The 144,179-nt window shown below is 38.9% G+C and overlaps 1 protein-coding gene across 1 annotated transcript; it reads left to right on the forward strand.

Annotated features, from left to right (window-relative positions):
• The first annotated feature begins 26,332 nt into the window (after positions 1-26,332).
• On the forward strand, positions 26,333-113,766 carry LOC122788707 (interferon-induced protein with tetratricopeptide repeats 5-like). Its single transcript, XM_044055601.1, has 4 exons — positions 26,333-26,966; positions 59,390-59,515; positions 93,559-93,628; positions 111,571-113,766. The coding sequence occupies exons 1-4, from the start codon at positions 26,333-26,335 to the stop codon at positions 113,012-113,014; spliced, it is 2,274 nt and encodes a 757-aa protein (XP_043911536.1). The 3' UTR covers positions 113,015-113,766.
• The last annotated feature ends 30,413 nt before the right edge of the window (positions 113,767-144,179 follow it).

Consider the following 144,179-nt stretch of genomic DNA (forward strand, 5'->3'; position numbering starts at 1 on the left):
TGAGGCAGAACAGCAACAGAATACTGTTTCCGGCATCCGTCCAACGTGAATGCAGTCCCGGTTGACCTACGACCACTGGAGATATCCCTGTAAAGTGTAATGAATGTGTTTGTGCTGTACACACAGTTAAATACATAAAGGTGAACCGTGTGTTTCACACCAGTCCGTAAACCAGACTACAGATAAGTAAGTGTTACGGTCAGATGTATGAAAGGCCGTGCAAGCACACATATCTATTAAACAGATGTAACCCACAACATGTATATGCAAGTGTGCCTGTGCGTGTGTGATCCGCTCACAGCATAGTAAATGAATGCTGTTTCCCCCACGTTATATATACATGGCTCAAACCTGTTAACCCCGTAAAGTATGAAACCGGACAAAGCCATGCAAACTACTGGTACAAATAGGGACAATCCCCAGATATGTGCCAGAACAAATGTAGAAAGTGGATAGAATAACGGGTTTGTCAGTAGCATGGATTCTCTGAAGGGTATGCAGTTGTATGCAGTTGTAACCTGAACTGCTTGCCAGTATTTCCCAATGTAAGTCTTTAATGAAATGCCACTAAATTGCCAGATAGACACAAGGTTATGAAAAACACACCGAAGATAAAGAGGCAACTAGCTGTACATTCTGTGACAATCTGTACAGTGGAAAGGTATGGTATGGATATAGATATATGTGTATACACATAATCCACAGACGTAAACCAAAGCAAATTATGAAATGAGGACTGTACATGTATATATGTATACACAACAAACATATGTCCCGTAGATATGACATATGTACATAAATAGGCCACGGCATAGCTATTATGGGTAGACAAACAGACATGCATGAAAGGTGAATAAACCACTGCTTTCCAAACCATTGGCCAGAAAGTGACAGTCTGGCAAGTTCTACACTTTAAACATGAATATAGGTGTCCATTGCAGGACCCCAAAAATTGATCCATACGTAGTGTCAACCGTCACTGACGCAAAAGAAGTGACCTCAGCAAATACAATATAGCTGTACATGCAACAGTAGCAGGTGCAAGGGTAATAACACATGTGTCGATAGAATGTATGACATACGAACTGATATCCAGAGAGTGGGGAGTGCTTATAAGTGTCTCCACACTTTAGTACCGCTCACATTAAACATGTGTAATGGGTACTGTGGAGGGGGTGTCAGGTATGGGAATCATGGGTATGCAGAAATGGGCCTAGGTGTTGTTTGGCACAGATTTATTAGGTCCGCCCCGTGGGAGTGATGTGGGTATAGCACACGCCTATATTCTCAATAATGGGGCAAACCATCCACTGGATATTGCGTAAACCATTGTGGGAATATGCAGGGCCCTATATCAGTGTCATGTAGGCGGTTATCATGGATGGACATGCGTACAACCAAGATGGTAAACATACCTGGCAAACTGTCAGAATAAGACAGCTGCACTAAGGCATAGTACATGAAATACAAATAGGGACTATATTAGATATACCCCAGACAAAGTCAGAACATTGATAGAATACCAGCGTAGTCAGGAATATGAATGTTATGAGTGTTACTAATCATGACATAGAAATGTCAGTCACTATTATCTAACTGCACAGTTCGTAATGCCCTGCCAGTAATTTACCAGAAAGGCACATTATTATGACAAATGTAACAAGAGCAAAGGTCAAACGTCAGGGCGTTTACCCATAATGTGTACAGGTGAGAGGTATGAAGGTAACCTGTCAAAAATACATGTACAGAACTAGTGATACTAGGTGGACAGGTGAGAAGAAAGACGTCAGGACAAATGACAAAACATGTACAAGTCATAAGCATGTACTCCGACAAATGTGAATGACAACGTATGCCCTGTGAAAGTCAATGTGGAAAGTTAATAGACTCAAAAGAAATGTGTCTCTCAGGGTGTCATGCAGTGTCACCGTTACAATGTCCTGTCCCCCATACTCGTACGTGAGCTCTGCCACTGACGGAAAGCGCAAATACCGGCGTACACATAAGGTACATGATGGAATAATTAGTGTGGATAAGCAGCTGTTGGCCTTTGTGAGGAATACAACCCTCTGGGTGGGTGTGTCCTGCAATAGAAATGTAATGGCATCTGGCCTGTGATGCCGCCATACAGTGTGTGTATTGGTGTCAGAAAATTGATATCTTGTATCAGACACATACTCCGCAACTGTACAGATTTACGCAGAATGTGCAGAGTTTTGCCTCATATGTCTGGTGTGCTCCTCTTAAAATCAGTACTATTCTGGCAAATTCCTGAGAACTGAAGTCATTAAATAATGACAAACATGTGAGTTTAAGACACCAAATCCATCAGAAAAGTCATACTAATGCAAAACCTATTATTGTGTCAACTATCTACGTTTGTAAGAGTAATATTTAAATTCTGCCCCTATGTGTCCCACTATCAGTTAAGGCTTTGTCCAGATGTTTGCTCTAGGAGGTGGAGTGGTATGATCAGAAACAGATACATGTTAGACAAAACAGCATTATCGACTGCAAGATAACTCAGAAGGTATGAAAAGCGCTGCAGTAGGACGTTCAGTACTGTCCGCAGGTATGTGCTGACATGTCAAATGACACAGCAGTCTACATGAAGTACCTATAGGGCTGTCACCTTTACAAATGATGATAGTGGGACATACCCACAGCCATGCACACAGCACAAATAGACATACACACAGCAAAACTAGGCCATGATACATGAAGCCTCCGGCGTGTACGAGTAGAGTGAGAGTACATCAAGGATAGATGTCTGCCATGCTATACAGCAAACGCCTGTAAGGGAGTTGAACATACACCTAACTACCCTATCACACTACAGCAGGACGCATTTATAGAATGCGCTACCGAGATTACTAAACACAGCAGTCCCACAGGCATTCCTCTAGGTGCGTGTCGACATCCGCAAAGGCAAAGACATCAGCAGGATATATCTGTGGTGTGAAGCATCTAAAAGCATAACCTGAGTCCCCAGGCGGATGGGAGCATACACACACACACACACACACACACACACACACACACACACACACACACTTGGCAGGGCTGGGAATCGAACTTACACCTAACTACCCTATCACACTACAGCATGACGCATTTACAGAACGCGCTACCGACATTACTAAACACAGCAGTCCCACAGGTATTCTTCTAGGTGCGTGTCGACATCCGCAAAGGCAAAGACGTCAGCAGGATATATCTGTGGTGTGAAGCATCTAAAAGCATAACCTGAGTCCCCAGGCGGACGGGAGCATGCGCACACACACACACACACACACACACACACACACACACACACACTTGGCAGGGCTGGGAATCAAACTTACACCTAACTACCCTATCACACTACAGCATGACGCATTTACAGAACGCTACCGAGATTACTAAACACAGCAGTCCCACAGGCATTCTTCTAGGTGCGTGTCAACATCCGCAAAGGCAAAGACATCAGCAGGATATATCTGTGGTGTGAAGCGTCTAAAAGCATAACCTGAGTCCCCAGGCAGACGGGAGCATGCACACACACACACACACACACACACACACACACACACACACACACACACACACACACACACACACACACACTTGGCAGGGCTGGGAGTCGAACATACACCTAACTACCCTATCACACTACAGCATGACACATTTACAGAATGCACTACCGAGATTACTAAACACAGCAGTCCCACAGGCATTCTTCTAGGCGTGTGTCATCATCTGCAAATGCCAGGACGCCGGCAGGGATTGTATAGAGAGTGTACGATCAGACATAGTACTGTCCCATGGTAGACGTACACAAACACATGGCAGTGGTGTACTCGGGGCAACTATACATGTATGGAGCACTACAACAACAATACATAGACACAGTACGCACCACAGACAGTACACCCTTCAAGATAGTCACCCAGTGTGTACTTGGTAGGCATCCATCCTGATGTTGAAGACGGAAATCTGTTGCCTGGATGACCACCATGGCAATACAGGATGTCAACGGCCATGCCCATGCACAGAGGGACATCACCGACACAAGGTGTCACTGGCCATGGCCGCACACCTGGTAATATACGTCAGTTCGGACTGTACTGTGTATCGATCTACACAACGGTGTACTGGGCATGCTCACACACTTAGCTGTTGCAAAGGGCCGTCTTGCATGCAGATGGAGTGTAAACACGGAAGGTCTCAGTTTGGACTGTACCGTGTGTCCATCTACACAACAGCATACTGGGCATGCTCACACACTTAGCTGTTGCAAAGGGCTGTCGTGCATGCAGATGGAGTGTACACAAAGAAGGGCACAGTACAGAAGGGCACAGTAAGGTATAACTGTCCTCACGCACAGGGCGGTCACACATGCAGTGACCTGTACACACACAGCTGCCATCACAGCTGTCACAGGTGCAGGTCACACATGTACACACTGCAGTGTACACTGTAGCTGTCAAGTCATCACCATGTCGTCGGTGCAGCAATACACAGCCTTACAGTACCACAACACCATGTGACACATGACCACTGGGCTGTACAGAGGGGTACACCAGCTGTGCAGAGTACACATGTACCGACAGGGATCCAACAGGTGTTATGCATTGCAACGATACCAGTATACATGAACAGGTCAGCCCAAGACATACCACAGCCCTTACACAGCTGTGACACATGACTGTTGCTGTACACCAATGAACACACGTCTGGATATGTCATACATGTGATTGTGTGGATGTGTGCATGGACTGCACACACAACACATACATACATAGCATAGCCTTTGATGTACCTCATGCATAACAATGGCCTAAGCAATGCTACGCACGCAAATGGAAGGTGGGTCCATGCCTGTTGAATGCTCACACTACAGGGGGTAGCAATGTTGACCGGGACACATACCCTTGTACTGGTCGCCTGTGACACCCATGATATCATACCACAGTCCATGTGTTATGTATGTCAACACACATGTCCAACAATAGCAATGCATACAAACATGGCAACAGGAGGCACATGTGACATCTGTACTGTGCATGCAGCAACCATGCATGTGCAGTGGCCGATGTCCATAACATAGTTGCACCTAACTACGACATGCAGTCGCAATGCAGCCCCATCATTGACACCTGTATACGGTGACATACAAACAGCACGTATGGAGGGATGTGTGTACATAAAGTGGTGAACCACCTGTGTAGATGTATGTGTGCAGGGGTGGCTCACAGTTGTGTCACACACCATCCTATCATGCCATGTGCAAACAGTACGCTATGTCACTGTTACGTGATGGTGCTGACATAACGCATACACAGCGGTCAGGTGTTACCAACTATATGTCACATGGCACCTGTAACACCTACAACCTCCCATGTGCATATAGCAGCACAATTGCCAGACATAGCGTTGGTACACATAATGCAATCAATACCGCTGCATGTCTATCAAATGTGTCATCATATGGCAGGTGTATCATTCTCAGCACTGCCATGTGTGTCCGAATGTGTGACCAGAGATGCCACTTATCATGGGGATTATGTCCCAGTTGTTACACATCCCTGTACACCGTTGTAGAGATCTGTACATACGTCAGTGTGGGAAGCATGACGTCGGCTGGTGTGGTGCATCACACACGTCGGCTGTCCGTATACACATGTGTGGTCACCACGGTGTGTGTGTGTGTGTGTGTATGTATGTATGTCTGGTGCTTGGTGTGAGGGTGTATGCTAATATACAGTGAGAAATGATCACTATCCCCACGTGGTGACTAACCCGTAATGGTGATGAAGTGCACTACCCTGTTGATGCCATAGGTCCCAGCCATACTGGCTACCTGTGCATGTTCCTTCTCTGTGACATGTCGTATGGGTGCATAGTACTGTGAGGGTGATGACTACATAGGCAAGGGTCCCCACCTCAACACTATGGGGTGTGCATTATAGTGGTGTACACCCCGTGAATGTGGCCATGTTCCCGTACTGTTACAGGGTCCTACTGCTACACAGTGTGGCCTCCAGCTACCAAGTGACACCTCACATCATCATTGGCCAGACCGCTGTGTACAACCCCTGCACCATGTCACCATACCTGTAATGTGTCCTGCTATGTATGTCACGTCTCTGTCCAGTGTAGCCTGTGGCACTGACCACATGCGTCAGGTGCAGTATATGTGCGGACATCTGTGTCATGTTGATGTTTCCAACAGTCAGGTTGAGGGTACATGTAGCATGCTGATATTGCCAGACGTGCCTGTGAGTAATCCACAGTTACACGTGGGGGACTGCAAACACTGCTACCTGTAGGCACATGCAAGTACACCATAGGAGGGAACCAGGGTATCACAACCAACATGGTGCTACAGATGTAACCGAGACACATACCATGAACACATCACAATGCATGCTGCACCTGAACTACTTGGTATGACCGGTGCATGTCGACAGTACACAACCTATGTCACATACACATCTCTCAGTATTCACACACAACCACTGCAACATACACATCCCTCACTATGCATACACAGGTAATATTACATACACCTCACACTATTCTGTTCACCCTCTGCATCAGAATATTTGAGCATATCCCTGCACCGATGGTGTGGATGACAGGGATGCGGCACAGGCTTCATCATATGCACAGGGTGATATGTTTGCCAGGGGCATAGGCTGCACCAATGGATGACATCATGTGTGTGTGTAAGGGCCGGACATGTCTGTTCAGAATGCATGTGGATGTTGTGGAGCCCTACAGTTGTGTTTGCTGTGTGCATGTATGTGTGTACACAGTTCTGCCATTTGTGAGGCCTACACGGGGTATAATTGACAGCCCCAGATTGTACAGACCAGGTTGTACAGGTCACTGTGTCCGTCCACGGCCACGTGACCTGTGCCTGCCTGGGGTTGCACGAGCACTACCAGGTGGAGGTACAGAGTGGCTACTGTCCGACGACACATGTCCCCACTGAGAACGTCCAGGGCCACATCCACATCTCCTGCTGTGTCCTGGTGTGGACAGCGCAGCACCAGCTGCACTGCTACTGCTACCGGCACTATGGGAGCGGGCATGTGAGGTGGCATGCTCACATCAACCTACACTAGGTGTTGTTGCTGGCCTACGTCCACATGGCCTACGCCTCACTCCTACCAGATGTTCCAGCACAGACAGCTCACACTCGCGGATTGCCATGCCACGGTCAAGGATTCCGACCATGTCACCCAATCGCCTATCCAGAACAACAGCAATCTGCTGTTGAGCATTTGCCAATGCCTGGATGTTGTCATTTAGGGTATGGATCGCAACCCTCTGCAGCCTCTGCCCTTCTCTGTTCTGCCGTTCAGCACGTGCCTGTGCCGCCATTACAGTCTGGAACATGTGTCTGGTGATACTAGCTGCTGCGTTCTGTCCTGCAGGTGCATGTCTGCCAGAGGTCCTCCTACAAGCAGCACCGGCCACATGCCTGTGTGGCACATCTGCAGTCATTACACTGACACCATGGTGTGTAGACACACCTTCTGTAGCCACCACACGTTCCTGTTCCACGCTAACAGACGCTGACTGTCCTTCCTCTATGGCCACTGGTGATGCGGTATGTGTTGGCAGCAGAACTGTGTGCGGGGAAGAGGGGGACATAGCTGGGATGGTAACCATTGGCACAGATTCAGCCCCTGACAACCCTACCTGTACCTCATGCATATGTTCATCACCGCTAGTATCTGTGGGGACACTAACATCAGATGGACCGCAGGAGGGTAACGCACCTACATCACCTGTGAATGCAAAGAAATACTGTAAAGTACAATAGACACAGACACACACAGACACAGACACACAGACACACACCCACAGACACACATGCACAGACACACAGACACACACCGACAGACACACCCACAGACACACAAACACAGACACACACCCACAGACACACAGACATACACCCACAGACACACAGACACACACCCACAGACACAGACACACCCACAGACACAGACACACACAGACACAGACACACACAGACACACACAGACACAGACACAGACACACACCCACAGACACACAGACACACAGACACACACCCACAGACACACAGACACACACCCACAGACACACCCACAGACACACACAGACACAAACACACACAGACACAGACACACACACAGACACACACACACACACACACACACACAGACACACACACACACATACACACACAGACACACCATGCATGTGATTTGACAGATGGCATGCAGCATGCCTGTGATACAGCAGAGGGCATGCAGCTCAGACATTAATAGTGTTAGTAAGCATACCTCCCTGGGGTGCACACTACAGCAAGCAGGTGTCATATCAGTAGCCATGCAGTTCACACAATCATGGTAGTATGCATGCATCCCCGTGATACACCATGTGGCCCAGAACAGGATAACAGTACACATGGCTGACGTGACCTTGACATGTAATCTGCTGACATGTGCATTAACATGCATACATGTCTAACACAATGGTGTCCTGACACATGTACAGCATCATAATGGGCTTCACATTGCTGTGTTGTCTGTATGCCCTACAGATAGAATGCATGTTTAGCAAATGTGCATGAGCATGGGAGGGTAGTGTGAGCCATCTACATTGCTATACAGTGTGAAGTACAGACACTGTGCCATTGCATGGCATCATGAGGCATCTATATTGCTGTAGAATGCATAATATGTACACATTGCATAGCCATAACTGCATGCTATGACACAGTCATGATGTTCAACAGATCGCATATGGTAGACTTCAGTGACACCTCCAGTAGCTGTGCACAGGCGTTTAGGATGTCCAGTGTACCACATCAACTGTATAATCGGTCAACTAAGGCTATAATTGGACCATGTGTGGACAATGTGCAACAGGGTGTATACACATCCCATGTACTGTGTGGCTACATGTCTCTAGCCATCCCCCATGGCCATGTGTGCACATGTGTTGGCCAAATGTGTGTGATGGCCATCTATCTCACATGTCTGTGTTGTCCCATATGACATACACCCATAGATGTCAGATATGTCACAATCCACAGGGCTATGCAGACAACGGGTTGTATGTTTGGTATGTGGGGTATAGGTCATGCGATAGTGTGACAATATTGCAGACAGAACACTACGTGTCTGGGACATGTCAGGTGGCACATCACAATGTGTGCACCAATGCAGGGGCATATGACACAATGGTGACACCTGTGGGCTGCCCATATCACAGCTCACTGTGTGGTACTGTGTGCGTACCACACATGTTGTTCCAATGCATACTACATATGCCTCTATTGTAGAACACCTCCACCATTGTATGCACAGCTGACCACACATGTCGCAATGACAAGTACTGTGGTTTCAAGTCAGTGTATCATTTAGTTTGCATATATTGCACGTGGGTGGCCTGTGTGAATGATGGGTGATGCGACCTGTATATCGTGACTGGAACAAACATCAAGTGTGCAAGTGTTAACTGGCCACATGGCAAATAGATCTACACTGTAACATGCCTGATACTGATGACAGTCTCACCTGCAATGGACTCATGTCTGTGCGGCATGCCAGAGGTACCTGTATAGGGGTGACACAGCAGTATGAACATTATCCATGACTGTATGACAGCCACAGGTTGCACTGTGCATGTTAACACATTCACCTGTGTAATAGCATATAGTATGCACATGTGTGCATACACAGAGTAGCATACTGTAGTATGCAGCATGTGTGTCCACATACCTTGCATATGTTGTTACTGTACATAATGTACAGTGACACATGCAACTAAATGGGATATAATAGCCATATGTGCAGTACTGACTTACCAGGCAACTCCAGGCTCATTGGTTGGGAGACACCCACCTCCACGATGGCAGCTAGTGTTTGTGGATGCTGTTCCCTGGGTGTCCCCAGACTGGCCAGTAGCTCCTCGGTGTGTGAGAGTGGGGGCTGGGTTGGTGGCCCACCACCTGTTCCACCTTGTTCCCTGGCGATTGCAGGGGCACGCTGTTTTGCATGTCGTATCAAGTCCATGCAGTGTCTGCGCACCTGCTGGTAGGTGTGGTTATGGCCACCCACATCGTTCACCCTCCTGCGTAGATCCCTGCCACAGGTCATCCCGCTGCTGGGCATGCTGTGGCACATGGCTGAACAACAAGTCATAGTTCTCATGGAGCTGTGGGATGAAGACATCATCCTCCTGGTGGCTGTATGCTGGAAGACGTGTACGGGGCATTATCTGTAAGACATAATGATGGTGACAGGTCACAGTTTCAGAGATGTACAGAGATACTGCTGCACATACATTTCTATGACATCTACTACATCTGCACAGTTATCTTTGCAAAGCATCATGACACTGACACGACTGACGTGTTTGTGTCACACACATGTCACACCTATTATGCATTGGATATCATCACCATATATGTGTGTCACCTCATTACAGTGTTCATACTCCATGTGAATGCTGTCTTGCTGTGGGCATTTCTATTTTCCTGCACTTGTGTTCTTACCTATCTGCACATGCCTGGATGTGTCCATGGTAATGCTGTTGACCTTGATGCTGTGTATATGTCACATATCAACACAGACACAGCCGTAATGGACTTGAGCAGTGACAATGCACACATACGCATGGACACCTGTACATGCATGTGTTTTGCCATATACATCTACACAGCACTGTACAACTGTTCAACATCCTGCCACGGATCGCCTGTGTTGCACATGTGATAGACATGGGACAATGGCTAGTCAGACGTCATTCGCAGGGATGGTTATCAACCATAGCATGTGCGGGCATGGTTTCCAAGCTGTAACAGACAGCCATTATGCCACCGCAAGGTGCATCAGTGCCACATTACTGATCCAGTCAGTTGATAGTACATCTACCATGTGGCCATCACACCATGTATGACTGGGATGACATGTGCAGCTTTGATGGACAGGGTTGCATGGTATGGCAGGAGTATGTCACATATATGGCACAGGGATCTGTCCAGCCTGTGGCGATCCTAGTATTAGGATGGTGGCTGTCCATGACATATGTCTTACAGATCAGGATATGGACATGTAGCATGTCCATCATCATGGTGTAGCAAATGTCTTTCTGCAAGGTAGACAGCATGCTGCATAGTGGAGGTGAGGATTGTGAAGGCTGGTATCGCCCATCCACACATGGCCATTACCCCTTAAAGGTGGTATGTGATCCAATATTGGTCACCACAGTGCTGTATATACCTGTCCAGTGATCTCCGTGCCCATGGATGGCACCCTGACATGACATGGGTACCTCATATGACTACCTAAGGGGCCTGGAGACATCACCAAGTCGGGGGGTGCACTGCACAGCACCATCCCTTACACAGTGTCCATAATGTTGACCACAGCCTAGGTAGTAGTTAATGGGTACAGGGATGTTCACCTAGCGGTCTCAATGCTGGTATCATCCATCAGACTGTGCACATATGTCACACACCTCACCCACACAGCCCATTCTGTATGTTGTTCACAACACTGACACAGCTATACTCACAGGTCATGGCCATTCACAGCCTTACATACACAGATGCCTAACATTTGTCTGTGTGGTATGGGCTACAATGAGGGTGGAGTACAACACATTAACCCTGTTCTACTGTAGCTGGCACTGGTGTGATGTGCACATGTCACTCTTGCACCTTTTGTAGTTGTGAGTCTGTCAACAGGCCACTGGTGGAACACTTCTGTGACATACAAAGGTATTTGTAATCAAACATCCGTGCTGTCTTGTACATCTGTACTGCTAACATCTACAGTGATAATGGTTCATGGACATGCACACCATACTCAGCAGGGTTATAGTGCGGTGCCACCCATAATGACTGTCATCACCACTTGTGGGTTGATATTATCCAACAACCTATCTGTATTGTATGGTCATGCTAGGCACTTGTTCAGAACTTGTGAGCATATCATGAGCTACTGATTAATATAGCACCCATTCCACACCATTTCCCACAGGTAAACTGGCTGTCCTACACTTCCCAGCTTGCTTATGGTACAACAGCTGTTGTACACACGTAACGCACATATCCTGTGGGACATGGTTGTATATACAGGCATGTCCAACTGTCACGTACCAGTGCTACTGCCTGTCTATATGATAAATATGTCATACATGTGGCAATACAGCAATTGTCTCATGTACACATTCAATGCTCACCTCCCAACATACGACACTACAGCCTGTGGGGGATGCACTTCTGCAGCCGTGCTGGGGGCATAGCTCTCAAGTGTACCTCATTAAGAGGAACGTACCTCATTTGGGGTCTTAAAAAGTGCATGTTCCTCAAGGTTCCACATTGAAAGGGTCTGTCACACATTCATTGTTAGAAATTGTTTAACTGCTAGAAATGGCTAAATAGATGGGAATCATATTAATTCATTAGAATATCTTTTTTATACATAAACCCAGCCTATTTTAGCCATCATATGCCCTTCCTAGTTGAAGCTATTAGTAAGCCAGTAGTAAGTGTTCCACGTTTTGTCCATTTGTCACACATTATGAGGGCTAATGTTCCTCATTTTGGGGACAGGAGGTTGACAGCTATGGCTGGGGGTAATGCTGTCACCAACCCTGACTGCACCTGACAGTCATGTGGGGATGTGTAACATTCGCAACACACCCCACCCATCACATAGTCTCACATGATCTCCACCACAGGCCACACCTACGAGGACAACTTGTGCAGTACGTCTCCATACTCTGTGTAGGCACCAGAGGTAGCCCCCATCATGGAAAACATCACTAACTTATAGCCCACAGACTCATGTGTGCCCATCACATACAGCCAATAGGGAGTTATAACATTCACAACACACCAGTCATAGGTGACTCTGTAGCAGGCTACACAAGGCGATAGTCGCTTACATCTTGCTGTCGGGTAACTGGTTCCGCAACATAACCTATGCACCCATGCCACACCTCACCAGTTACGATGTGACTGTCATTCTCCATGTTAGTGTGACTGCCCTGAGATGCCACTTCACAGACTACATGTGCAGGGACATGCAATAGCTCACCAGTCTTATAGCCCTGAGGGTGTGGACCAAGCCCTGGGGAGCATTATGCATTCGTCCGGACATGATACCACTGTACAATGACCGACTGTGTCACTTCAACAGTTGCCTATGCTCCTATTGTCATTCCACAGGCATCTGGTATCTGTCCGCTTTGACTGACCTGGTCAAACACAATGCTGTGGCACAGATGACTTGCACCTGTCAGCCCTGGGAGTACAGCTCACATGTAAGGCTCTTGCTGCTTCTATACTGCCTGTCTTGCACAGTTTCTAATAACAGTCATCGGCAGAACGGGAACTGGCAAGCACGACATGGGGTCATGTGACACAATGCTTGCATCTTCCTCTGTGACACACGCAGGCAAGGCACACCTTATAATGCACCACTCCAATATCTCTGCAGTGACTGGGACCTGCCTCTAGGCTCTGCAGAGCACACCTGCAATGACAGGTTATAGACAGACCATACCTTTCAGGCACATACCTGGACCGGCACACCCACAGCTGAGGGGTTCCCATATCCCACTATGTTGTGCACACATCCTGGCTAGTTACTTAGCACAATGCATCACAGGTGCTCCACGTGCAACTAACTGTGTCCGGGACCGCTATACACATTGTAACAAGCTACAGAGTCAACATCATACCCCATGGTTAACATACCTCATTTGTTGGTATATTGGACAGTGGGGCTCAGACAGCTACTACTGATGTGTGACTGACACTACCCCACACTTAACTGGGATAGCCACTCATGTACCGACACATCCATGAGTCATAACCTCCACTCTGCTGGATCAACCCATACACACCACCTCCAAGACCAAAATTAACCTTGACATGAACACTACCACCATGTGACTGGTGTTACATACCTGGGGTTATCCCCTCATTGGTGGATTCCGAACATATGCTAATCAACCTTGTTAGCCACATCCCGGCACCACACCCATCACAGCATACACAGTACATGAGTACTACAACATCTACTACAGAAGTCTTCTGACAGCGGTTGTTAACGTCATGACACCCGTGCAGATGGACGATGCACATACAAATGCTGAAACATACCCCAGTGCACTTCATTAACATGTACACAACTGCATGTATCATGCTATTCCACACAGAGCCATGATGGTACACACCAGATAACAGACGCCACTCTGGTGGTCATGTTCCATGGACATATGATGTACAACAACAGGTGTAGGCTGTTGCACAGTGGTGTACATTCCCATGGATGGGGTAGCTCACTGGTCAGCCTTGGTAGGGCCACAGGATCCCTCATCACATACTCCAAGACTAGCTATGTAAACATTACTGCAACACATTCCGGGGTGTACCACCAGGCATTATGGTGGTATGTCAGTAGTCGATGGCAACACCCACATCTGCTGTCACATACAACAGCCACTCAGGAACATTACAGACCCAGGTGATGTTGGCAACATGCTGGAGGATGGATTCAATGCTAACATTACACCCTCTCACTCACTACAGGGCCACAATCCATACAGGAACATTGTGGTGTCCCTGTGGTCACACCTACACAGTACTAACCTGCACTCTATATGTCCTGGGACACTGGCCCCATGTCACCTTCCCATGTCCCAGGCTGGGATGTGCACAAACCTCTGAATGACATGTCTCCCCACTAGGCCACCATATTCAGTAATAGCCTTGTTTCAGACATTGTAGCCCCTGAATGGCACACAGCAGCATTTATCACACTACACACAGGTGGCACCACAATGCACGAGTGGGACTATAGTCCTACACACCTGACTGGACTGTTCTGCATGGCTATGGGGCACATCATCAAGGATGTCATTCACAGAGACATTGTTGGGCTCCCGTCCTTTGATGCCACCTGGGTTGGGCTTGTTAGGGCCAGAGCATGGCCCCTACACCTGGTGGACTCCTTTCATATAGTTACCAGGGCAGTTGCTGATGGTACGGGAGTCCACACATCCTACATTGTCCTCTCATTGCCTTTCAGCACCATTCTCCATTCTGGTATTGACAACATACACATCCACCTGCACATCGTACCCTATGTCTCAGGATGTTATGCAATGTGGCTCATGGACAGGACACACACAGTGAGGCCAGCATACCATAGTACCTACTGCATGTCAGTTACATTTGACATACCACAGTCCTCAGTCATAGGGCCCCTCATGTTCAATATATGCTTCCCTGCGGTACAGGCTAGCACAGGGGACTTTCCCTGCCTAGCTTTACAAACCCCTGCATACAAAGCACCATGATTGCTCCACCAGCTGATACTGACTCCATCCATATGGGTGTCACTGTGGCAGATACCTGATATGGCTATCATGGTGTCAAGCTGCATGACACAAGGTGCATGAACATCACCTTTGCATTACACCATTCACCCACTGACTATCACATGGGTGGTAGTCCCCTACATACATATCACATTGTACATGTTTGCAGTACACACATATGTCGCACCCACTCCTTTGGTTACCATATTGCCACTGTGGCGTGGATATCCTTCTACGTGGCCACACTTATCTGTACTGGGTGTGTAGCTGGTACATAGGCACCCATTGTACCTCTGAACTCAAGACTTCTACACACATTCAAGGGTACACCACCCCATTTAGGGTGTACCTTACACAACAGCTACAGCTTTACATTCCACAACATTAACACGCCATGACGTTTACTGAGCTCCGACAGTTTAAGTATGCGGCTGCACTACGGACACCACATCTGTACACATTTGCATACTACATACTCAGGGGTGACCTCTGCTGATCAGACAGGGCCCATGTCCACAACATTATTAATGGATATACTCCTCATACGCGACATAAGCAAAGCCACTGTGAGCAACATGCTCATGGATATGTGCACACACGCCACAATGAGTGGGATGTGCTTGAGGGTTACATTCCCAAACTGGACACTCACCATGCTTTGGAACATGAGTCCTATGTACATCACGCAGGGACACTCAGTAGCACTGTTCATGTGATACCTCCCTTGGTGGTTGGGAGACACATGTAGGCCTGGGATCACTGCAGTGGCTGTACTGTGCAGAGGTGCAGGTGACACATGGCTCTGCTGTTCACAGGACACTACCCTAGAGAGGTGCCACTGGTGTGAACACTGTAGTTGTGCTTACACATGGACTTGCCAGACTGCATAGTACCCCACTATGCACCTGTGAAGCTATTACATGTCCTTTGTGCATGGTTACTTGGTAGCCCTTCCATTTAGATTAGCTATCATGCTATTACAATGTCCCATGCCTACAAGCCATATGTATCCTGTTATTGTACATGCCAATAGACGATACCTTTGGTATGCATGATATGCCTGTTATGCTGTGTAGAATATCTGTCATATCTACCTACAATACTATACATTACACATATTTCACATTGTATCCCATAATGCAAAGCATACTTGCACAGTGGGACCACCTTAGATATGTCATTGACGTTATATGCCCATACACATGCGTGCTGTGACAGTATATCAACATATACTATCCCCTGTTATGGCACGTACTTGTTGGACATACCCTACCACTGACGGCGGGTTGTATGAAATTGTTCTGTTTAACGCCCTCATGTAGCATCCCTTGTGGTGTCTGTGATGTGTACCTTGTGGCCCACTGCTGGACGCACAGTTTCTACAAGCGTTAGTATGCTCAGCAAGACATCACTACATAAATACCTTTTCCCACTTTATGCATTGCGGACACGTTTAATTAATGCAAACCAGGCTATACATACAGTAAAACTAATTAATACAGATCATGCTATACATAACCTTACATATCGGGTGTTCTACATACCTTGTTATCTTTACGGTGTTTCGTCTCTATCTCTCTCACAGTGTTTCAACTGGTATTCGGTATGAGCATACGGTTTGAATGTCTGGCAAGTCATCCTTATATACGTCGATACCTGTAACATGTGGTTTCATCCCACCAATTGGTGTTCCTGAGTGACTAATTACTTGCATATCAGCTGTGCAGCTACTCCATTCGCCAATTACGTGGCAACAGTGGGGTATAATTGAATTCTCCACTTGGGCGTTGCCTATTTGCCGTACCTTCGGGGAGACGGTCTGTATTGTGTTTTGTTATGTGTAATTGCAACTGCTATGCATGGAGACAAGTATACTTTGGATTCATGTCCCCCATGGATTGTGTGTGACAGCTAGAGTATGTGGTTCAACATGTGGGTGTACCGGTCATCCCGTCTGATAACGGACTATTGCAAACAAAACCTGTAACATGGCTGTTTGTTCCATTATACAATGCCTGCAATTTTGCATGACGCCTTTAATTGTGTCTCTCACACGGTATGTTGAGGGTACTGCAGATGTAATTGACTGACTGGATGTTTGTGCTGCTATTACAGTCTGTATTGCTTTAGTTTCTAGTGTGGGGGATGTCGGTGGGTATACGTAGCATATACAGGTTTGTGGGGCTTGCATTTCTACATATTCCATATATATGTGTGTGGGCTCCGTCCCTAATTAGAGAGCTAACAGTTACTAGACTTATGTTACAGGATTGTACATTGGGCCGTTGTTAATTGGTTTCTATATCATCTGCAGGTGAGCTTGCTACTTATATACCTCCGGAATTGCAGCGATATATCAAGGGATATGTGTAAGTGACAGCTATCCCTTGTATTTCTGTCCCAGATATTTGCAGTCATTGCGGTTGTGTTGGTAAAAGAACCTGTTTGCCATGGGTTGCCACCTTTTCATATTGTCATTGTTGGACACTTGCGGGACATACAGCGGTGTTTACAGGCCAACACGTAGCCACGGTCAGTACACAGGTTAGCACATACTTTTATCCTCAATACATACCTATTGTTGTGGGACTTTGGCTACTTATCATATTGCATGTTACATTTACGTTTCTTACATACAGGCATAACTATTAAATACGATTATTACATTATATATGGGACATATTAATGTCCTAAGATGTCGAACATTTGCCTTTTGTACTGTTTTATGTCAGGACACACCTGCCCAGGGTGGGGCTGTCCCTCCTACTGTGGGACAGGTGGTAACCGTATGCCTACGGCTAGCTATACCCACACCTACCGTACTGATCTACCTCTGACTTGGCACTAACAGACACATGTTGCAGACACACACACACATTACAGTCACACGGAGACGCACATGGCACCCTCAACGCACACATACACAGACTACGGCACTCACAAACACAGTTGAACACAGTACCTACGTGGACCGCAACACCGGCAGCAGTGACTAAATGTCCCTTCATATCATCATACTATTACTCGCGGCTGTACTGTTCCGGTACTGTGTTCTATCGGTCTTTCAGCCTCGTGGTTACGCATGTCGGTATGTTACACATTCCATAGTTGGCAGTATCCTATTTATTTGTACCTCCAAGGTGTTATGAATGTCGTTGACCTATCTATATATATTTGCAGATATCGCTGAATCCATCTATATCAACATATATCACTCTATTGCCCTTTCTATCTGTATTTTATATATATGCATATGTGTACATAGATATATATATATATATATATATATATATATATATATCTGGCGGGGAACGTGACAGGCACACAGCACCACCATATGCTGTAAGGCTCATGTACCGTTCAGGTGTTGACATTCCGTGTTCCACTAGCTGTTGTGTGTACAATGTTTGAGGGCTGCCTATGTAGGAGTCACACATTGGGCCACCTATACATTACAATTTACAGGTGGTCATGTTTGTGTGCCATCCATTTTACTGTGTGTGCAGGTGGAGAGGTGTCAGTCCATAGGGGCCTACACTGTCAGAGTATGTGCTATACGCTCCCTCTTTGCCAAGGTGTAGGCATATTGGGCATGCCTCCATCTGCCTACTGGGGCTGGCACAGTGTGTTCATGGTCTGAATCCCTCTGTGCCTGTAATGGCCTTGGCAATTGCGGTGGGCTATGAGGGCCTTCACCATTTTGTCCCTGCTGCAGCTGCTTCCGCAGGATCATATTATGTAGCATGGCACATACTATGACAATGTGGGCACACGTGCCTGGAGAGTACTGCAAGGCTCCCCCAGATGTATCCAAGCACCGGAACCGTGATTTCAGCATCCCGAACACAAGCTCTATGATGATTCTGGTTTGTGCGTGTGCTTCATTATGGCGTTCTTGCATGGGTGTGTGTGCATTTCTGATGGGAGTCATCATCCACGGCTCCAGTGCATAGCCAGCATCCCCCACAAGATGGCCATGTGGGATGTCCCCCCTGACAAATACCTGATACAGCTGTGAGGCATGCCAGATATGGGAGTCATGGTAGCTTCCAGGGCTGCCAGCACACACATCCATGATAATGACCTGGGCATTGCACATGACCTGGCAGTTGATAGAGTGGAATCCCTTGCAGTTTATGTAGTGCCTACCATGCTCACTGGGTGGTGACTTGATTTGTATGTGCTTGCAGTCTATCGCACCCAGTACCTCCGGGTAGTGTGCCACATGGTGAAAGTGGCGCATATTGCTGGCCAACTCCTCCCGAGTTTGGGGGAAGTATATCTGCTCATTGGCATGTGGTAACATGGCATCCAGGAACTGGTGTAGTACCCTGGATGCTGATGCCTGTGAGATCCCCATTATATCTCCAGTTGGCCTTTGAAAGGTACATGTGGCCAGTATTCGCAGGCTTACACATACCTTTGTGTCCACTGGGATGGATTCCCCGCTGTTGTTTCTGGTTCTCAGGCGTGGCCGGCATAGCTCCACTATTTGCTGTAAGATGTCCCTGTCCACCCTGTAACGCTCTACTATCTCCAGGTCATGTAGCCCCTGGTAGGTTACCCTTGGTTTGAACACTCTCCTTCTCCTCCGAGGCCTGTGGTGGTTGTCGGCATCATCCTCCACAACACCGTCAGTCTCTAACACATGCTGATGAATCACAGCTATGGCAGCTCCCAACATGTACATTTTAAAAGTTCCCCGTGTGTTTACACCTATGGTGCAGTGTTTGGGAATACACAGGTGTGTGTAGGGTGCTTTCACACTTTATACTATTGTGCTGTGAACACCGATGATGTCATAGGGTGTGTATGTACGATCGTAGCTACAGGGTATCATATGTGTTTTACTGCAGGAACTACTATTGTGGTGCCTTTGGTGTTGAATTACATTTGGCTGCCGTGGATTACCTCTTGACCTTCCCTTTACATTTCTGCACGTTGCACCTACCATTTTCTGGCATGCATCTAGCAGCCTACTTTCATTTGTACTTTCCTGGACCTGGCGTATCATGCGTTATGTGTGCTACTGCCGGTCTGCTGTCGGTTTGCTTTGCTCTGCTGTGTCAGGTCTCCTATCTTTGCAATCCAATACCTCCTCTCCTTTCTTTGTATTCCAATGCATCCCCTATCCTGTTTTGCAGGTTTCTGCAAGCAGACTTGTCAGCTGCCGTCGATTGGCCATCGTGAGTTGATTGGTGTTGATTGCTCATTAGTACTCCAATTACCCTACTTCAGCATTTCCTTCTTTTCTTCCCCTGACCTTCCTGTTTGTGCTATTGTTCGTGGCGCGTGCGTCCGATTACTGGGCTTTGGGCACATTTTCATCCCTGTACACATGCGCTTTTGGGCACCATGTGTGCTCTCAGCTAAACAATTCTATACCTTCCTCCCCACCCCTGTCCTGCAGCTTTGCTTAGCAACAGACAGGCCAGATTTGCATTGCTCCAATGTGCTTACTGCTACGGTGGCACACCCCTCTGCTGATGTCATGTATCTCCTCTGAGCCACTCCTCGGTGTTATACCACTGCGCCGTATGGTACAACCTTCATCCGGCGGGACATTTGCGATTCAGTATTATCTGCCTCATTTGCATGGCATTGACTACTAATTCATAGTTACCTCACCGGACACTATCGCTGGCCCTTAGCAACCCTTGCACCTTGGTTGTGGTGTTCCATGCCTACCATTGTGTATTATGCTGTAAACCTGATTTCTATTACGTTGCGATTTTATGACATTTTTATATTATTTCTTTATGTTACAGTTTCCGCACACATGCCCTGCGGTTGTGCTGTGCGTTACTGTGGACATGACATCAAATGTTGTTTTTTACATGTTGTGCATCTTTTCTTATGCCATTGGCTGTGTATTTCGCCATTGGCATATGTTAACTTTGTGATACATGGGTCTGGCCCGCTTCCATAGCTCTGATGTTCTGTTTGGGAAAATGTAAACCGTGTTTTTTGGTTTACATTTCCGTGGGCTTACGCTACACCTGCACCACTTCATGAATCACTATATGCCTTCATTTGCATGGTGCGACACTGCGCATGGGGTGATTAGCATACCTAAGCTGAGGGCTGCGCAGTTCTGGCGTATGCCGGTAGTGCACGTGGAATTGGATCGTACCTGAATAGCTCGATGGCCATATTTGGCATTATACTGCCTACGCTATGCCTGCGCCTGGTGCAAGCTTCATGAATCCCGGGGACTGAGTGCACTTAGCCACATATACAACATCTTTAGTATTACAGTTCAATTGTGCTTGTACATAAAATACTTTGTTATTAACAGGATGGATGAATGAATTTTCCATATATATATTTACAAAATGCACAATTATTACATTTATATGTACCTTTTTATGTACATACTGTGCATTGAACTTCTTCTGTTCTTTATAGCTCTGTCTATTCTTTAGAGTTGTACATCTTTTATAACTAAGCTGGGTTCTTTGCACTGATGTCCTTCAGTTTAGGGACTTGTGACAGCATAGGCCAATATTTCCAAACTATAATCTTTATATTCTGTGTGTTCTGATCATAAGTTAAAATATATTTACAATCAATGTTTTTTCTTGAAGTCATGTTTCTTTTCTTAGGAATATTAGAATAAATGGGTGGGTACAGGGATTCCCTATTACTCAATATTTCATTTTTAATACATTGCATTTTATCATGGTATCCCTATTTTTAAACTATTGGGTCATTTTCTCCACCTGTTGTACTAAAATTTCTTGCTGTGTATTCAATCTACTAACTCATGCCATCTGAGTCTTAATATTTTCGAACATAAAAGTCAGATGCATACTATCTCATGCTAAACGTGTACACTTCTTTACATCTTTCCTGTAAAGCATTGTTTCAAACTGTCCCTTAACATTTTTCTTTAATGTGATATCCAAAAAGTCTATGTTCATATATTGTACATTCTTTTTAAATTTCAAGAAAGATGGAGTAGTATGTAAATAGTCAATGAACTCATTCAACTCACACAAAGGACCTTCTCGCAGAAGAAAAATATCATCAACAAATCTTTTATGGAAGACTGCATTGTTAAAGAATGGATTCTTAAGTTTTGATAATGTAGTTTCTAGTTCCCAGAAATTCATAACTACATTGGCATACGTATTTGCCACTGGGTTGCCCATGGCAACACCTCTAAGCTGTTTATAGTATTTTTCTTGAAACAAAAACACATTATTTTCAAGTACTATCCTCACTAGATCACATAATAAATCCACATCAATAATGTGTACATTTAATTGATCTAGGATATACTTTCTAATCATCTGGACACCCAAGTCATTTGGAATACAAGTGAATAGCGAGTCCACATCAAGTATAACAAAATAACAAGTAAGTATGCTGTTTTTACTAGACCGTTCATATAAAAGTTCTAAGAAATGAGAACTGTCAATTATTGTAGTAGTTGTCCCCAGCACTTGTTTAATCCTCTTTCTAGGTATTTGGAGATGGTTTCTATAACCCATCCCCTTGCAGAAACTATAGGTTGAAGTGGAGGTTTAGTCTAACTTTTATATATTTTTGGGATACCATATATTACAGGAATTACTGCTGTTTCTACATACAAATAATCAAAAAGTTCTTTACTAATGCACTCATGTTGTAACATACATGCAACATGTAGCTGTACTTTCTCAATAATTTTTCTTGCAGTTATAACGTCAATACATTTATATTTTAATGAGTTCAACATCTGTAACATGGAATCTATATAATAGGTTTTACTTAACACAACAACGCCACCTCCCTTGACAGCTGGTTTCACTACAATATTATCATTGTGCTGCAGTGACCGATCATCTTGTAAATTATAAAAATATTTCTTACAATTATTGTTAAAACTTGCATAAATCTCTGTCTCTACCATTTTTTCAAACAAGGAAATTGTTTGATTTGAGGATGGAACAAAAACATTTTTTCTATAATGCTTATTAGATGTATAATGAATGTCACCTTATTCCCAATGAAAAAATAGTCACAAATTCAACTTGCGAACAAACATTTTAAATTCTACCAAAGTCTTAGAAATGTGCTTTAAATTTGTAAGCATGGAATAAAACTATGTAGAATTTTGCTCTCGTGGTTCTGGTACATTTGTTTTTTGGTGTATTCAGTGACTGTGGTGTTACCAGATTTGTCTACCACGTTTTTCTTTTCTTTCTGCCTCTATGTCACTATAATCTCCCAGTTATCCTGCAAACCTGCAAATTCTGCATCATCTGCCTCCCCAGAATTACTTAAAAAAGCTAGTGCAACTTTAATAAGTGATTAAAAGTACCAGTGAAGCAATATAACTTAACATATGCATAGTGGCACATTGGTACCGCAATTAACCCTCACAGTGCTTGGTTTTCTATTCCAATTTCCAGGTGGGTGCCTTCTGTGTGAGTTTCTTTGTTTTTCTGCCTCCATGTGGGTTTTGCTGAAGTCTCTGGTTTCATCTTGCATTAGAAAGACATGCATGCAGACAGAGTGTTAATGTTACAGATTGTCCTAGGTATATGAGTTTATGAACAAGCTTCTCTGTGCGTGCACGTGTGTGTGTATGTGTGTATGTGTGTGTGTTTGTGTGTGTGTGTGTGTGTGTGTGTGTGTGTGTGTGTGTGTGTGTGTGTGTGTGTGTGTGTGTGTGTGTGCGCGTGTGTCTTGTAAAAGAGTGGTATCATATCTGAGACTGGTACCGTCATTTGGTTTGTCCACTCCCATTAACCTATGTTAGATAAAGTAAGCACTGATATGAATGCATGAATTATTTCATCCAGAGACACTGAAAATTTGCACCAGTAGCTCTCTCTAGTAAAATGTCTTGATTAACTGCTGTAAAATTTCACGTTCTCAAAAAGCAGAAAAATATCTTAAATGTAATTCTGTTCAGCTTCCAAACACAGAAAAATATTATCCTTAAATATCACATTAGACATTAGAAAATGAAGTAAAAGTGAACGTTTAAGAAGTATAACAAGCTTAAATAATTGAAATGCTGTACACTGTCTACAAACAATAAAGTCCGTCCATCTACCCATCCATCCATTTTTTAAAACACCCTCTCCTAGTGAGGGTAACTATAGTCATTGCATAGTGATGTATTCTGAACTACACCAGAATGTGAACTACAAACCAACAGCTGCAAACAGTTCTAAATGAAAAAAATAATACATAAAAACTAAAATAACAGGGCTAAAACAATACATCTTCTTTTCAAATATTGTCTTAAGAAGCTACAGATCCCAATCAGTTTATAATGAACCAGTTGTAAAGAGTTGAAAATATCAAACAAAGTAAATTATAATCCAGTCACACATTCTTAATAAGTAATTAATTCAAATGTCAAAAAATTATCTATGACCTAAAATGAAAGCGTGTGTGTGTAAAAATGACACTGACTTAGGAAGAGGTCCTGCTTATCTTTTCCAGTCACAGAAGATTTTTTTAACTTGACTTTCTCTGATTTGTATTAAAATGGTTGCATTGCAGAGCCACTGAAGAATGAAATAATTTTATGGGGTCATGAAGTGTGTGTGGTGGGGACTTTAGTGTTAGGTTAACCAGCTATATCAGAGTTGTATGGGGTCATGAAGTGTGTGTGGTGGGGACTTTAGTGTTACACTATATCAGAGTAGTACCAGAAAAGTAATTTATCTTCATGCAGATATGAACTTGTGCTGCTTTCATCCATGATGTTTTCTTGCTTAAAGAGTGATCTTTTAATGATTTGATTGAATATCTTGTGATGGGTCATTAGCAAGATGTGGTGGTTTTAGATCCTAATAATACTGCTAATGTACTAATATGCCTCTTCCTTGGTAATTTTTAAGCTTCTTCCTACCTGGCTCACTGAGCCCTCCTACTCTTCTTCAAGTTACAGTGCCCACACAGACTTGATCCCCAAATTGTTTTTTATCAAGTTACTCCAATTCTGCTACCATAAAGGCAACTGACTACTTGGTAAATCAACTTAGTGGTACTCTTTATCAGTGCCCAGGGAATGAGGATCTGATGGGTAGGTACTGGACATGAAAACTGAAGCCATCAGGTATGCAGAGCAGGACAGAACCCCAGATTTAGGAGTGGAGTGTGCAATGACATTGTGACATGATGTCATTCTCCCAAGCAGACTACCTAAGAGGCCCCTGTCTCTCACTAGCATTTTCCCCTTAAAACTTTGCATAACATAAGAGAGCTACTTCATCCTACTCTCCCTAGCTGACCATACCAGCAATCTAAGCACTTTCTTGAACTCACGTCAGTGGTAGCATGGACAAACACTCTGCTTCTATGTTATCAAACTGGTCACTTTACAATCATATTTTTATATAGACTTTTAACAATGATGCACAATTCAGAAATGAAAAATAAGATAAAATAACGCAGACGAAAAATTTAAACATGATCAAACAAGGGATTCCTCAGACCATTTACCAGGTATATATACTGGCCACTACATAAAAATACCAGTAGCATATATGACACCATATCAAAAAAGTGCATGGTAAATTAGTGGGAGACACTGAACCAATCATCAAATGTCCCGGTCCCCTTCAATAAACACATCACACTAAATGATATTTGATGATTTTTATTAAACTTTCATAACATAGCTTTGTTCACCAACTTTATTAGTTAGTTACGGGATTCCAAGATGGCTGCCGACTAGACTAGTCCCTATTCTCAGAGCTCCTCACAGACCAGTATCATCTTTAATTTTTACAACTTGAGACTAATATTTTTCCTCAGTTTTTTTCATAAAAGGATTATACTAAGCTTTTTACATTTAGCTGGAATATTTTTGGCTTTGGAATTTTTATTTTGGGTCACATTTTACCTCAGAACAAATTGTGGAGCTATCAGACTTGGGCACCTGCTGCTTCAGACTTTTCCTGGAACTTGTCACCCTGGTAACAGCATCTAATCACTGGGCATGGCTACTAAATCGGAGTCTATGGATTCACAGACCACGAAGGCCAAATTCTCATCAGTTCACTCACCAGAAAAAGATAACACTTCTAAAAGGCTGAGAACTTCCAAAAACTCTTCTGAACCAGCCAAAGTAAGTAGCAAAGAATTAAATGACTCAAACTTTTATTTAGACGAGTTAAAGCTAGCATTAAAGCCTATACAAAGTGCCATTCAGAACTTTACAGAAAAATTTACTGACTTTGGTGATACATTAAAAAAAATAAATGACAGAATGAGTATTATTGAAAACAATAACTCAGCTATGGAAATAAAAATTGAGACATTGGAAAATGATTTAAAGTCTAAAGATAAAACTATCTCTGAAATACAATCTAAATTAATAGACTTGGAAGCCAGAAGTCAGGAACAACATTATCATTCGGGTTTACCAGAATCTTTTGATAAGAATAATTTGCTATCTGTGTCCAAGAGTATATTTGAGTCATTACTAAACTGTGAAGCATCTTCAAAAGACATAACTGTTGAGAGAGCACACAGAGCTCTACGTGCCAGTCAAGATGCTTCCTCACCAAGGATCATATATACAAAATTGCTAAATTTTCAAGATGCTTTTCAAATACTGCAAGCAGCCAAAAGTAAGAAACAGTTTGTATGGAAATCGCATAAGTTATCATTCTCACAGGATTTTCCTCCTCAAATAAAACTAAACAGACAAAAGCTCTCTCCCTATTGTGCAGAATTAATTAAAAGAGGGATAAGATTTCGCATGTCTTATCCAAATACTTTGTCATTCACATTTAATGAAAAAAGTTTACTTGTTCTGATTCTAAGGGAGCAAAAGATGTTTTTTTCAAAGCATTCAAAAAGCTTCCGGATTCAATTTCCTAACAAGGTATATAATTGACTGGACACAAAAATGTTGAAAGTATATATATATATTTCCTTTTTATATAGGTTATTTACATACAGTTAATGAGCTTAATCAATTGTGAAATATATTACTGTCAAGGGTAAACAAAAGGTGTATAAATATGTACACAAATGTGTTAACACATTCCTCTTTTCTTTTCAGAAAACATGAAGTGTCTTAGCTTTCTTTGTGGTGAAATCAGAAATATTAACATAGATTTCACCCTCTTAATAAATCTTGCGGTCCCCTTACTTAGTGAGATTTAGTATTTATACATAGTTCAAATAAGAACTTGCCAAGTGTCAATATGATATTTATCTTGTAAAGACTAGAATAATACAGAATATACGAGGTATAAATCCTTCACAGACTGCCTCTGTTAAGAGTATGTACTGTGCATATATATATAAACATAAATATGTTTTATTTTCTTTTTTTTCTTGAAGCAATGGGAAAGCGCAAATTTGGTATGTGCTTACATGTTTTATCTCACAATTAAGGTGCTGGTATTTAAAATAGATTCAGCACTCCAGATACTTTCTGTTTATATTTATTTAAATAGCGTACAAGCGTTTTTTCTTTTTAGGCAAATAAAATGCCTTGGTTTAGCCTGTAATTTTTTGGAGGGAGATACACAGACTCTCGAGACTGCTCCGAGAGAAAATCTCTTATCTAACGCATCAGCAGATGTTACTACTATGGCACGCATCATTATGTTGATACGGAGCTTGGCGGTGACGTCATCAATGTAATGGGAAGCTTCGGTGACTTGAGAAGCTTATGTACAGTTAAAGAGTGTATTTTCATCAAGACTACATGTAGGATATGCGTGTTCGGCCTCAGTGGATCTTTGAGACATAGTTGTGATGACATCGTTGGAGGGTGTGGGGAGAGCGCTTATGAGCGTATATTCAACGGAGCTATAGTGTTTGGATATTTGTCAGCTTCATGCTCGTGGTGTATTCTGATTGATTGTTGATTAAAATGCTGGTCTCCTTCATGGCCAGTTTGGAATGGGGAACAGGATTGAGGCAAGGAGCCTTGTACGTTGAACGTATATCTGTAAAGCTCTAGCTGGCGGCAGTATGAGAAAGAATATGGTCATGTTTAGTGATGGGGAATGGAGCGGCGAGGAGTATCATGCTTATGGCTGGATGGATGCATTCTTTGGAATGGGGGTTGAAAGACAGGTACGTTTTTTGTTATTGTGTTCAGTGCATGCTTCTGCTCTTTATGCTTTTTTCTCTTGGGGTCTGCATCTTGATGGGAGGATCTTTGGTTGTTGTGTGCTGTTGTGGAGAGCATCACGGAGATTGGTGTCTGTGGCGAGTCGCTTCGGCTTGTGTTGTTGGCTTGGTTCTGTTCTTGTGGGTTCGTGCTTTGGAGTTTCTGTTGAATATATGATCCTTTGTGTTTTGGTGTCTTGGTTGGCTTGTTCGGATTGGATGGAGTGAGATGTTGGTTCCCTTGGCTAGGAGATCTTCGGTTTTCAAAGCTGATTGGGCGGCTTTGTTAAGGGTGCACCGCAGTTTGTGCTTTGATTTGGTGGAGACGCCGTACTGATGTGTAGGGCTACTGGAGTGAAGTGTATGTTTTTCTTTTTTCCTTTTCTTTTACAGTGTCGGTGGACCACTGACGCTAGGATGGTCTGGTGGCTTTGGGGCTACTTGGCGTTGGATGGGAGAAGTGCTAGTAAAATATCAGCAGCTTGGTTGCATCTCAATCTATGTGTTTGTCTTATGTGGATTTTCAAGGCATTGAGGTGACGCCATTGCTAGAACATATACAGGAAGCACTTACTCACTGAAATGGGGTTAATTTGATAATTTAGAAATATATAATATGTCATGGTAGGTTGCTGTCTGATGGCTTGTCTAGGCGTGATAGAGAGCGTTTAGGGGGAGTGCTGTTTCTATAGTTTACTGCAGCATGTACAGAGCTCTTTTATGGGATACTGTTGGTATATGCAGAAGTTCTATTTGGAGTTGCATGATGTTACCGAAGTTTCAACTACTATATGCATTATAGCTTGAATACCCCTGTCAATATAGACAGGTGTAATACTATTTTCGAATTGAGGTTCAACAAGTCATGTGGGGATCTTTGAGAGGGGTTGCAGGGGTGGGATTTGATCGGACAAGCAAACTCGGATGCATGGAAAGTCTTAGCGCGTTTATGCTTGTTAGATCAATCCAGATTACCATAAACAGTACTCAAACGCACATATTTTCACCTATTTTTACATTTTTTAACCAGGAAAGATGCTTGGAATGGACCCCATCTTTGATGGTGGTAATGGGTGAAAGGCTTCATGTATAGTTACCATTTATAATATATTTAAGAACACTATACAAAATACATGGAGCAATAAGTGAATTTTACTCATAGAAAGGTAGGTCTTTAAAAAAAAAGACATACAGCTCAAAAGAGGGGAAACAGGGGAAGAAAGGAAAAAGCAACCGCAAATAAAAATATGTGCATGTTAAAAGGTTACTGTTCTGTATAAAATGTTTTAACCACACAAGGGAGCATAGTCATAAATGTTTTTTTTAGAAATATGATTCATTTGCTTACATTTTGAGTTAGTTAATATTGATGTGACCGTTCACAAATATTATCAGAACAAAACACAAAGTTTTTATTGTCGAATTATTTGTCTGATGTTAATGCAGTTTGTCTATGACACATATATGTCTATACTAAGCTTAGTTAAAACTGCAATTTATCTCTGATATAATCAATATTAGTTTCTATAGCAACTATTATTTATATGGGATAACATCAAACTTATTTTCATATGTTTCTTTTTTTTGTACATGGAAACATTTACATAAATTTGATTCATTAATATCTGAAATACAAAATTGAGGAATGTCTATAACAAATAATATTTTCTATTCAATAATGGAGCTTATACAATGAATAAGAGAGTAGGGATTGTGCATGTTGGACATCTTGATTTTAGTTAGATATGTAAATATGTTTGATAGTGTATTATGGTGTTTTGTTTAGTTAAGCAAATATGCAAAGTTTACTATGTTGATACATTGCAATTGACATTGAAAATGTTAACCAAATTCACTTATATAATTCATCTTTATTTTTTTTCTCTAGTAGGGGTTAGGTGGCTAGGCACTGGGGTACTAGGGAAGAAATTTTTCGAATCCTTATAACAACCTTTTAGGTAGACAATATGAATCAGTATGACGGTTGTGGGATATTGAGGTCTATAGCCAATATTTCATTTTTGTCAAATCTTAGATATATGTTATATATATATTCTTAGTTAATACTATGACAATAAATATTGACTCATGGAATGTGAGAGGATTACAAAATAAGAACAAAAGATCTCTATTATTCCATTTACTATTTAAATCAAAGGCTAATATTTGCTTTATACAAGAGACTCACTTGACTAAAGATGACTTTGATAAAGATAAAAGAAGAAATGGATTAAAACGATAGTAGCAGCTGGTAATAGTACAAAATCAAGCGGGTAGCCATTATAGTTAAAAACACATTTCAGGGAACTATTTCAGAGATGAAATATGATGCGAATGGAAGATGGTGCTACATTATTTCTGTTTTTCACAACATTGATAAGCCAGTCATATTCTTTAATCTATACGGCCCTTGTGAACAACAACATATCTTTTTTATTCAAATATATAATATTTTATCCTCCTTCAAAGATTATTATTTAGTATTGGGAGGGACTGGAATGCTATTATTAATCCTGACACTGATCGTACTAGTAGATCTTCCTCATACAATTTTCAAGCATCCATTGCCTTGGAAGAAATTATAATAGATTTAAACCTTATAGATCCTATTTCTCTTATAACACAGAATGATAAAAAAGACTTTTTCACATATTATTCAAAATGTTATAAATCTTGGTCAAGATTAGATTTTTTCCTTATTTCAAATGATTTTACTCATATGAAGTTAAATTACTCTCTTGAACCTAGATTTTTTTCTGACCACTCTAGAATATCTCTTAGTATAAGTTTGGTCCCACATTCACCAAAATTATGCTCATATAATAGCTGGACATTGAATAATAATTTGCTTTCAAAGGAAAATATACATAAATCAATAATTGAAACAATAAAAGAAACACATCTTAATTTACACACATCAGATATCCCCTTAGATATACAATGGGCCGCATGTAAGGCAACTCTTAGGGGCATATTAATCAACAAAGCATCATATTTTAAAAAACAATATAGAAATAAAGAATTACAATTAAAATCAAAAATTCAAAATTTGGAAAATCAGTACAAAATAAGTTCCGATCCTTCAACATATGAATTATTGTTGAATTCCCAAAAAGAATTATTGCTTCTGCATCAACATAACCTTACCATTTCAGAGCAAAGGTTATTAGCTACATACTCTGAATGGGCTCAGATTCCTTCTAAAGTGTTAGCCAGAATAATAAAAGGTAATCATTCCCTTCCTAGAATTTCGACATTAAATTATAATAACAAGAAATACAGTACTGATCAGGAAATTTTGCAGCTTTTTACATCATTGTTCTCAGAGATATATTCAAAAGACAATAATCTTAGGAGTAAACAAAACATAGTGAATTTCGTCCTCTATTAAATTTCCTAGTTTAAATGAATCACAAAAGAACACACTTTCTGCCCCATTGACTATCAGAGAAATATCGGAAGCCATTAGTAGACTCAAAACTAGTAAATCACCGGGACCAGATGGCTTCACACCAATTTTTAAAACTTTCTCATCAGAGATTTCACCTCTTCTCCTAGTAATTTTTAACCACATAATGATTCATGGTATATCTGATCTGTATTGGAATACCTCAAAACCATATTAATTTTGAAGAGAGACAAAGAAAAACTGATCCTAATAATTATAGACCTATTTCCTGATTAACATTGATATCAAAATCTTAGCTTCAATACTTGCTTCTAGACTTAAAAATGTTTTACCATCTTTAATTTCTCTGGAACAAGCGGGCTTTATGTCACATAGACATTCGTGGGACAATACCTTGACAATTGATGCTCTTATTCACTTTGCCAAAAATGACTCAAACCCTATGTATGCATTAATTCTTGATGCTGCTAAGGCTTTTGATAGGGTTAATTGGGACTTCTTGTTTCATATCATGCTTTGTTTCAATATACCATCTACTTACATAGACTCTATTAGAATGCTATATAAAAATTCTTATACTTTTCTTTATATTAACAGGAAAATATCCAAAAATATAAAGATCTTTAATGGCACAAAGCAAGGATGCCCATTATCTCCTTTCTTATTTAATCTATATATAGAACCTCTATTATTATACATTAAGCAAAATACATATCATAATATTCCTAGAATCCTTAACACTAAAGTATGTTTGTCCGCCTTTGCAGACGATCTTATAATATATTTTCAAACACCCTGCTCAGATCTTCCCAAACTAATTTGTTCCATTGAAAAATTCTCAGAGGTTTCTGGTTATCAGATTAATATTCAAAACACATATTCTTCCCATAAATCCACTTGCTCAAGACATATATGTTTCCTGATTTCACTTTTCGGATAGTTCAGAATTTCAAATATTTAGGGATTCATATAAATCACAATGGTCTCTCCACATTTCAAAATAATTTGGCTAAAATATGGTCATTGATTATACTTGACTTGAACAGATGGAAATTACTAAATCTATCACTTTTATCAAAAGCAGCTATAATAAAATGAATATTCTTCCCAGATTGTTATTTCAATTCAATGCGGTGGATCAGATGATTCCAAAATCTTTTTCTCAAAAATCAATAAAATTTTGGCTAATTTCTTGTGGTTTCCTAAATCAGTAAGAATTTCTTACATTAAGCTAATCTTACCTAAAAATAAGGGTGGTCTTGGTCTTCCCAATTTTCACCTTTACTACTTGATTATCTCGGCAAACAAATTATTATCCATTTTAAATTTAAAGACTGCGAAGTTTAATCAAAATTCTATTTGGACAGAATTATGGTTTCAACATATTGCAAATAAAAACATTAACCCATTAGCTCTTCCTTTCCTTTCATTGGAAGTAATGAATAAATTTAAAATTCCTAACTCTTTAAAACAAAAAATTATTGCTTTTCAAGTCTTGGTAAAACTTGTAAATCTAGAAAATATATTTCAATTAATGCAACCTCTTCACTTAAATCCTAATATCAATTTAGACAATATGTCTTTTAATCTTTCAGATTTTCCCTTGATTAAAGATCTTACAGTTTGGGATCTAATGCAATACAAGAATGAAACTATCTCTAATGTACGCAAAATTCTCAAGGTTAATATTAAATATCTAGTCATCTTACGTCAATTGAGAGATGTAATTAATGCTAAATTCCTACACATCAATATAGATAGCACCGATATTATCAACTATAAAGTGTTTTTAAAAGTCCTCATACTCCCAGAGAAAATGTTGTCTAAATCTTATAATCTCATAAATCAAATAATTCATAGTGAAGAGTGTCTCTTCTCTACTTATTGGGATAAACACAACTCTCATATATCTATAAATCAGAAACTCTCAGCTATCAAAAATACAATAGAATACTCGCCCTTCAAAAAACTCTTTTACACTCAACTAATGATAAACAATAATGCATACTTTACTCCTTCTAAGCTCAACAAATTTGATGCAAATAAATCACCCTCATGTTCTTGTTGTTCACACCCTAATGCAGATCTTTTACACATCTTTTGGTCCTGTCATCATTCACACAAACTTTGGACCTCCCTAAAAGTCCGTTTACAGAAAATGGGTTATCACAAATCCACCTTATCTTGGGAGACTGCAATACTACACATACCAAATATTTATCTCCAAATTGGACATGCAAGTGCTAATATACATATGTTCACTTATAAAATTATATATCACACAAAATTGGTTAGATCGTACTAAACTGAATTGGAATAATTTTAAAATTCTAGCCCACACATACATCAGTGCGCAGAAAATGATAGTGAAAAGTCCCAAGAAGTCGACACATATTAATAAAGCTTTAGAAAAGGTGTTACATATTATTAATAGTGTATAGATGGCCACCCTCCTTATGGGATTTGTAGACCTCAGTCTCACTTATATCCTAATGCTTATTTTTTTTGTCTTAGCTCAATACTTATTTTGATATATTCTTTGGTTAACATTTTGTATATGATGTAGATAGTTAAGTGTATATTCTCAAACTGCATTGAGACAAAACATTCATCTTACAAAATTGTGTTATCATAAATATCTCCCAATGTTTCATTTTTAAATATGTATTCTATTATTGCTGTTGCTGTTATATTTCTGTATTGTTCAAAATTCAATAAAAAGTTTTTTGAAAAAAAAAAAAACTTTATTAGTTACAACTGACCATAATATAGTTGATTCTAAACACAGCATAAACATCACTGTAATATTAATCGGGCCAGCGTACCTACTCACCCTGCCCAGTAAGCAGGGTCCATACCTCTGCTCGCTTCAGCATCCCATCTCACTTCATACACCATTCATTGAATTACCTTCCACCAAATAAGCAGCATCCTTACCTCAGCTTGCTTATCTATTCAGCAAGCTTCCTCCAGCTACTCATTTTCATTTCCCCAGATCCTTGAAATGAACATCCAGACACCAGAGGGGGAACAGAAGAGGTCAAACCTGTCCCTCTTCTCCAGCAACCAGCCTGACTAGGCTGTTCCCCCTCCCTTCTACCCAAAATTGTTCAACCAACTACCTCCCATACCAGGAAGGGTTAAGCCAAACATCATTTGGTGAACTCATGATCTGTAAAGCCCTTAAAATCCTGCATACTATCCATGAAACACACCCTAATGAAACTAAATAAAATAGGATTACCCATGACTCCATTGTACCACCGGAACATCCACTCCAAGAGAATACATTACTTTTAGCCCGCTTCCTCCCAGCCACTAATCATGGCTCAACCTGAAAGGAATGACAACCTATAACCACAACCCAGTTAACTGGATGTGCATTAACCCGACTACTGTAGGGAATAGTCTAACTCCAAAACTTCAATACCCTAACCCTAAATGGCAGAAAACCAGCACCCTTTGACCTAGTTCCTGAAAACTCCCCTATGCTCAGCAATAAAGTACTCTGTGCCCAGCCATAAACACCCCCAATTCACTTATTACCAAATGACAATCCGGACTAGAACCAAGGCCACCCCACTCAGAATCTCCTAGCAACCGTCCTAACTAGAACTCTCAACTACTAACCATCCTTAACCCAAGTTTGTCCCTGGCCTTTCCCCTCGAAGGCTCTCTTCCCTTATGTTACCTATACCACAAGTAATTAAGACCTGGCCTACAGCCACCATATCCTGCATCCAAGCTTCCTTTAAACCTACTAACTCCCCTGTAACAATGCACCCAGTTTCTAAAATTACCCCAACACAGCCACCCTCCTACCAAGCTTCCTAAAACCCTACCTACCAAAAATTCACCCCAACCACAAGTGAAATGATCCTTGTGCTACTCTGTAAAACCTTAACCTGGTATGTAACATTAACACTAACTACTCAAGGGACAAATTTGTCACCCCAAAGATACCACACATTAGGAACAAACTCCGGTATCCTGTCAAACACCTCATTGGCCCTTCCCCCAAATGTGGTTCAAACAACTGGATGAGTAAATATAACCACCCCAAGGTTCCAAGCTCCTGAAAGCAAGGGTTAAACTTCACTGGCTTGCAAGAGCTGTACGGCTTTAGCCTAATAAGTTCCTGTGCTTCTTTGAATGTTGTGACTCTACTCATCCCATGGGATCCCTACACTCCCCACAAACTGTTCCCAACAGTTTTCCCCTGGCCCCCCCCCTCTACCTACCTCTTCCTTACTTGCCCCCTATACCAACGCAATAATCAACTTCCACTAATTGACCACAGAGCTCTAACATGCCTTAATAAGGTGATTATTCAGACCCTCATTGTACCCCATTCCAGTGCCAAGAACATCCATCTTATCAAAAAGCATCACCTTTCAGATCCCCTTTTCCAGCCAGCGCATGATGCAGTCTACACTTCAGCAATTTCAGTCAGTAACTGTTGCCCACTTGTGCTCCCCATGTGAAACCTCCTCGCTCTCCACTGCTTCCATCATCTGCAAACTCACTGTGTAGTGCCACAACTGGTACTCATCACCACCATCTACAAAGAAAAAGAACAAAAGTAAATCCTCTAAGATGTAAAGAGAAGGCTCCACTTTATACCCACCTATTCCAAATTGTAGCAGCAGCGTTCCAAAACCCCCATCTGCAAGAAAGAAAAGACATGTAAAACATCTGAAATACATAACGCACATTCTAAGACATCTTCAAAGACAACATATCCTGCCAACCCGGGAAGGAATGTACCACCACCACCACACACATTTACGACCAAGCAGCCATGACTAAAGCTATGCTTCCAATGAACCTATCAAATGCCCAATATAAATTTAACTACCAGTCGAGTATGTTACAATTAAACCCCACACATGAAGGAACCTATCAATTTCCACCCAGGGTAACCTTGCGATTCCATACCACATCAATTAGTGCACTATATAAGCCAAGCTTATATTGTAAAGCCATCTGCCTAACTCTTAACCTTCCATCTCCAAATGAGGCGCACTAGCCAACATAATGTAGAACAAATGGACAAAATGCAGCAAACCTAATAATAACTTACTAGCAGCTTACAAAATACAATTAGGCATTATGTTAAATATCCCTCTTACAAATTTAAAAGGTTGATAGTACAGGTTTGCATTAACATAGATATTCAGAATGGTATGAAGTCTGCAACTCAAATGTCTGTCATCCTCCCCGCCTATATTCATCACTGAATGCTTAAAAAAGTGAATAGTGATTATTCAACCCTATGTAAGTGAAAGCTTACAATGTTGAAGTGTCAGAACGGTGATTTTTTTCCAAGGGAAAAAAAATCGCTGTTCCAAACAAAAAAAAAAATCAATTTCAAACATTACATTCAGTGGGGGACTTCTCCTCCACACCCCCCCACTTAAATATACCAACTCCGAGACAGTACTACAGTGCCAAAAACAGCAAAGTACCGAAGTGGCCAAGCAAATTCTTTCCTAGGGAAAGAATTCGCTTAACAACCATTTTGATATTTTCCGTTTTCAGCCTTTTCAGTTCAACCGAGACGCATTCGAAAGAATGTGTCTTCAGTCTTCTAATATAGACCCTACAGACCTAATACTTTGCCATAACTTGTCAGAAGCCACCATTCTAAGGAAAATGGGGTAAAAAGTGGGCAGCAAAATCTGAACATCCTGCAAAAAAAAAAATCTGTACCATTGAAAGGCATACCCTCCTAGCCCAGCAAATACAACTGTTGTTTTGCTGACCAGTATCCCCAACTCTAACCATATCCTCCCCCACTGCCATTACTGCAGCACTCTGTTTGCCTTTCTAAATTATATCCCATTTTCCTGATAATACACAACATGATCCTTATACTGGTAAAGCCAGTTACAATAGCACATCTGGAACCTATAACAGAAAAATAAGAAACAATCTTGCAACTTATACTTGTGTGCCATGTAAGGGAACCCTAGGGATTTCTTGCCAACATTATATTCTTTATTGCTTAGAAACCTTGCTGTTTAGGAAAACAATCTTCCCTCAAAATAAAGTTCTTTTCTCTCCTACCTGTCTAGCAATTCTTTACTATCTCTAGTAGCACCCTGATCCAGATTGAAAATTTCAGTCCCAGACTTCGAAGAAGAAATGATATGCTAAACATAAAACATTTAAATGAAAAGATGGAAAACCTCTCATTCTAGCTATTTTCTAAGATGATATCAATATTTAAAATCTGTCCCTGATGTTGGACCATTGTGCTCCTGTTATGTTCAGCTTTGTCTAGAATTTTAGGGTTTGAGTGGTATGTGTAGCAGTGGTCAGAATAGATGAATACCTGAATTTGTTAATCAAAATGCAGTGATTAAGACTTTGCCCTGTTTTCTGGAATGATAACAAATGAAAAGCAGCCCTGCCTATAACCTCAAGAAAGACAGACAAGGAATTAACTGCCCAAACAAACACAGGTGGTAACTAAATGTGAACGATGGATCCCGGAGATAACAGCTTGTGATAGCTCACCACTCTAAGCTAGTGATGTCAAATAGTGTTAACCAAAAGTATCACACAGCAAATCTGTAGCTTGACTCTTCACTGTCATGCTGATGTGTTTAAAGGTCAGTTTTGCATACTGTTCACCTTTATTAAAAATTAGACCCCTTAGTATAAAATGACTCTAATCCCCACAAGGCATGCACCGACTATGGCATTACCTCAGGAGCTAAAGCCCACGAAAATATATTTGCAGGGTTATACCTCTTCTAAGAAGCGGGGATTGTCAGAAGTTCAATGATTCTGCCCTCAGTGATTATGAGCACCGCTGTAAGGATAACTGCTTTCAAGTAAATTGACAGCACAGACGCTATTAAAAGTAATAGAAGCAAGTTAAAATATAGGATTTGCATTTGCATGACGGGTATGAAATCTGAATGTCAATTGCCAGAAAACCACAATTCTATGAAAAATGGACCAAACATGAGGTACAAATCTGTGCATTGTGTGAAAATATGCACAGTAAGACTGCCCAGAACCTGATTTAAGCAAGTAATACTGCCTACCCGTTCACAATCTGAGTTGCCAAATGGAAAGCTCCACTAACTTAAAGATGGGGTATGTTGCAACTGTGCATGCCCAGTGAACAACCAATACTCGTGAGTGCTTCACGTCCCCCTACTGACACACTAGCTGCTGTCCCAATTTTATTTATTTATTTATTTTTTATATATAATTATTTAACCACCAGAGCAAATGACTGGTAGATGAAAGGACACCGTAAATGGCAGTATACTAAATTTGCAAGACCCTGAAAAGTAAGACAAAAATCCAGAGCCACTAACAGCTATACCAGCCTGAACTAAGTATGTAAATGTACACATTAGACAAGACCAGTTGCTATCCGACAACTCTGGGCAATAAACAGAAACTAAACTCCCTCAATGAAAAAGTACAACAAGCTTCCTGGTCACCATGTACACTTTCCTGTTTCCCAAGTACAGAACGAAAATCTGTGCAGCTGAGAGCAGTCACAAAACATACTTATTACTGAAACACTGTGCACAGCTTCCACCTTTAAAACTAACGAAAGTTAAAATATGTTGCAGAAAATATGGTGTAGAATGTGTTAAGCCAAAACTGCATGGAGCCTCCATGTCACAGGGCACAAATGCTCACCCATGTTGTTCGATCAATACACATGCAACCAAACAGTGCATATTTCTAACTCCTCTCCCATTCCACAAGAAACTACAGTCAAGAAACACCATGCATGCGTTGTGATAATTGGGAATACAACACAGCTATGCTAGATGGCAGTAAGCAATGTTCAGAATTACGTTCTCATTTTAGGTCATCTTATAACTCATAGTTAAACCTGTGAAAGGCTGACTGATTTTACTCTGTAATTCTAGATGATCACTGCAAAACCTTTTGAGATTCAACCCAAATGTTCATAAAGGAGATTCTCTTGGCTTCATGCAGCTCCACTTAGGCAAGTGGATTATATACTTATCACAAATTTATAAGGTAGTGTTGCTAAATTTAGTCCTGTACTTTTTCTAAGTAGTATACATGTGAGTGTAATAAAAGGAAGTCAACAACTACTCTGCACAGTGACGTTAGTGCTGGATAGAAAAATGACTGAATGTTGTACCCACTTGAAGCCCACAAAAAGCACCCCCACAGCCTCAGCTGAAGGGAACAGAGGAAAACAGCCACAGCACTGTGAGAAAAGAACAATACACTCCAGAAATTGGAAGATTCAAAGGAGTGAATGCCCTGACTACTAAATCAAATGATGTGAAACTGAGCCGCACAAATCAAAAACCGCTCCACCCACGTCCCTAACAACCAGCCACAACACCAAGCAATCTGAGCAGCAGAAAACAATCAAACAAGGCCAGTATGGACTTACTGCCTGATATCATTCTACTTTAGAATCTTAAACCATCTTCTCATTCACAATTTAAAGATATGAACTCCTACCGCCATCTCATTGCACTTAGAGTTCGCCCAAAGTCAGAGATGCCAGTATCATCACTATACTGAATGCATCTTAGCAGTTTGCAGACTCCAATAAATGGGCTGGTTTATTATTTATTTAATTTACCAATGTAAAGCAGTGATCAAATTTAAATGTTTGCAGGCTCAACCTGGGTTACACAGACAGTAACAACCGTAAAGAAACATTAAAGTTTTAAGTAAATTTTACAGTATAGTGGCATGACATAGATGTAAATAAATATACACGTATTTGCAAGATGGCTTAAATAAGTAGGATCAGGATTATACAATGCATAATCAATTTATTACAGGTGAGATAACTCTGGTCTAGCCAAAAGACCAGACATAGTATATACAATAATGTGAATGGTTTTATTAAAACATTCCTGAGAATATGAAACAGGGTGGAAGAGTAGCCCATTTGGGATGGGGTCTTCCCCTCTAGTGCTAGCTCTAAAAGCAGTAGTTTGGGTTTAATCAAGGAAGGATGAGTGCACCGAGAAGGTTAGTGCACTGCAGTTGCTGAGAATTATAATCATCATCATTGTGCTTCTAGTCATAATGTCAAAACTCCTCAGTAACTGATACAGGTGTACTTATAAGAGTCTATATTAGATGAGTGAACGTTTAAAAAAGCGAACGCTGATTGATCGAACTTATTTTCGTGAAACTAAAAAATATCGAAGCAGCAGAAACTCAATTTTTTTCCTAGGGAAAGAATTTGGTTGTCTGTTTCTGTTGCTTCGGTATTTTCAGTGTTATGGTGGAAAGTTACCGGTCGGATTCAGGTAAGTGTGCGATTGTGTTGATGTGAGTGTTAGGAGGATTTAGGTGAGTTAGGGTTAGGGCTTGGATTAGGTATGTGTGCGATTGTGTGGACATGAGGGTTAGGGCGGATTTAAGTGAGTTAGGGTTAGGGAGCGGGTGAGGTGAGTGTGCGATAGTGACGGACCATAGGGTTAGGGTTTGGGTTAAGGTAAGTGGGTAGTTAGTGGTGTGTGCATAGTTTAGTGTAGGGTTAGGTGTCAGATTTTAGGTGTATGTGTGTGGATTTCTGTTTGTTTGGTGTGCTTGTGTTGTGTGTATGTGTTTTGGATCAGCGATTTTTTCCCTAGGAAAAAAATCGCTGATCTGACAGTTCGAGATTGTAAGCTTTTGCTTATAGAAGGTCGATCAATCAGCGTTCGCTTTTTTAAGCATTCGCTGATATAATATAGACCCATTTATAATAAGACTCAGTACAGGTGTAGTTATAATAAGACTGTACAGGTGTAGTTATAATAAGACTCAGTACAGGTGTAGTTATAATAAGACTCAGTACTGCTATGTTTGATGGTTTCCAGGGCTGCTTTAGTTTATATGTTAAGAATTTGTCAGGTTTAGTACCTCACCTAAGCTTATAAGGATGAACAGTGGAGGTGGAGCTCTGCCTTAAATTTCATTAAGCTCTCTAATTCTACTTTGTCAGTGTTCTATTCATTTATACAACTCATATTTTTAAACTTATGATTTCTGTATTTTCCCAGAGACAAGGAATCTGTTTAGAAAGGTGCAAAGCATTTAGAACCTATACTATTTAAATATTTAGCCTTAGCAGGAGAGCAAATGTCTTTAAGCTCATATCTGAAAGGTCCCACCTAGTAAATACAGGCCTGTTATCTGTTGGCTAAGCTTAATATACCTGTTCATTTCCGTTATAATAAAGTTGATAGAATCTGAGTCATTTAAGATTAATGACCATCCTACACCATTTCACAGGGAGGGGTTTATGGCTGAAGCATTAAATCTATTAGTACTGTCTGACAGTGTGATTAGAGACAGTGTAATTTAATAACTTGTTGAGTGCCAGGGAGCAGTCACTGAGACAGAAGGCAGTAAGCTAGTCTGCTACAATTCTGGTCATTCAGAGAGATATGTAAGCTCCATACAGACTACATGTAATAGTCTGACAGCATCAGATAGCTGCAAATCACCCATCTTAGTTACTATTACTTTTTGAGTTTGTTAAGCATGGAGAATTTCAAATTAAAATTGAGCCTAAGACTACATTAATGTCCCTTCAGAAAAGACTGTCATTTCAGAATCACAAATATGTTCTAGACAGTTGAACATATTTAAAAATAAAAAAGGTGAGACAATATTGGGACCATACATGTTACATAATATGAGGTGTCTGGTTTGGGTTTTGAACTTCAGTACTAGCCAATGGCTTTCGTTATCTTTGTCAGTCTATAATCTTCAACTGTAATTTGTTGGAGAGACAAATTGCTACTCCTTTCTTTGATGCGTTTGGTATGCTAGATAAGATATATATTTTTGCAACTTTTGACATGCAATGTGCTTTTTAGCTATCTTAAGCTCATGCAAAAAAATAAAAATATATGTCAGCTCCTAAATTTTCTGACATATCAATTAAAAGCATGTCTTTTTATTGCTGAATTAAAGCCCAGTACAAGGATACAGCTGGCATAATGTTTAATGTCTCCACCTCCCATGTGTACGATACAAGGTTCGATCTTGACCTTTGGTCAATGCCTGTGTGGAGTTTGAATGGTCACCTTGTGTCTCGGTGGGGTTCATACCACCCACCTCTCAAAAACCATGCTGAGTAGTTCTGCCTCAAAACTCACCCAACAATGGAATTGTGGGCAACAACACAGACACCAGATAGTGCCTTATGGGAGGAGAACAGTTTCACAGACCATCCACCTTGAGCATCAGCTGTGGTGCACAGTATCTTTTAGACAACATAGGTTCATAGGTTCATAGGTAGGTACTAGGCTATCTGTCCAAGGGCATTTATAAGCCTAGCCAGAATGTGTTGGCTTTCGCCTCCCTTTAGATTAGTTTCCTGAGCCTCTGTCCAGCAGGGCCATTGAGGTGATCCCAGGGGTAAATTTACGATTTCCCATCCACTTGTCAAGATTTCTCTTGAAGAGAGTCAGTGAGGAGCTTTGCCTAACATAGATTGGGATTCTATTCCAGATCGAGGGAAGCCTCTGAGATAGGAATCTATCCCTCCAGCATGTCCTATTTATTGTTGTGCTGAGGTTTAAATCCCTGGAGCATGTGGCTCTAAGAGATTTGGTTTTCTTGAGGTGGAGCATGTCCATTAATTCCAGGTTAGACATGGCCTTGTATGTCAGGCAGAGATCACCTCTGAGTAGGTGGTAAGCAACTGAGTAGAGCTGGAGTTTCTTTAGTCGAGCTGCATAGGGCATCTGTTTGAGGCCCATGATCCTCTTGGTGAGGTACTTCTGTGGTCTTTCCAGCTGTTGCAGGTGTCGAGTAAGGTACATCCCAAATGGAGCATTGTACTTTATTATGGGCCTGATGAGCAATGAGTAGAGGGGCACAATGACCTCTCTTGATCTAGATGTGAACCCTTTCGTGATTAGGTAGGCTACATAGAAGGATTTTCTAACCACTTTGGCAATGTGATTATCAAAGGAGAGGTTGCTATCTACTTGGGTCCCCAAATCCCTAATTACATCTTCCGTACTTAGTGGATTACCACCTATATGGTAGTTCGTGGGCACTTTGATTTTCCCAAAGGGGATGACTATGCACTTTTTGGCATTTAGCTTGAGGCCATGGTTATGACACCAGGTATTCATCTACGTGTATCCCTTCTGGAGGATGTCTGTGTCTGCCGGAGAGTCGATTATGGCCCTCAGTTTACAATCATCTGCAAACTTGGTCAGCCATAGTCCCCCCATGCTTGCCTGTACCTCAGAGAAGTATATACCGAACAGGAGGGGTCCCAAGACTGAGCCCTGTGGGATGCCACTTGTAACCACTTTAGAGTCGGACATGGCACCCGCAACTCTGACCATGTGAGTTCTATCCATGAGCCAGTTGGCAACCCATCTCGTGATATAGGGGTTAATGTTCAAGCTGGTAAGCTTATCTATAATGTCAGAGTGTGGAATGGTGTCGAAGACCTTTACAAGGTACAGGTAGGCCTTGTGGACTACCTTTCCCTCATCTATGGCCTTGGTAACTGTTTCAAAGAAATCAACTAGGTTTAGGAGGCAAGATCTGCCTTTAACAAAGCCGAATTGGGTAGGGTCCAGTGTCTGGAGTTTCCCAATGTCTCTGTTAATGAGTTCCATGATGATGCACTCCATAGCTTTGCAGACCAGGCTAGTCAGGCTTATAAGGTGATAGTTCCCAGGATCCGTTGTGGCACCACCTTTGTGGAGTGGGATATCTGTTGCTGTACACCATTCTCTGGGTACATAGCCTGTAGTAAGGCTGAGTTTGAACAGTGAATTTAGGTGAGGGTTTAGTTAATTTTGGAGCTTGTGTAAGACACAGCCTGGGATGCCATCCGGTCGCACTGATGCTTTGTTTTTGGCTTTGTAGAGGGCTGTTTTCACCTGTGTGTCTGTAATGTCTGGGGCTCTACATTCTTCTGGGATAGACACGGGCCCTTTTGGGGGTGAGGGGGGTAAAGTTTGCACTGAACCTGTCAGCCAGGATGTTGGCAATGTCAAATGGTTCAGTGTATTTTTTGCCATTTTTCACTAGCTCAGAGCAGATCTGAGAGTTGCCACCTAGATTCTTGAAATAGCTAAAGAAGGCTTTGTGATTATCTTTGGAGTCTTTGGCAATTTTTCTTTCGAAGCTGGCCTTGGATGATTTTATGAGGGATCATAGTTTCTTGCTAATACTGATCAGAGTTGCCTTCCCTTTTTGGGATTTTGCTCTATCATGTAATAGTTTCCTCCTTCTGTTGTATAGCTTATTTATGGCCGGGGTCCACCAGACTGGTTTCCTCTTTTTGGAGGAGTGAGTCTTGGTTTTACTTGGGATGGCTCGATCCATGCATTCCTGTAGGTGCTCATAGAATGCATTTGTAAAGGATTCTGCGGTTTCGGCAGCATTATCCTTTAGCAGGGGGGCTTTGAAACTTTCCACCTCGGTCTTGAGAAGTGTAAAGTTTGCTTTTGAAAAATTTTTCACAGTGGTTTCCTTGGCTGGGGGTGGGGTCGGGATGTGGATGTCCATTGTGATTAGTTTATTTTCTGATCTTACCAGTGAGGGGTTTACTTCTGGTGTGGAACATTGGGCCCCCATATTGGTGATGATTAGGTTCAATATGTAGTCACCTCTTGTGGGAGTGGTGACCAGTTGTTCCAGAGCGTTTGAGTTTATAAACTCTAGGAAGTGTTGGGCAAAGGAGTTTGTACTTGAGTAGTTTTCCCAGTCAATGTTTGGGTAGTTGAAATCACCCAATATCATGGTGTTTGGTAGGACCTTCATATTTTCCAATGTTCTCAGGAATGCTGAGTGGGTGTATTGAGACAAGGTGGGTGATCTGTAGCAAGCTACAATCTGAAAAGCAGCTTTGCCCACTGTTAGTTGCACATGGATGGTCTCCGAGGCCTCGTGCTGTGCCACTAACCTGGAGGTGTGGGTATCCTTGATGAAAATGGATATACCCCCACCTTTCGTATTTCGGTCCGGGTTCTGGGGCAGAAAGGTATGGTATGAGTTATAGCCTGGTAGTGCTGCGGTGCTCTCTGGAGCCTTGAACCAAGTTTCTGTTACTGCACAGATATCGATTTTCTCCATACTGAGGAGTGCCTCAAGTGCATGCATTTTGAGGTTTAGACTTCTGGCATTGGGTAGCATTACCCTCAGTTTTTGGTTTCTTGTGTTGTTTATGGAGGTGGGTTTGTCTTTTGAGCCTTGCCTAAAAAAGGCACTATGGGGGTGGCAAGAGCCTTGGCCAGTATTCGAAAGCCTAAAGTCGACAGGTGCAAGCCGTTTCTGGCGAAGGAACGTGGCTTGTCGAGCATGTTATCCCAGGCTGACAGACTCTGCATCCCCTTTGAACGACACCAATAGCTTAGCCAATTGTTACAATTGATCATTTTATCTTTATACTGTGGCATCGTTCTTGGTGAGGGCAAGATGCTACTCAGGGTCAGTGTCATTCTGGCCTGGGCTACATGATCAGAGAGCTCCTCTATGTCTCTTTTCATGTAGTCCAGGGAGGTATGTCTCAGGTCGTTCACACCAACATGGACAATGACAGAGTCATATTTGTACTTGTTATGGGGTGACCTGAGTGCTTGTGTTATATGACGGATCCTGGCACCAGACAGGCAACTTACAGTAACCTTCTCCTTGTTCAGTCTAGTGAGCGGGACGTCAGTGTGCCTGACAATAGAGTCTCCTATTACTAGTGCATTGGGTGTGTTATTTAGCCTTAAGGGCTGTGATTGTGTGGCACACTGACTTTGTGAAGTATGTGATACGTAGTTGTTTTTTGGGGGGTGGAGGTTGCTTGGATGTCTGCTTTGGAGATCTCTACTGCTTTGGCAGATTTTTATTTAGAGCCTTCGAGTATGTTTTTGTGTATTTACGTGTGTTGTTTGCTGGTGCCAATATGACTAGTCTATGTGAGACTGGTAGTGTGGTGCAAGTGTTTCCCTTCTCCTCCTGACTGACTGTTCCAGTCTTGGGTTGAGAGAGCTTGGCCTCCAGTTTGGCTGTATAGTTGCATCTCTCACATACATTTGTGTTTGTTGGAAGGAGGAGGGGGTTGTTTGTGTACATTAGGCAATTGTAACATTGCCTCAATATGCCCAGATTCATCAGCTGGACTGGAGTGTACACCTGAAATTGCCCTTTGGACATGCCTGAACGGTTAAATGAACAGTTTTACTGATTGTCCGGTAGGGATGAATAGGGAGCCTTGTACTTCTGTATAATATAGGGGGTGCAGTGCTAGCATTTATTAGTGCTTACTGAGAGAATAGAGCAGGTGCTGGACTGTAAAAGGAAGGTTTGAGTGCTTAATTTGAGAGTTTGACTAGTTCCAAGGGAACATACCAGTCACATACTGCACTCCATATCATGGCTAGTCACTCAATGATGGAACAATTGTATTTAGTAATGTCTCCAAAATTGGGGTTGATGACTACTCCAACCTATGGCAGGGACCCATGCTACAGGTGTAAGAGGTATATATGCTGCTATTGGCCAGTGTATGCCCACCATTAAGTTGGGTAAATAAGGTATTGGTCAGACAATATCCATTTGCCCATTTTGGCAGGTAGCTCTGTGGAGTGAAAGATAGAAATAAAAATGAGCAAACTGCCAAACATGAACTAAACATCGCTACACTCAATATAGGTTCACTGACAGTGGATGACATGATGGTAAGGTGGAGGCTGGGCATACTCTGTATCCAGAAAGCAAGGAGGAAGGGCAGTGCAGCAAAGCTGCCTGGCTTGGGATTCATAGTCTATTAATCAGAACTTGATACTGTGGGGTAATTGTGGCGATGGAGAGTCTATAGAAGACAGTGAGGAATGTCATCATTAGAATAAGTGATAGACTACGTGCAAGGACCCAGTGACACAAAACAGTCTTTGGACTCACAAAGAGTTTTACAGTGGGACTGGGTGTGCTTCAGGCTTCAGCTCTGAGCCCACTGCTGTTCATAATGGTGATGGACTACGTTGGTTGGTTGGATGGGACAGATTATCAAAGCTGCTGTATGCAGATGATGTGGCATTACAGGCAGATCCTGAACATCTGCATTACAAGCAGATTCTGAACAGCAATTTCAGCAAATGAAAAAAAAGAAAATAATTTCAACAAATGATAGGTAAATAGAATGCAAAACTTAAGGCAAAAGGATGAAACTGAAACTACGTATGACACTTGTAATCACGGCCGGCCTTAGGCATAGGCGAACTAGGCGACCGCCTAGGGCGCCGTAAAGGCCAGCCTCTTAAAGGGCGCAGTTTTTATTTATTTGTGTATTCATTTTAATTACGAAAGTGTGCGCTCTTCTCTGCTTTACAGCCCTCCCACTTAAAGCACCTACAGGACGACACTAAAACTGGATAGGGCTAAATTAAGTTACTTTTGGATTTTCAAAATCAAACTTTGGGAAAAAAATTGCTGTCAGTAAGTTTCGATGCTTTTATTTATTTTTTATTTGCTCGGAATCCCTGGTAACCACCAGCACGTGATAGTTGCTTTTAAATGCTTCACTATCGTGCGGCGGGTTAGCGCTGCTATGATGAGATAAATAAACATTTAACAGACATAAAAAAAAAGACACAGCACTGAGTACCACTGGGGTTGCTACTTCAAAACTCTTTGTTTACTTTAAAGTGAGAGACTTGGTCTCATTCTGTGACAGATTACTGCAGTGCTAATCACAAGCTCCATTATCTTTTTCTCCTAAACAGGTACATACGTGCATTCGTACATGTTGTTTGTCTTTTCGGCTTTTAGGGGTAGCCACAGCGGAACTCCGGTCTGCATTCATATATATGTACATAAAATGTCACATCTTATGGAAGCGCAGATGGACTGGATATATTTAGTCTATTCCGTGCTCTTAGTCATTAGCGAGCGCCTAAAATTTAATCTCCAAATTGGGTGTAGATAGGTACATAGGTGGCCCTGTTAAATGCTCAGGCCTCTAAAATGGAGTGCTCATGGCCTTAGTTATGCATATATATTATAGCTCTAACACTTTCTTTAAAATGTGCCACTGCTCAAACTGTAATAGTTTAAGGGGCTGCAAAATTGCATATTAGTGTGCATCCCTTCCTAAATAGGATTATCCTTAAAGTGTAGTGCTGATGTGCCAGGGTCACTGATGCCCGCCTAAGGGGAGTTTTTATGCCCCATCAGCAAAACAGGAGAGGCCTGTGTACTGCAGTTGTCTTTCTCATACATTAGATGATGTTACTCATGTACAAGGCTATTCTGGGAAGCAAGCAAACAAGGAATACAGAGCCTTAGGAATGTGTTTTGCTGAATGTATGTTTATAATTTTGTGTGCGCGCTAGGGTTACCACCTGTCCACTTTGCGAGGGACAGTCCCTCTTTGGGCAGTTGTGTCTTGCAAAAATAAATGAAAAAATGGCAAATGTCCTGAGATTTTAGGACAAAAATATTTCTTGTATTTTATGTTATAGTTGCATAAAACAGTTATTCTGTATCTGAAACACATAAATGCTATAAGAAACAGAATAAGCAACTAATATGCTACAAGAATAAGTTTTTATTTGGGCAAAAAAGTGAAGTTCTGTCCTTTGTACTGTCCGTGGGTATGTTTTGTCCTGCAAAAGCTGATGTTTGTACCAAAAATGTCCCACTTTGGGCATTTGAAAAGGTGGTAACCCTAGTGTGCACGCGCATGTGTGTGCTTATACAGTTATGTAGCTGTGTCACACATCAGTGAACCCAGTGATATTATCAAGATGCAGATACTGCCCCTAAACATACACAGTCTATTTATTTATGTATGGTGTGTGTGTGCGTCAGACACACATGGGCAGTGTAGTAGACATTTTGGGATGAATGGGACAAAACAGGCTTTGCAGATTACAATATACACTGCTCATACCAACAGACTACAAACAGCTGTTTCCACTCCAAGGCATAGCAAGTTTCATAACAGAAAATGGGGGTAATTATAATACATGTGGACTGAAAATCACAACAGTTTAAGAAACATTCTAGATATGTAGATCACTCATTTAAATCTAACTTGAAAAGTTATTGTTGGAGGTATCATTCCCATCTCTTTTTGTGATGACTTATATCTTTCAACCAGATAAATGTTATATACATATATATATATATATATATATATATATATATATATATATAGATGTAAATGGCATCCTGGTATGTGACATTTCATAAACAGACAACAAGCAAATGGGCCTGCTGAGATCTGTCTTCTGCTCCCTCCCAATGAAGTGGTGATGTCATGTTTGGATGTATTTAGGTGCTATAGCTATAGTACTGGAAACAAAAACATATGCAACCAAGGAAATAAGTAAATCCTATACAGACAAATGAAATCAGGTAAAACAAAGTAAAAGATCACCCAGGAAAGGTGACAACATTTAGTAAAATCAACTAAAATAAAACAGAAAAGTAATCCCATGTTGTAAATGCAAGCTCAAATAAATGAATTTTAAACATCCCATAGATGCTGGTTAAGGTACGCTGGACTCTGAAGCCACCAAGGCAGTAGATTCCATAGGTTGGTACTAGGCTATCGGCCCTAGGGCCTATACAAGCCTAGCCATAACAATTCCCTGGCTATTTCTTCCCACAATATTTACTCAGTTTATTCAGATGAGTACATTTTTTCGGACCATCTACTGGAAACCAAAATACTCAAAAAAGCACAGATTTTGAGTTGTGTAAATGAATATTCACAGTACAGAGGAATACAAATGTTTCTCTGTGAAAGGAACACACTTCTAAAAATAGCCCTTTTTATGGGTATAAATGGTAACAGTTAAAAATAATATGTCCCCTTTCTATATGTCTTGGGGTAGCATTGAGTATATTTTCAAAATGATACAAGGGTGGTGTGGGACTGGGTCCGAGTACTGTATGTAAATTTCTGTCTACACCTCCCCTAATGGATCACCTGGCACTGCTTTTCATAATGTGGAACAAACAGACAAAAGTGCAACACAAACAGCTTACTTAACAGCCTCACAAACAGCTTACTTAACAGCCTCATCTAGGAAGCTCACAAGATGGTTACAATTATAAGTTATTGTTTAATTCATGCGATTCACTATTATTTACAATGGATATCAATTTAAAAAAATTCTTAACAGTGATTGTGCTGCCATAATATTTCAATGTGGAACAATAAGGAACCTGGACTCATAACGGGGTACACTTGAGCAGTATGGGTAAGCCTGATATGATGAATGCAAATGAGTAATTAGATAAAATAATTAAACAAAAGAAGGAGAACTCTGCAACGTTGTTCGTGTTTCAACTGCATCAAGAGCCATCCAAGTTAAGGTAAGAATATTTTACTGTATTACTACAGTTGTATTTGCTTTAAACAGCCAGTAATCACTACTATTTTTGGGCATTTTTTACAGCATTTATTTAATTTTATGGCAAAAAATAGTCATTTGTCTGTCTGCTGGCTTTTCTAGTTCTGCTTGCCTCCAAATCACCCTGCAGAAGGGCGAATTAGCCTGGAACTTTAATTGTTTGGTAGTTTGTTGTTCATAGTTGCTAGGCATTTCCTACAAAGGATGACATACTTAATCAGCAATCAAATGGGCACTGAAATATCAATACTCCATCTACGTGGTGTGGGAGCAGAATACATAGCGTTCTGCATCAAAGACAATTATGCTACTAACACTGCTTTCAAATTCTACAACACAGTGTATCATTTGATAAACAAAACAGTTTTAGTCATTTCCTATTGCAATATTACCAGTTTACCAATTTTTTAATGTAATATAGGCAGTTAATTCTTCAAGGGCAACAGGCACTGAATTTGTAGATGAAGCATTGAGATGTAAAGTTGTTTGCCAGTGGCAATCTCTTCATTAGTTACAGATTTCTTTAATGTGGAATTGTTCAGATGATTTCTCTTCTGCAGAGATTGTTTGTATTGAGTGATATTGGTAGATTGTAATGACAGAAGTCTGAGTGGGCTTTTATGGTTGAAATTTTCTGAAATGGGTAGTTTTGTCATTATTGGTTTATATATTTTGTTTCTTTGCTTATTAAAAGAATACTTGAAACTACAAATTTAAAACACATTGTAACAAGTGGTGCTGTAATACATAGGGAATATAATTTAATGCAATCAGGAAGTTGAATTAAAGAATAAATACATGTATGCATGGCCGTAAAAATGTGTGCAAGGAGTCTGTTTTGAAAACAGCCCAAATGTAAACTTAATCCTCCACTGACTAGAAGCATTTTCTATAAATATGGGTTTCCATGCATTTTCAGTGGCAGAGAATTTTACTGTTCATGCTAAGCCTGTTTTCATTGTGAGATTGTACTGTTTAGCAAATGGGATCTGTGTTTGTGCTACTCTACCTTAAGCTTCTGTAAACAGGGAGGAGAGAGGTCACTATTCTACTTTCACAGAGCTGAAAGGCTTGCTTGCCTACCCCAGAGTAAATTAAAGTATTTAGATTAACCTAAGCAACCCTTTGAACCAAGGCACACGGGCTTCTATTTTCTGAAGACATGGCTTTTATAGTAAAGTATGTGTGAAGGAGAAACAGATTAAAGCAGGTTTATTAAAGGAAATTTCCACCTTCACTCACAGTAAGACGCTGTCCGGTTCGATTCTCAGCTAGAGCGTCTTCTGTGTGGAGACATGCGTGAATGGGCGTACCTTCATTGAAGGTTGTGCATCAGGCCTGGCAAGCCGGTATGTAAAAATCAACTGCCGATCATTAGCGGACTGGAGTTCCGCTGTGGCGACCCCTAACCTGGAAAAGCCGAAAGACACAAACAAACTTGCAGTTTAAACTACATTACAAGGTATCCTTTCTTCTATGTATTTAAATAATTAAAGGGAATGACTGGACTGGCTTTCTTGGGGAGTGAATGAGTGGAGTGGCTTTTTTGGGGGAGTGACCTACCTGTGGGCATGGCTCATAGGAGTGTTTCATGAGTATGGTGTGGTGGGGCTTAAGGGGCGCCAGAGCACTATTTCACCTAGGGCGCCATATCAGCTAAGGCCGGCCCTGCTTGTAATGGCAGCAAATGGGTGAATCAGCATATGAAAGCTGGGATAAAAGAGAAAATAGTGGAACAGGTTAACAGCTTCAAGTATCTGGGATTTGTAGTTGAGGAGAAGGGAAGTCCAAATAAGGAGATCAAAACTAGAATCAAAGGGGACAAATGGCACAGAGTTTGAGATAAAAAAAATGCCAAAGGAACTATAAACAACAGTGGTGCAAACAGTATGGTACAAAAACATATGCAGTTAAGGCAGAGCAGTTAAGAAAGCTAGAGGTGATGGAGAAGAAGTGCCTGAAATGAGTAGTAGGATACAGACTCTAGGACAGATAAAGAAATTATGTCTTCAGGGTAAAAGACCAAGTAGCTCCATTTGCAGACTAGGTAAATAAATAAGAAACAGATTACAGAGTTTCTGGCACATGTAGAGTAAAGCAGAAGGCAATCTGGTGAAAATGTGTTTTGGACAGAGAGGAAGAAGGTAAGAGGAAACAAGGGTGTCTAGTGTAGAGCATGGATGGACTGTGTCACTGAAAACCTGCAACAGTTAGACATGACTGTGAAAGAAGGTAGGAGAGAAGCATTCAATCAAGAAAGATGACCACAGTTGATGTGACACCTTGACCCCTTGTAGAAAATGGGGAAAAAGGGGGTTGATGGTGATTAAAGATCCTTATATTAGCAGTAACTACATGCAAAGGCATGCAGTACAACAGCTAACAGGTACTGCTATAGGTAAAAAGAAAGTTACACAATCTCAAAAGGCGTGTGTAATAAAAAGCAGAATTATGTAAGAGAAAAAGCAAAGTAACAAACAACTATCTATATTGTAAAGAAAAGGAAGAATAAATTGATCAGTTTGCAGACAGTTGAACCAGAGCTGTACCATACAAAATGTTGTTGCTGCTGTTGATATGCAACTGTAAGCTGGTGAGTTTAATGCCTGAATGCAGTAAATAAAATAATCAAGGGTTCTATATTCAAATTTTATCACATAATTGTTTTAGCTAGGTAGCAGAAAGAAGCTTAAAGGATAACAGTTTGTCCTTTAAACTCAATGCTGCTCTGGTAGTAGGAACATTAAAGAAAAGTTTATGTTTTCTTTTACCAGACTGCAGTCATGGCAGATCATGCAAGCTACAGGTGTCATTGTAAGCAACCAGAATATCCATAGCATGATCAAAGACATCCAGTGCAGAATACGTATTGTTTTTGGTGATTTCAAATAGTTGTGTCCTAAGCAACTTCCTGCTAGGACAATCTTGGCTTCCTCAATCTTCCTACAATTACCCTTAAGTGTTGCAAAGTTAGCTGGTACAAAAATGGAATACTCGGTATGGACTGCTGCAAACTTCCCTGGAGCTGTCACACGTTTTGCCCTCTCTTGTGTCAGGTCCATTACTGACGTGCTTATACCCCTAGAGTCAGGTTTTATATTATAATTTTCACTGTCTGAAAGGCTCAGGTGCAGTGATTTGTAGGTGTTTCTGTAAAAAGTCAGAACAGTTATCCAGGAAAATAAATGGAAATGTTTTATCTTCCCATTTCACCACAAATGTCTAGATATTTGAACAAGGTTGGGGTGTCCTTTTTGTAACACAGAGAATGCAAATGGGAAAAAGGCTTACTGATGTTCATTATGTCTTTATTATTCACACTGGCTGCCCTACCCCCAATGCCCTCCCCCCGTAAGAATCTATTTCATTGTTTTACCTTTATTAAAATTTGTTTTTCAGCAATGTTCAGGAATTTGAGTATTATTTGGAGAGTGTACTGATCAGGTTGGGGAGGAGGCCTTAAAAACGATGTGCTCTTTCCAAAGTTATAAGACGTGAAATATTCAAACCCTTGGGTAACTCAGTCTACAGGAAACTTAAAAGGCTGTTCTTAGCTTTTGCTTCATTAAGACCAACTAATCTCAAATTATTTCACCTTGAATGAATCTCTAGTTCATATATTTATTATATCACTTTGGTTAGCATGTCACTAAGACTGTACAATACATATACATTATTTGTTCAAACAGTAGATTCTAGAAAATGTACCTTTGCTGACAGCTGGTTGATTTCCTCATGATTTTCAGAAGACATCTGTTTTATTTCTGGAGTATCTTCTAAATTCTTCGTTACAAGCAACCAAATAGTTAAGTTTGCTGTTGCCTGCCACTGACATTTCTGGATGGGAACGTCTCATCAATCTCTCTGTTCATAGTGTCAGTATAGTACAAATAATATAAATGTGCTATCATTATTCATCAATCATTATTATCTGCACTTAATCCAGAAGCTAAGCAATCAAGCAGCCATTATGCTGAGAACCAGGATAATTAAATGCAGGTTGGCAACATAAAAACTGTGCCTTAGTTTTAATTGTAAGTATCTGAATTTAAAACACAGGACAGTAAAAAAAAACAGGTAGAAAGATGTCGAACATGGTTTGTGTGGTAGTTCAAACCCTGCTCTCCTAGCAAGCAAATGCAAGTGTGTGTCATCAGTTAAAAATTTTCCCCATAAGAAGCATTGTTTTTCTGCTCATATGCTTCCATCTTCTAATGGGTGATCAGAAATATTTCTCACACTGGAGAAGCACTCTGTAGTAAGTTCATTCAGTTTATTGCCTTAGTCATTGTATAATCAGAAACTGCATACATAAATATTAGTGCTATTAAATATAGCAGTACTTTGTGTAAGCCTGTTTTGAAAAAAAACTTATAATTAATTAAAAATGGCTGCTGTAAAAAGTTATAAGGCATGCAAGGATATCTTAAATTTTGGCTTGTTTCCAACAGCTGACTGTGACTCATGATTTGGGTTGTCCCAGAAGGGGTATTACTACACAGCTGACACTATCTAATCCTTTAATACCTGCATACTTCTATTATCACCCCCAAAATTATTCCTATTTCATTTTTATTAGCTGCTGTTTAAGATTTTGTCAAACCACTAGGTTCTAAATAAAACTATAGCAACTGAAGTTGTCAGGGTCTGAATGCAAGAGACATATACATTCTCAAAGAACATGATGCTGCATTGTTACCACTGCTCAGCTGCAAAAAATACAGGTAGATGGTCTGCATTTTGTGAGCATTCAGGAGTTCACCAGCTGGAAACTGATCTAAAACATGCACTGAGGTCTGCATGTGGACATGCCCACTCACATTCTATTCCATCTCACTGCTTATGATGTGAAAGCCATAGAAAAGATGCTGCTGGAAGAACTATTTTTTCCAATAACAATAAACTGCAGAATATATGCCAATATGGGTTTACGGAAAATAGATGCTGTTTGTCCAAAATTATTCTGTAATATTGAAAACACTAGGACTTGACAATGACAATCCAGTTGTATACTGTAACTTCAATAAAACATTTGATTTGGTCTCCTTAAAGAAGAAACAATGAATGAGACTGTGTAATAGGAGGGAAATGGGCTCATGGTTAGAAAGGTGTTTGGATGGCAAGAAAGTAGTTAGCAGGATCCTGTCAAAGAAAATGCTTCTTGCTAGTGATGTTATGGTCATTCCAAAATCCAGGACTCTTAAACATCTTTCTATCAGAGGCACTGAGAACAGGGTCAGCTAATTTGTGGATCAATCTAAAAAAAAAAACAAAGACAGTGGAAGAGCTTTCAAGTGTCATCAGAAAACTAGCAGTACAAGGAGTGGACTGACAAATGGCATCTTAGGATAATAATGCAAGTACTTCACCTGGAGACTATTAATACAAAGGTGGAATAGCAAACCAGGAGAAGAAAAATGAAATGCACAAAGTACTAGTGATAATCACAGCATCAATGAACCACCAGGTACAAATTTAAAAATGTTTGGCCAAGATCAGTAAAATGCTGGGCAAGTCATTAGCGAAAGAAAATCCATGACCAGAAATGTTAGAATATCCAAGTATAGATACCTTTCCAGACTACATTCTTGATGCCCATACAGGAAAAAGAATGTCAACCTACTTGAGAAAGACCAGTGGAATGTGAAGAGGTTACATGAACTAAATTTCAGGGATTATATATACATTGATAAGCACAATCGGACAGCCATGATGTCTGTGCACAAGACACTTAGGTGACAGTATGACTACTGATAAAGGGCAAAGAGAAGAGGGCGTATACCTTGAAATGGTCCAGAATTTCAGAGAATGCCCACAATTTGACCTCATACTTTGGTTCATAGGTTCATTGGTACTTGGCAATTAATTTGTGAAGATCTTCAGAAGTCTAGCCTTACACTCCCATGGTAATTTTTAGGACTTATATTTTACACGTGAGTAACCCAGAGATGGGCCAAACAAGGATATATATTACATGAGATCTCCATATGAACTGACTCTTAGTTCTTCTGTGGTTAAGGTGTATGTGTCACCTATTTTAGCACATCATGGCCTGTGGAGGGCAGACTGTAGCCCAGGACTTCCTGGTCAAACAGTTCAATAATGGAACACTGCATATCCATCCTCCTTTGAGAGCACCACTCGCCTCCATGAGATGTATACTTCATGGTTGACAGGTGTGCCTATCTGTGATTAAAGCCTGTTGGCTTAGCAACATTGAAGTTCATTTCAACAAAAAATATATATTTTTTTCAAATAGCCATAATGCCTCTTTGTAGGACCTGCAAGTTTCATGACATTTTATGCAAGGAATGATCTGTGATCTTTCCCAAAGACAGGGTGTCCCTTAGAGAAAACTCATGTTTCCTTCTAAAGGTGGATTCAGAATTGTCACTGAACTAAAGTATAGTCCACCTTTCTTGGTGAGGTTAGAAGCCAGGAGAGAGAGGTCCTTCACACCACACCACAAATATCCCTAGGTGTTACATTAAGCAGGTGCAGGATTTTAGGACAATGGCCCAGATTTTCATCTCATGGATGAAAGGCCTTGCAGTTCCTAGGTAGACACTTTCCAAATAGATTGCTATCTGTATTGTCTTTTTCCATCACGCAGCTAACCACTCACTGGCAAATTCTGAACAGCTCACTGCATACAGCACTTTCTTTAGATATGTCACAAACACCTGTGGATCAGTGTCTCTTCCACCAGCCTCATCTGTAGGAGTTCCTTACATTTCTGCCAATTATATGGTTACATATTACTTGATTATTAATACAAATGTCAACTTTTCGTTATTTTTTTCTTCTTTGCAAGTAGGTGCTCATTGCTGACATGGAAGGCGGGATTAGAGAAAACTCTAAGGGGTTGGGAGGATGGCCTAATGGTTAAGGTGTTTGCCTTACAAACACAAGGTACAGGGTTTGAATCTCACAGGGGATAATTGGCTAGGCTTAAAATGGCTCGCAAGGGCAGTTAGCCTAATACTAATCTAATCTATGAATCTATGATTTGGTGGGCTGATATTGTACGTATACATATGCATATTCTGTCACAGAATGGAATAGTATAAGTGAATGGATGCCCCTGAACATTTGGTTTTCATAGTGTTTGCCATATCCTGATTAGTGGAGAAGATGAACAAACTCAAGAACCATTCAAATAGGGCTCTTTCATAGGTTGACTGATATGGTGAGAATTTATCTGTTAACCTAAATTTTTGGATAAACTGGGAGACATTAATACGTAATTTGCAGTACAGTGAAATAGTATATATCTAGCCTCACATAGAACTACTTGCTTTTATATGCATCCTCAGATCTGGACTAATGAAATTAAATAATTTTGGTTGGATTTATTGCAGAATATACTTATAAATGATGTGGCGGGACTGTCCATAGTTTAAAGAATGGTTGAAAAATGCACCCAAAGGTTTAAAAAAATCTTGTAATTTGGCCTATGGTTTAAGAAAATATTTTCTGACTACAAGAGTGCTAGAAGAAACCCTGAGAGGTCTGTGCCTATGGTACAATCAAAAAGAGATATGATTAAATTAAGTTCAGATGATTAAAGCAGCTAATAGGTAAATACTAGGCAATCATTCCATGGATCATGACACACCTAGCAAATAATCAGAGAATGACTGAAGGTTAGAAACTCTGTATTATAGTGTAATACATTTACTATTAAGTATTTGTATATGCTCTTTTCAATTAGATTTTACTATTAAGTGCTTCATTACCTCATGTGACACTTTTGGTTTTGCTGTATTATGATTTTGCAGTACTTGGAAATAATAAAATATATTATTATATACATGTTAATAGACCAAAGGAACATGGCAAAGCAATTACACTTCATTTTGAATATGGAAGGCAAATGGCCAGGGTTACAGGCTAAGTTGTGTAAATATAAAGCCCACTTGATACAAAATAATGTGTTACAATTGTCAAAACAGCAAGTCTGCAACTTTCTGTTACATTTCTAGCTAAACAAGTGGATATAATATCCATTTGTTCTAAAAAAATGTGCAAAGCAAAACAGCACCCCCTAAGGGTTCTGATTTCATTCCTTTGGCTGAGTTTCAATTTGTCAGACGCACTTTCATGTTCTAGTTTCGTTTCATCTCTGTGATGTTACAGAAATGAGTCATGTGACCTAAAGGAACCTCGGCTAGAAAAACAAGCATACTATGTGTCTTAGCTGCATTGCAGAAGACAAATTATTCACAGCCTTTTGCAAATAAGTACTATAGTAAAGAAGACCGTACAGTGACAGCACAAGGTATGAAATACATGTTAATACAGTTGTGTTTTTATTTTAATAGATATAAATTACCAGAAGTGTTATGTGTTTCGCCAGTTTTTGCTTTGTAAATATAGACTGAATGACTAAGAGTTGATTTAACAAACTAATTTGTCATGTGCTTAATAACATTTACAGATTGTTCATTAATGATATCATGCAAATACAGAACATATTGGCTTAAAGCACAAATATAATTTAAGTTTCACTGTAGTTTCTATTTCTCATCTGCTTTCTGCAAGTAGCTTGTCTGCAGCTATTACCATTATTAACATTGTTTTAGTTAGGACTTGTTTCATGAGCTCATATCATAGAACTCTTTTTTTTTACAATTATTTACAAATTATAAAACAAGTAATGGTTGCAATGTTAGAGATTGTTAACACATGTAAAGAAGTTTTGCACTCATGACTTAGGCAAACATTGTATCACAACAGTAACAAACTGTTGAGAAGAAATTTACTTCAAGGTTTAAATATATATGGAGATAGCAAAGTCTTTACATATGCATACAGATATATAACTGGTAGCTTATTTATTACTTTTTGTCTGACCTCATGCTTTACAGCCCTTCTATGCACCAGAATTCTAATGCACCAGGTGTGCTGTACTGTTTTGCAGCACATTCCATGAGGCATTTTCTAAATCCATGTTGATTCTTATATTTTAGCCTGTGACAGTTCCAAGGACTTGCATTCTTAAATCCAGAATCGGATGCATGGTGCACAATGTTTGAAACTATGAACCACTTTAGTCTGGGCGAGATGTTTCATAGCAGATCATGCAGTATGTGAGGGGTGAAAATGTTATTATACACAATTCGTGTAAAACACATAAAGATCAATATGTGTTTATAAAAGGTTGTGACTTTTGTAAGGGGGTGTGCAGGAAGAAAACAACAGGAGAAAAAGGGATTAGATGTTGCTCAAACTGGAGTATACAATTCCATTTAACTGATAACATGACAAAATGGAATGAGAAGAGGACAATGTAGTTCGGACATTCATTTAACAGTGTACCATGCAATAAGCAAGTATAAATGCAGAAATGCATGTAGAAACACACAGAGCATCAGGCATTAACTACTGTTAGCAAAAAAAATGTGTTGCAGAAGTATTACTCATGGGCAGGTTTTTACTAACACAAAAGACTCCACATATAGTTATTAGAACAAGGTTGTCCACACGAAAAATGAATAAAAACTGGTGACTGAGATAAATAACCCTTAGTAATGATGACCGAGAGGTTGGACCCAACTGACTTTCTAGCATACATGGATGGCCCTTTGAAGTTTTCACAACCTTTCAGCATCCTGGACAAGAACCCATTGCCTTAATAGGTCCTAACACCCCAGCAACTGTGATAACCATCCTAACACTGCCAAGTGCATAGAAACTGTATTGGGTGAGTCACCAATGCAATATCTGTGAACCATAAATTGCATGAACAAGGGCAAACTCCACTTCCAGTGACTTACTGATAATGAAATATAAAAAAGTTTAAAGGCTTGAACTGATGATGTGTATGGCTTTTTTGTATTTTTAGCCCAGAAGTTAGCCACTAGTGATCCAGCTATGCTTCTACAATCAGCTGTACTCCCAGAGGAATGCACATTCCACATGGCTGTGCATCTGGAGCCAACTTGCAAAACCTGTCAAACTGAAAGCAGGACAAGCTGTCAGCAATACCATTCATACTTCCTGGAACATGTGTGCCAAAAAAGGTTAAGCTGATTTGAAAACTCAACAACACCAATAGTCTAACTACTGAATGTACCCACTTGGACTTTGACATATGCTTGGTCAGGGTATGAGCTACTGCCATATTGCCTAAACAAAAGAACTCCTCACAATTCTTTAAATGCACATCAGAGTAGCCCCCCATATTGGGAAAATCTCTAAAAAGTTAATGTCCATCCTTATCTCTACTGACCATGACTTGGTCCATTTGGTGGCAAACCAAGAGCCACATAACCCCCATACTAGTAGCTTCTACTGCATTAATAAACAGCTGTAGTTCCAACGATGAAACTCAATGTGATTGCAAAAAAGATACCCCATTGTACTGGGCTTAAATAGTGTACCACAGTTGAAAGTCACCTCTGACTCTGTGTGTTATCCTCACCTTGTAACAAATTGAAAAAGGCTGGCAGAAAAGTTCTGCCTAGGGCAATGGCCCTGCAGGCAAAGTTCAACAACCCATGCAACTGCATTATCTCCCCTATGAAAGCTTTTGTGGTACCAAGAAACTGCCTGATTGTGCATTTTAAATGGTCCAGTTTGACTTCCAGAAGCTTGAAAGATCTTGAAGTAACATTCACTGATAAGCCCAAAAATGTTAACTCCTGAGTGTTCCCTTCTGACTTGTCCTCTACCAAGGGAACAACTAACAACACAAATGTCCTTGAAAATTGACACCTCTGCTGTCCCAGTCTTGCCCTCCCCAATTATCAGGAAATTATCTAAGTAATGGATTGCTGATTGCTAAAGTGCCTTTTGCTGCCAGTTTCAAAGGTGGCATAAGCTGCCAAGCATCCAATGGGCATAGTCGTGTTGAAATAAAATGTCCTATTCAACTGAAAGCCTAACAGACCAGTCTTTCTGACTGGCTGGAAGTAAATGAAAAGCAGACTGAATATCCAGGTTGCAAAGCCATGGATCTGAATATCGAAGGACAGCCCCAGCCTCTTGATTTAAGGAAGAGTAATGCACTGTAGATTGAGTTTTGTCAATGAAGTCATTAACAGATGTACCTTTAGGTTAAGAAAGGTGGTGGATCAACCTAAATTCAACTTCTTTTTTTTGTGGACCAAGCCTAAGAGTAAGAGCTTAAAGTGAGCCCAGTCAAGTGCAGAAAAGGACCCAAAACTCTACATGCAGGTATCTCCTCTTCAATTAAGCAAAGGACAATATCATCATGACTTTTAATTGATAAAAAATTCTTAAAGGGTCTGAAATCTAGATTAACTAAAGAGCCAATCCTAAAACAGTAAGAAAAACCCTCAGTAAGAAACTGCACCACTTTATCGTTAAGGTAATTTGACAGCAACGCAATCAGATTATCTAATTTGACTGAGGAGAGAGAATTATTGCCTTACGGCCTGACTCCTTGATGCACTGGCTCTAGAGCCTTGAAAAAAGCTAGCTTCCCCTGCCGAAGCCAAACTGTGAAGAGGCTGTACTAAATTCTTTAGACATGGAAAAACTGTTGTGGGACACAGGTCCTTATTTAAACCAGCATTGGTTTGATGGATGCCCTTTCCCACAGGTAGAGCACAGATGTGGAAACATTCACGTTGACCAAAATCACCTGCCACTGTTAAATGCCCAACAATATCTAGTCTAACTTGAACTACTAACAGTGACACCATTTTCTGCTATATTTAGTTTATCTAACATTGCACTTAGCGAAATGTCAAGATGACATTGCTCCCGTTTGATTGCTTTGTCTACAGCTTTCAACTTCTAGAATCTTTGATCATAAGAGCACCAAGCTATACCACCTCTAATGTGATGTCCTTTCCTGACTGATAGAAAATAAGCAGGGAGTGGTAACGCTTGACTGGGCTCTTTTTCCACTATAATGCCCATGAAACAATGAAACCTAAGCCCATGTATGCCAATTTCTTGATAATGTCTTGTTTGAAGCTTTTTTACTAATTTCTGCTAAGGCTGGCAGTTCTTTGCCCTGGGATTATCTGAGTACATAATGCGACATATAACCATCTTTGTCCACCAAATCAAAAATATCTACAAAGTCATTGCTACAAATCTTGCTGTTAATATAAGGTGGCACATGAGTGGTGATATGTAATCCAAGGTTGAAATTACCAGTCAAATTAAAGTTAACCACTGGGGGAAAAAATTGGGTAATGCTAAGGTAGGGGTACTTCAAGACATGGAAGGGTAAAGTGGCTGCAAGGAGATCCCTACCAATGGGACAGACAGGAAGTGGCACTGTACCACCAAAGTTCCTCTCTAACACTAAATCAAATACTCTGGCCCTGCTCTCTTCTGGTAATGAACTAATAAATTCTTCAAGGTATTCACTAATAGACTGCTCTGTATTATTTAAATTCAAAACAACCTCCACACAATTGTCATTACCTTCAGGGGAACTATGCCTTGACCTGAGGAAGTTGAATTATGTCCTGTTGCAGGCATGACCTTTTTAACCCTTCTCCTTGCTTTCTTCAGAGTGTTAGATCCTTGTAGCTCTTCTTCTTCCAAATGTGGCAACGTACACTTCTTTCCGGACAACACCTGCTCCACTCTTTGAGTGCTTCTAATTTATAAAGAAGCTCTGTGCTTCTTTAGTTATTCTGTTCCACCAGTCATTAAATACCTGCAAGGATGAGAAACGTGCAAGAAAATTAAATGATTAGACTAATAAATAATGAGCCTTCCTTCTAATAATTCATTTTTGTCTCAACATAACCTTGTTCAAACTAATATTGACATTATTAATTCAAATACTGCCAAGCTCTTGGTGTGATTACCACATTAACAAATTATTTACCACAAAAAAATAATAATAATTACTTAACAGCCAGCAGGTGGCATCAACAACCTCCAAAGCTCTTTGAGGGGGGTGTGACGAGGATGCTGACTGATTAGCAATAGATTCTACTAGCTCTGCTATTTTATTCTATTTTTGACAGGACTTTTTATTTCTAAGTTATCTTACTTGGATGTTTTAACTAAAATCTAATATTTTAAGTTGTTCTGAATGATAACATCAACAGATTAGTGCAATATATCATCTTTTTCCTGTCAAACTTTTGCAAAGAAAACTTTTCTACAACTACAAAATGAGTCACACAAAAATAAGCTCTCAGGATTCCTTGAAGAAAGACTCTCAGGCTGCCTTGACTAATATTCAAAAACTTTCTCTAAAAAATGGACAAAATGGACAATAAATTAAATGACTAAAGAAAAATGTTCTATGTAAATGAAACAAATACAAGTCTCTTAATCAACAGAAAATGCAAATATCTGGGCTGGAAGAAGCTTTAAATGACATGGATGGGAGTTTAACTGAAGAAGAAACCAATACTAAATTGTTATTGAAACAAAATACTTTACTTCTGATGAAATAGGTCTGTCTATATTTATCTGTCTATCTATCTATCTATCTATCTATCTATCTATCTATCTATCTATCTAATCTAATCTAGAAATAGATGATCTAGAAAATAGATCTTGGAGAAACAACATCCGAATCTTTGGTTTGCCTGAGAAAATAGAAGAGGAAGTATGACAATCCTCTTAACATCCTGGCTCCCTAAAATCCATGATTAACCAGAAGCTATGTCTTATGGTGTTAGGTGAGCACATAGGTCCTTGGTTGTCTCATCCACTCAAAGTAATCAACACCAAAATTTACTATTGTAAGATTTTTTTTCTTCACAAGATAAGGAAATCATTCTCAAAACAGCTTGATCAAAATCTCCCATCAAACTAGATGATAAAAAATAAGATTTGATAATGACTATCCTTCTGCAGTGATATCTAAAAGGAAATGTTTGCTACCTTTAATTAAAGAACTTAAGAAAAAAACAAATAAAAGTTCACTTACTTTTCCCAGCCAGACTTAAAATATTTCTTCCTGATGAGACTAAAACATTGGAGGACTTGGGCACTGCATTTTCTTTTCTGAATTCAAGAAATATAATAAATCAATTAGAAGACATGGATTGCAATAATAGTTCCCTGAAATGTTAAGCTGAAGGAAACACTTGGAAAACCAATGAAAAGAAGAAACTGAAAGAAAAGTGACTCTAATTGATATCATTATCTGTTTAATAAATAACCAATTTTATTCCTACTTTTACATATGATTTTTTTTTATCTTTCTTAAACATTCCTTAACCTAGGACGGGCAACCTTGATGCATACTTTACTAAGTTCATTTTTTATTTATTTACTTATTTTTATTAGCATATTTATACTTATTTTCTATCCTGACACTAAATTAGTATTTCCATACCATAATTGGTTTGGTTCATACAACTATCTCTAATTATATATAACCAAAAATACACCGAGGTACCACACAATAGCGTCTTTAATAACACAAAAAAATAAATAAGAACAGTGGTGAGCGCTTTCGCAAAACTAATTGCTTCATCAGACAAGAAAATGAAACACTCCATTGCTTATATACAGATGGAACCATTGACTCAATCACTGATGTCATAGGTCAATTAAGGCATTAAAGCTATATAAAACTTATAAATGTAGAAAAGGCTACATATAGAGAAAACTGTCAATGTAACAGAAATGATTAAAGACTTAAAGCTACTAGGCAGAAATTTATCATTGAAATCTATGTTTCCTAATGAGTCAGGAACAAGGACTAATGTATACAGGCAGCCTAGTAGTTTTATCCTGAATACCCCACCAGGTGTTCAAAAGTTTTTAGAAATCTGTGAACTATCTTTCAGGGACATAGATGAGCATGATTCTAGTGACTATTACTTTAGTAATCTCACTCCTAATGAACAAAGGGCCTTACAAGAGCTAAAGAATTTGCAGTCATTAGTTATTAAACAGGCTGATAAAGGAGGAGGCATTGTTTTATTAGATAAACAATTGTATCTACAACAAATGTATAAACTTTTACTTAACAATGAAACTTATAAATCAGTCTCAATTATGGTCAATGCTATTATTGATAAAGTGTCATTTCTTATGTTTGATCTTCTTATTACTGGATTGATAGACGAACCATTATTTAAGTATTTTAATGTTCTCAAACCCACTATACCTAGAATTTATGGTTTACCTAAAGTACATAAAGACTTGGTCTCACCACCAATGCGTCCCATAGTGTCAGGGGCTGGGTGGTGCACTGAGCCCTTATCCATCTTTGTTGAAGGCACAATACATGGATTATTAGAGAATTGTCATACCATTCTAAGAGATACTAAAATGTTCCTTGAAAAGTTACATAACAGGATGGACACTATTACCAATGACACTGATTTTGTATTGGTTACAATGGACATTGAGTCATTATTTACCAGTATCCCTAATAGTTGGGGTATTGAAATGGTTAGAAATTTCCTGTCAACAAATAGATGTTTTTCAAATAGTAAGATACAACTTATATGCAGTCTCTTAGAAATTATATTAGAGAATAATGTTGTTATGTTTGAAGAGAAATTTTTCCTGCAACAGGTTGGTGTGGCTATGGGCACTCCTTGTGCAAACAGCTACACCAACCTTGCGCTAGTCTGCTGGGAAGAAACACATATACTCTCCTGTTTGAATCCTTTCTTACATCAAGTGTTATGGTATGTGCGTTTTGTGGATGATGTTTTTATTTTATGGAATGGCAATAGTTTAGATTTTGCATCCTTTGTTGATTATCTGCATACCACCACTGACTTTTTGAAATTCACATACCGGCTATCTGCAGCTGAGATTGATTTTCTTGATATACATCTAGCTAAAGCTGAATTTAACTGCTTCAAGAGTAGAATCTTCCACAAACCAACCAGAAAGAACACATACCTACACAAAACTAGTATGCATCCCAGGCACATCCCGAGAAATGTATTAAAAGGGCAAGTTTATAGGACATTAAGATTACATGATGATGAGGAGGATGCATTACTAGCATTAAATAATTTTAAATTTGAGTTTATAGCTAGAGGATACCAACCTGATGAAATTGATAAAACTATATCTGATGCATGGCATATGAAATCAACTAAATGTAGATCTTATTTTAACAACAACGAGGTAGTTCCATGTAATAATCCATCTAACATAAACTCTAGGCCACGTAATGAATTTAGAGTAGTGTTACAGTTTGCGAGTGACGTCAACCAATATGTTGATGTAATTAAGAAATATTGGCACCTATTGCAAAAGGTACCACAGTTGCAGGTTATCACCTGTAAAGATCCACTATTCAGTTTCAAGAACAATGTGTCACTCAAGAAACAGTTATGTAACAAGGATGTGCCTAAGAAAGCCATCCCTTCTTCACGTCAGGGCACTTTTCCTTGCAGGTCATGCAGTGTCTGCCCTTATATTTACAGTATAAATACCTGTGTCCACCCCACCAAGCATTTTCCGTTACAGCTTAATACTTATGCTGATTGCAAGAGCACTGATGTTGTCTGTTATTGTTTTTGTCAGAAATGTCCGGTGTTTTATGTGGGTAAAATGAATAGATTTCTTAAAGACAGAATTCTAGAACATCTTCGTGATGTCAAAAATAAGAACCCCACTAATGCACTCACCCAGCATATTATTAATACAGATAATTCACATTCTTTTAAGTTTTTTGTGCTATAGCGCATACACAAAAACATTAGAGGAGGGGATATAGAAAATTTTACTGAAAGCTGTGAACAGATATGGATCATTAAATTGAATGCAGATAAATATCCAGGCCTTAATGGCTCTACTTCCTTGGTTCCTTTCTTGAAAGCAAGACACCTCAAACATGTTTAATTTTAGGCACCTCATACACCCATTACACTTATATTTATATTTATTCATATTTTAGAGACATAGACTTTTTTTAGTTATACATACATATTGTAGATAGAATTTTAGCCTTTTATTTTTATCTATGTTTTTTATAGCTACAGTATTTATGGAGTTTATATCTATGCACATTACTTAGGTATTTTACCAATAGTTTTGTATATAGTTTTTGTATGTAGTTTTTATATGCATTTACATGCAGTATTTTATATGTGTCTTTTATATGCAGTTTTCTCTATATGTAGCCTTTTTCTACATTTATAAGTTTTATATAGCTTTAATGCCTTAATTGACCTATGACATCAGTGATTGAGTCAATGGTTCCATCTGTATATAAGCAATGGAGTGTTTCATTTTCTTGTCTGATGAAGCAATTAGTTTTGCAAAAGCGCTCACCACTGTTCTTATTTATTTTTTTGTGTTATTAAAGACACTATTGTGTGGTACCTCGGTGTATTTTTGGTTATATATAGTTCTGGTTTTGTGCACTTGGGTTTTACCTGAAGCCGTTTCTCTCTTTATACATATCTCTGATTATATGTTTATATCTAATAATTATATCTTAATAGTATTTCATAAATACATACTATACAGTGGTGAAAATTATGCATGCAGGTTCTCTATATTTACATTTTCATATATTATTTATCATATCTCAGATATCTTATTGCTTATAGTATTTCATAAATGCATACTATATATTGATGAAAATTATGCATGCAGGTTCTCTATATTTACATTTTCATATAGTCTTTATCATATCTCAAATATCTTATTGCTTATAGTGAAATTAAATAATCTGAGTAAGTTATTTACATTAAGATTTAGATAATAATATTGTGCTTTAGGTATAGTTAAGTTATACCTAATATTGTGCAGTTAGAGAATGTGTGCTTAAACTATAATAGATTCTTGCACTTTTATTACTTATATGTGGGCTGGGTGAGATATTTGTTTACGGTGATGTCTTTTGTCTGTGTTGATGCTGTGTATTTGGATTAGTTAACCAAAGTTTTAATTTGTCATCCATACATATCTATAGAGATTATTTTGGTTCTGATATATATAAATACACATATATATATATATATATATATATATATATATATATATATACACACACACACGTGTGTGTATGTGTGTGTGTGTGTGTGTGTGTGTGTGTGTGTATGTGTGTGTGTATTTTTTGTCAGTAGCCTACATATTCATAATTATTTGGTTACCTAGTGAAGGGTCCTTCCAGGGTTGTATTGTGATGTAAAATTCATTTTTTTGTTGATGCTTGGGGTTTTTTGTCCCTGCTTTCCTGTCTCTGCATGGTTGCTGTGTGTGGTTTTGCTTGGATCACTTGTTTTGCTGTGTTTAGAGCTGTGCTGGTGCTATGGCTGGATCTTGTCTCCGTGTGCTCTTCTTTGTTTGTGTAGAGTAGGTAAGGGATCTTTGTTGGGAAATTGATTTATTTTTCTATTTTTTGCTGTTTGATTTGTTTGGTTGGAGATACTAGCTGCTGGTTGTGTGAGAAAGCTGTATCTGGCATTCCTGTGTGTTTGTTGATTGGTGCGGTTGGGCATAAATGATCAAATGTGGTGGTATGTCATTTTAACAGAAAGATGTTAAGTGATGTTATTTTTAAATAATTAAACTTGTGCTTTTATAGCTAGAGCTTCTGATGGATGTTTTTTTTCTTTTGAAACATCCAAAGCCCAATTTATATTCCTGCCACTGTCGCATGATGCTTAGTGTTTTTATAAAAGGCTTCTTTAGAGATATATGGCTTACATGCCATAAGGAGATGTGTATGTTGCTGTGCGGGTTAAAAAGTCAAAAGATCATACATAGCAATAAGTAACTTATAACAACAAAGCATAACTACATTGTTTGTTCAAACCTCTTGCTTATTTATGTATGTTGCTGTACCTGATGAAAAGGTTAAAAGACCATAAAGTGCAAGAAGTGGTTTATACAATCAGCTGAACATAACTACATTATTTGTTTGTGCTTCTTGCCTTAATTCACAGAATACTAAATAGAGATGGTTATAAAACATTATATACATAAAGAAAGAAACCTGTACAGTTAGTAATTAACTGTACGTATTATATAACCACAAATACCCTATTTTCCTCAATAGACTTTGTTTTTCCATCCAAAATTATTTTGTAAAGCCAGTACAGTTTATGGAGATCCCTGATGAAATGGTATGATTTCTGTTTTGCCCCAGTATTTGCTCTTATGAACTCTTGTAAGAAGGATCCTACATATGTTTCTTCCATTTAAAAGCCCCATTTTCTAAATATATTTTAATACATAATTTTTTTAATGATTTCAAGGAATTTGTGGCTATAGAGCATATTCTAATTCCTCTGATGTGATGATAAAAAATATGTTCTAAACAGGAATAGAAATGCAGTACAATGAAATATAAAGTTGTAATACTGACATTTATATCAATATTCTTATTGCAGCCATCACTGAGAAAATGTAATTGAAATTTAAAAAGGGAGATCCATACAGACAATGAATTCTAATTAGTCTTACTACATTACTGGTAATAGAAGGCTGATCTACAAAAATTCACATCTCCTATATCTGTGAAATAATTTAATTAATAGTGATTTGTTTTTTGATTCTTATCAAATTCTGACATTTTTTTTTAAGTTTAACAAAAATACTGAGTATATAGAAAATTCTTTACATAAGAAGGTGTTTTTGTCATATAATATAGACTTTTACAATTCTTATGGTAGTTTGTAAAAGGGAAAAAAATAATGTTATCAGGTAGAACAGTTAAAATAGTCACTACTTAAAATATATATATATATATATATATATATATATATATATATAAGATTTAAAAAAAAATAAATGCCTATTATTTTATATAAATGTGATGTCATTGTTAACAGTTTATAATACTTACTCTGAATAGCAGAGTTTGTCTTGGATGGTATTTCTTTTAATGAAATTATGTCTGGGTTAGTTTGAGTGTTTTTTTTTCTATTCACACTAGGAGTTTTAGATTTCATGAAGGGAAGGAAGGTTAAAATAACTCTTTGTTTAAAAGCTAATACCATTTATTGTTCTTTTTTTATGTCTGTTATCCTGATTAATTTGTTTGCATTTCTTAAATATGGTGTAAATAAAGTTCATAGTCTTAATAAGCAGTTTAAAACCTATAAAAGTGGTATTATATTAATATTTCATCTGAGAATTAGATTGTTACTCAATCCTTCACATTTCAATAGCTAATATATGTCTCAATTAAAATGTATATCCAGTAACATTAATGGTTTAAACAATGGTTGCAAGAGGAATAATTTAACAAAATGTCTTAGCTTGTTTGCTTCACAAATTATTTTCTTACAAGAGATGCATCTACTACAAGAGGATTTAAATAGACTTAATACTAAATATTTTACTGTACTGAGTAGTTCTCATTATAAACAGAAAAAGAGAGGGGTTGTTATTTTATGGAAAAACTCTTTACCCATGCCTAAAATACTGAACAAATATAATGATGATAAAGGCATGATATGTTCAGTAACAATAGAAATAAAAAGGAAATTATGCACTTGTATTAATGCTTACTGGATACCTGATATTGGTGTGAAAACAGTTAATCGTCAATTAGAACAAATAATACAAGTTTCAAAATGTAGTATAATTTTGGGTGACTTCAACTGTAATTCAGATGATGAAGACTCTAGTACTACTAGAAAATGAAGAATATCAGCCTTGACCAAAGCTTTAAAAAAATGTAGATTCATTTCAGATGAAATATATCATTGAATTTTCAGATTCCAATTCTTTGTTCTATGATCATTTCTCTCATAGACATAATACTAAGTCAAGAGCTGATATGGTATATTTTTTTAATAACCTAATATCTAGATTAAGTAAAGTACAAATTGTCACATATCTGTTATTGAATCATAATGCCATAGAATTTGAACTTATATTAAACATTAACAGCAACATTTTCATTAAAAGAATACATATAACCAACTTAAAAGATTTTAAGGAGTGTTTTGGCAAAGACGTTAAGTTCTTTATTAAATTCAATTATACTGAGGACATTTCTGAAATTTATGTTTGGGATGCTCTAAAAGCTTATTTGAATGGTAACATAAAAAACTGGTATGCTCATAAGAAAAAGCAATGGGGCAAAGATTTGATAGACCTACAGGAAAAACTCAATAAATTGAAGTAACTAGATCAAAAAAGATATAACAATGTGTTAAAAGAAATAAATGATTTAAAAAAAGTATCAGGAAATTTTAAACCATAAAACTATAATACATTTGGAGTAGGTTAAATTAATCAATTATTCTATAAATCCAAAATCTATGGATAAGTTAGCATCAAGATTAAAAGTATGTAATAAATCAAATCATATTAGAGAGATGTATTCTTCTGAAAGTAAGAAAAAGGTAACTGAAACTGAGGATTTTTTAAGAATATTCAGACCTCACTTTAATAAAATTAATCAATATAACCCAGAAATGGATTCCTTAGGAACAAATAAAAACTTTATAAAAAAATGTACTACAACTAGGTTGACAGAGGAACAAATGAAATTGATAGATAAACCTATATTGATGTCTGAACTTTTACAAGTCAGATTAACAAACTAAAACCTAACAAAGTGCCTGGCAATGATCAGAACTTTATAAATTATTACCTAAAGAAGCGTTACATATTTTCCATAAAAGTTTTTTTTTAATAATCAAAGCTGTATCTAAAGTCCCACCATCATGGAAATACACACTTATTTCCCAGTATTAAAGACGGACAAAAATCCAGCTGTGTGTTCCTCTTTCTTATAGACCAATATAACTTCTATACATTGTTATAATATTCATGGCTATTTAAGCTGCTAGATTACAACAGATATTAAAATACATGATTAATAATGATCAAGAACCAAATAGTGAAAAACGCAGGATGCATATATGATTAATAATGATTAAGAACCAAACAAATAGTGAAAAACACAGGAGGCACCTTCTTCAATGAGCAGGACTTATTATTTACAATAAACCTCAGCTCATGGAAGACGGTGCCTGCTGTGTTTTTCACTATTTGTTTGGTTCATGGTCTGTCTTTGTCTTTTTCCAGTTATTTATTGCAATTAATAATGATCAAAACAGATTTATATTACATAGGAACACATGATAATATTAAAAGAGTATTAGCTTTAACAGATTTTGGAACCATTTGTAAACATAAGGTTAAGAGTAGATATCAAGGGTATACAGATTAAAATTAAATTGAATTCTAATGTATTATTGTTTGCAGATGACATTATTTTGACTTTGAATGATAATAAAAACTCTCTTAAGACAGTATTTAATGCAATAGAAATCTTCCAGAAGAAATGTGGTCTTACTTTTAATGAGAATAAAATGAATATTTTACTTATAAATACCAATATTGATGGTATGGAAAAAAGATTTTCTAAATATGGAGTAAAAGATTTAAAAAATTACTTATTTAGGAATAATTTTCACAGATAATATCAATAGTACGATTGAAGAAAATTATTCTGATAGTCTAACTTCTATCAAAGCACTTGCTAGTAATGAAATACGTTTCATTTTTCTACAGAATTGAGACTTTCTCTAATAAAGATGATTATTCTGCTTAAAATCTTATATGTAATACAATCCCTTTCATAGGTTCAAAGGTTGGTACTAGGCTATCGGCCCTAGGACCTGTACAAGCCTAGCCATAACAATTCCCTGGCTATTTCTTTCCATCCTATTTACTTTCCTGGACCCCTGTCTAGCAGGGCGATTGATGTGATCCCTGTGGTGAATTTCCTTTCTCCCATCCAATCATCAAGGTTCCTTTTGAAGAGGGCCAAAGAGGCACTCTGCCTGACATGTATGGGCAGTCTATTCCAGAGTCTGGGGAGTCTCTGGGTCAGGAACCTATCCCTCCAGCATGTTTTGTTTATTGTGATGATGTGATGACAAGGTTTAGATTCCTGGTGCGTGTGGCTCTAAGGGATTGGGATTTCTTTAAGTGGAGCATGTCCAACAGCTTTGGGTTTGTCATGGCCTTGTATGTTAGGCAGAGATCACCTCTGAGTAGAGGATATGCAACAGAGTATAGCTGAAGTTTTTTGAGGCAGTCAGCATAGGGCATCTACTTTAGGCCTGTGATTCTTTTAGTGAGGTATTTCTGTGGCCTTTCCAGTTGTTGCAGATGTCTTGAGAGGTACATACCAAATGAGGCATTGTATTCTATAATGGGTCTAATGAGGGATGAGTACAGTGGGACAATGACCTTTTTTCTGGATGAAAAGCCCTTAGTGATGAGGTGTGCCGCATAGAAGAAATTCCTGACTGTTGTGGTGATGTGGTTATTAAAGGTGAGACCACTGTCCACCTGTGTCCCTATGTCTCTTATCACACTTCCAGTGTTTAGTGTACTGCCACCTATGTGGTAATTCACAGGTACATGTTTTTTCCCAAAGGGGATAACTATACATTTCTTGGCATTGAGCTTGAGCCCATGGCTCTGGCACCAAGTATCTGTTTCTGTAAGGCCCTTTTGTAGGGTAGCCACATCATTTGAGAATTCAATAATGGCTCCCAGTTTGGAGTCATCTGCAAACTTTGTTAGCCAGAGTCCTTTAGTGTTGGCCTGTACTTCAGAGAAGTAGATGCCAAACAAGAGATGTCCCAGGACTGAACCCTGAGGTACTCCACTTGTCACTTGTCTGGAGCTGTATTTGGAGTCAACTACTTTTAAAGTGTGGGTTCTATCAGTAAGCCAGTTGGCAACCCATCGAGTGATGTAATGGTTAATGCCAAGCTTAGTAAGTTTATCTATTATTCCAGAGTGGGGGGTGGTGTCAAAGGCCTTGGTGAGGTCCAGATAGGCTGTGTGGACTGCCTTACTCTCATCCACAGCTCTGGAGACTGATTCAAAGAAGTCAATCAGGTTCATGAGACAAGATCGGCCCTTCACAAACCCAAACTGGGTGGGGTTCAGTGTTTTAAGGTTGCCAATGTCTTTGTTTATAAGTTCCATGATAATACATTCCATGGCCTTGCAGATCTGGCTCGTCAGACTGATGGGGCAGTAGTTCCTGGGATCCAAGGTGGATCCCCCTTTGTGGAATGGGATAACTGTAGCTGTGTGCCACTCAGTGGGCATGAAGCCTGACGTGAAGGTATGATTAAACATGACACTTAGGTGAGGTGCCAGTTCATTTTGTAGTTCATGTAGTACACAGCCCGGGATGTCATCTGGTCCCATGGATGCTGTATTCTTAACTTTAGAGAGTGCATTTTTTACCTGTGTGGCCGTTATTACCAGAATTTGGCAATCTTCCGGTATTGAGATGGGCCATTTAGGGGGTGAGAGGGTGGTGAAGTTGGCACTCAATCAATCTGCCAGGATATTGGCAATATCCTTGGGATCAGTATATTTAATGCCATTCTGTTGTAGCTCAAAGCAGATCTGAGCATTGCCATTTAGATTCTTGACATAGTTATAGAATGCCTTGTGGTTGTCATTGGAATCTTTGGCAATTTTATTTTCGTAACTAGCTTTGGAGGATTTTATGAGAGATCTCAGCTTCTTACTGAGGCTGGTAAGGGAGTTTTTTGCATCCTGGGATTTTCTTCTTTTCTGCAACAGTTTCTTCCTTTTGTTGTAAAGTTTGTTTATGGCAGGGGACCACCAGATTGGCTTCCTTTTTTTTGGAGGAGAGCATCTTGCTTCTATTTGGGATGGCACGATTCATGCATGAGTGGATATGCTCATACAGTGCATTAGTGTAGGACTCAGCAGTCAAACTTTCAGTTCCCGTCTGCATGGGTGTCATGAAGTTTGTAACTTCTGACTTGAGTAGCATGAAGTTGACTTTGGAGAAGTTTTTTATGGAGGTTTCCTTACTGGGGAGTGGGGGTGGGATGTGGATGTTAAGGGTGATTATCTTATGGTCTGACCTGACCAGCGAGGGGGTGACCATAGGTGTGGAGCATCGATTTCACATGTTGGTAATGACCAGGTCTAGGATATTGGAGCCCCTGGTGGGACTATGGATTAGTTGATCTGGGGTATTGGAATTTATGAATTCCAAGAACCGTTGGGCCAAAGTGTTGGTACACGAGTAGTTTTCCCAGTTAATGGCAGGGTAGTTGAAATCACCCAGTATTAGGGTGTTTGGTTGTATAGTAATATTTTTCAGTATGTTTAGAAAGGTGCAGTAAGAATCTTATGGCATGGTGGGGGATCTGCTACAATTTGGATTGCAGTCTTACCTAGAGTTAGTTGCACCTGGAGAATTTCAGATGCATTGTGTTGGGCAACTAATCTGGTGGTGTGAATATCCTTGGTGAATATGGACACTCCTCCACCTTTAGTGTTTCGATCCTGGTTTGGTGGCCAAAAAGTGTGGTAAGAGTTGTAGCCTGGTATTGCAGGGGTGCTCTCTGGAGCCTTGAAACAGGTCTCAGTTACTGCACAGATATTGATGTTTTCCATTTTTAGGAGTGCCTCGAGAGGGTGCATTTTGAGGTTTAGACTTCTAGCATTGAGTAGCATTACCTTCAGATTTTGCATGCTTGTACCTGTTACGGTGGTGGTTTTGCCCTTTGAACTTTGCTTAAAAAAGGCACTATAGGGGTGGCAAGAGCCTCAGCCAGTAACCTCAATCCCAGGGACAACAGGTGCAGACCATCTCTAGCAAAGCATTGTGGTCTGTCAATCATGTCATCCCAGGCAGACAGATACTAGATCCCCTTTGAATGACATCAGAAGCTTAGCCAATTGTTGAAGTCAATCATTTTGTCCTTATATTGTGGTATCATTCTGGGCGAAGGCAGTATGCTACACAGGGCTAGGGTAATACCGGCCTGGGCCACATGATCTGAGAGCTCTTCCATGTCTCTTTTCATGTAGTCCAGGGAGGTACGTCTCAAGTCATTCACTCCAACATGGACAATGACAGAGTCATATTTGTACTTGTTGTGGAGTGACTTGAGTGCATGCATTATGTGGCGGATCCTGGCACCCGACAGGCAGCTCACTGTAATTTTCTCATTGTTCAGCCTGGTGAGTGGGACATCAGTGTGCCTGACTATAGAGTCACCTATGACTAAAGTGTTAGCTACATTGTCTTGCCTTAGGGGCTGTTGCTGGATGGCACACTGGTGTTGTGAGCTATGTGACACTTTGGTTGTGATTGGTGTTTGTTTGTGTTTCAGCTTCAGAGATCCTTGTTGCTTGGGAAGGTTATAGTTAAGGGCCTCTGCATATGTGGATTTAGTGTTGCTATGTGTGGGTGTTGGTGGTGTGAGTTTAGAAGGGCTATGTGTTGCTTGAGGTGTAGTGCAGGTGTTAACCTTCTCCTCTTGACTGTCTAGCACAATCTTGGGTGGAGAGAGCTTTGCTTCCAGTTTGGCTATGTAAGTGCATCTCTCACAGGTTGTAGTGTTGGGTGGTAGGAGGAGAGGGTTGTCTGTGTACATGAAGCAATTGCTGCATTGTCCCAGTATGCCCAGATTCACCAGGTGGACGGGAGAAATCAACGGAAGCTGACCCTTGGATATGCCTGGTTTGGTGCTTTTTTTTTTAAAGTACAGGAGCTGTTGTCCCTTACCTTAGCAAGGTACTTTGCAATTATAGGCTGTTTAGTGCCTATGATTAATTTATCCTTATTAATAAGGAGAGTTGAGTGTTTGTATCAGTTTAAGTCCTCCTAGTGCTTTCCAGCAGGTATTAGAGCAAGTGCTAGTCACAGGGATGCTTAAAGGTAAGATGAAAAAAGAAAGTGGCTTATCTAAACACTGCAGTGTGCACTACAGAAGTTAGATGTGAAAGTAGGTAACTTAAGTTTTACCTGTCTAAAAAGTTAAGTTTTGGTAGAGAGTCACTATTTTTAAAACAGCAAGAAAGATTGAAAGGGGGTGATCACTTTTGTATTCTGGTACTATGGAATACAGTAGAATGGCCAATAAATTTAAATAGTTGAAGGGGAGTGATGTCACAAAATGATAATTTTGTGCTCACTCACACAAGCCAGTGAAAGAAGAGAGGAAATGAGATATATGGTCAAATTAATATAAGAGGCAGGCAACAAGAAAGATAGTGGTACTTAAGAACACGACAGTGACAGGGTGGGGGGGGGGATTTCTGCCTGTCTCACAACAGACAAAGCTGTGGTGCCTTTTGAACTCTTTCTAAAAAAATTCTCTAATTGTAAATTTTTATTGGTATCCTAATAAATCCAGGTTAGGATTAAAACACCATGTTAGAGACTGGTCTATGGGTGGAATTGGTATGACTGACATAGACCTATATTCCTTATCCTCTATCATTAAATAATCTCCTCATGGTTTAATAATTATTATAATGCTAAATGGAAAGATATATATGAAAGCATATGTTTGGAAGCAAAATAAAATTTATTAATATATAACTTCTTATGGAAATTAAAAAATGACATACTAGAAAATACAAACACTGTGATCAATTCTTCATATCTCTCTTTAATGTTAACTACTTTTAGAAATTTTGTTTATATGAATCCTGATTATAAGGCATAGCTGTTTTTGATATTATCTATAGCAAACACACAAAATAGTATATGTACTTTTGACATATACAAAATAAATAATTTTAAGGAGAATAATTTGATATACTGGAGTCAATTGATGGTGGGAGAAAAATTGCAATTCCTAGAATATATCTCTACTTAATTTAATTTAAATAAAGGCTCATGGTTAGTTGTACAGAATTGTAGATTTTCTTTTGAAAATAAAACTATGCTAATGCAACCATCAATTAAAAAATATCTACCAAACTTCATTGATTTGCTTAATTTTATTATTAAATCAGACAACAATAGGAAAAGGATTGCTATCAAAGATATATAAGATTATTAGATATTCAACAAAATGTTTTAAGGAAACCTATTGCAAGTACTTTAAAACTATAAATAATCATTATCCAAATGAAGACGATATAAAACACATGCTGACATATTCAAATTACACTACTTCCTCTGTAAAGTGGAAATTGTTTACATGGAAATTTATGCACAGAACATGCATAACCTCACACAGAATAAAATTAATGTACAAGAAAAAAGTAACATGTTAGAGGTGTAAATTAAATAGTAAAGTGGATTGGCAACCTATGTTTTTTGATTGTGAACTTATTAAACCTTTTTGGGACAATATTAATATTTTTACAGTGTTATTTAATGGTAAATTAATTTTATGTAAATCATTGGTCTTATTCAATACACCCGTACCTGTCTGTGTAAAGAGAATAAATTATCGTCTTTTATGGAGCATTCTATCCACTGCAAGGAAAATAATCACAAAGAACTGGAAAAATGAACAAACTCTAATGATGAAGGAATTCATAAATATTGCAACTGATGTTTGTCATTACAAACTTTTAACAATCAAGATGAGAACTACTAGAAATACCACTTCCCAATAATATTTGGATGAAACTCAAGAAACTGCCAAGTAAACAGTCACATCCCTGTTAACAACAGGGGTGGAGTCATGAACTGGAAGTTATACATAGCCAGAATACAGCCATGAATGAGAACAGGAAGGAGAGTTTTCGACACGTTGTAGTGATTTTCCTTGGATTTCCTGGACTGGTAATGGTGTGGAAAGTGGAGGAAATGAAGATACATTGACAGAGGAGATATTAGCATCTTCCAGACAATGCACTCAGGAAGAATATTAGAGACAGCCCGGTTCCAGGAACCCCAAGGTAAATAATGGACAGGGGTTTAGAACTAGAGAGAGTCTTGGAATGTGTCTTCGTAATAATAACATGTTTACTGACTTTAAAGAGAAAAGAAATGAGCAACTGAATCAGGACACTTGCAACACTAGCCTGAATAATCTCTAATATTGTATTTTAAAATATAAGACTCTGGGTTTTAGACAATAATTTCTTAAAAGAATGCATTAACAAATAAAGCATATTTTTGCTATGTTTCTGCTCTCTATTTTTATTTGCTTGGCAGATTTATTTGGTTTATTAGTCCTTATTGCTTCAAAGTGCCTTCAGTGTTTTTTTCAGCAAGGAATATTACTTACAGGTTGGGACTGGAACTTGGTTTGCAACATTGAGGGTGTGTATGGGTGCTCAGAAGGGAAAATATAACAAAGAAGGGTAGATTATGGAAGAAATTTATGAAAATATTTGACATGGAAGATGTGAATTCAGTAATAGGAGCTCAAAGTGAATTTACATATTATTCCCCAAGATATAAAAACTGGGCTAGGCTAGACAGAATTCACATTTCACAGGAACATGTGCATTTAATTGAAGGTCTTGATACGCACCCAATAACTATTTTGGATCATGTGCCAATAATTGTCAAAATAAAAATACAGGGTAATGAAATAAGAAATGAAACATTGGCGTTTTCCCACCTGTTGAAAAGAGAGGAATTTAAGGAATGGGTAGTGGAGATTATTCAGGAGCTGTTAGAGAGGATAGAAATTTCTTCTGAAACTATTGCTAGGGAGTGGCGATAAAATTAAGGTGGAGTTTAAAAGTAGGGTTGAAATAAAGAAAGGGAGCTATGGTTTAAAAGTAACAAGAATTATTTAGTGGGACTGACAGATGTGAAAGTATTGCAGAATAGTGGGAATCTCACAGAGCAACAAGAGGATCAACTGCAGAATGCTAGACAGAAAATAAGGGATTACCTCCATAATATGTACAACTTAGAAAGATTGCTGTTAAGCAACTGTTTTTTGATAATAACACTTGAGCACAAAAACTTTTAGCACAATGACTCAGGCAACAGAAAGTAGAAAGGGCTGTCACCAAACTTACAGAGCCTATAGCGAAGATAACAAGAGATCCTTTAGAGGTATTAGAAATATTTCAAAAATTCTATGAGAGTCTGTATAAACCAGAGAAATATGAAAAATCAAGAAAAGATACAAATGGAAATGCTTATGGAAGAATTAAATATGCCAAGGTTAGAGGCAGATGAGGCTCAATTACTAACTGTTAGGTTAGGACGAGATGAGATAAAAATTGTGATGCATAACCAATCTTCAGGAAAGTCCCCCGGAATAGATGGTATTCCTGTGGAAGTTTGAAAGCTGGGAAGAAAAAACTGAATAATGATCTGGAAGGTTTTGTTTAACAATATCTTAAGAGGAGGAGAAGTAACATTGTCCTGGAAGAAAGCAGTGGTAGCTGTAATACCTAAAGAGGTATCCATCAGATCCAGCTTCATACAGGCCCATTTCAATAGTAAACCATTATTATAAAGTGTTCATGTCTATAATAGTAGAAGGATGGCAAAGGTAATGCCAAAACTGATAGAGATCAATGTGGTTTTGTGGAGGGCAAGCAAACATTTGACAACATTACCAGAACATTGATAATCCAGAGGGAAGCCAAATGTAAGAAAGTACCATTGTTGTTGGTGGGTCAAGATGCAGAGAAATAATTTGATAGAGTAAGCTGGGACTTTATGAGCAGGACAATGGAAGCATTTGGATTTCCTGAAAAAAATTATAAGGTTGATCAGGAGACTATATGAGGAATCGGAGGTGAAAATTAAAGTGGGTGGGATCCTGTCTGATAATTTCTGCTTCAGCAGAAGAACTGGGCAGGGGTGCCCTGTTTTCCCTTTATTATTTGCATTATATTTATAACCACTGGAAAATCTGTTTCTTTGATCTCAGCACATGTTCAGAACTCAATGTAAGCACTAAATAAGCTACAAATTACTACAGCACTCAAATTTCCTCACTTGTCTATAGAAAAATAATTTTTAGTACTTAATAAATAAGCACCTATCCAGGCATGTCTAAGGGTCAGCTCTCGGTGTTTTCTCCTGCCTACCTGATGAATCTGGGCATCTTGGGGCAATGCAGCAAGCGCCTCATGCACACAGACAACCCTCTCCTCCTACCACCCAACACTACAACCTTTGAGAGGTGCATTTATATAGCCAAACTGGAAGCAAAGCTCTCTTCACCCAAGACTAGACTAGACAGTCAAGAGGAGAAGGTAAACACTTGCACCACACCACACTCATCACATAGTCCCTCAAAACCTACACCACTGAAACACACACATAGCAACACAAAACACACACCTATATTCACAGAGGCTCTCAATAAAAATCTGCTCAAGCAACAGAGACCTCCAAAGCAGAAACGCATGCAACCTCCACCCCCCAACACAACCCAAATGACACATAGCCCACAAACTCAGTGTATCACTCAAACAGAGCCTATAAGGCATAACAACATACCCAACACTCAAGTCATAGGTGACTCTATAGTCAGGCACACTGATCTTCCACTCACCAGGCTAAACAAAGAGAAAGTTACTGTCAGCTGCCTGTCAGGTGCCAGGATCTGCCACATAATGCACGCACTCAGGTCACTCCACAGCAAGTACAAATATGACTCTGTCATAGTCCATGTTGGTGTGAATGACCTGAAATGTACCTCCCTGGACTACAAGAAAAGAGACATAGAGGACCTTTTTGATCGTGTAGCTCAGGCAGGTATGACTCTAGTACTGAGTAGCATCCTGCCATCACCCAGAATGATACCACAGTACAAGGACAAAATGATTGACTTCAACAATTGGCTAAGCTTCTGGTGTCATTCTAAGGGGATCCAGTATCTATCTGCCTGGGATGACATGATCGACAAATCACGATGCTTTGCCAGAGATGGACTGCACCCTGGGATTTCAGATACTGGCTATGGCTCTTGCCACCCCCACAGTGCCTTTTTTAGGCAAGGTTCAAATGAAATTTGAGGGTAATGCTACTCAATGCTAGAAGTCTAAACCTCAAAATGCATCCACTTGAGGCACTCCTTAAAATGGAGAACACTGACATCTGTGCAGTGACAGAGACCTTGTTCAAGGCTTCAGAGAGCACCCCTGCATTACCAGGCTATAATTCATAGCACACCTTTCTGCCACCTAACCTGGACTGAAACACTAAAGGTGGAGGCATGTCCATATTCATTAAGGATATCCACACCTCCAGGTTAGTTTGTCAGCATAATGCATCCAAGATTATCCAAATGCAACTAACTCTGGGTAAGACCGCAATCCAAACTGTAACTTGCTACAGATCCCCCACCATGACCCAGGATTCCCACTCCTCATTTCTTGATACACTGGAAAATATTAGGGTACAACCCAACACCCTAATAATGGGTGATTTCAACTACCCCACCATTAACTGGGAAAACTACTTATGTACCAACTCTTTTGCTCAACTTTTTCTGGAATTCATAAATTCCAACACCCTGGATCAACTTATCCACACCCCCATCACAGGCAGCAGTATCTTAGACCTGGTCATTGCCAACATGGGCAACCAGTGTTCCACACCAGAGGTCAATTCCTCGTTGGTCAGATCCAACCACAAGCTAATCAGCCTAGACATCCACATCCCGCCCCACCCCCCATTAGGGAAACCACTGTAAAAAATTTCTCCAAAGCCAACTTCATGCTTCTTAAGACAGAAATGGCAAATTTCACAACACCCATGCAGACAGACAATAGAGATACGACTCCTGAATCCTACACAAATGCACTTTATAAGCACTTACCTGAGTTCATGAATTGTGCTATCCCTAACAGAGCCAAGATGCTATCCTCCAAAAAAGGAAGCTAATCTGGTGGTCTGCTGCCATAAATAAACTCTACAACAGAAGAAAGAAACTGTTGCAAAAAAGAGTAAAATCCTATGACTGGAAGAACTCCCTGGTCAGCCCCAGTAAGAAGCTGAGATCCCTCATAAAATCCTCCAAAGCTAGTTAGGAAAACAAAATCACCACTGATTCTAAAGACAACCACAAAGCATTTTATAGCTATGTCAGGAATCTCAATGGCAACACTCAGATCTGCTTTGAGTTACAGCACAATGGCACTAAATATACAGAACCAACTGATATTGCCAACATCCTGGCAGATAGGTTCAGTGCTAACTTTACCCCCAACCACCTAAAGGGCCCATCTCTATACTAGAAGAATGCAAAGTTCCTGTAATCACGGCTGCACAGGTAAAAACCACACTCTCCAAAGCCAAGAACACAGCATCCATGGGACCTGACAACATCCTAGGCTGCGTTCTACATGAACTACAGAATGAACTGGTACCCCACCTAAGCACCATGTTCAATCGTAGCCTCACCTCAGGCTTTGTGCCCACTGAATGGCACACAGTGACAGTTATCCCACTCCACAAAGGGGGAGCCACCATGGACCCCAGTAACTACTGCTCAATTAGCCTAACGAGCCTGGTCTGCAAGGTCATGGAACGTATCATCATGGAACTTATAAACAAAGACATTGGTAATCTCCACACTCTGGACCCCACCCAGTTTGGGTTTGTAAAAGGTAGATCATGTCTCCTAAACCTGATTGACTTCTTTGAAGCAGTCACCAAGCTGTAGACGAGGGTAAGGTGGTTCACACAGCCTATCTAGATCTCACCAAGGCTTTTGACACCATCCCCACTCTGGAATTATAGATAAACTCACTAAACTAGTTACAAATCCCCATGTCACAAGATGGGTTGCCAACTGGCTCACTGACAGAACCCACAGTGTGAAAGTAGCAGACTCCAAATCCGACTTCAGACTAGTGACAAGTGGAGTTCTACAGGGTTCAGTCCTGGGTCCTCTCTTGTTTGGTATCTACTTTTCTGACCTACAGGCCAACACAGAAGGTCTTTGGCTAATGAAGTTTGCAGATGACTGCAAACTAGGAGCCATAATTGAAACTTCTAATGATGGGGACATCCTACAAAAGGGCCTCACTGAGACATATGCCTGGTGTCAAAGCTATGACCTCAAGCTCAATGCCAAAAAGTGCATTGTCATCCCCTTTGGTAAAAACTCTGTACCCATGAGCTACCACATAGGTGGTAGTCTACTTAACTACTTAACACCAAAAGTGAGATGAGACCTTGGGACACAGGTGGATAGTAGTCTCTCCTTTGATAATCACATTGCCACAGTAGTCAAGAAATCCTTCTACATGGCATACCTCATCACAAAAGGTTTCTCATCCAGGAAAAAAGAGGTCATTGTTCCCCTCTACTCGCCATTCATTAGACCCATTATAGAGTACACCGTCCCTTTTGGCATGTACCTCACAAGACATCTACAGCAACTGGAAAGGTCACAGAAATACCTCATAAAGGGGATTACTGGCCTCAACAGATGCCCTACGTAGACCGTCTCAAAAAACTCCAGCTTTACTCCATCGCATATCACCTACTCAGAGGCGATCTCTGCCTAACATACAAAGCTATGTCAAACTCAGAGCTGTTGGATATATTCCACTTAAGGAAATCCCAATCCCTCTGAGCTACACGCTCTAGGGACCTAAACCTTGTCACCAGAATAAACAGAACATGCTGGAGGGATAGATTCCTGTCCCAGAGACTTCTCATACTCTGGAACAAACTACCTATCTATATCAAACAAAGCTCCTCATTAGCACTCTTCAAGAAAAATCTTGATGATTGGATGGGAAATAGGAAATTCACCCCAAGGATCACCTCTGTGGCTCTGCTTGACAAGGGCACAGGAAAATAATTTTCTTGGGTGGTGAAAGCCAGGGTACCTTTTTGGCTAGGCTTGTATAGGCCCTAGGGCCGATAGCCTAGTACCTACCTATGAACCTATGAAAATAACGGACCCAGAAATTCAAGGATATAATTGGTATGGTAGTCAAGAAAAGCTGGCTTTATTTGCAGATGATATTATTTTATACCTGATAAAACTAGAAAAAGACATTACAGTGTCGTGGAACATTTTGAGACAGTTTTACACCTTTTTGGGATACAAAATTAATAAAGCTAAAACAAATTCAATAGTGCTAAATTATGTACCCACACATGAACTGGTTCAGGAATACCCATATTTATGGGGACATGATAAAATGAAATATCTAGGAATTTGGACTAAAAATGATTCTCGTGTGACAGCTAAGGATATGTAGGAAGAGACTAAACAAAAATTAATACAAAAACTGAGAAAATGGAAGCTTTGTTATATGCATATGGATAGTAAGATACAAGCAGTTAAAATGTGTTTAGTCCTTTAGTCTTATACTCTGGTCAGGCATATTTTTATCAACCAGAGGAGAAGTTGTTGGTAGCAATTTATAAAGATTTGAAGGACTTTATCTGGTAGGGGAAGACAGCAAGTGTCAAGTGGGATAAGTTGATTCTTCTAGGGGGGGTTTTCAGAGCTATGTATTTAAGATGCTATACATAGCACAAGCAGAAAATTATAATTTGAATTGGAAAGGTATGATGATGAAACATAGGGGGAAGCTCAAGAACCAAGGTGAAAGTGGGATTTTGGATGTAGGCCTTTAAGGAGAACAGCAATAATCATGAAAAATACTGTATTCATAAATTAGCAGATATTATTCTAAGAACTAAACCAACACAGGAATGGAGAAAGGAGATTTTGCCAATAGGGATGACTGCAATTAGAGATACAGACAATAGACAAGAGGGGGGCAAAACTTATTGGAGAAAACTGGCAAAGCAACTGATGTATTGAGAGCAAATAACTAGAGAAGGAAAGATGATAGAATGGGAAGACTCCAAGAATTTATTTGGACTGCAGATTAGAGATTGCCTTCCCTATCAGGGATTGATATCAGAGTATAGGCAAAGAAAAATAAATAGGGGGATCCTAAATGAAAGACCAGCACTGGTGGAGTTTTTAACAGAGTCTAGAACAGAAGCTGACATTAAAAATGGAACAATTAAGAGAGCATATAAAATATTGCACAATAACCAAAATAATCAATCATAGGAGGTTAGAAAGAATTGGATAAGCAATTCACAAAGAAACAATGTGAGGATATATGTACATCTCCCAAACATACAACAAAATCTAGATGATTCAGGGTTTTAGCCTGGAAATGTTTACATAGATAGTCTTAGACTCCAGAGAATTTTTCCTCAGATAATAAATGTTGGAGGTGTGAAGGGAAAGAAAGAAGTAATTTGGAACATACTTTCTGGGGGTGCAGCGAGTTGGTGTACGTTAAGGATTCCCTGCAGGATGCACTGTCTGAGATGCTGGGTGGGCAGACTGGTCTGATGAGGGAAATGATTTTTCTGAGCTATGACAGAGAATCAGAATTGCCAAGACATATTTTGCTGTGTCTTACAATGATGGCTGCCAAAAAAGCAATTACTAGAAAATGGAAATCAAAATCTAAACCAACTATACTGGAAGTAGTGAATATAGTAACAGACATAAAATATCTGGAACTGAGATCTTTAGAAAAGGGTAGGAGCAAACTACATAGGAAAAAATGGGAATTGTTGGAACAGTACATACAAGGGAGGAATGAGGCCTAAAAGGCAGCAAGAATTAAGTGAGCTGTATAATTAATGTTTCATTGAGAAAAAAGTGGGTAGATTATAAGTGATGTATAATGTTTGCAATTAGGAGTGTGTCAATATAGTTTGGGATGTAAAATGCTTGTGACTAGGATTGTGTTGGTGTGGTTTATTTTCATTTGTATAAATGTATGATTGCCTATGTAGTTAGTGATGGTTTAATGAAGATGCTTCTTGTTAAAAAAGCAAGAATTGAATGATTTATGTAATACTGATTAGGTTATATGATATATAGCAACATATGTGTAAAGTATAATGTTTGTTATGTTAATATAGTTTGATTACTTTTATATGAATGTAAATTTGCCTATGTCACAGGTGATAATTCAATAAAGGTGTTCGAAAAAAAAAAAGAATAGAATGTACACTACATTGAGAACAAACAGATCTTCCTGTTTGGATGGTACAAGGGTTGAGAACCAAGGTTAAAGAAGTGCATAGATTATTAGGAAATACTTCAAACACAATCAATTAAGTTAGTTACTTTGGACTGATATGCACAAAGTCATTGCAGTACAGACACTCAAGTATCAGTGCAGAAGTCAGTTCAAATATCCAGCATTCTGGAATATTAATAATATTATTCAGGACGATAGTGCTGAAGCCACAGACATAATTATCTAATCATAAAACAGTAAGTATCAATATATTAGTGAATATAAGGAAATGTCAGATTATTTATAAATTATGAATTTTTTTTATCTTTGAATGATAATGGTCAGGTTAGTAAACCATAGTACGGGACTCCTTCAAAATGCATATTAAAGATAGAATGGGAAGATGGGTTAGTAATAAAATAAAAGAATGGAGTAAAGAGTTGTTAGAAATACAAGATGAAATACATAAAGTGAGGTCTGAACAACAAAGAAATTAGATAATACTGAAGTCATTAAAAAATTAATGACAGAATATCAAACAGTTTTAATGCATAAAGTAGAGATAGCTTTAGAAAAAATAAAATTGCAGTTATGCAATGATGTCAAAAAAATCTACATAGGTTAGCTAATAGAAATAAGATGTTAAGCAAAAAGACACAAATCAATAATACCTGAAATCCTCATACTAATAAGTTTACTTGAGACATAGAGAAATGCTATATTTTTAAAAAAGTCTATAAGGATCTTAATAAAGATAATACAATATAAATAAAAACATATTTTTAGAAAAAGAATGCTTTTTATTGAGTCACTGTAAAAAGTAAAATATAAGGAAGAAGAGAGAAAACTTTGCAAAAGAAACACAGACAAGCTGATTTCAGACAAGCATTTGAAGTTGGTTTTGCTGATTGTGATAATGCGGTACCAGAAGAAGTAGTAGGAATCAACAAAGCCAACCGTGAAGGCTTGTCTGAAATCAGCTTGTCTTTGTTTCTTTTGCAAAGTTTTCACTCTTCTTCCTTATTTTTTTTTGCTTTTTAGAGTGACTGAATAAAAAGCATTCTTTTTCTAAAAATGTTTTTTTATTTATATTTTTATTTATTCCTTTTTAGTTTTTATTTATAATATTTTGTCCAGTTCTTTATTAATGTTATGGATTTCTAGCAAATCATAGAATATTGAAGTCACTAAAAATGATGCACATTTGAGTTTCAGGCTTCATCATTTTAGAAAATAGATGTTAATGCAAAATCATTTATCTACTTTCTAAACTTATAAGTGCAATATTTAGAATTTCTCCATAATTTTTGAACTTTGTCAAAGCATTATTTTTGGGTTTTTATATATATATATATATATATATATATATATATATATATATATATATATATATATATATATATATATATATATATATATATATATACATGAATGTGTGGAACCGTACAGAAATTTGGAAAAAATTGCACTCAGACAATCAGGGTTGTATTAGGCTAATATGCAAACTGCAAAAATGCAGTCTTTTTAAGATTTTGAAATTTTTATATGTGATAGCTCATTTTGAAATCAAGGATAATGGATCAAAGAAACTGATTCTTTTGATGCATTCTGACACACACACACTCATATATCGATGTAAAAGCTGTTTGGATACACATGTTTATGGACAGTGACAATTTAAAATGTATACTGAGAAGAGATAACTATGTTTTTAAGGGGTTATGGCTTGATAATTGTTCTTTAACTAGTTCGGTGATACTAATGAATGTTCTACTTTCAGTCCCTAAAAGCCAAAGAACAAACAATGTTTTGGGGTCCCTTGGCAGATGATAGAAAAGTTATTACAAAAAAGTGGAACTCAGACTCAATTCCTGAGTTCATATTTTTTTTTTATTTAACAGCAGCACTATATAGATTGGAAAAAAGTGATCACAATAAGATCTATAATTCATGCTAAGACTTTTTGTGGTTGGGGTAACCTTGAAATGTTTCTATTGAAATACCAAGATTCTTAATGTGTTAGTACCTTGATGTTTCAGTGTATTCCTATCATTGTAGTGATTTTGAATTTTGATCACTGTATGTGAAGTTGAATTTCTTCCTGTCTGTGTATATATTGTAAATATGTTAAATAATAAAAAAATTCTTATAAAAAAGAAATGTATATGTAATTAATCAAAGTGCTGGAGAGAAAAAATGCACAGAAAAAAAGCACATAAAATTGATGTTTTGAAATCTGCAAGTATTATTACATATCCTAGAGATGGAGATTTTGTTGCCATTGCTTTGTTCCAGTTTTAAAGCTTGTTTGCCTCATACCACTTACCAGCAATGCTGCTCATACACTCCCTATAAATTTACTATTTTACCTAAAAAAATGTAGGTAGTTACTCATATGACTAGAGAGCTTTTGAATGTACAAGGACCACTAACTTATACAAGGTCATTGCAACAGATACTCGTGATCAAAACCAGACAGGAATTAAAGCTTAAGCCTTAGAATGTAGTTTATGATCTGCATAATTAAAATAACAAATGATTGATTCATCCAGATATTTATTAGAACTTGCAGGTCATGCAGGTATGAATTTGCAATTAGTAAACTTTCTGAAGTGGAAAAAAAATGAGTTTTTAGTTTCACACACACACACACACACACATATATATATATATATATATATATATATATATATATACACACACATATATATATATATATATACACACATATATATATATATATATATATATAAACGAAAAACCGTTCTAAAACTGTAAAGCAAAGTAGAATAATGCCAATAAACAATTAAAACTTTGTAACTAATAAAATTACGAATGGAGAAAAAACACAGCTGAGGCCGAACTGTTGTCTAGCGCTTTCATTCCTTTATTGTTGCTAGGAACTTCCTAGCAACAATAAAGGAATGAAAGCGCTAGACAACAGTTCGGCCTCAGCTGTGTTTTTTCTCCATTCATAATTACACAGTTTTAATTGTATATATATATATATATATATATATATATATATATATATATATATATATATATATATATATATATATACCGTATTTCTCCGTAAATATGACCTAACCAGAGAATAAGGCCTACCAGGGTTTTCCAGGGTGGTCATGGTATAAGCCCTACCCCAGAAATATGCCCCAGTTAAGATTGTCAACAACACATGACGGACGTGTTGAATTGTAAAATAATAATATTATTGACACCTGTTGACTGAGGTTATCATACTCTGCTCACCATTTTTGGACCATTCAGACACCCAACTTCTTTTCTTTGCAGAAAGTTGTTAGATTCTTTCCCTGGGAGTCCTCCATGATTCTGTAACCCTTATCCTCACTCACACTTGATGTTTGAGATCCTTAGCCCATAAACACTGACAAGTGTACATTGATTGGCCAAAGTATAGACAATGCACGTAAAACATGCGCACTTGATAACAAACAGGTGTGGTTGTGTCTTCTTAACTGTTGCCATTTTTATTGCCATGCCTGTCTTGTAAGTCTTCAATTAACCTTCTCAGACAAGATGAGTGCAAAAAGGAAGAGCTATTCCATTGAGTAAAAGAAAGAAATCATGGAGGACTCCCAGGGAAAGAATCTAATGGCTTTCCACAAAGAGAAGAAGTTGGATCTCTGAATGGTCCAAAAATGGCGAGCAGATTACGATAACCTCAGTCAACAGGTGGATGAGGGAAATGCTAAGAAGTGCAAGTGTTGATCAGGTCAGCAACCATTATTTCCTGAGCTGGAAGACATCATCTGTGAATGGATTGCTAACAGGAGACCAAAAGCTTTGGTTGTGTGCAGGGCTGATATTCAAGCATTTGCCCTTGCGATGGCACCACAGTTAGAAATATCCCCAGAAGAATTCAAAGCATCGCAACACTGGCTGGATGGTTTCCTTCAGTGATGTGAACTGTCTCTAAGAAGATCAACAATACTGTTCAAGCTGGAAGATACTGAAGTTATTAAATGTGCACTTGCATTCAAGTCCTTTGTTGATGCATCAACTTTTCTAAATACCAACTCTCCAAAATGATTGCTATGGATGAAACTGCAGTGTTTATGGGCCATGGATCTCAAACAATTGATCAGAGGGGTGCCTCGTCAATCTACATTCCCTCCACTGGTTATGAAAGTGCAGGTGTTACCTGTATTTTGGCAATTCATCTAGTTGAAAAGAAAACCCCACCTCTAATCATTATTAAGGGCAAGAAAGATAAGACTGAATGTGTTTCAGGCATTTACATTCTTGAAACCAAAAAAGCCTGGTACACACAAGCAGTTATAAGGAAGTGGGTCAATGCAATGCTGCCCCTTGTTTTGCGAGGTGGCGAAAGAGGTCTGCTAGTCTGGGATTCAGCCAGAACTCACCACGCTAAAGACATGAAGAACTTCCTTGCACAGAGAAGAATAGATCAAATTATGATTCCCGCAGGAATGACTGCCTATCTCCAGACTCTTGATATTGCAATAAACAAGCCATTCAAGGACCATTTACACATGGAACTCAATGACTATGCTGAAAATAGAATGGAGAGAAATCAGCGTGGAAACTTTGTGAAGCCTAGCCTACAAGAGGTCATGACTTGGGTGAAGAATTCATGAGATAAAATCACTGATAGCTGTGTTGCCAATGCACTACGAGCAGGCTACATGGACAAGCAGTGCTCATTTAAGGGCAGCTCTTTTGCTAGGCCTGACATATTGGGGCCAATGGTTCTACAGGAAATGGAGCTGCAAGAAATTCATGCCAGAATTTGGGGGTTGGAGACTTATGACAATGACATGACTATATTTGAATAACTTTTCCGTTACTGGGGCAACAGAATGATCTGCTTTCAGCTGCCAGCAAGCTCTTGTCAGTTTTTTTTACTTTATTGTATTAAGGTAATGTTTCATTAACAAGAGGTAATTACAAAGTAAGGCCACTACTTCCCAGACATAATTTTTATGACTTTCCATCATTCTTCTCTTACGGTTTGGGTAAGGAATAAAGAAAGCATCACCACTCAAAAAGTGACAGTTATTCACCTGTTTTATTCCCCTCCTCCAATACACATGTACTGAGATTTTTTCTGCACTTTCTGTTAAGCATGAAATATTGCACTGTGGAAGCCAAGGTGTAGATATTATGAAGTTGAAATGTTTGTTGCACTGTTTATGTAGAATTCTCACACAACTGTTAACGCGTTACCTACCTAGAACTGCTGCCCAATAATGGAAAAGTACCAAATAAATTTCAATTTGTGTACATGAATAAATGTCGATTTGTGTACATGAATAAAAGTTGATTTGAGTACATGAATAAATGTCAATTTTTGTACATGAATAAATGTAGATTGTTGTACAGGGGGGTAAATAAGGCATGCCCTGATAATAAGCCCTAATGCGTATTTCGGCAGGGGGAAAAAGTATAAGACCCAGTCTTATTTTTCAGGAAATACAGTGTGTAGGTAGATATATATATATATATATATATATATATATATATATATATATATATATATAAATTATTTATTTATTTATAGTTTTAGTGTGCAGTATTCTCCTTTTTTCACCTCAGATAACCACTTGTACATTATTATGATATGCCATATTTTATGTTTTCTTTTCAATAAACATTGCAGATATCCAATTACTTTTTTTCTTGATTGCTATTTCAGTACTAAAAAAAGTTTTGTTGTATCCAACACAGGTATAGCTAGTAGATACTGCTTTGCAGAAAGGCTCATCCAGACTCTGCTACACTTCGCTGTGAAGGAAAGGTTAGTTTGCTTTTATTTTTTGTATTTTGTATTACTTTATTGCCTTTCTATATTTTGAATACTGTGGTTTGTTTTCTTTACCTTGTGCTTTACTTGCATTCTGCTTTAACAGCATATTAAAACTTCAAAAGAGACCACAGCTCTCTCTTCTGAGTCAGGTAGAATTTTTTTCCCACCCTCCAACCCAGTTACAGTTGTCTTGTTAAATACCACTGTCTTTCTAGTTGCCTGCCTCTTATGTTAATCTGACCATATATCTAATTTCTTCTCTACTTTCACTGGCTTGTGTGAGTAATCACAAAATCATAATTTTTGAAATCCCTCCCCTTCAACTATTTAAGTTTATTGGCCATCCTACTGTATTCCATAGTACCATAATTCAAAAGTGACTACCCCTTTCAATCCATCTTGCTGTTTTAAAAATAGTAACTCTCCACTAAACCTTAACTTTTTAAACAGGTAAAACTTAAGTTACCTATTTTCACATCTAACTTCTCTAGTGCACACTGCAGTGTGCATTTTTTTTTTCATCTTATCTTTAAGAATCCCTGTGACTAGCACTTTCTCTAATACCTGCTGGAAAGCACTAGGAAGCCTTAAACTGATACAAGCACTCAACTCTCTTTGTTGATAAGAAGAAATTAATAGTAGGCACTAAACAGCCTATAATTGCAAAGTACCTTTCTAAGGTAAGGTAAAACAGCTCCTGTACTTTACAAAAAAAAAAAAAAAAAGACACCAAACGAGGCATGTCCAAGGGTCTGCTTCCAGTGATTTCTCCTGTCCACCTGGTGAATCTGGGCATACTGGGGGAATGCAGCAATTGCCTCATGTACACAGACATCCCTCTCTTCCTACTACCCAACACTACAACCTGTGAGAGATGCACTTACATAGCCAAAATGGAAGCAAAGCTCTCTCCACCCAAGATTGTGCTAGACAGTGAAGAGGAGAAGGTTAGCACCCACACTACACGTCAAGCAACACATAGCCCTTCTAAATCCACACCACCAGCACCCACATATAGCAACACTAAATCCACATATGCAGAGGCCCTTAACTGTAAGCTGCCCAAGCAACAAGGACCTCTGAAGCTGAAACATACCAGTGTGCCACCCAGCAACAGCCCCTAAGGCAAGACAATGTACCTAACACTTTAGTCATAGGTGACTCTATAGTCCAGCACACTGATGTCCCTCTCACCAGGTTGAACAAGGAGAAAATTACAGTCAGCTGCCTGTCGGGTGCCAGGATCCACCACATAATGCATGCACTCAAGTCACTCCACAACAAGTACAAATATGACTCTGTCATTGTCCATGTTGGAGTGAATGACTTGAGACATACCTCCCTGGACTACATGAAAAGAGACATGGAAGAGCTCTCGGATCATGTGGCCCAGGCAGGTATGACCCTAGCCCTGAGTAGCATCCTGCCTTCTCCCAGAATGATACCACAATATAAGGACAAAATGACTGACTTCAACAATTGGCTAAGCTTCTGGTATCATTCAAAGGGGATTCAGTATCTGTCTGCCTGGGACGACATGATTGGCAGACCACGACGCTTTGCCAGAGATGGTCTGCACCTGTCGCCCCTGGGATTCAGGCTACTGGCTAAGGCTCTTGCCACCCCTATAGTGACTTTTTTAGGAAAAGTTCAAAGGATAAAACCACCACCGTAACAGGTACAAGCATGCAAAATGCTACTCAATGCTAGAAGTCTAAACTTCAAAATGCAGTCTCTCTCAGCACTCCTAAAAATGGAGAACATCGATATCTGTGCAGTAACTGAGACCTGGTTCAAGACTACAGAGAGCACCCCTGCAATACCAGGCTACAACTCTTACCACACTTTTCGGCCACCAAACCAGGACTAAAACACTAAAGGTGGAGGGGTGTCAATATTCACCAAGGATATTCACACCACCAGGCTAGTTGCCCAACACAATGCGTCTGAAATTCTCCAGGTGCAACTAACACTAGGTAAGACTGCAATTCAAATTGTAGCTTGCTACAGATCCCCCAGCATACCCCAAGATTCTCACTACACCTATCTAAACATAATGGAAAATATTAAGATAGAACCAAACACCCTAATACTGGGTGATTTTAACTACCCTGCCATTAACTGGGAAAACTACTCATATGCCAACGCCTTTGCCCAACGGTTCTTGGAATTCATAAATTCCAATGCCCTGGATCAACTAATCCACAGTCCCACCAGGGGCTCCAATATCCTAGACCTGGTCATTACTAACATGGGAAATCGATGCTCCACACCTATGGTCAGCCCCTCGTTAGTCAGGTCTGACTATAAGCTAATCACCCTTAACATCCACATCCCACCCCCACCCCCAAGTAAGGAAACCTCCATAAAATCTTCTCCAAAGCCAAATTCATGCTACTCAAGTCAGAAGTGACAAACATCATGACACCCATGCAGACGGGAACTGAAAGTTCAACTGCTGAATCCTGTACTAAGACACTGTACAAGCACATCCACTCATGCATGAATCATGCCATCCCAAATAGAACCAAGATGCTCTCATCCAAAAAAGGAAGCCAATCTGGTGGTCTCCTGCCATAAACAAACTTTAGAACAAAAGGAAGAAACTGTTGCAGAAAAGAGGAAAATCCCAGGATGCAAAAAACTCCCTTACCAGCCTCAGTAAGAAACTGAGATCCCTCATAAAATCCTCCAAAGCTAGTTACAAAAATAAAATTGTCAAAGATTCCAAAGACAACCACAAGACATTCTATAACTATGTCAAGAATCTAAATGGCAATGCTCAGATCTGCTCTGAGCTAAAACAGAATGGCATTAAATATACTGGTCCCAAGGATATTGCCAATTTCCTGGCAGATCAATTCAGTGCCATCTTCACCCCCCTCTCACCCCGTAAATGGCCCATCTCAATAGCAGAAGATTGCCAAATTCCGGTAATAACGGCCACACAGATAAAAAACTTACTCTCCAAAGCTAGGAATACAGCATCCATGGGACCAGATGACATCCCAGGCTGTGTACTACATGAACTACAATATGAACTGGCACCTCACCTAAGTGTCATGTTTAATTATAGCCTCACCTCAGGTTTCGTGCCCACTGAGTGGCGCAGAGCTACAGTTATCCCACTCCACAAGGGGGGATCCACCTTGGATCCCAGAAACTACCGTGCCATCAGTCTGACAAGCCTTATCTGCAAGGCCATGGAGCATATTATCATGGACCACACCCAGTTTGGGTTTGTGAAGGGCCGATCTTGTCTCCTGAACCTGATTGACTTCTTCGAATCAGTCTCCAGAGCAATGGACAAGGGTAAGGTGGTCCACACAGCCTATCTAGACCTTGCCAAGGCCTTTGACACCATCCCCCACTCTGGAATCATAGATAAACTTACTAAGCTGGGCATTAATCCCTATGTCACCCAATGGGTTGCTAACTGGCTTACTGACAGAACCCACACTGTAAAAGTAGCCGACTCCAAATCCAGCTCCAGACAAGTGACAAGTGGAGTACCTCAGGGTTCAGTCCTGGGACCGCTCTTGTTTGGCATCTACTTCTCTGAAGTACAGACCAATGCTAAAGGACTCTGGCTAACAAAGTTTGCAGATGACTGCAAACTGGGAGTCATTATTGAATCCCCAAATGATGTGGATACTCTACAAAAGGGCCTTACAGAAACAGATGCTTGGTGCCAGAGCCATGGGCTCAAGCTCAATGCCAAGAAAGGTATAGTTATCCCCTTTGGGAAAAAACATGTATCCATGAATTACCATATAGGTGGCAGTACACTAAACACCAAAAGTGTGATAAGAGACTTAGGGACACAGGAAGACAGTGGTCTCACCTTTGATAACCACATTGCCACATAAGTCAGGAGATCCTTTTATGTGGCACACCTCATCACTAAGGGCTTTTCATTCAGAAAAAAGGAGGTCATTGTCCCACTGTACTCATCCCTCATTAGACCCATTATAGAATACAATGCCCCATTTGGTATGTACTGCTCAAGACATCTGCAAAAACTGGAAAGGCCACAGAAATACCTCACTAAAAGAATCACAGGCCTAAAGGAGATGCCCTACGCTGACCGCCTTAAAAAACTCTGTCACATATCGTCTACTCAGAGGCGATCTCTGCTTAACATACAAGACCATGTCAAACCCAGAGCTGCTGGACATGCTACAATTAAAGAAATTCGAATCCCTCAGAGCCACACGCTCCAGGGATCTAAACCTTGTCATCACAATAAACAAAACATGCTGGAGGGATCGGTTCCTCACCCAGAGACTCCCCAAACTCTGGAATAGATTGCCCATACATGTTAAGCAGAGTGCCTCTTTGGCCCTCTTCAAAAGGAACCTTGACGACTAGAAGGGAGAAAGGAAATTCACCACAGGGATCACGTCAGTCACCCTGATAGACAGGGGGCCAGGGAAGTAAATAGTGTGGGAAAAAATAGCCAGTGAATTGTTATGGCTAGGCTTGTATAGGCCCTAGGGCTGATAGCCTAGTACCAACCTATGAACCTATAAGCCTCTAAGCACAGTCCAGTTATCTATACCTTTTATATGCTCACTATACTGCTTCTGATATGTTATAAACAGTATAAACAGTAAAATAATTTACACAGTATAAATGTAGATAAAGCAGATTACCATTAACTCCTTGCTTTAGTTTATGAAGTGCACACTATTCATGCTTTGTGATTGTGTATATTATGGAAACATATTCTTTTTTGTGTAAGATTTTTCACTGATGGGAAATCTGCTAGTTCTACCTTTTAGTTGTTGTATGCCTTGTGATTAATTTTTAGTGTATCTTAGGTAATTAAAGTCCAATCTGTGTAATATACTGAGTGAAGCTAATACTATACCGCACTGTTCTATCAGCTGGCTTCAAACACAAAGAAACTGTGCAACTGTCTGGGATTGCTGCTCATAGTGGTCTGCAAAACAAATAAACAAATAAATAAATTCTCTCTTTCTATTTTATATATATATATATATATATATATATATATATATATATATGTACAATAATTGAAGATATAGAATAAATGATTTCAGGGTTTGCTGCATTCCTACTCCATTCAAATCCGCAAAGTAACACAAAATTACCAGCATTACTTTTTGAAGAAAAGGTCATTTAAGAAGTGGAGCTCAGCAATTTGTGCACCTCTTGTTTTTAAGGATTCAAACTCAGGTCATCTGAATCTGAAAATCTGATTGATGGACTCTGGAGACCACACTGGAGGGCCAAACGTCTAAAACTGCAATATGCAGGCAGTACATAATACCTATGTACAAAGTGCAGAGCAAATATCAGAATCCTAACAATTCTTTTAAAAACTTATGTTTATGTTTACATGAAAACAATCTGACCTCATCTTAAGGGAAAAAATTAGTATTTAGCTCTTCAGAATTGAGCCTCTTTCCCTATGTGATGTGCAACCCTAGAGGCAGTTTATAATAAATATGTGGGTGTAGGAGAAATCCCCCATGCCCCCCACACACACACACATTCAGGGTTAGCTGACCTTCCCCTAGTAAATACTTAATTTTACATTTTTTTACAAGCTCAGTCTGAATGAGATGAGTCTTGATAAGGTGAACTTTTGACAAGTCATATACACAAATCTGTAATCCACTGCATGAAATAAAAATCATCTCCCTGCTGCATTAAAATTTCCCATGCCCTAATCGGCACTCTAATTTGAAGGGGGTTTTTTTTGCCCTCATCCATTGCAGAGTCAGGAAAGGGTCCTTCACTTATGTTCTGTGACAGTTTTTTTATTTTGTTTTGTTTTATATGATGGATTATGAACTGTCCATAAATGGGGGCAGACAATGCAGTGACCCTTCATGCACATGACCACATTGCATAAATGCTGTTGTGAGTGTGACTTCAAAGTGTCTGCAGAAGCATAGCTTCACCTTCCAGTCTTCATTAGAGGGTGCCAAACTATTGCATCAGACATGATCATCCATACAACAAGCCCCATTCCAGTACTTGTTTTTTAACAGCTGATCTCAAGTCACTGTCACATAACCTGGCACTGTACCAGCAAGCCAGTTCTGAGATGATACATTTTAAAGATACATTGAATCTACATGTTATCTTGGCATTATACAAATAGCATTAGTACAGTTTGTCAAATAAAACTGCTCAACTAAAGAACATACTCTCAAAATGTTAAAAAAAAAAAAACTAACAAAATAATATGCAGACCCAGCTATAAAGCATAACCAATGGCAAGCAGGCTAGTAAAATTACTTTTAGTTAATATCTGTACTATGATAAAGCAGCATTAAACAAAAAAACACACCACCCCTCACACACACACACGTGATGTAAGAGTCTTATATGTTACTATAAAGATAATAGACTATATTAAAATAAGTGATTAAAATGTTATTACATACTTAATATTTTAATAAAGCAAACTGATAGTGTACTTCTGTCATATGCTTAAAAGACAACTACAATGTAACTTCTGTACAGCTTGTGAAAAGACATGATGCAATTCAAAAATTTTTTTTTTGAAAATCTAGAACAAAAAAAATAAAAGCGCGTGCATACCACAGCTAAAACTATAGTGGAAAAAAATAGAGAACTGCTGTCCATATTTGCATAAGGAACTGCAGAAACCTAAAAAAACTCTTAGCATGACACACACATGAACTTTGCTCCATGTGAAGTATTTGTTTTGCTATCTTTTGGACTTTCCACAGATTCTGTTGTCATGAAGTAAGAATAAGTTAAATTTCAAGCAAACTAACAGAGCTAGATGAAGTAATGTCCAACATCCTAAATTCCTGAATATTTATTTCGATTAGATTGTTTACTGTGACAAACAAACATTTAAAAACTGATTTAACTGATCCTGGAATTGCAGTGTTATTTATTTATTTAGTTGACATTTGATTACCGGGAAAGTTCAACTGGGAATAAATCCCATTTTTGGCAGAAGCTCGGGGAGAAGTACTCCATAAGACAGAATACAAATTGCATATACATGATCTTAGAAATATGCAAGTAGTAAAATAAGTTACAATACATTATATGAATGAGATGAACAGAAGAAGAAAAAAGGAAGTGTGAGTAATTAAAAGGCAGGCATGAAACATTCGTGTGGATTTATAATTATCTAAGTATATGTAAATATTATGGAGAAAGAATAATTAATATATGGTACAGCAGGTACAGAAACCAAAGCATGGCAGTAAGAATAATATTATAGGCTAAGAAAGGTGAAAGGTCACAGGAATTAGAGACGAAGATGGCAAAAAAAAAAAAATAAAGATGATATAGAAGGAAATAAGAGGCAAAAAGGTAGGTGCTAAAACAGTAAGAAAGATAGTGGGTGAATAGTAAATTGCAAGGATATGGAAGAGACAGTGGAGATATAGAGGGTGTAAGAGAGAGAATATAGGAAGTGGAAAATAAATGGGTCAGTTTAACTTGGAGATAAACAAGTGCAGAGCCTGGAGAGGAGGAAATATTCATTTAGGGTATGCTTAAAAATGGGACTTGTATATGTTGATCTAATGTCCATAGGAATCTTATTCCAGGTTTTGGTTACTATGCAGGAGTATAAACGTATACCCTATGTTTTTTGAGGTTTATGGTTTTCAAGATGCCATTTCTCAAAACGAGTGAAGTGGACAGTTAGAAAGGCACTATTTCAGAATATTACTGATGGGTGGACAGTGGAAGGGATCATGTATCATTTTGTAGGAAAGTAGGACCTGAGTGAACTTAAGGTAATTGGGTAACTTAAGCCATTTTAATCTTTTCAGAGCAGAAGAGTGATGAGGTTGTTATGACAGACTGGTTGCAAATCTAGCTACATTGTTATAACAAAGTTATGGTTTTGTGATGAGGGAGATTTGAATATTGGTAAGAATTAGTGAGGGATACAGAAGAGGAAGAAGAAGAAAGTATGTGTTTGCCAGTGTAACTCTGGAAGAGCTGTTGAGGAATTTTTTTTTTGGATCTGAAGAACACAGTGAGTTTTTGATGTGTATTTTTATAAAACTTTGTATATTAAGATCAAAGTTTAGTTGATCATCAGTTGTGATGCCTATTAACTTGGTATAAGATGCAGCTTCTATATATCTGTGTGATTGAGAGAAGTTATTTTGAGGCAGTGTTTCAGAGATGTTAGAGATTTGGAGTGAAAAAGTAATACCTTGGTTTTACTGGGATTTAAGGAGAGATGGTTTTCGCCAAACCAGTGTTCAATAGAGTTGAAGGCATTTTGAATAATGGAGGAAAATGGGAAAGAGTGTTTGATGAGCAGATGAGGATGGCGTCATCAGCATATTAGATGAGTAAAGCCTGTTAGGTGGATATATGTAAGTTGTTAATAAAATTGTTAAAGAGAAGAGGTCCAAAGAGAAAGCCTTGGGGCATGCAGGTATTAAATGAAGACAAGAGGAGTATGTAGAGAGACATTTTATAGATCACTGCCAGTGAGAAAGGTAGCTACTAAAACAGCTGATTGTTGCACTAGACAGACCAGGTAGGTACTTAGGTAATTTGGAGTGAGAGACTGTGTCAAAGGCTTTGCAGAGATCCAAAATCAGGGAAGACACCAATTTATTATCATCTCTAGCTTTGTTGATGTTATCTTAGAAGGTAACCATGGCAATTTTTCTGATATTGTATGGGTGAAAAACACATTGGGTAGAGATTAGTACAGTTTCTTGAAGAGGATATTGTGAGATTTGTTGATGTATGCACTTTTTAAGAATTTTAGAGGGTGATAAGATATTGATAGGCCTAAAGTTTATTTCAGAGGTGTTACCACCTTTGTGAAGCGGTCTGATCATAGCTGGCCTTAGGCATAGACCAACTAAGTGCCTGACTAGGCTGCCACTGTAGTAGGGGAGTTTGTCTGGATGGTATAGGTAGGCCAGGCTGGGGGCACCAGATGGTGCTGGGGGTGTGTGAAACCCTTTTGCCTAGGGCACCAGCTGACCAAAGGCCAGTCCTGGGTACGATGTAGATTTTTTTTCAAAGAGATGAGCCATGTGATTGCTGATCTGTTATTAAATATGTAGACTGGATAAGCAATCGAAGCAGCTGCAAGTATTAGATATTCTCTAGGTAGGTTGTCAACGGGGGGTGAGTAGGGCTTGATCGTACTTAATTTCTGTTTTATATGTGAGGCAGAGACAGTTTATTTTGTAAGGAGAAAAGAGTCTATAAAATAGGAGTTCAATTTACGGTTTCTCTGTAAAAGCTATCTGGGAAGGGGTTGGGGTCAGTAGGAGTTACAGGGTGTAAGAATTTATTAACAGAGGGCCAGAATATATTTTTCCAAGTAATGTGCTGCATTACTTGTAAATTTAAATTCAGTGATTGAATTATCAAGTGATCTCTTGCATAAATTGAAAAGGAGTAGCATCAACAAGCTCACAATTCAGAAAGAAGGATGCATTTACAAGAGGTTGTGTGACCTCATCTTCAGGATATATAAAATGCACTTTTTCTTGAGTAGTCGACTTTTTTTTGCTGATGTTCTGAATTCTTCTAGATGATTATCTGATAGTCTCATCGTTATTTTTGTAAAGAAGAGGTCAATATTTATCAATTGAATCTAATGGGTCAAGTCACTCTTGGGACCACAATACACTGGTGATCAAGTATACATCTAGATCTAAATCATATAGGAAAAGAGCAGAAAAAACATTCATGGAGAAATATGGATATCCAGTTATACAATGTGATTTAACAATAATTCTGAAAATGAGCAAGTGATTGATTCATTGAAAAGCAAAGTATAAAAACCAGGATTAATTCCAAAATAGATAACAGAATTCAGAGCTAAAAAATCTTATTCACAAAATTTTGCAGACCATTTACTATATCTCGGAGAAGCAGGTTTTGCAGTACAGAGATACTGTGAGCAGGGAGCTGCAACAGTTACAGCCAAAGCTATACAGGGAAAGTGCTAATCAGAACAAGAGAGCCTGGAAGAAAGAAGTGGGTTGGAGCAGTGTGTAAAGATGAAGATTCAAGTCCTGCAATAATCAACAGGAAGTAAAGGGTTAACTGTTTGTCACAGTAAGTAGTAGGTTGTGGTCTTAATAATGGTGGAGAAATGGGTACAGGAAAAATAATGCAAGGGAAAGGATTCCAAATGTTAGGGGGGGGGTGCCAACAAAGATAGCCTGAAACTTTGGCCTTTCATGCTGAAGAAAAAATAACATGTGTAACCTGGTTAGCATCTTTAGTTGCTTCAGGTCTCTCTTCTTTCCAGGGCACAGAAAAGATAAAAGAGTTGGCTAACAAAAGCATCCAGTGCAGCCTGGGTCAATGTTCTCTTATACAACCTGGCATTGGAGTATCACAAGTCTTCCAAAATTCTAATGGTCTGCATGTTCTGTGGTGCACTGTTTTGTCTTATTACTGAAATAAATTCCTTTAGCCCATGTGGCTAGATTTTGGTAAATAAATTGGAAACTGATAGCCCAGCTGTGTTTGGATATTTTTGGGAGAAGATATTTCTGAAGATGCAACCCTACAATCAGGTCTAAACCACCACTAGTGCATGATTCCTAATGCAGGATGTGAATAATAGTGTTTGTAAGGAATGCTTTGCGCCATACTATAAGTTATTGAACTTGTACTACTAAAAGGACATCAATGAGGGCAGAGTACTTTATTGATATTAATGCCATTCATACTTTGGATATGTTTAAGTTAAAAGCAGACACGTTTGCTGGTAATGGGAGAAATTAAGGCTCCAGATGAAGCCATTTATGGCTTAATGAATCCTCCTATGAAATGTAGTTCAGTAAGTAACCCGACACCGTGGCACAGTGGTACCTGTTATAAAATAGATGTTGTAGTAAACCAATTATCATAGGATGAGAAAGTGGGATCTGTGGTCGGGCAAAATTTATGACAACAGATAAGTATGGCAGATATATCTCTAAATGACAATGCCTATTTTCTTGAAGAAGTCAGAAGAGTGAACCAGAATGGAAAGCTACAGAAATTTTGAGAATAACAGCAACATTCAGGTATCACAAGCAGCATGCCTGATTTACACCAGAATCATTACTACAGAGTTACAGTGTGGCAGAGAGAGAGAGAAAAAGTGGAATTTGAATGTGAGAAAATCTTCACCCCTACTCCACCTTATTTATGTATACTAATGCGAACAGTATTGCTAACCATAATCCTCTTCCTAATTCTAAAACTAAAGTACACACACACCTAACCTAATCCTTACCCTAGCTATAACTTACACACAAAATTATTAACTGCACATGCACCAGAATTCTAACATTTCCTAAAATATCAAATGTTCAGTACTCTGAGTGATATTTGATATTTTCAGAAATTTTGAAATTCTGGCACATGCGCAGTTAATAATTTTGAGATTTTAGGTGTCAGCATTCTGTATTCAGGGCTGATCTTTTAGCTGGAGCCCTTTATTTATATCAACATCTTTATCTATATTTATATCTATATCTATATATGGATTCACTATACAATCTTGAAATACTGAAATGTCGAATTTCAGTATTTCGAGACTGAATAGTCAAAATTACAGTTACGCAAAACTGCACTATGTCAAATGCAGAAATGTTGAATCTGCTATCATGATGTCGCGTTTGTGACATGCGGTGCAGTTTGTGGATTTATCTGGGATTTCAGGTAAGTGGTGTTTGTGTAAGGGTATGGGTAGGGATTTTAGTGTGTGTGAGTGTGTGTAGTGGTGTTTTTTGTGTGTTTAGTATGACCTCAGAGTTAGTGTATATAAGTAGGGGGTTGTGAGGGATGTAGGGGGCTTGCCCCACTTTGTTATAGGTAGGGTAGGTGTGTTTTTGTGTTATGTTGTGTTTGTGTGTGTTATTTTGTTTGTTTACTGTAGTTAGGTAGGTGTATGTGTGTGTGTTTATGTGCTGGTTTGTGTGTGTGTGTGTGTGTGTGTGTGTGTGTGTGTGTGTGTGTGTGTATGTTCGTGATTGTGCTTTTGCAATTTTGGGTTTTTGACTATTCAGTCTTGAAATACTGAAATTCGACATTTCAGCATTTTGAGATTGTATACTGAATCGGTATATCTACATCTATATCTATCTCTATCAGGGATATATAGATAGATCTATATCAGGGAACTAATCTAAGGGGGCAGTGAAAGCCAACACATTCCGGCTAAGCTTATAAATGCCTTTGGGCAGATAGCCTAGTACCTACCTATGAACCTCTATTATATTACATATGTGCAGGCGCACTTAATAAAGTCGACTGTCTTTAAATTTGACATCTGTTATATCGACATACTTTGGTCAACAAAACTGACGGTTGAACATTGTATGACATCACTACATTAGTGGTGCTGAGGAATATTCCCTTTTCCCTGGTATTGTGCAGGATTGGAGAATTAGCAGCGGGGGTGTGGGGAGATACTCCGGGGTTTTTTTTGCATATTCCAGGGTTATCATGCCAACTTTTTTCGTTATTTTTGTGTTGATGTTAGCATTGCTGACATTTACTTGTTTAGATTATTTAAGTACATCCACAAAGAAAGCTAGACATATAGATAGAAAGAAAGTTAGGCAGATAGATAGATAGATAGATAGATAGATAGAAAGAAAAATAAGCTTATGTGTGTGCAATGTGTCTGTGTGTCTATGTTTATGTTATCTGCATATATTCACCAGTATACAAGATGGTGGAGCTACAGCGAACAGGCCACCATTCCATGACACTAAGCTGTGTAGAAGGAAAATTGAATTGGACAAAAATGTGAAATGCAGCCAAACAAGTTCAATGGGAGAATTATTTTATTCATCATTAATGAAATTAATTTAATGTTTTTTAGTTATTTATTTTAGCTAATATTATCAAAATATGCAAAGAAACAAGTTAGAGGTTCTTTCATAGAATATATGTCTACATACATTGTCAAGCTTGAAGGGCTTTAATGCCCGTGCTTGAAACATTTGTATGTATGTACATACAGAAAAGTATATTGTAAATGTGTGGGTGTTTTACAGTTGACAGGGTTTGTGGTATTTTTTTATGTTAAGCTTACAACTTGCATTAAAATGTTTAAAAAGTATTATTTTCTTAAGTTTGACATAAGATATATACTGGCAAATGCTTTATGCCTTACTGAGTGCCATTTTTGTGATGGAATGGTGCATTACTATGAATATAGATTTTCTTTTATGCGAAAGAAAGGTAATAACAGATGACTTAAATATAAATATTTTTGAGATAGGTTACAGCAGAAACAGTAATAGTTGCTTATCTTGCTGACGCATAAATTTCATCTTAGTCTAGCAAAGACATGTTGAGTGCAGTGAGGATATATTAAGATGTTTACAAATTTTTCTCATTTTTCTAACTCACTAACTTATTCACTCACAAGTACCTTTTTCTGTTAAAAAAGTCCCATTATTTTCCCATTAGAGCACTCCATTTTTAAACCATGGATATGTAGATTGTAAATTCTATTTGTCCATTCTAACTTGCCTGTGTTCTTTTAGCAAGAATAACAGAAGTGGATAATTCAAAGTTGCTCAAAAAATATTATGCATCATTTTTTAAACAGCTCACAAAGTTTATTTTTGTCTAACTAAATATACTCCTTTTAGCAGGGCAAACAATTTTTTTGTATTGTAAAAAGACCCGTTTACCTGCATACAAAAGAGAACTTGCCTTACCACCATTTTCAACCTTCTAAAAAATTTTATTAAAAATATACACAGAAAAAAATCAGAAATGTGCACTGCAGGAGATGTGAACGATAAAATTCCTTTCTTAAACCATTTACTTTTTTCTATTGGTCATCAGGCAAAGATGTAGTGCCGTCACACTCGGAAATGAAGAGACTTGGCATAAGCAACATAAAAAGGAAAGAAGCATCCCACTGTACCGTGTATATGTGTGTACGTACAGTAAAGTATGCATTCAGTGTACAGGAGCACTGTACCATGTATATGTGTGTATGTACAGTAAAGTATGCATTCAGTGTACAGGAGCACTGTACTGTGTATATGTGTATACATACAGTAAAGGATGTATTCAGTGTACAGGAGCACTGTACTGTGTATATGTGTGTATGTACATTAAAGTGTGTATTCAGTGTACAGGAGCACTGTACTGTGTATATGTGTGTATGTACAGTAAAGTATGCATTCAGTATACAGGAGCACTGTACTGAGTATATATGTGTACGTACAGTAAAGTATGCATTCAGTGTTCAGGAGCACTGTACTGTGTATATGTGTGTATGTACAGTAAAGTATGCATTCAGTGTATAGGAGCACTGTACTGTGTATATGTGTGTATGTACATTAAAGTATGCATTCAGTGTACAGGAGCACTGTACTGTGTATATGTGTGTATGTACAGTAAAGTATGCATTCAGTGTACAGGAGCACTGTACTGTGTATATGTGTGTACGTACAGTAAAGTATTCATTCAGTGTACAGGAGCACTGTACTGTGTATATGTGTGTACGTACAGTAAAGTATGCATTCAGTGTACAGGAGCACTGTACTGTGTATATGTTTATACGTACAGTAAAGTATGCATTCAGTGTACAGGAGCACTGTAATGTGTATATGTGTGTATGTACAGTAAAGTCTGCATTCAGTGTACAGGAGGAACACCCTCCTACTTTTTTTCCCAGAAAAAATTATATACTCTTTGTAAAAAGGTTGTACTGTACAATGTATTACTAAAAATAAGTCACACTTTTGTAAATAAATAATTATAAAATACAAATAATCACAGCCAGACTGATGAAAGCCTTTATCAGTAGGCAAGGCTGGTAATGGAAAAATAAACCCTCACTAACTACAAGACAGTGACTACAGTATAACAGGTTTAACTAGTGCATTTGGAAATCAGAAAATATGTTAAGTATGATTAGTTTTATGGTTATGTACCAGGTATTTGTAGTTTGAATTAAAATCTTCATAAAAAAATGTGTATCAAATAACATGTCATATTTTATCTTCTCATATAAACTGTGATGGCACAGTAAATACAATACTGAAATAAAGATCAACTTAAAGAAACAGAGAAATACTATAGTAGTACTATGTAGGCACCATTTAGAATTTCCTGCTGAAGTTTTTCTATGACTTCTCTTTTTTAAGCGGGTTTGATGTCTATTACTAGGCTATTGACCTACAGGTCATTTCAAGTCTAGCCATTTCATCTCAATGTAATGCCATAGAAATGCTAGTTAATACCCAAGATTGCGATTGCATTTAGAAGTGACTGCTCATGGCCAAGAGGGTTGTGGGTGCTATTCCCGGTAAGAATTTATGGTGCCCCATCCGCTCATCCAGTTCCTTTTGAACAGTGTCATAGAGGTGCTTTGTTTCATGTGAATAGGTAGCCTATTCCAAAGACATGGCAATCACTAGGAGATAAATCTCTCTTTCCAGTGTGTCCTATTTAAGTTGCTGGCCATATTTACGTGCCTGGAACCGGTGGCCTAGTCCCATTTGATTTAAGGATATGAAGCAAGATCATTAGGTTTGGGTCTCATATTGCTCTGTAAGCCAGGCTTAAGTCTCCCCTAAGAAGTCTATATGATACAGAGTAAAGTGACAGGGAATTTAGTCAGTCTGTGTATTACACATGCTGGAGTCCATTGCATTACCACTTTAACATAATTTAATATGAAAGCTTGTTGCTACATGGGTGATACTTCAAACTATCCATTCTAAAGAAGAGTAGTGTTAAAAAGCATATAGAGAATTTTCTTGTAATTTTCATCAACTTTTCATTTATGTTAAAATCTGTTTTATATAGAGATATAGAGATAGATAGATAGATAGATAGATAGATAGATAGATAGATAGATAGATAGATAGATAGATAATGAGGTGTTATGAAGGACAAGGCTAAAGACCCTACACCTCATTTTGGCCTTCAGTATGTGAATTCCTTCACTTTATATTTTTATCCTCTGTGCTTGTAGTATGAGACACAAGGCAAATATTCTGGTGCCTCATGTCTGCCTTAGTTTTGTATGGCATAGCACAGCCTTGTGCCTTAACAGAAATGAGGTTACAGAAAAAATGACTTCATGTTTTTTATAAAAATTAAGATCGTTATAGGCAAAATTCACTTAATCATTTGTTGAGTGTGTAAATGAACTGGCACATATCAGACCATTTTCAGCCACCTCCTGTGCCAGAAGGATAAGACTTGCTGAAACATTTCTCATCAGTTTAGCCAATAATCCAACCTGCTTGGGAGGGTGTGGAAGGGTGGGTGAGGGAGAAGAAAAACTGTAGTATGTGGAACATACCTACATAGACATAAGGAAAACCTGTAAATTTCACATGGATAGTAAAAGGATATTAACTATGAACCCTGAAGATGGGGATCTTAACATAAGAGGCACTGTGCTTTCCCAGCTAATGCATCATGTAGGGATAATATCTGCCTTTGCAATGAAGGAGAAAAGAGACATCAGTCTTTGAACTTCAGTGCCTCTTTGACAGCTAATGTTTTCCCACAGCCTACATGATCCCTGAGTCCCCGCTCATAACCCCACCTGAATACTCCTAGCAGATTCTCTAACTAAATACATGCAATGTATTCATTATAGCCAACAGTGCTGAAATAGTAAATCTTTCATGCAGATAGTCATTCTTTGGCTTATTAAAACAGTAATAAAGCCAAACAAAATATTTAGCAGATTTACTATGAGCACAACTCAGTATTTTTGATGACCAAGTTGTCAGAGTAACATAGTTCGTGAGTTAAAGCTCATTAATGAAAAATGTGTAGATCATGTAAGGTTTTGTCTTCATGTGTTGCAACATTCAGACCATACAAACTTGTACAAACATCTTTACAGACACGTCAGTTAGCAAAAGGGCAGTGTACCAGACCTTGAGCTATCATAAGGGTTGTTACCAAATCCTGACTATTATAAGGAAAATGTTCAGTCTGTATTGCATTCTACCAAGCAACTAACTAAAGCTGATTTTGCAATATTTCAAAAATTAATTTTCAGATGAAAATGAAGCAACTGTAGTACCTCATTTGTTTTAAGGCAACTAATAATCACATTAATATAGCTGTGAACTTAAAATAGTTTAGAATAATTGTAAAAATGCAGAATAATGTTGTAAAATTATCAAAGAAATGGAAAATAAGTCATATAGAACACTTTTACCATTATCAAAACACCATTAGTAAGCATTAACTGGTATACTCAAGCAAGAAATTAGGATGAAAGCTGATAATTCAATAGGGAAGTTTTAGCACTGCAGGTAAAAGTTATACAAATCAAAAGAAACAAATGTCAAGCAGAGGGCTTCATTGGCGCTCTTCAAAAGGAACCTTGATGATTGGATGGGAGATAGGAAATTCACCCTGGGGATGATGTCAGTTGCCCTGCTAGACAGGGGCCCAGAGAAGTAAATATTGTGGGAAGAAATTTCCAGGGAATTGTTATGGCTAGGCTTGCATAAGCCATAGGGCCGATAGCCTAGTACCAACCTATGAACATATGAACCTATGAAAAAGTTCTCAATCTCTTTGCAAAAATGTATATGTATGAAAACAATAAACTCCCCATTACTTAGCATTTTACCAGAAAAAGATTTCCTTTACCAAAATAATAAGTAAAATATTATAATTTAATGAATGAAGTTTCTCTACTACATACTTGTGCTGCATTCATTTATCATTTGTTTACAAAGTATTACCAGGTACATTGTTTAGAATGGAGTTCATTTACTGACAACGTGTATTCCTAAATAAAAGCTTTCTAAATACATTTGTTATGAAGCTCTAATTACAGCTGTAAAAGGATACTATACTCACAATATAAACTCAACTGAAAATATGACTATAAAATGTAACCAATAAAATAGTATAATGTATTACATAAAAATGTACATGGTGTACAAATTCTATTTTTTATGTTACAGCAAGATGTCAAAAGAATCCTTGAAGCAAGAGCTGCTACTACTAGAGTGCCATTTCACATGGGATTTGAGAAGGGAAGATATTGATATTGAAGATTTTGAAGAAAGAACCAATGGGTCAATTGAATTTTATATACAGGAAAACAAATGCTATAGCTACAACCAGCTTGCATATGTAAATTATTTGAATGACTACAATAAGGAAGCACTTACTCACCTCCAGAAAGCCGAGGAGACAGCAAGAGCAGATCATCCGCAGGATACAGAAAAGAGGCTTGTGGTTACATATGGGAACTTTGCATGGATTTACTACCATATGAATGAAGTAGAACAAGCTGAAACTTATCTTGAAAAGGTAAAAGCAATTTGCAGAAATTTAGGATCTGCTTCTACTTATACAGTTAATATTCCAGAAATATATGGAGAAAAGGGGTTTACAATGTTGAAATTCAGTGGAGAACATTATGAGAAGGCAAAGGAGTGTTTTGAAAAAGCACTAGAGAAAGAACCTGATAATCCTGAGTTGAATTCTGGATATGCTATTGCTTTATACCGCCTTACAGCACTTAAAAATAAACACCAAGATAAGGAGAACTGCAAACTTCTTAAACAGTTAAGACGGGCATTAGAACTAAATCCAGAAGATAGTTCTGTCATGGTATACCTTGCTTTACAACTTCAAGATTTTCAGAAAGAGGAGGAAGGCCTCCAATACATTGAAAAAGCACTGTCAACATCAGCAGACATTCCGCAAGTTATTCGTTTAGTAGCTAAGTTTCTAAGAAAGCAGGGGTCTGTGGACAGAGCTTTAATGCTGCTGAAAGAAGCACTTGAAAAAATGCCTAACTCTGCACTTCTTCACGACCAAGTTGGTCTTTGCTATAGAACAAAGTTATATAAATTAAAGAACGATCCAAACTCCCAGCATAAATCCTCTGCACAGATTGTTGAATTAACAAACCACTGCATTAATCACTTTGAAAAAGCTGTTGAGCTGAAACCCAAATTTCACTTTGCACAAATGAATCTGGCAGGCATGTATGCAGAAAGAGGTGACTATAGCAAAGCAGATGAACTCTTTGAAAAGATACAAAAGATGAACAATTTTAAAACTGAAGATTGGCAACACTTCTACCTTGAGTATGGAAAATACTTCTTCTATCACAAGAAGTCAGAAGAACATGCAGCCTTCTACTTTAAGGAAGGCTATAAAATACAAAATGAATCCTATAAAAGGGACTATTGCTATACATATCTGAAAAAGATAGTTAAAATAAGAACATCTAGAAATAAACAAGACAGTATGGCATTTGGGATTCTTGGATTCCTTTGTCAAGTAAAAGAAGAAAAGCCACAAGCAATCGAATACTATAAAAAGGCCTTAATGTATGACCCTGGCAACGAGGACTATCTGAGTGCTCTGTGTGAACTTCGCCTTTCAATATAGAAGCACTGCATCTTTATAATCAGTGCTGCTATTTTGTTATGATGGTGCAAAATATGTCTGCAGAAGAGTAACAAGGGTCAAATGATTTCACTCTGGTAATTTATGGTTAAATCAAAGTAATCAGAAAACTCTGACAGGAAAAAGGTTAACATTTTGAATAATAAACAAGACTGTTGGCCAGTCTTAGCAAATTCTACTTTTCATTCCAAAACTGAAATCTCACTTAAGCTTATGTCTACAGTGAATACATGCATAGACAATATAGAAACTAGAAATATAATTGTATACCTATAATAAACTCCACTTTGAATTCCATTGTTTAGCCAGAGTACACATTATAAAGGAATCCATATTAATTTTAGGTAAAAATCATTTAATAAAACCTTATGTAGTTAAAAAAAAATAGTTATGGATACCATGCTTTTCAGCTGCCATGGAATTAGATTTCTGTAGTCATATCATAATCATAGGGACATTTACTAATAATCTAATCCATGTTTTGGAGCTGCTCTGTCCCAAATTGGTAAATCGCACAGTGTTGTATGTAACCATTATATCATCAGAATTGAATTAGACAATATGAAGTAGCTGTACCAAAGCTTGCCTTTTACAAGTGAACAAATGTACGTACTACAAACTGTACCTGAACATCAATTGGCAGGAATAACTTTATCAGATAAGCTGCATTAGTATATTATAATAAATCACAGCATACATGCGCCTTTGAAATAAATGTAATAATAGTTCTTAAAGTTAGAGGGCATTGAATAGCACATGCATATGTACATTGGGAAGATGGAGTGCCTTCGTTTTATTCATAAAACAGTATTTCGGAGAAAATGGAAGGCTAATTCTAATACTGTTAAAAATGTTAAATTTCATCTTATACATGCTATGTAAATATGTTATATCATTAACACATTTATTTATTTTCGTAAATCCTGTTTAGACAAACATTTAACATAGGTAACTAGGGAGAGCTCCCAGATATGGTAAAATTCAAGATATAGTCTTAACACAGTCTACACTTCAATACTGGGAAGAAACCAGAGGATTCTTGGAAAACCAGCTCAAATGTGATAACATGTATCTGTCGAAAGCTAGAACTGAAACTCAGAGCTTATATACTATCACTATTTGCCATTAACTCTGATGTTACATTCAAACTGTAAGCCTCCTTCAAGAACTTTGAAATGCTTCTGCGTGCTGCATAACTTAAGAGCAGTACAACTATACATTGGTGTACTGTATGTATAAGAACCTCTCAACCTCCATACAATATGCACTATTAAATTAAATTTGTATATCAACAAACAAGGTCATCTTTGTTAAAGCAGTACAGTATGATCAATGTTTTGCTCAGTATCTATGTGTATATGTGTGCCTGCATATCAATGTGTGTGTGTGTGCATGTGTCTATATATATATATATATATATATATATATATATATATATATATATATATATATATATATATATATATATATATACACACACACAGAGAGAGAGATAAAGTATGTATATCTTGGTTCAATTTCTCAAAGTATATTGGTTTTCTAATACCATGAGGGTAATGGAGTGTTGTTTTGCTCTTTGATGCTAGATGTGAGTGTTTTTCTTAGCACCCACAATGTGCCCAAAATTGCCCCTTCTCCAATATGAGAATACATGTAATGGTAGCATAGTTAAGTATGACTGTAATTTTTTTTTATTAGACCTTTCACTCTTTTTTCCATATTACTCTCATTTCTGCCTGTAAATCCTGGTATTATATGACTTTGTGTTTCTCTGTATGTAAGACACTGCAGTCACTAGATGCAGAAATTTCAATGATTAATGCTACTTTTATCTTTTTTCATGGAGTACTTTATCTGGTTTTCCTGCATCTGTTTTTTGAACTGTTGGTAGTAGGTGATCCTATGTGATATAAACTTTATTATTCTCCATAATGCTATGTGGTTTATGTTTACAATGCTGTAGTGTATGCACAATCCCAATGCTAGAGTCTTGCCACATTATTGTACCTTTCAGTACAGAGGCCGTCTGCCATTGGTATATCACACTCAGCAACAAGACATGCAGCTATTTCCAGTTCTGTTTTACAAAATCTGCGATTGTCTTTTTCTTTAATATTTTCAATGGACTTTGCAATCCATAATGTACATAGTCCACTATACTGGGCTGCTATTATTAACCTTTCATCTCTTGGTTTCACTTGACTTCTCCTTACCCATTCCTGTGTCAAATCTTGGTGAACATGAGTTTGCTCTAGATCTCTGCACTTGCCACTATATTAGTGGATTTTATATATTTTCCTGTCTCAGCCAATCCTTTTACTTATATTATTTGTTGTGTTTTTACAGATACAGTTGCTGTCTGATTTGTGTCTATTTCTGGTTTGATTTTCATTCCTACTTTTGTCCAAAATTCTTCTGCTAAAATAAGCAAAGATGTCATCTTAGACTTTTTTCCTGGTGTTTTAATTCTTTCACAATATATGGATCTGATGAGATCAGCAGATATGTATGAAGTCCCACGATTGCAAGTCTATACGTCACCATGTTTGAGGGGGCTGATACTTCATAGAATATATAATGTTGGCATACATCAATTTGTTTATATCATTTGATAAGCATGAAGCATTTTTCTTGTTTTCATGTATAATTGAGCCAATATTTTTGAGGTCAATCAATTACCCCAAAGCTGCTAACTTAGAAAAGGAAGAGCAAATTGATTCATAGTTTAAACTTTATTCATAGATGTCAAGGCTAATTTAATATCAGTTTTAGTCTTCTGAAGTATTCTTTCCTGAGCTTTATTTTAATTTCTTCGTGTTTTATTGTTGAACCTTCATCTGTTCCCAGTAATTATAAACTCCCTCCTGCTCTGTTTGTTTACATTGTGTTTCTGTCCCAGTCTGATAATTTTTGGTGCTGCAGCTTTCTTTTTAAAATGTTGCTTTTGCACACTTCTCAGGACCAAATGTCATTCTTATATCATCTGAAAAAGTTTTAACCATTGGTAGCTGTGGTTTCAACTCATCATCTGATGAACTGTACAATTTTAAGATAGCAACAAAAAGTAGATGAGCAGTCTTTAAACAAGTATTTTTCTAGGAGCTATATTATGGCCATAGCCTAATCTGTTATGTAAACAGCTGAATGGGTTAAGGGCAAAACAAAACACCGCTGGTGACAGAGAAGCACCTTGAAATATACCCTTTGGATATGAATCCTTGCAATAATAATTTGTCCTCTGTCATGGCTCAAGTGCATACTGGTTTGCAACTGTTTCCTGCTCACTGTAATGCCATTGATCAATGTGGGGTGTATAATATATATCAGTAATCTATGAATGTGGGATGCTTTCAAATGCTTTTTTATTTATTTACTTACATTTATTTACCATGAAATTCCATCTGGACACAGGTCCTTTTTCAGCAGAGGCCTGGGAATAAAAGCTCCATAAATTTTTATGCAAGTAATAGACAATCAGTAATAAGGATGATGACACATAGTACAGGAGAAGACATTTGGCACAGTTATAGTCAAAAGCAATAAATTTAAACAATACAAACTACCATAAATTTAAGCAATAAAACTGCTTAACGTTACACAGTACTAATAGGTTAAAAGCTCACAGTATACAGTAGTAATAGGCTGATGTATACTAACTAAGCTGAGAACTAGTATATAGTAATTAAGTTAGTTAGACTGAAGTGGGGGTTGAGAGCAAAGAGAGCAGAGGGGTGGGGGTATTTAGTCGGGGTTTAGGCAAGGATAGAGCCAGTGAATATTTAGGTGCGATTTAAGCATAGTTTTGAAGTGACTGCTGAAAGTTAGGGTAGTGATGGTTGGGGGAGGGTTGTTCCAAAGTTTGGATATGGCACAGGAAAATAGGCTTTTCCTGCTGAGTTTTTGGCTTTGGAGATTTGGAGAAGATTTTTGTTGCTGGAGTGTAGGGGTCTGGAGGAGTGGTAGGGATGGAGGAGTGTTTGAAGTGATGGGATTTTGAGTGCGTTGTTCACTATTTTGCGGGCAAAGGAGAGTTGATTTAGGTGAAGTTGTTGTGGGAGCTCAAGCCATTCTATTTCTCTAAGGGAGACAAAGTGGTGGCTGCAGTAGGGAGCACCAGTGGCAAATTTTGCGGCTTTGTTGTAGCATGTCTCTAGTTTGTTTAAGTCTGATTGTCTAAGATTAGTAAGTATGGGAGATGCACAGAGTAAGGTTGTGATTAGTTGGGAATTGGCAATAGAGATTCTAGCAGTCTTGGTGAGGTATTGGTTGTTTCTATATAAGGTGCCGAGTGTTTTGTGAACTTTTCTTTACTATAAAAGATATTTGGGTGTCAAATTTGAGATTGTTGTCTAAGATTAGTAAGTATGGGAGATGCACAGAGTAAGGTTGTGATTAGTTGGGAATTGGCAATAGAGATTCTAGCAGTCTTGGTGAGGTATTGGTTGTTTCTATATAAGGTGCCGAGTGTTTTGTGAACTTTTCTTTACTATAAAAGATATTTGGGTGTCAAATTTGAGATTGTTGTCAATCTCCACACTGAGAAGTTTGGTGTGAACTGGTGGAGAAATGGCGATATTGTCTTTGGCAGATATATTAAAATGGGGGGAGTTTGGGGTAGATTTTGATGGTTGGAAGATGAGGAGTTTCATCTTATGGGGTTAAGCAGGAGCTGAGAGTTAGATAGCCATCTTTCTATGGATGAGAAGGATCCTGTGTGATCTGTTGGAATTCTGGTAAAGTGGGGGCAGAGCAGATGAGGGTGGAGTCGTCAGCATACTGTATGAGAGATGCTTGTTTGGTGGCAGTGTGCAGTTTGTTAGTGAAGAGGGAGAATAGAAAGGGGCCAAGGGTGGATCCTTGGGGGACACCAAGGGTAACTGAAAGATGAGGGAAGAGGCTCTTTTCACAGACAACTGACTGCTGGTGGCCGGGGAGGTAACCGAGGAGCCATTTGGTTGCTGGTTTGGAGAAAAAAAGGTTGGACAGAGCAGAGAGTAGTAGTTTGTGTGATACAATGTTGATCGCCTTAGATCTAGAAATACAGCAGTGGAGAAGAGGCCATTGTTTCTGTGTTGAAGGATAGTGTGCTGTGATATGCCCTGAAGCCATGTTGGGTATTAGAGAGGAGATTATTGGTTAGGAGGTATTTAGAAACCTGAGTGTTGACACATTTTTCTAGTATCATGGAGAGAGGATGGCGATAGGGGGATAACTGGAAAGGTCAGTGGAAGGGCCACCTTTATTGAGGGGAGTGATGTGGGATATTTTCCATAAATTTGGTACATGGGATTCTGATATGGAATGGTTGATTAATATGGAAACAGGGTATGCTAGGACTTTGGTAGCTATTTTTAGATATTCGGCAGGGAGGTTGCCACCTGCTAGTTTGGTGAGTTTGAGTTTTGTCAGGAGTCTTTTTATGAAGGAGGTGGGTACTGCTAAGAAAGAGAAGGCAGGGTGAGGTGGATTGGTGTTTGGCATGGGGGAGCTGTTGTAGGGAAGTGTTGTTTGGTAAGAGATGGAATGGTTTATGTGAAATGTTTGTTGAAGGATTCAGCTATACTGCAGGAGGGAGGGATAGATGGTGGGGGTGGTTACTTTGCCTGGGTTAAGGATATAGTTAATTGTAGACCAGAATTTCCTTGGGTTATGGTTGGAAGAGTTAAGGGAAGTCTGATAGTGAAGTGCTTTGTCAATTTTTATTTGTTTTTTAACCTTATTACATAGTTCCAGGAAGGATTGTCTATCTAAAGGTTTTTTTGTTAGGCACCAGTGTTCCCTGGTGCTTTTATGTAGCCAGGGGGAGCTTTTAGTTCTGACTTTGGTGTTTCTTGGGGGACATGGGTGATGAGGATGTTGAGGAAGGTGCTGTTAAAAAAATGTATGGCTTTGTCTAGGTTGAGGTATTTTAGTGGTGACAAGTTAATTTTTTGGAGAGAGGAGGTAAAGGAGTTGGGGTTGAAGTTTGCTTTGTTTTGAATCTGCCTGTGGGTAATAGGGTTGATGTTGTTTATGTGATGTCTTAGTAGAAAGGCTGGGGAATGTTTACTGAGGCAGTCAGGTAGACAGCCTTCTAGGTAAATGTGAGGATCTTTCTTAACTAGGATCCAGTCAAGAGTGGTGTGATTATTATGATGTTTATTGATCCTGGTGGGGGATTGTATTAATTGTGAGAACCCATGGAGATTTAGGTGAAGGGCTGGGTGGTTAGTATTACAGGATAGCCAATTATTGTTAAAGTCACTGAGGATTATAGTTTCTTGGGGTAGGGAGAGGTTGGCCCAGCTTAGGAGGTTTTCTAGGGGAGGTATATTTTTTCCTGATGGGGAAATAGCACGCTATGATGATGATTGTTTTCTTTGGGTTAATTCTGAGAGTGCCTCAAAGGATTTCTTCCTTGCTAAACTTGGGACTGGATTTGTTAAGATTTTGTGTATTGAGGTGGTCTTTGAAGAGCAAGGCTAAACCACCTCCTTTCCTGGATAGTTCTTTTTTGCAATCTATCCACGCCATACTTAAGATTCTTTCCTTGTTTTGCAACTCTCTAATATGGCTTCATTTAGCAACAAATGATCACTTGTTCCATTTCTTTTATTGCATTTTATTCTATTGCCATAACTGAATTTTATTATAATTTTTTCTGAACAATTCTAGTATATAATTTGTGTATAGCTGACAAGTTATTGGTTTATAGTTTTTAGGATGGCTTGCTGGTTCCCTCTTGACGAGGAGTACCATTTTTCCTGTTAACCAGGTTGCTATCTGTTTGGGATGCACATGAAAATAATTCTTGCTCAGGGACAAATCTTTGTATAAAGATGTTAATATCATTAACCAGAAGTTAGGTACTGCATCTGGACTCAGGATTTCCATTTAGGAGCTTTTCTTAAATTTGTCTTAATTTCTCTGGCTGTTACTTCATTCCACTCCATATCCTATTCATTAGCGCTATTACTGGTTCTTTTAATTCCTCTTTCTATTCAGCACTTTTATGTTCAACAGATCTTCATAAATGCTTATCCTGTTTTTATACTTTGCATTGCTTTTACAACATCTATCTTTCTTAGTATTTTTGATGAATTGTTCCCTTTTCTATAGTCTTCAGTTATACTTACTGTCTTAGTTGCTTTATAATTTTCACTGTTTGATGCTTCCATAGTGGCATTTTGTTTGTTCCCTTCCTTTCCTTTGTTACTCTATATGTTGTGGTAACACTTCATGTGTATAAGTTTAGCTGCACAGTAATATATCGTGTATATTTCTATTATACAATATGCATCTGTGTTAGCATCTGCGTATATGTATATCTGTAAATCGATATCTGTGTGTGTGTGTGTGTGTGTGTGTGTGTGTGTGTGTGTGTGTGTGTGTGTGTGTATGTATGTATGTGTGTGTGTGTGTGTGTGTGTGTGTATTTTTATGTATGTATGTATACATATAGATAGATGGATCGTGCATGTCTCTGTGTGTAAAAGTCTAGGAAAATGTCATATATGTATCACAGCGCATAATGCGTAGCACAGGATATTCAATTACTTTTCATATCACAAAGACCTCTGTTCAGAATTTCTTTGGCAAAAACTCAAAAGTATTTTACAAAGAATGAAGAATCCAGTCTCTACCTACATTCTTAGGCTAAAGGTTCATGTTGCTCCATGTTGCCTTTTTTACGTAGAATCCAACAAATGGTAATTCTAACTGCAAGTATCAGTACAGCCATGTCCAGCCTTTAACTGTGCCATATCAAGGTGGTTGTCCTCAATGCCAAAAGCCTTAAAGTAAATTGTCTAATCTTGGGTCTGTCCTGCAGCCTGAACATGTACATGTTTGAATAGTTACTAAGACTTTGTTTCAATGTAAAGAAAGCACTCCAGCCTCTTCCTGGTTTTGCATCTGCCATGCATTCAGGTATGATGGAAACTGTAGTGGCATTTCATTATTTGTGAAGTCCCATATCACCACTGGACAGATTCCCATTGACCTAGAAACTAAACGCATTAAACTCCTGCTTAGCCTGAACAAGACGGGCTATCAATTTATAGTTTGCTCCAGGGCATGCTGCAAGTTCACTGATGACTATCTTTTACCAATAATGCTTTTATAATGGGAGATTTCAACTACTTCTCAATAAACTGAAGCACAGATATCTCCAAAGCTGAGATGTTTAGAGATTCATAGACTTAATAAATAAATAAACAAAAATTATTTGAAACAGGTAGTTATCACACAAAGAAGGCATAACAGTCTTGACCTGGCCCTAAGTAATATAGGCACTATGTGTACCACCTCCCCCCCTAGTTTCCTTATCTGTGGTTAAGTCTGACTATAAACTCACAACCTTCTTTTTCAAAATCTCAAAGACCTCTGCATCACCTTACCCCAAATCCTGGGCTTGCCACTTTCCTTAATCCAACATTTTACCTTAAGATGACCCTTTCCATAACACCACTCTTCCCATAACAGTACTGCAAAAGACAGCTAAGACACAGAGAACACACATTTATACAAACATACATCTACGCCCCTTACTTACCCTCACTCTAACCCTAACCCAAAGGCAGTCAGACATGCACTACTACCAGTAATCACCATTCCCCAGCCCTCACTCTAACCCTAACCCAAAGGCAGTCAGACATGCACTACTACCAGTAATCACCATTCCCCAGCCCTCACTCTAACCCTAACCCAAAGGCAGTCAGACATGCACTACTACCAGTAATCACCATTCCCTGGCCCTCACTCTAACCCTAACCCAAAGGCAGTCAGACATGCACTACTACCAGTAATCACCATTCCCCACCCCTCACTCTAACCCTAACCCAAAGGCAGTCAGACATGCACTACTACCAGTAATCACCATTCCCTGGCCCTTACTCTAGTCCTAACCCAAAGGCAGTCAGACATGCACTACTACCAGTAATCACCATTCCCCAGCCCTCACTCTAACCCTAACCCAAAGGCAGTCAGACATGCGCTACTACCAGTAATCACCATTCCCCAGCCCTCACTCTAACCCTAACCCAAAGGCAGTCAGACATGCACTACTACCAGTAATCACCATTCCCCAGCCCTCACTCTAACCCTAACCCAAAGGCAGTCAGACATGCACTACTACCAGTAATCACCATTCCCTGGCCCTTACTCTAGTCCTAACATACAAACACATGCACTCCTATCCCCAGTACCAAAGCTTTCCCAATATCCAACAGTTTTGCATTAAAAGCACACTTACCTGCTAAAATCCATATTATATTATTTTGACATCTTGTCGACTGATAAACTGTATATTTGACAAACATTACTTAATAGTTTATACATACTCAGAACACTTTAAAGAAGTATTGTTCAACCAATCACAGTTGACTCATATATAAATAATACATACATATACACTTTCTCTTTTCATTTTATGGATCATGGCTGATACTAAAGCAGTCAGTACTTTCCTTCTACTCTCACTTCCTGAAGGCTGTTTCAAGTCAGCCCCCCACTCCTGTTTGTCAAACCCTGCTTCCCTACATTGCAGAGAGTTACTATTCTCGCATACTCACATTGCATCCCCTGGTTCTCATACATCCATTTGAAATAGCCAAGACAGTTTTCCTCAAGATTTTACATTGCGCTGTATTAGTCATTTTCTTTTTCTTTACTCAATTTCTGATTAAGAAACCATATATGTTCCTTTCCTTTAAATGAGTGCTGCCTCTAATAGTGATCTCCTAGTAATTGTACACAATACTCCAGATGGTCATTTTACCAGCAATATGTAAAGATATAACAACTTCCGATTTTTTTTTTACTGATGCTGTTTATTACGCTACCTTCATTATTCCATTGGCCTGTGATACTGCTCCCTACACTACTTGTTTGTTATCTTGATATATCATGATAAGTGCTGGAAAGAAGACCTTAGAAAAGAAGATTAGTAATGGAGAAGTTAAGGAAATAGAAACTGAAATCATGGATTACCTACAAAGTGAAGGATTAAGTGTAGAAAATCTAACAACTGATAACAGCATAGCAGGATAGATCAATGAGTCCTCAAATTAAGGAGAAAGCAGTGGACTGGGAAACATCTGATCAGTTGTCATATGAAGATACCGTGGAGCCTTACATAGAAAACTATTTCAAAAGTTCAGTTGAAGTTGCACATCGGGTGGCCACGGTGGTGCAGTGGTTAGCATTGTCGTCTCACAGCAAGACGTTCTCCGGTTCGATTCTCAGCTGGGGTGCCTTCTGTGAGGAGTCTGCATGTCCTCCCTGTGGTCGCGTGGGTTTCCTCCCACATCCCAAAGACATGCTGCAGGTGGATTGGACACTCTAAACTGGCCCTAGGTGTGAGTGCGTGTGTGTGTGTTCCTTCTGTGGAAGGTTGGGCACTGGGCTGGCAACTCGACACTGTAAAACTCCACTGCCAATCATGAGTGGACAGGTGATCTGCTGTGGCAACCCCTAACCGGGAAAAGCTGAAAGAAGAAGAAGAAAAAAAGAAGTTGAAGTTGCACATCAAGGGAAACTGTGGCAACTCTGACACAGTCAATGTTGTGCAGTGATAGGCCGGTGAGTTCCCATATGAAACAGCAATAGATGACAGATGATGAAACTGAAGAGTCTGTGGCACAGCAACATGTTCTGGAACTTTCTGCCCACAGGAAACAGAGAGCAAAGATTGTACTTTCAGTTTAGAAGAAAATGATCTAAGAGAAGAGTTGCTTGATTTAAAAGAGATGGTCAGACATATTAAGATCAATGAAAGAAACAGATTAAAGAATGTCAATAAAACCAAAAAAGTTAAAAGCTTGATAAAACAAATGAACCCAGTAATTAGGACTGTTCATAGAAATTCATGTGATATAACAGAAGTTAATATGATATATTACTATGCAGCTAAATTAACAACAGATAAAGTCTTACCACAAAAACACAGAGCAGCAAGAAAAAGGAAGGGAAGATATCAAATTCCATCATGGAAGTATCAAATAGAGAAAACTATAAAGGAATTAAGACAAGCGTTACTGTTAAAAGAGAATAGAAGAGGAAACAGATTGACAAAAATACTCAAAAAGATAAATGTGATAAAAGCATTGTGCAGTATCTGAACAGATCAGGATCTATCATGCACTTTCACAAATAGTAAACTAAAAATATCAGCATAGGCAGAAAAGCTTTGAAGATATATAAAGAAAAAGTACAAAATAAGCAATTTATTGATTATTCAAAACAGTTTTATAGAGAATTGGAAAACAAGGCAAAAGTAATTGGAATACCACCCAAAAAAAGAAGAACTAGACGCCTTTTGGAGAAAGATCTATGAAGATCCTGCGGGACATAATAAAGATGCTTAATGGACTGAAGACGTAAAAGAAAGAATAACTTCAAATGTACAGGATATGAAGTAACATCCAGAGAGATTGAAACAAAGTTAAGAAAGCTCCTAACTGGAGAACCCCAGGCCCAGATGCAGTACCTAGCTTCTGGCTAAAAGTATTAACATAATTATATGAAGATTTAGCCATGAGGAAGAATTATTTATATGCCACCTCAAACAGGCACCAACCTGGTTAACAATAGGAAAAACAATACTCCTACTAAAGAGTGAACCTGCAAGCTATCCTAAAAACTATAGACCAATAACTTGCCTTCTGATGGCATATAAATTATGCACTAGAATTGATGCTGACATAGTTTATAGTTATTTAGAAGAAAACTCAATCATGGCAAGAGAACAAAAGGGCAACAAAAGAAAGTCATATGGAACAAGGGATCATTTGTTGTTAAAGTCATAAAGTAAAACTGTAAAAAGGGTAAAAATCTAAGTAAGGCATGGGAAAACTATAAAAAAGCATTTGATAGTATCCCACATTCATGGATAAAAGTGTGCTTAAAATCTGTAAGATACACCCTACACTGGTCAATTACATTACAGCAGCCATGAAACAGTGGCAAACCACTTTGCAGTTAAGCCATGATAAAGGACAAATTATTAATCCAGGGATAAAAATCCAAAGGGGGATATTCCAGGGCAACTTTCTGTCACTGCTGCTCTTTTGCCTTACCCTTAACCCATTACGCTGTCTGCTTAACAGATTAGGTCATGTCTATAATTTGGCTCCCAGAAAGCAACATGGTGTAAAGACTTCTCATCTTCTCTTTGTCGATGATTTAAAACTGTATAGCTCATTAGATGAGGAACTGAAAGCAAAACTGCAAGTGATCAAAACCTTTTTAGATTATATAAGAATGCCATTTCATCTTGATAAATGTGTAAACGTAACCTTTAAAGCAAGAAAGCTGCAGCACCAAGAAACTATCAGCCTGGTACAGGAATATGATATAAAAGAACTTGAGCAAGGAGGAGTGTATAAATATTTGGGGATTGATGAATGATCAACAATAAAACATGAACAAATGCAAATAAAACTTAGTAAAGAATATTTTACAAGACTAAAATTAATACTGAAAAAAGCACTGCCATCTAGGAACAAAGTCCAAGCTATAAATCAATTCACTCTTCCTGTCCTAGCTTACAATTTTGGAGTGATTGACTGGCCCCAAAAAGTGCTGGATTGGTTGGACAGTTAAACAAGAAGGATGCTTCATGGTTATCAAATGATTTATAAAAATCAGTGTATACCCAGACTGTATATTCTTATTCTGAAGGAGGTATGAGCCTCCTCGAAATTGATTACATGTATAAATCTGCTAAGACTGCAAAAATATCTGCTGACCTCACAAGACCCAAATATAGTGAACGTTTTAAAACACGAAGAGAAAAGTATAAGATGACTTCCCTGCTTAGTTTGGCAGAAGCATATCATTGTCAAGCAGAAATGAAAATCAAATCAGACGTAGGTAAATATCAGGCAGGAGATGAGTATGTCAAAAAAGAAAAGAAAGAATAAAAGGTGAAGGATCAGGTGAGAAGGCAAGAAGTGTGGAAAATGCATAGATATCGTTGCAAGTATAGAAAACTCTTGGAACAACCTCATGTTGCTCAGGATCAAAAATGGTTAAGGAGAGATTAATTTAAACCAAAAGATGAAAGGCTAATATTGGCCACCCAAGATAGAGGACTACATACACATTGGTTTACAAAGACCATTGAACATGTGGGAGAAACAGACAAATGTAGATTTTGTGAAACATAAATGGAAACAGTTGCACATCTTGTTGCTAACGGCAGAAGGACTGTATACTTAAAGGCATAATAACATGGCAAGACTGTTGCATTAGGGATTGTGCAAACATCATAATATTGAAGTAGCTGTAAAACATTGGCAACAGCAGCCAAAAAGCATTATAGAAAATTATGAAGTTTATATCAAAATGGAGCACCCATTACCAACAACTCAAAATATAGAAGTGAAAAAACAGATGTAGTAGTCCATAAAAAGAAGACAAACATAGCACTGATCACTGAAATTGCTACACCCAGTGACTACAGTGTCTTATGTATGGAAAGACACAAAGTCATAAAATACCATGATCTGCAGGCAGAAATGAGGCCAATGTGGAAGATGGATACATAGACCATTCCAACAGTAGTCAGAGCAACAGGTCTTATAAAAAAGCATTTACATTTGTACTTAAATATGTTACCGGTACGGATAACACCATATGAATTGCAGAAAGAATCATTACTGGGCACATTGCATGTGCTATAAAGAGCACTTCTGGCTGACATCAAAGATTGAAGCAATACTAATTTCATTAACTTTAATCATACTTTGACTTAGGAATGGGGTCCATTCCTGTCATGGTATAAAAAAACCCCAAAACCCTGGAGAAATTAAACAGAGAGAGACTTTATCCACTAACTGAGACACTGATTTTTGAAGAATCCTGGGCTTGGAACAAGAGATCAAATCTGCATGAACTTTGCTGGATCATACGAGTTTTGCTGATACAATCCACACATATTTCACAGAACTTGGAGTGGAGGATATACCCTGGAATGTTTTGTGGGAGGTGCTACCCAGTGTAGGGTCCCAGGATCATTTTTACAGGCATTTGGTCCCTGTATCTGTGGGAAGAAAAACAGAGAGAGAGAGAGAGAGAGAGAGAGTTGCATATGTGCTTTCAATGATAAATTAATATGCTTAAGGTAGTCTGTCTCCTTAACAGATTAGGTCATGGCTACAATTTGGCTCCCAGAAAACAAGAAAGTGTAAAAATATCTCACCTTCTTTTTTTAGATGATTTAAAACTGTATAGTTCATCAGATTAGGAACTGAAAGCACAACTAGCCCTGAAAATGGATAAAACTGGAACATTGGGCCGATACCCAGCCATCGCTGGTGCTAGGAGCTGAGGGGGCAGGGTCAGTCGGGCTCAGGAGTGAAACTGGGCTGGCCACATGCTGTAGCTTGACAAGGCATCATCTCCTCACTGTGCCTGACCAGGGGGCCCAGGACTGTGGTGGCAGTGACTCTGGACATACAATGGGCCCTTCCTGTGAATTGCCATGGCTGTGATGGGTGCCATTACCTGCCACCATCCCGCATCAGGCAGCAGATAGCAGCTGAATTAGAACTAGTGCAGACCAGGGAGAATCCAACTGTTTAATTTACAAGCAGCACATAAGCCTAAGATGGGTGTTGACTTGATGTAATTTCTGCCCAGTGCTCTGAATGTCAAAGTGAAGAAATTCAATTAAACACAGGTAAATGGCAGGAGTAACTATGACTCTCTTAAGGTAGCCAAATGCCTTGTCATCTAATTAGTGATGTACATGAATGGATGAATGAGATTCCCACTGTCTCTACATACTCTACTATCTAGCGAACCCACAGCCATGGGAAGTGGTTTGGCAGATTCAGCAGGCAAAGAAGGCTCTGTTGAGCATGACTCTAGGCTGGGTGTCTTATCTACTATGCTGATCATGACTTTTACTGACAGGATATTAAGGTACAGAAAAGATTTGGAATGTAGTTGGTTTAGATGGGAAGATCGAATTTTTGTTGGTCATGGACAATGATTCATTGCCTACATGAGGTACGTGAGGTAGGGGTTGAGAAAACAGACCTTCAAATTATCAGGCATAGATTCATAGGTAAGTACTAGGCCTGTAGGTCATTTTAAGCATAAGCAATTTCCCTCAAAGGTGAAAATCAAACCTTGTACCTTATATCTATAAGATAAAAATCTTAACCATTATGTCAACACCCAACATGGCTTTCTTCTCAAGAGAAAAAAGTGGCTAGCTTTATGTAAGTGAAAGTGCAGCAATGTGATAAACATGAAAAGGGAGTGCTGGCAGGGATGTTTGTCAAGATGATAGCTAATAAAGCATTTCCCATTGTTCTGTACTTTCTCAATTTGCTTGAGATTGCTAAGGTTTATAATGTCTATTAGTTTGTCCCTCTTTTTCTGGTGGAGACATAGGTCTCCCAAGTAATGATGGGGTAATTCATATCACCACTTGTTTCACAGATCCTAATAATAGCTGTGAATGTAGCAATATGCCTCTTCCTTGGTAATTTTTTAAGCGTCTTCCTACCTAGCCCATTGAGACCTCCTGCTGTTCTCTCAGTTACAGTGCCCACACATACTGGATCCGCAAAATGCTTCTTACCAAGTTACTCCAATTCTACTACCAGGTGGGCCAACTGACTACTTGGGAAATCAACTTTAGTGGTACTCTTTAATAGTGCCCAGGGAGCAAGGATCTGATGGGTAGATACCGGACATGAAAACTGAAGCCATCAGGTATGCAGAGCTAGACAGAATCCCAGATTTAGGAGTGGAGTGTGTAGTTATATCATGACGTGTCACCATTCTCCCAAGCAGACTGCCTAAGAGGGCCCTGGCACCCACCAGCAGTTTCCCTTAAACCTTTGCATAACATAAGTGAGCTGGTTCATCCTATTCTCCTAGGCTGAGCTTACCAGCAGTCTAAGCAGTTTCTTGAACTCATGTCAGTGGTAGCACAGACAGACACTCTGCTTCTGTACTATCAGACTGGTCACTTTATAATCAGATTTTTACATAGACTTTTAACAATGACACAATTCAGAAATGAAAAGAAAGATAAAATAACACAGATGCCAAATGTAAACATGACCAAACAAGGGTTCCTCATACCATTTATCAATGACCATTTACATAAAAATACCAGAGGCATATACAAGACCATATCAAAAAGGTACATGGTAAATTAGCAGGAGACACTGAGAAATTATCAATTACCAGAATCATTTTCATCCCAGAATAACAATACATTAAAAGGACAATACATACATTAACTTTTCCTACTCTTATCTTTACCAGCAACATTAAGTAGAGGTCCCATCTACTTGAGTTGGTGGTAGCTCAGGTGAATGTAAAAGATACCACAGCACCTATATAAGACAGTAAGAGGAGTTCCCCAGTGCCCTAGCCAAATATCTCCTAGTAGTATAAATATCATATTATACCATGACCCCCCCCAAAACGTGCATGCTGATTGGCCAGCGTGCACATTGTAAATCAAGTTATACTAATGGAAAAAGGTCCAGTCGCCCAGACTTTTTTCCATTAGGATAACTCTACTTTTAAAACACTGTCTCGCTATGTTAAATGGATTTAACATAGCGAGACAGCTTTAAAATAAGCAATGGAGATCTCTGTTGCTTATTTTAAAGCTGTCTCGCTATGCTAAACCCATTTAACATAGCGAGACTGGTTTTAAAAAAAAAGCAACGGAGAAAGCAAGATCTCCGTTGCTTTTTTTACTGTTTCGCTATGTTAAATGGGTTTAACATAGAGAGACAGTTTTAAAATAAGCAACGGACATCTCCGTTGCTTATTTTAAAACTGTCTCGCTATGTTAAACCCATTTAACATAGCTAAAACAGTAAAAAAAAAAAGCAACGGAGATCTTGCTTTCTCCGTTGCTTTTGCCCACAACTCTGATGTACTGCGCAGGCGCGCAGTACATCAGAACTGCCGCGGATGCCAGACATCTGCGGAAGGGCAGTAAACAGGCATTATACTATGCCATTATTTAAGAAAAGTAATAGTTTCTTTTCTTAAATAATGTCATGGTATAATAGCAATAACCCACTTCTGGGTGTGGGTAATGCTGTATTTACCCACGGTTAGCTTTGTTTGGTCCCTCGGGCTTTGCCCTCGGGACCAAACCACGCCAACCGTGGGTAAATCCAGCATTACCCACACCCAGGCGTGGGTTATTGCTATATTAAGTCTACACTGAAAATATGCCACTAGCCTATTGATATTGATATGGTCAACAAAGGATAAATAAAATAAAATAAATGGATGTCTCTAATGAGGAAACCAATCATGAGTCATTCCTTTATCTCTTTATTACTATGTTCTATAAATACTATAGGACTCTTTTTGCTGCCTGGAGCATCTTGGATCCATCCAGTTCGGATCCGAGCTGCTATAGGAGCCAAGGCCTGGGTATCAGATCTGAGGGAGTGGAACCTTTTCCATCAGCTCCAACGTTGTCAGTCCAGTTTCCCTCCCTCGGAGCTCCATCCACTTTGGGTCCAGCTCTGATTCTCGTGTCGGATCCGGGGAGACCAGCCTCCTTATTAGCTTTCCAGGAGGTCCATTCTCCTTTGGCATTCAGTGTAGTAGAACAGGTCCTCTCCATTGGATTGAGGCCCCTGACCACCCACTCGGACTCCGCCCAGACCCCCTTGGCTCTGTCTACGGTCCCCATTGTCTTACCAAAGGGACAGCCTGTGCCCATAGAGCCCCAGACAGTTCCCCCAGAGGAACAGATGGCTTGTGAGTACTTCCCGGAGAGCCCCACGGGAGATGTACCTTGCAAGCATACGTGCAAGAGGAGGCACTTGGACTCCCCTGAGTCTTTAACCGAGGACACAGATTTAGATGATGGGGAGGGCTCCCCAATATCACCTCCCGATGATGTCTCCTTTGGAGACATCATGGAGATTCTTTTACCAGCGCGAAGGTTGGTCTGTCCCCAAGCCCTCTTCTGATGAGTCTGTTTTTCTGGAGGATTTTGGCATGGACCCGTCTATGTCTTGGGTGTCCCCTCCCATGGATCCTTTAGTGGATTTGATCACCTCGCAGGCATGGAAGGAACCATATACCATGGAGCCAATCCCCAAGCACCCCAATAAGGTTCTAAGTCCCCCTATTGACAGCCCTTCCTGGAACAAGGGCTCCCCAGTAGACACCATGGTGGTAGCAGCAGCCATGAAGAGGGAACTATCTCAGGAATGTTCCTCGGTCCACCCTCCTGACCGTGAGTCATGGATGATAGATTGCCTAGGGAAGCGGGTGTATGCTTCAGCTACCTTTTCAATAAGGGTGCTAAGCTACTTTGCCCATGTCACGAGGCTGGGTCTGGCGTGTCCATGAGGCATAAGGCCTGGCTCAGGTTGTGCCAATTCACTGAACCCTTTAAGGCATCCTTTGCCAATGTCGCTTATGACGGCTCAACTCTTTTTGGTAAGACCATCAAGAAGACACTAGTCAAGAGTGAAAAGGATGTGAAGACACTGTCTGCCATCAGGATCTGATTCTCCAACCCTCAAAGTTCCTTTTCCCGGAACCAGAGAGGGAAAAAGAAGATGTGGTTCTGGAATTCTCAGTATTCTCGGGACACTCAGGTCACTTCTTCCCCTAGAGGCAGAGAGGGACAGAATGGACACCAGCCCAGAGGCTGAGGGGTCCGCAAAACTTTGTGTCTCGAGAACCATTCTCAGACATACCCGGGCAGCAACCCTGAGGGGTTGTCTGACTGCTGTACTCTGGAGGCAGGGTTTTCACTCTGAACCCCCCACTGGGGGAGTCCCCAGAGATGCTCTAGTTCATGCTTGGTCTCCCAGTCTTCTGTATGCTTACCCGCCAGTTCTTCTCATCCCAAGGTTTCTGCAGAAACTGGAGAGCAAGGTGATCCTCATTGCCCCATTCTGGCCTCGCCAGGTATGGTTTCCCTTCCTTTGGTCTCACGTTCTTGCTCCACCTTGGATCCTACATCCCAATCAGGATCTGATTTCACAATCATCGGGGGTGTCTCATCTGAGTCTGAACAGCCTGATGCTCACGGCTTGGCTGCTCCAGTTCCCGTGATTGCTATGACTCCCAGACTTTCCTCCTCAGTTAAGTCTATTTGCTAGCTGCTCATAAGTCTTCTACCAGAAAGGTTTATTGCAGCAAATAGAAACATTTTTTTCTTTCTAGGCCTCTCAGTGGAGTTTAGATCCTTTCACAGCTGATATTTCCACCATTTTTGATTTTCTAGCTGATATTTTCCAGCATGGAGCTAGTTCTTCTACTGTCAAAGTTCAGTTGGCTGCCATTTCTCATTTTCATGTGGGTGAGAATTCTGCATCCTTGGCATCTTCTAGACTGTGTAAAGCCTTTATTAAAGGCACTTTATTGCTATGCCCCACCGGCCAAAGATCCTGTCCCCTTGTGGGACCTTACCATGGTTCTCCAAGCTTTTGTCACTCCACCTTTTGAGCCTGCCACAACTGCAGATCTAAAATTTCTATTGTGGAAAACAGCTTTTCTGGTGGCTATTACCTCTGCTAGAAGGGTTTCAGAATTACAGGCCTTGTCCATAAAATTCCTGTACATGATTTTTCATAAAGATAGAGTTTCCCTTCGAACCAACCCATCTTTTCTTCCTAAAGTGGCATCAACAGTCAATATCAATCAGACTATAAATTTGCCTGTGTTCTTTCCCAATTTTATCAACAGGATGGAATACAAACTACACATGTTGGATGTTCATAAACAGTTATGATTCTATTTTTCACAGGAGAAAAAATGTTCGTAAATCTGATTAATTGTTTCATTCTATAGACCCTTTTTTGGCAAATCCATTTCCAAGGTCACTATAGCTAGATGGATTTCTTCATACATCCTGCAGATCTATAAGGACAAAGGCATGTCCCCTCTAGGTCAGGTTAAAGCTCATTCCACTAAGACCATGGTTACGTCTGCAGCTTTCTGTTCTAGGGTGTCTTTGGATGACATTTGTTCTGCTGCTACTTGGTCCTTATCTCATACGTTTATTTACCATTACAAATTGGATTTGACAGCTAGAAGGAGAGCATCCTTTGGCTCTGTGGTGCTCCAGAATATCCTTCCATGAGGGCCTTCCAGGAGTTTAGTAGCTGGGGACTCTCTCTCACAGGTTCAAGACCAAATGAAGTAAACTACTTTGGATAAAGAAGTTATGTACTCACCATAACGTTCCATCTGAGTAGTTGCACTTCATTTGTCTTCAACTGTCCCTCCCTCCTTTTCCCAGACCTTGGTGCATGTTCAGCCTACGGGTTGTAGTATAGGTCACAAGTATGTTATCAGGTTGGGTTCTAGGTATAAGTTCTGCAAACTCGATCTGGGGATGGAAGGCAACATAGGTGTATTATGGGTAAAGGAAGGAGTCTGGAGCTCAGAGCTGATGCTAGTAATTTTTGCCGGCTCGGATCTGATACAGACCCGTATTCCCACAGGTCGAAGACAAATGAAGTACAACTACTCAGATGGAACTTCTTTATTGGCAACTATGCACAGACAAAGAAGCCACTAACCAGCAAAAAAACAGGCACAGCTGTGTACAGGTGGCATAAGAGGTCAGTTTCTTGCATTGCTTTGATATCCTTAGTATTGTCTGCCATTGACTTCATTTGGCTCTTCTGTTTGACAGACATTGTGACAATTAGTTCAAACTACAGTTCTTACATTTAAATTATAAAAGGTTAAGAGACAGCTCAGTTCTTTATTCTTTTTTCTTTTTTAATGCCTGCTTCCCTCACCCTCTCCAGACCTCATGTAGCCTCCATCTGTTGTGTGTCTCCCCTGTGTTATTTATTCTTGTAAGACAACAATGGTGCAGATTGCTAGCAGATATGCAAGGCTCTTGTGTATTTATTACACAGTCTATATGTATAAAAATTTTAATCAATAATTCAGACCCAAATTTAGTGGTGTTTAAAAGTGGTCCACCTTCTAAGCAAAAGATGAGTTTGAATGACTCTGTTGTTGTTCTTTTGGCTTTTCCCGGTTAGGGGCCGTCACAGTGGAACTCCCGTCCACTAATGATTGTCAGTAGATTTTTACGGTGCCGAGTTGACAGCTCGACGCCCAACCTTCAACGAAGGCATGCCCATTCACACATTTGAATGACTTTAGACTATTTATTACACAGTTTATAGCATTCAAACATGTGAATGGGCATGCCTTCGTTGAAGGTTGGGCATCGAGTTGGCAACTCAGCACCTTAAAAATCTACTGCTAATCATTAGCGGACTGGAGTTCCACTGTGGCGACCCCTAACCGGGAAAAGCCGAAAGAACAACAACAACAGAGTCATTCAAATTCATCTTTTGCTTAGAAGGTGGACCACTTTTAAACACCACTAAATTTGGGTCTGAATTATTGATTAAAATTTTTATACATATAAAGCTGCTAGTCTAAAGTTAAACATCTTTCAAAATACAGCCACACAAACACGAATGTTTATGCAGCTGTAAAATACTTCACTTAAATTAGACACATAATGACTTATTTTAGTTGTAATGGGGGGGGGGTACTAAAACGTGTAGTATGAAGTTACTGCTGTAGAGTCTTAAACCATCTTCTCATTCACAATTTAAAGATATGAACTCCTACCACCATCTTATTGCACTTAGAGTTCGCCCAAAGTCAGGGATGCCAGTATCATCACTATACTGAATGCATCTTAGCAGTTTGCAGACTCCAGTAAGTGATTATTTAATTTTGCTTAGTAAAGCAGTGATCAGATTTGATGATTTGCAGGCTCAGCATGGGTTACACAGACATTAACAACAGTAAAGCAACACTAAACTTATAACTAAACTTTAGAGTACATTGACATAACATAGATGTACAAAATATACACAAATTTACAAGAAGGTTTAAAAATAAGGATCAGGATTATAATGCATAACACATTTGCTACAGGTGAGATAACTCTGGTCTAGCCAAAAGACCAGACATAGTATATACAATAATGTGAGTGGTTTTATTAAAATATTCCTGAGAGCATGAAACGGGTAGTTTTAAAAGCAGTACTTTGGGTTTAATTGAGGAAGGTTGGGTTCATTGATAATTCAGAGCACTTGCAGTGCACTAATCTTTTCATAATCAGCATCATCTTAGACCAAAGTGCCAAGAAAACTGATTTGGACAGCCCTGTGATGGCTCAAAGTACTGGAAAAATTGCTACAATTAGTGAAGGCTATGTCCAAGGATACAATGATACAAAACACTGTTTGGACACAGACAGTTTTACATTGGGAGTGGGGGTACTCTAAGCCCACTGCTGTTCATACTGGTGAAGGACTACATTAGCAAACAGATTGGAGGGGACAGATCAACAAAGCTGCTGTATGCAGATGATGTAGCAGTACAGGCAGATTCTGAACAACAATTTCAGCAAATGAAAAAAAGAAAATAATTTCAACAAATGATAGGTGAATAAAATGTAAACTTAAAACACAAAGATGAACTACTGTATGGTACATAAAACTATGCAGTGAAAGCAGAGCAGTTGAGAAAGCTTGAGATGAGGGCGAAGAAGTGTCTGAGATGGGTGGTTGGATGCAGACATTGGTACAAAGAAATTATGTCTTCAGAGCAAAAGCCCAAGTAGCTTCATTTGCAGAGAAGGTAAAAAAGAAAATATGTGAGTAGACAATCTGGTGCAAATAATTTTTGGACAAACAGGAAGAAGATAAGACAAAACAAGGGTGTCCAGCAAAGAGATGGATGGACTATGTCACTGAAGACCTATGACAGTCAGACATAACTGTGAGAAAAGGCAGGAGAGGGACATTGAATTCAGAGAAATTAACACAGTTCATGTGACGCCCTGACCCCTTGTAGAAAATGGGAAAAAGGGGGTTGATGGTGATTAAAGCTCCATATATTAGCAGAAATTACATGTAAAGGCATACAGTACAACAGCTAACAGGTACTGTTATAGGTAACGTTATACAATCTAAAGAGGCTTGTGTAATAAAAAGGATAATTATGTAACAGAAACCCAGTAGTACCCACTATACCATCCTTTACCTCTCTTCCCCAGATTCTGACAACCATGGACGTACAATTTCCTGTGGTTTCTCCTGTTAGTCTTGTTGATATGGGCATCCTGAGACAGTGTAGCAACTGCCTCATGTATACAGACAACCCTCTTCTTCTACCTCCTAGGAACACAATATGTGAGAGATGCAATTACATTAAGAACCTAGAATCCTTACCGTCTCAATCACAAGCCAGTACATCTGACACAGAGAAGGTTGTCTACACAAACCCCACAAACACCACACCTCTAATACCACCTACACCTGTACAGTACATTCCTACATATGTGAAGGATCTCAATAAAAAATATACCTAAACAAAGAGACCACCGAGGCAAAAACACGCATGCACATCACAACCCACCTCACCAAGCAACACACATAGTACACATGCCTGTGTCTCACAGGCCCAGCCACAAACCCATCATACTAGTCATAGGAGACTCTATCATGAGACACACAGATGTGTCCCTCACCAGGCTAGACAAGGGGAAAGTCATGGTAAGTTGCTTGTCCAGTACTAGACTCCACCATATCACTCATGCACTCAAGTCCCTCAACAACAGGTAGTCTTATGACTCTGTCATAGTTCATGTTGGTGTGAATGACTTGAGATATACCTCTCTGGACTATATGAAGAGAGACATGATTGAGCTTGCTGAATATGTGTCTCAGGCAGGTATGTCCCTAGCCTTAAGCAGCATCCTACCATCACCCAGAATGATGCCTCAGTACAAACAAAAAATGATTATCTTTAACAATTGGCTTAGTTTCTGGTGTCATTCCAAGGGGATCCAGTACCTAACAGCCTGGGAGGACATGATTGACAGACCACGATGTTTTGCCAGAGATGGCCTTCATCTGTCTCCCCTGGGCTTCAGGCTTCTGGCAAAGGCTCTTGCCTCCCCCATAGTGCCTTTTTAGGCAAAGTCATGAGGGGACAAAATTGCCAACGTGAAAAATTCTTCTAAATGAAATTTAAAGCTCATGCTGCTAAACACTAGGAGTCTTACCATGAAACCACACTCATTGCAAGCATTCTTCACCCTGGAAGATGCTGACATTTGTGCAGTCACTGAAACCAGGTTCATAGCTGCAGAGAGCACCTCAGCCTTACCAGGTTACTTGTCCTACCATACTTTCAGACCCCAAACAGAGGGCTACAAAATCAAAGGACATGGTATTTATCAAAGACATACACACCTCCAGGTTAGTCAAAAAGTATGATGCACAGGAGACACTCCAGGTGCAGTTAACTGTTGACAAAACACCTATTCAAATCATAGCTAGCTGCAGACTCCCACGCATCACTCAGGATGTCCACTCCACCTATCTGGGCTTACTTGAATCCATCAAGATTTAACCCTCTACCCTCATTCTGGGTGACTTTAACTATCCAACCATAAAGTGGAATACCTAGTCTAGCTCAAATGCAAATGCCCAAAGATTCCTCGACTTTGTCAATGCCAATGCATTGGATCAGCTGGTCAACACCCCCACAAGAGATGAAAATATCCTGGGCCTGGTATTTGCCAACATGAGTAGCCACTGTAGCACCACTATGGTATCATCTGCCTTGGTAAGATCCAAACATAAAGCAATCACTTTCGAAGTCACCATCTCCCGTGACCCCCCCCCCCCCTTTGTCAAGGTCGAACAAAAAAACTTTTCCAAAGCTGACTACAACCTTCTGAGAGCAGGTATAAGCAGTGTCATAGCTGCCATCCCTTCAGCTGGAGCAAGCACTAATGTCCAAGCCTACCCCAAGAAACTATGAGCACCTACATAGAGATATCAAGTTCTCTCAACTCAACTAATATGAACACTTTAATGGAAAATCTAAATATGAATTTAAATTCATTACAGAAAGATTTAGTGGAATATAAAAAAAAAACAAAGTTGCTTCATGACATAAGGGACTATGAGAATGGATGAGCCTTTGTGTCTTCAGCCAATCAACAGCATGGGGAAAGGATGGTGTAATAGGGGAAGTTTTAAAAAACCTCTTTCAGTTTCTTTTGCTTTCTCAGAAGGAACTGACTATAATGGTGGCCTAGTGAGTGATGAATATGAGTATCCTGCATTGCAAGTGGTCAAACAACCAGAGGAACATGAATGCCAGTTTCAGAAGGCATGGGATCTATCAGATGAGCAATTTTCTGTTTTAAACTTGGGACTGAAATATGTCCCTACAGTGTTACCAAGAAAGCAAATTTTAAGTCAGGAAGTCTTCCATTTTGTCCATAAATTACATCTAAAGGTGTTTTATGCTAATTGTAATAATGATTTGTCCTGTGATGATGTTTCTGTGGAAGAAAGTTTTCATTCTTGTTGTTTGGATTTGAATGATTCTATAGAATGTATGCAGAGTAATGCTTATTGACACTTCTGCTATTCCCATCAAAAGTAGGTTTATTCCTCCCTACTCTAATGAAAAAACATCCACTTCAATTCGATGTTAAAGTTTTCCATGAATGAAATGTGTGATAAGCTGTTACATGACAGGAATGGTATTTAAGGCCTTCTTCAGCTATGTTAGAAACCTGGGTGGAAACTCCCAGATATGCTCAGAATTAGTCCAAAATGATACAAAAATCACTGAACCCACAGACATTGCCAACATACTGGCAGACAGGTTCAGTGCAAACTTCACCCCCCTCTCCGCCCCAAAAGGAGAGATAACTATCCCAGCGGAGTGTAGCCTCCCAGACATCTCAAATGCGCAGGTGAAAGCTGCTCTCTCTAAAGCTAAAAACACAGCATCAATGGGACCGGATGGTGTCCCCAGTTGTGTGCTACATGAACTCAATGAGGAACTAAACCCGCACATAAGGCAGCTGTTTAATCTTAGACTTACCACAGGATACATGCCCAATGAGTGGCGTACGGCAACTGTGGTCCCACTCCAAAAAGGCGGTGCCTCTACTGACCCTGGTAATTACCACCCCATAAGCTTAACAAGCTTGGTCTGCAAAGCTATGGAGAGGATCATAATGGAACTCATAAACAAAGACATAGGGGACTTGCAGACATTGGACCCGACCCAGTTTGGCTTTGTCAAGGGCAGATCATGCCTTTTGAACTTGGTTGACTTCTTCGAAACAGTCACCAAGGCCATTGATGAGGGAAAGGCAGTCCATACAGCCTACCTTGACCTTGCAAAAGCTTTCGACACAATACCCCACTCGGGTATTATAGAGAAACTTACCAGCTTAAATGTAAACCCATATGTCACAAGATGGGTTGCAAACTGGCTAAAGGACAGAACCCACAGGGTTAGAGTTGCTGGCGCCATGTCAGACTCCAAGCCGGTCACAAGTGGTATCCCACAGGGCTCAGTCCTTGGCCCCCTGTTGTTCGGCATCTACTTCTCAGAAGTACAGGCAAACATAGGAGGACTATGGCTGACAAAGTTTGCAGATGACTCCAAACTGGGCGCCATAGTGGAAAGTACATCGGACACAGATATCCTTCAGAGGGGTCTCACGGAAACTGATAGCTGGTGCCAGAGCCATTGCCTGAAGTTAAATGCCAAAAAATGTATAGTCATACCCTTCGGGAAAAACAAGGTAACCCCAAGCTACCATATAGGTGGCAATCCACTAAGCACAGAAGAGGTTATTAGGGACCTGGGGACCCAGGTTGACAGTGGCCTTTCTTTTGACACTCACATTGCTAAAGTGGTTAGAAAGACCTTCTACATTGCCCACCTGATCATGAAGGAATTCACATCCAGATCATGTGAGGTCATTGTTCCCCTGTACTCTTCACTTATCAGACCAATGATCGAGTACAATGCCCCATTCAGGATGTATCTCACCCGACACCTGCAGCAATTGGAGAGACCCCAAAAGTTACTCACCAAAAGGATAAAGGGACTCCAAAATCTGTCATATGCTGCCAGACTGAAGAAACTCCAGCTCTATTCAGTCGCATACCATCTGCTCAGAGGTGACCTGTGCCTGACATACAAGGCCATGTCCAACCCGGAATTAATGGACATGCTCCACCTCAAAAAATCCAAATCTACCAGATCCACTAGAGCAAGCGACTTAAACCTTAGCACGGATATAAATAGGACATGCTGGAGGGATAGATTTGTCACCCAGAGACTCCCTATGCTGTGGAATAAAATCCCGGTCCATGTGAGGCAGAGCACCTCGCTGGCTCTGTTCAAAAGAAATCTTGACCGGTGGATGGGAGATCATAGGTTTACCCCGGGAATCATCTCTGTGTCACTGCTGGACAGAGGCAAAACAAACCAATGGTCACAGTATTTTTTAACATAAGGGGTGGCGTAAGCCACAAAACTTTGGGCTAGGCTTATAAATGCCTTAGGGCAGATAGCCTAGTATAAACCTATGAACCTATAACATTAAAAGAGTAAAGAGTAGGGGGCGTGGCTAGGATGCTGAACTGATAGCTGCACTTCATTTCAGCTCTCTTACCTCAATACGATTTCTGACAGGAATTTTACAAAATAATATTTAATTTGAAGAAATTTTTATTACTAACTTATTTCTAATAACTCTGAGCATCTATAAGAAAAATTTTATTGTCAGAACTTGAATAATTCCTGTCAAATTAATTACTGGAAAATCAGCACCAATATCAGCTTTACAGCATGAGTCATCTAAGGAATACAGCACAAGACTCTTCTTTTAAAAAAGACCTGCAGTCTCTCATTACAAATATACAGGAACTTACAATAAAAATCAACAAGATGGACAATAAAATAGATACTTTTAAAGAAAAGTGCTCACAACAACTGGAACACCTTCAAGAAATGTTTACACAGCAGAAAGGACAGATATCACTTATTGAACAGTCATTAAGTAACATTGACACTAGAGTCCAAATAGAGGAACAACAAACTGAATTCTTACTTCAACAGAATACATATTTACTAGAAAAGCTTGATGATATGGAAAATCGAACAAGAAGAAATAATATTAGAATATATGGTCTACCAGAAAAATCTGAAGGGGACAATATGATAAACTTTCTTAACACCTGGATACCAGATGTAACAAAAATACCTGAAGCTCTTTCATATGGTATAGAACGGGTGCATAGATCACTAGCAGCTTCTGGAAATGCTTCTTCTCTGGGTAAGAACAAGCCGAGATCTATAATTGTGAGACTTTTTTCTACACAAGATAAAGATCTTATATTAAGAAATGCTTGGGCAAATTCTCCCATCAAATACAATGATTCATTAATAAGATTTGACAATGATTATTCTACAAAGGTGGTTTCAAAAAGAAAAGAATTTCTACTAATAAAAAAAACCTTGAAGAAAACGCAACTGAAAGTCCATCTTTTATTCCCAGCAAGACTGAAAGTTTTTCTACCAAATGGAATAAAAATCTTTGAAACAGTAGATTCAGCAATAAAATACCTTACCAACAGCAACATCCTAACACATGAAGAATCTATGGACTGGACAATAAGTACACCGAAGAGAAATGCTGAAGTAAATAATTGAAAAACTGTTGAGCAAAAGAAAAAAAAACTAAAGGACAAATAATCTTACATATGTTATATTCTGTAAAAATCTAAATAATAATACTAACAACAAAAGAAAAGTTCTTACTGTCTTCAAGTTACACCAAAACAGGTACTGTTTTCAATTATATTTTAAATGTCAAAATTAGCATAAATGTAAATACATTTATCTCAAATCACATCAATATACTAAGCATAATTTAAACATTACTCTATTTTTCATTATTATCCATCTATTATTTTCATATTCTTAATCAGAGTAATCAATGCATAATAATGTTCCCAAAATAGTTATTTATTTATTTATGTTTATTTTCTCTCTTTGTGTTTTGTTGTTTTTATTTTTTCTCTTCTTTTTATAAAATCTTCATTAACTTATAATATTTTAATCAGTATATGGTTATATTGCTTAATAGGTATAATAGTGACTGCTATATAACTTATTATCAGTTACATCCCTGACAACATTACTTTTTATAAGTTAAAAGTGTCCCTGTTTGGATAAATGCTAATGCTGGGCGGAAATGTGTTGCTTTTGAAATGAAGTATTTCAGTTAGGATGTATCATAAGACTACTTTAAATAAGCTTAAAAGATGTTCTGCCTTTGACCCATATGCACATACTGATATAGTCCAGTGAAAAAATATGTCTTAAGTGATATTTTGAGGCTATAAGTCAGGTGTGTTGTGGCTCCGGACATCCGGAGTTGAAAGATGCTTGTGACTAGCTTAGATATCCTGTTGTCTTTTATTTTGTAGAGAAATAAGGCATAGCATGTTTAAAATGCAAAGTTTGATAGTTGTGGACACTACTTCACAAACTAGAATGCTCGTGTGCACACTACATGAGTTTGCCACCAAGTAAGAGAAAGGAAAAGAAAAAAGAAAAAACACATACCTTTTCCCGCTTGGTTCTCAAGACAATTTAACAGCCACAAACATCACTAGAAACTTGAGTTACTTATTGCTTGTCGCATTTACTTGTGTACATCATCCCCTGATCCTTTCTAATTGATGTCTAGTCAGAAAATAAACTAGGTTCACATTTAAAGATACAGAAACCTAAATCCCTTCTAAGGAAACGTAAATAATATAAAAGGTTCATATAAATATACACAGATATATAATTTTGAAGCACTTTCAGTTTATGGCTACTGATGTCTTTTAGCACCTTGATAGATAAGGACATATATCTGATTGTCTTTCTGTCAGTTTAGATTTCCAGTCATTTTAGCTATCCCTTACTATGTTTTATACAGCAGAGTTTAAAGAGCAGAAATTAATCATCAGCAAATAAAATCACTGCTGTTTTACAAATTCTCTAAAGAAACTAGTAAATGTCAAGCAACTGACAGGTTTATTTTAAGGAAAATTGCCATTTCCCACACTGGTGCTCCTACAAAATACTACTAATGTCCTGCTACCAAAATATGCCCTCAAGTGGACAAATGGGATGCAACAAGAAGGTTAAATGTACATTTAGCAAATCAGCATAATATACTAGATAGAGAAAGTAAAAGCAATAATTATATAAACAAATATAATAAGTAACATAACAACAGTGGATTTAACCCAATGTGTCAATTATACAATATTTATATCCCATATAGCTTTGAACTTTGTCAAAGCATCTGTGTTCTACACACATATTGTATTACATCTAATTTGAGTAGAAGAGGGAGAGGCTTAGCCCACACCCTAATTTATTACTAAGTTACCATGCATTATGAACATACATTGTGGCAGGTACTCAATGAGCTATCCATCCTTAGATGGCTCATGCTGTTCCCGTTTGCTCATCTGAATAATGACTGCGGCTGTACTCTTCTTATATTACCTGGCTGTGGCTTCACCCTTCTTATAATATTACCTGGCTTTTTACATTATCAAGAATGACACAATACTAGTGTATGTGGCTATATCATGTTACTGTTAGTGTAAACAAAAATGCTTGACAATGCAATTGTAATTCTTAAACCTTTCTGCAGACAAATGTATTGTCTAGCAGTTGAGTGCCTGATTGTTCCTAATTAGCAGACCTGTATTTTCATGTTCCAATATGACTACATGAAAAGATGCCAATATTAGTCTGCAAGTTTAGTAAGCCATAAATTCATTGGGGATTAATTTGAGGGCACACTTATAGCTAAAGCATTTGACATTTGATAAATGTATCCTCTCAATGATGCGTTCTATCTAGTCATTAACTATAAAACAACTTTTCTGAGAAATATTGTTGTAATGCCAGTTAATGATTTGAATTAAATATTTCTATATACAGTCATAAAGCAATTACCAGGATAAATAATACTCTTGCAGTGCATGGATCACCATAGCTATCCTCTGATGTTAGAGGAAAAACAAGCTTCTTAAACACCTTTTTGACATAATAAAGGTGTTACCCCATAGTTTAAATACATTTTGTCTATTTACTGCAAAATGGGTTAGGAATTTTAACCTGTAACATTTTCAAACATAATAGTTTAAATCTTAGCAGCTTCCATTATTTTGATATGTTCTCCAGTATACTTTTATTCAGTCATAAGATTAAATTACTGGTGTTAAGTAAGTCAAAATTATATCTCCAGCACTTATTG

The sequence above is a fragment of the Protopterus annectens genome, chromosome 14.part0 (genome assembly GCF_019279795.1).
Source record: "Protopterus annectens isolate FY-2018-M chromosome 14.part0, PAN1.0, whole genome shotgun sequence".
Taxonomy (NCBI): Eukaryota; Metazoa; Chordata; order Ceratodontiformes; family Protopteridae; genus Protopterus; species Protopterus annectens.

Excerpts from the sequence above, each read along its gene's own strand:
- LOC122788707 (XM_044055601.1), top strand. The coding sequence starts at position 26,333 with ATGGCTACTAAATCGGAGTCTATGGATTCACAGACCACGAAGGCCAAA. Across the intron at positions 26,967-59,389 it reads AATACTGCAAGCAGCCAAAA|CTAAAGGAACCTCGGCTAGA; the intron begins GTAAGAAACAGT and ends GAGTCATGTGAC. Across the intron at positions 59,516-93,558 it reads CCGTACAGTGACAGCACAAG|GTATAGCTAGTAGATACTGC; the intron begins GTATGAAATACA and ends TATCCAACACAG.